Consider the following 121,896-nt stretch of genomic DNA (forward strand, 5'->3'; position numbering starts at 1 on the left):
ATTATCATGCATCGTCCATTATCATCAGAGCTTGTGCTACCGTAACAAGCAGAAATGAAACCAACCTTGTTCAGCCTTAGAGCAACGTGAGATCCAGTAACTGCTATTTGGACAATAAGATTGTGGCGGGTATAAATGTTTAAACAGAATCATCTGGTTCTCTTTTTGGCAGTCAGTGGGTTTGATTAAAGCTTGAATTAAGTGTGATATAAAGAAGTATGCTGATTTGTAACTAAAAGTAGATGCTGCATGTTTGTAATAAACATTGGCTTTCATTGAACTCCAGCAAATTAAGCCATTACGGTTAAATTGCCCTTTCCCTCTTTACTTATTAAATTGAGACCCAAAGCTCGGCTGATTTAATTAAAAAACACCCCAACAGTACATTTCTTTGATTATACTTAATTACATGTCCTCTAAAATCAAGCACATGCTCTGCTAGGCAACTGTTGATGTGGTATAAGCAGGAGATAATACCTAGATTGTTTTTTTCCTTTTAGCTGGACCTTTAAAAAGGTACAGACAGAACAGCGAAGCCCGTCTGGTGTTCAGCCAGCTCAGATTCTGATTCGTCACCCATGCCTCGAGACACTCTACTGATTCTCCATCTCGGCACAAATCAAATTGAAGACCCATCATGGCAGTCCATCAGACTGCTCCTTCCTATCTGCAATCTATGACCAGGTTCCAAACACTTTGCTCCAGCACCCTTGCAGGTCGCCTCATCTGTCCGTCACTTCATCGGCCTGGAGGTCACTAATCCAGGTCATAGCTCCTCTCATCCTTGACGGCACAATGGTGGGATCATCTTCCACCTTTTCACAGAGCATCCAAATTATTGCTCCTTTTACACTGGTGATTTAAGATGATTTGTCTGGACTTCAATGATCAAATCAAATCATTAAAACGTATTCATTTTAAGAAGAATACAACAGTGCTACAATACATCTCCTTTACATGACGATTACAATTTACACTTTTTGATGAATCTCTGCGAGGAGCTGATTGAATGATGCAGTAGATTCATGCACTTTTTTAAAAAAGGCACCTGAAAGTAATGTAAATGCATCTGGAACATCATAACTCACGCAGGCAGGCCCGTCTCATTCTTTTCAGCAAGCACAGAGAAAACTGATCCATAAATGTGAAAGCAGCCTTCCAGCTTCAACCTCCATTCATACATTTGATGATCAAACATTCAACTGCAGCAGCAAAATGAAAAACAGCTTTTCACAGTCATATGGTATATGAATGCCCCCTGCTGTGTTTCTCTCTCTCTCACACACACACACACACACACACTAAACAGGTCATTTAATAAATAAGGTGTTTTGAATTAAATAGTGCTTGAATCATTTGTAGAAAAAAATGCATGGATCATTTTTATGAGATGGATTAACAGTCATTGTGGGCTAACCCACCCAATCGCAAAGTAAATTGTTATACTTAAGTGTAAGGGAAAAAAAAGACTCACTAGATTGATAACATCAATTAATATTTCCTTAAGATCTCTTTGGCTTCGTTTAAGTCATCAATACAGTAGGGTTTTTTAATGCTGCAAGTTTTGCTATTATCTAGAATAAAAGATGCAAAGCATGCAGGGTATGTTTCACTCACATCGCTCCTGGACTCCAGTGCCATTATCTTGTCCAAATATGGTCATCTCCAGCTTTAAAAAAAAAATTCAAGAGGCAACTGAGGTTTCATAGAATCCATAAACTTATGTGCATCGCCTGTTGCTACATCAGTTCATTATATGCAGTTGAGATGGAGCTACCTGAAATGGGACTCCATGCTACAAGTAGTACAATGGAGTCTTATGAACACCGCCAACACCATGAGGTTTTCAGTAGCATTTGTCTGTCAGCAGGATTGTGCAAAAACTACAGCGCGAGTTTTCACAAAATATGGTGGACGGGTGAAGGATGAGCCAAGAATAAACACATTCGATATTAGGGCAGGTCTAGTCCCAGCACCACCTGGTGGCAACAGGAGAGGGTTTTAACTTTGATATTCTCAAATTGGACCAACCACATCCTCCATAAATCATTTTCAGAAGCATCTTAGAGAAGACAATTTTAATATTTTACTACAGAACAGGAAACTAACTGGACTCCACAGGGTTAGATTGCACCAGAGTTCAAAAGTTCAGGGAGAGTCATCCTAAGGACATCTGCAAGTTGAATTTAAGCCAAACATAGCAAATTTCTTTACTAAAAGAATTTCTTTACTTTTTTAATGCTTCTCTTTCCAAATAAATATGTAACCATTCATTAATTAATTAATACATATTTGTTACAACCGCAACTCGCTTAGGGTGAAAGATGTAACAAAAAGATGGAAAGGATGTAGCAAAAATAGCATTTAAAGACGAGATAGATAACAACTGAACTCAGAACACTCAGCTCAACTCAAGGAGCCAAATACAACAAAAACACAAGCTAATCTAACTATATTCAAGATTAAATCAATAAACAAAACCTTCTCTAAAACTGACTGTAAATCAACACACCCAAGGAGATACACAACGACACTCAAGGACCCCAATACAAAAGGGATAAACTATGTGTGATTCAAAAACTGGTATGGAGTATTAGTGCAGCATCTTGAAATACTTACATTGAGTGTTTGAGGTGTATAAACACTACAACAAAGCACAAAAATCACAGAGGTACTGTAAGTCAGTGGTACATGGCCTGGCTGCTCACGCTAAACAACCTGTTGGGTCTCCAGACATTGCTAAAACCGCCATGCTGCAACGGCGCAGCTGACAGTAATCAGCCTGATGAGCAGCAGCCCTGAGACACCCAGGGAGGCGGAGGCGAGTCTTGATTGGACGGTGGGTGGACCAATCAGCTCCCGGTGATGGCGCACTCTGATTTGCATAATAACACCCCACTTTTAATACAATTGCATGTTTTATCATCCCAGGGCTTGAAGCCTCTCCTCTGAAAAAACAAACAAACGAATACCATGGTATATTTATTATATATATATTCTGAAAACTCCCCATTTCAAATATAAAACCACAGAAAAAAAACTATACTCAACTAGCTGAGAAAAAGGGCGAGTATCAAACATGGTGGGTCAGAATGAATGTTAGCAGGAGAGAGCTGCGGATGTGTGGCTGCCCACCCTTGACTAACCAGCTCTGATTTACATAATGGCACTCATCATTTTACTGCTTTAACAAGTACAACACGTCTAGTTACTCAAAATGTTTTCGGTTCTCTTTCTGAAACTGTTTTCTTCCGTTATAAAAGACCTAGTATATGAAAATGATACATTAAGTCAAAGTTTTTACTTTACTGCTTCACATAAAATCACAGGGTTGCTTTTGAAGTAACTTAAAAAAAAACATCTTGGCTAAGAATTATGTTTGTTCATGAGTCTTTTCACAGCCAAGATATATGCGATGAGAGAAAACCTTGCAATCGGCATGCCTGCAAAAATGCAAACTAGAAGTTTAGGGTTTGCTCGGGACACGCTAATTGTACTCTGTAGTAATCAACCAGGGAAGGAGACGTTTTGGTCTTTCCTGACTGTGCCTCTGCAACCAAAAGAGCTTTACTGCACACATGAAATGTTTATAGTGTAGGACTTCTTGTCTTCTTGCTGTTTACAACTTAAATAAAACACCAGAGATAGTGCTGACAAAAGAGAGAGAGAAAGAGAGAGTGAGAGAGAGAGAGAGAGAGAGAGAGAGAAAGTTATGAGATTTGTTAAGTTTTGTTGTACGTGATAGTTTACTTTTTATTGTAGTCCAGATTCTGGTGAAATAAAGAAAAGAAAATACTTTGTTCATACAGTGCGTTTGTATGTAATTCTGAATGACATATTGTACATTCTGGCCTTGGAATTTAGCACAAAAATATACTAACAACCATGCTTTAACCAGCTATGAGGTTTGAAGCTAAAAACAAAAATAAAACAGTGGGAGCTTCCTCTTTTTTTGACTGTAGACTTCATGGCATTTAGTTTTAAAACACGGGTGTTTAAATTCCAGACTAGACATGGGAATTCCAGCTCTTTTTAGTGAGCTGTTTCACTTGTTTCAGCTCAAGATCCTGCTCTTTCATTTCTTCATAAAATAGTTTTTGGGAAAAAAAAGTTTTGCTATCCTACATTCTGTTTCATGCTTTGTATGTCCTGACATGTTGAGCCCCACCACTCACCTGCCACCTGATGACCTCTATATGACATCGTGTGATTCATTACACATGCGCCCACACACACACACACACACACACACACACTGCAACACAATACTGAGTCAGTGCATGAATCAGCTCATTTATGACCGACACATCACTACACCAAGCAGGCGTATTTTGTAAAGAAAAGTGGGCCTAAAGTAGCATGAACCTTTCAGATTTACATCAAGGTCTATGAGAAATGCATCCTGGGTCATCAGATATTTAGTAGAAGAAGAAGAAATGATACAAAAAAATACACAAGTAGAAGACAGTAGGGGAAGAAGAAATGGTACAAAAATACATGAAAGAATGCAGTGACATATTCATGCATCTGTTGACGTAAAGTTGAAAGCAAAGAATAAAATATTTCAGGAGCCCCAAGAGCACGCTAAAGCACCAAGTCAAATCATGCAACAAGAAACAACAGTTCCTTTAAATCAGTGGTTTTCAACTTGAGGGTCAGGTTCCCAAAGAGGTCACAAGATATTTCCTGAGGTTCACCAAATGGTTCTGTTTACCATGTCTAAAGACTGAATTATTTTAAACTGGAAATGGCTTGTTACATCCCTCCATCTATAGCAGTGACACATTTTTTATTCTATATGTGAGAGTCAGAGTGCCTGCAATGAAAAACAAATTAAACTCTTGAAAATATATATAAAAATTCATAAAACAAAGACTAAAAATCTATACAATTGTATATTATGAGTTAAATCTGTAATATTTTTCTTTCCATTAGTGTTCTTTGAAAAATGTTCATGAATGATGCAGTCAATTGAATATGTTTAAAGCTGGAAAGCCATTATGGAATTTATTATTCTATCTATTGGGACAAAAATAAGCATCAAAAGTGCAGGAGGCGAAGGTGTTTGGGTGTGTGTGTGTGTGTGTGTGTGTGTGTGTGTGTGTGTGTGTGTGTGTGTGTGTGTGTGTGTGTGTGTGTGTGTGTGTGTGTGTGTGTGTGTGTGTATGTGAGGGGGCGAGGCTGAACCAATGCTTTGAAATATGATAAGATCAAGTGCCAAGCAGGGATAAAGTGTCAGGTGCAGGGTAGAGTAAAATGCAAATTTCAGTACAGAAGCTGTTTGTGTTTGTAAAATGCAACAAAAGCTGATGAAAACATTTACTCTGTAAAAACAGAGGGGCAGAGAATAAAATCTGATGGAGTCTAATAAACTACGACAAAAAACAGTGTGTTAGTGATAGAACACACAACTGCTGCAGTGTGTGATCAGCTTTACATCCATGAGCATTTGAATAGGACTCTCTGCTTCCCTGTGACCTGGTTTTACAACGACGCCTTTATCAAGATCTCTCGACCTAGTTGCCCATCCAAATTATCTGGCGTCGCCATGGAGACCTCCTCTTGTGCTGGAACACCCAGCAGATGGCAGCATCAACACAGTTTCTCCCTGGAATGTTCCAGTCTCTTCAGGGATTTACTCCACTCTGACAGACACAATGACACAGCTATCTCTGCTTTTGGCTTGGAAACTGTCTGTATATTTAGCACCTCGTTTAAAATTAGAGCTCAGCACATGGGGAACAAATTTAGCTGGCAGTGTAAACAGATATCTGCCGAGTCACAATTAGCAAATGTTCATGAATACTGTGCAGATGTAATGGAGGAGTTCAACTTTTTGAGGGTGTGATGTGACAGATCAAGTTCTGAGCTTCACTTTTACTTCAGGGAAGCAGATCCTCTCATCCAGATGTGACTCTGAGTCCTCATAGAATGTGTTACTGTACAAAGGTCACATGACATGATGTCTCCACGCTTGCATTCTGATGAGCTTTATTTCTTGCACTTTTGAAAATATCAATATATTTTGAGACCAGGAGATTTAACTCGTTCACTCAATGTAGTTATTTTTTATATATATTTTTGAGCAAGTTATAGCTTATGATCGCAAATCACTTGAGTTCTTTAATCCACAGAATTTTATTTTTCATATTTAGGATATTATCAATTTGACAACAATATCAACTGACGTGAAAAAAGCACATGCAGCGTTGCATGTTGTTGGAGTCTGAGCTTGTGTCTGGATGCCCACTGTGGGCACCTTGTGGCCCATTAGCTAATTACATTTTATCCTTCTTAACCTTCCCGTTATCTTCTAATTCACTGCCATCATTTTCCTTGGGGGTCAATCTGAGCGCAGCAATTTCAACCTCCAGAAATTGGTTCTAATTATTAAGATTGAAATTATCTGTCAGTCAGGAAGGTCTACTTTATTTTTCTATGTTGACTACAAAAGGAGCAGTTTAAATGAAATATACCTCCATCCTGTTTCAAGTCAAGGCTCTTTGGCAGAGGGAATTATTTTTCACGACAATAAAATTGCATGGTAGAATACAACAAAACAAATGTGCGTAAAATTATCATATATTTATTGATGTATTTATTTTTTTATTTATATACAGCTAAGACAGCCCAAGGCCAAATCAGCTCGAAAGAACACGGATATGTACAAAGTGCGCAGGACACTGAAAACTGTTTTTCCAGATATTCAGATAACATTAGGAAAATCCATAAAACATAAAGAAATTTGACCTCATCCAGATTGGCACAAAAGACTGTTAAAAAGATAAACATTTTATTACTTATTAATTATATTGTGTTTGCTTTGGGTCCAAAAGTCAATAGATAATTGATGATGTGAGTTGCAGCATCACAGCAATGTGTGGTGTGTCAGTGCATGAACTGTGCAAATCAGAAAATTTGCAGTCAGTATTGGTCCAATAAATGACTCTATGAGGTCGAAATGAAAAACACATGTCTGGCTGGGTTTCCATCCTATGGCGAATGTGGTAGGAAATCACGTTAGACACAAGAGGAAAGAATTCATATGTGGGATAAGTGGTTTTCTGTATGTATTCATGTGTGATAACTTGCATTCATGTCAAATAACCATTGTCAGAATAAAAGTGTGTAGGTGTTTACTGTACTCTCAAAAAAAAAAACAAGTGTATTTTATTACAACTTCATTCAAAAGTAGATTAAATGTCGGCGTGAGTTTGAGCTGATCAACTTCCAAGGTTGTGAAACACTCCGCTCTTAGTGAATCACGTGTTATTTAAAATATCCTAAAATACTTTTGCATTACTTTTAAATTTAGACGCTAACTTGAAAAAGCACTGAACTGTATTTTTTTATTTTTCCCTCATTTTTCACTGTAATCAATTGTAGAAGCTCTGCACCACTAAAAGTAACAGAAACGTCTTCATGTTTCCTATTTAACGATGATGAAAAATGTATGGTTTAGTAAACTTTGCTCTAAGTGGATTCAAATGGAATAGAGTCCAAACCAAGAAATCAGTATTAATATTACAACGGAAACCACAAAGTATTTGGGATAGAGGTATGATTATGCAAAAAAAAAAAAAAAAAAAATTCAGGGAGATTGGCTCTCAAAATGACAAAGTATTTTAAAAATCCCAAACATTTCTCTCAGCACCTGCAACAGTTTAAAAACATCAACATGCTGAGAATTGTTTTCATCAGGCCTAACATCCCCACTCCACCATTTTCCTGTCATTTACACCGCGAGTGACGTAGAAGTATCTTGGACTCAGGCTGAAAGTATTTGTGGCTAGCCTGCAGCAAATTCCTCAACTGTCACATTACATACTGGGTGGGGCCTTTTTCTGCTAGCGAGGAGAAATTCAGCTTTGTGTATCCACCAGTTAATTTGTTCTACTTTCAATCTTTCTGGACAAAAGAAGACAGAAGGACAGCAGATTTACTGTTCATTTTGTTTAGCTTCTGTAAGAGTGTGAAAAATAATGCTAGGATGCAAATCTACCAACAGTCACATGGTAGGAACGTCATTGTGACATGTCATCCTTATATAAATATATGCATTATAAGGCATGTGTTTAAGTTACGCAAGCCATAGCCCAGATATGGTTAGGGCGTGTGCATGAGTCGAAAATGTTGCATGTGTATGCATGTCCTTTTCTCTGGATGATTTGAGGTTGTTGGGAGGTAACCACCTCTCCTTCAGGCTAAATTGGAGTTAGCTAACGCTGGAAGATCTAATGCAACATGACAGTTAGCCTGGTCGACTGTCTCTGCACAAACTCCAAATAGTCTTTGCAATGAAGTCAAAGCACGTCGACAGGAGAATAGGTCAAGAGTCACCGAGTGGGCTCTATTGTTTGTGTTTCATTTTGAAGAATATGGGACGTTAAACACAGAAGTGACACATATGATCATGTAAAACTCTGAGTTAAAAACCTGAGTACCTGAGATGGATTAGACTGTCCTGCTTTTTATGATGCAAAACAACTTTTCTGCATAATGAGGGAACAAAGTTCAAGCATAGCACAGCTCTGAAGTGGAAGGAACAATTTGTTACCACACCGTAACTAGAACAACTGCATTGTATGCTTTCACAATATGTATTCAGTTTCACCTGAATAGGCTGTTGATTGTTCCTTGTATTAGTCTATGTGTTAGCCCTTTCAACAGGTGATTTTCCTAAAAGCCTGACATGTTTAAGTATCTTAAATACAGTCACCAAAACCCCCACAAAAAAATTCTATTTTTAACACATGTAATAAAACATTCTGCAGGCGCCCTTAAGATATTGCATTCATGAGGATAGTTCGTGAAGCCGCAGTGACTTTGACCTTTAAACCAAGAAAATTATCGAAAGTTCATCCTTGAATCCAAGCGGACAGTTTGGGCCCGATTGGAAGAAGGTGTTCCTGAGATATCATGTTCATGTGAGGAGACAGCAACCTTGACCTTTGACCACTAAAATATCTTTTCAGCTCATCCTTGAATCTAAGTGGATGTTCATGCCAAAGAAATCCCCTGAGGATGTTCTTTGATACTGTGTTAAGAAACATGGGATGGACATATGGACGGCAACCGCATACGCAGAGGCATACAAATCATGTTTCCAGATTGGATTCCAATTTAAAAGCTACACTTGCAGATCTGTGTTAACCTCCCCGGTATTCTCCCTCATTTGTATTCTCACTCCCAGTTTCTCTGCCTGTAATGTTTTAATGCTATCTTGTTTCCTCTCCTCCCATCTCTTCCTTTCGCCTTGTACACCCCTTTGGAGTCTTGTGCGAGGCAGCATGCTGTATGACAGAGCAGCAGTAGATGAGGGCCAGAGAGCAGCAGGTGGGCTGCAAGAGCGCAGCAGGGCTCATCTTTCCCCTCATCTGCAGCACACCAGTCCTGTACAGTATGACCTTACAGTCCCTTAATCTCCGGAAGATTCTCTTTCTTCCTCCATCTCCCAGACGTCTTTTGTCTCTCATCAATGGAGGCTAACAGAGAAGCACATGTATGTCTGTCAGGCCAGCAGTGACGTTCTAATGTTTTACAGTGCAGTCGTAATTCATGAACAGGCCACAAGCGGCTGCCAGCTGCTTTTCAAAATGGATTCCAGCATTTTCTACCACATGCAATCACGCACATACAGTATATACAGTATGTGCTTGTCGTGTGTATGTGTCTTGTCTACGTATATGCATGATCCTCCATTTTCGCAGACTAACGCTGACATATCAATGTGGGAGATAACAAGGCGTCAATGAAGGATGTTCCCTTGACCTTGGTGCCTGTCTGGGTTCTGATGAGAGCCACAGCTGCGAACTGAACAGAGAGAGAGAGAGAGAGAGAGAGAGAGATGGCAAGTGAGGGCAGACGAAAGAAAAAACAAGGAGGGGGTGTGTGAAGATGACGAGGGGAATAAAAGTAGAAAGAAAGCAAAAGCAAGGCAGGGAGGGGAAAAAAAAATAAAGGGAGGACCAGGGAGGGAATAAGAGTGAAGCATGCGGACTGACAAGGGAGATGAGACGAGTGTGTGCGTGTGTTTGACGTGTCTGTGTGTGCATGCACATGCAGATTAAGCCTTCCTGGGAAAGTACTAGCCTCATTTCTCACTTCCCTCTCTAGTGGGTGTCATTACAGTCCATTTGGCTGTCCTGCTACACCCACCATGGTGGCACCCAGCCCTTCTGTACTGTCCACAGTCTCTTCTTATCAAGCTGTCAGCAGTGTTTAAAAAAAAAAGCGCAACCTCAAGATGTTGCTGTTCTTAGTTTCCATTCATATGCATCTCGTTAAGGATGTGAGCTATTTGTGTTCTTAGAAATTGAGCAATCAATGGGCAAAACCTACAATGACTTAAATTGTATTAATTTTCATGTCCGGTAGGAGAAAGCACATGATATGCTGAACAACACCGTTTCATCTTTTAAAACAAGGGGTGGATTTATTCAAACAAATTAGACAAACATAGTTTGGCTTAGAAATTCTTTAGATATGATAACCAACCCAGAGGAGGCCACTGAGCATTACCACACTTCCCATCTGAAATTAACTTTGATGTTGAAAAGATCTGATTAAACTCAAATCTCAGATCCAAGAGGCAAAACTATTTTTCAGCTACATCCAGAAAAGTCAACTTGTAAAAATAATTATGTACTGCAGTATTTCCATTTGATACGGAGGTAAAGAAGAGTCACGCAGGAGGATGCTGTCTTCACCTTCACGTCTCAAGTTGCTGTGGTGACAAGACAAGTGGAGTCTCAGCGACAATATGAGCAATAAGTCGAGTGACAAAATGACAAAAGCTTTTTTTGTCATACGGATGTTCATACTTTCATCAAAGTTGAATGATTATGAAACCAGGATAAACACAGCTTCAAATAAACATTTTTGCTGGATGCTCAGATGTTGTGGCTGATTTTTGAGCATCACATCATCATTCTCGAATCCGTATTGAACTATTTTTTTTGTGTCTCCTTCTACATGATTGCTGCCTGTTGATATGCTTCTGGCCTAACAACGAAGTTGTCAGGTTTGCATTCATATCCGATCACGTATTCATTATTCAAAAACAAATCTTTTCAGGAACAGTTAAAAGATTTGATGAATTAAAAAGTCAAGTTTTAATCTGAATACCCATCAAGGTCGAGTTGGGTCTGTTATCTACAAACCTGAAATTCATGACTCGAATCCCTCGCTGCTACTGTGCAACTCCTCTCTCGGCAGATCAGTAGGAAATATTGCATATTTAATTAATGCTCAATTTCTATTCCATTTCTATTGTTTTTCATAATGCATAGTTTTTCATCATTTTTGTTTTTTTGACATTTTATATCAGTTTTTTTTTTTTTTCTGATTGCTACGTTACACTCTAGCCAGTGAGTGATTGGTCATTTATAGAAGCAGGAAGGACTTTTGATGAGTCACTGCGACTTCCTAAAGAACCAAACTGCAGGCCAAGAGCAATTCACAATCCCCACGACCTCACGTACTGTCCCCAACTGGTTGCTGACAAACTGAATAAATATCAAGCACAGAATCTGAATTATGGTAGCTCTCCTGACATCAAGTCACAGAGAACCTGAGAAAATCCTTCCATCAGGGTGAGCTATGATTAGGCAATGACAAGACTTTACTGAGTTAAGTTACACTCAGGTCGAAGTAGGCCGCAGGCCATTTCTCAGAGACAAGTTAACACTCGGCTGATGAGGCTAAATTGAGTCAGAAATATTCTTGATTGGAGGATGTTGTGGTGAAACAAATACTTAAATAGGACACCTGTCGCAACTTAATCAGCTTATTCTAATGCAGAGTCAGACAGGTTAATTAATGTGGCAGGAAACCAGGGTGAGTTCACCTCACTCACGTTCCATCTATCGGACTCCTCACGTAGGAACGTAACAGAACATACCAAAACCACAGGTAACCTGCTGCATCTAGTGTTTGTGTGTGTGTGGGTGTGTGTCTGCGTGCATGTACATGTGTGAGCACACACATAGACACACACACACACACACACACACACAAAACAAGGTCATGTTGTATATGGAAACATTCCTTAGTCATCCAACACCTTGAACACAACCTCAGAAAATAACCAAGCCAAGGTGAATATCTTGGTAATTGAACCATTATACACTTCATCAAAAGTTGTTGCCAAGTCCTTAGAAAGATGTGCTCTTTGATTAGCACTAACATAATTAATTTAATAGCAAATGCAAGAAGCTTATCCTGTTCTACGCTTATATTGTCCATCCAAGTCCTGTCAAGTGTCTTCAAGTCCAGTGCCTCTACTTTTACACATTCATCCCTTTTAGACCAAGAAAACAGGATATTATAGCAAGCGGGTATGCTGAGGAGTTTACAAATCTGTCATTACCATTTAATCCTACACCAGTTCTTTTAGACACTGATCTGATGACTGTTGACACTTGTTGACTGGTTACAGTGGAGGTTTGCAGTTGAAATGATGAAATTGAAGTTGAAATGATTAACCAATTGCTGAGTTATCTTGTTCATATATCATACAGGTGAATTGTTAGAGATTCTCAACAAATGTAATACATAAACAAGTCTCTTGATTAGATTATGATTGGCTAAGTCTTAGAAATTCAGTACAATTGAGGGACTTGTGGCTTTACAAGAGTGTATATGGAGTTTCACCAGGAGGAATGAAGTACATCACACAGTTCTCTCAGTCACTTCACCTCCAGACACGTGCCCCAACCAACCAGAGGTGGCGCTAGTGTAATGACCAGGACACACTCTGGTATGTCTTCCCAATGGCAAACACTGTCAGTTGTAACTGTATGGACAACAAATCAAATTGGAGGATTCAAACCAGCGAAAGCCAAAATTTCTGTAACAGTTCTATATCCTTACAAAGCAAGGCTCATAACTCATTTATTCTTTTCTTTTTTTTTACAATGATTATACAAGATGAGTTTCTTATGTAATTAAGTTTATATTCCCTGTCTGCTACTCACAAAAACTGAAGTTATAAATTAATTCATGAATAATGATCAGCCGTAAAATTAGGTGAGTCAGGGGGATTTACTGCATCAGGAAAAAAATCTGTGCATCGGCTCCAGCCTTTAAGCATCTGTTCATCTGTTGCTCTTCACAAACAAGTCATCGGTATCACTGGTACTCCGTAGGTTGGTACCGATGATCTGGGCAGTTTTAATCACCCGCTGTAGAGCCTTCCTGTCCGATGTTTCCAGGCTGCTGATGACCTCATACATTCAGTACATTTTTTTCAATTTTCCCCAGAGGAATTTAAACAGCAATAACAAACACACTAGTGAGTTTGCCAAGCAGATAATGTGGTCAACATCCAAATAAAACACCAAGAGATCAACACCAAACACACATCTTCTATCTTCCCGTCTCCACCTTCCTTCATTGGCCCGAAACACAATCTGCCCATCAAATGCAGAAGCCTGGAATGCTGTGATTGAGCCAGGCCTCTGCAAAGATGCGGATACAACAGCATGTGGCCTCCCTTTGCCAACCCGAGTCCCACCTCATCCACCAGACATCAGCCAAGAGTAGGCTGGGCAATGGAACCGCCCCAAACCAAAAATTCCGAGCTCAGCCAGATTAGCTCTGATCCCAGTCCCTGTCTTCCTGGGACAATTGCACTGCCTTCGGCGACATCCGGTCCCACCGGTCTGGTAGATGCCAGCTGCAGAGTTTGCCGTAAAGTCCGTTGCACTCTATCCAAGCTTCTCTCTCTGATGTTGAGGAGTGTGCCACTTTATGAGCTGGTTTCATGGGTACATGCCACAGCAAAATCTGAGGCACAAAATTGCAAAACAATTATGAAAGGTAGACATAGTATGTACATAAACTGTCGCTGAGAAGCACATATACAGAGGCCTACACCAGTGACTCTCAACGTTTTTGAGGTACAACCCCCCAGAATAACAAGTTTGGTGTTTGCGATCTCAGTTTGCACCCTCCAAGCACATTTTGCCCTCAGACAGAGTAAAGAATTTCATTTAGGCTTTAGTATTCAAGATTTATAACTGCAATGTCAATATGTGTATTTGTGAATAAACAATAATGGAGAGAATTGAAGTCTGAAAGACTATATTAAACATTTCCTGGTCTAGAAATGCTTTTTGTTTATTTTTTTGTTTTGTTTTATACAAGCAACCTTCATAAATTATTTTTGCAAGCCCTGTTGGAGACTACCAGCAAGTCCCTAACACCTGCAACAAGCCTCACTACAGATGTTTATACATGCATTGTATGTGACATCAATGCAACAACAAAATCATCGTCAATTTTATGCGTCAGTGAGATTGTTACACACCCCTATTACCTACCAAATGCAGCTAGAGCTACTGTGGCAATATCATTTAATAAAACACAAGTTAAAAATCTTTTCTGTTGTATCTTTTTTACTCTTTATTAAGTGGAAGCTCACCAACCAGTGTTTTTTTTTTTAATGTCTCTCATTTACTTTCCATTAACCTGGTTCTTCAAAATGCTCAATGAAGATAGCTAATGGAAACATGGCTAATGATTAATAGCTAGCAGAGACACTCTCCGTTTCAAGCACCATGCAAAGACTGCCCCTGTACGCTTATGTCATATGTCATGAATAAAAGCACCTACTCAGCCACTCGCTATTCCTCATGTGTGTCCTTCACTCTGTCTGGGTACACGTCTGGGCATGTCACAAGTAGGCCTGACCCACCCATGTCTAGATTTTACTGCCTAGAGTACATGGCTGCTTCTCTGAAGGGTGTGACTGGGGTAGAGAGGGGTTTGGGGACGTGCTGGGGAGAGCAGACAAGTGGAGGGAGGGAGGCAGAGTGGGGATAGGAAGGGAAAATGTGGGTCAACACAGTCAAAGCTCTGTCACATGTTCCAGTCAGCTGGAATCTTGCCTCCAGTCCAAACCAGAGTGTTATGTCAGAGGTTATTGATCTCTGAGAGTTAATGTCAGAAAACGGAGTGTCAGTCAGGGTTGAGGCAGCTCGCTGATCTATCTGCTACATATGGTGTCATAGCATGGAAAGCAGTCATGACAGAGTATAGCTGGAGGTTCTAACTGGCTGGCATGGACGGTACCAATGAGTATAAGATTTGGGGTTAAAATGAAATCAGAGTGTTGGAAGATATTAATATTTAACCTACTGGTGTGAAGAAGCAAGCCCTGGCACTTTGACACACTGAGAGAAAGAAAGTGCCTGAGAGAGGCCTGTCAGCTCGATTAGCTACCACTTGTCACCAACACGTCTTCTCTCAAAGTCTCCCTATCAGAGTGATGTCATCACTTTCAGCGACCACGGTTTTGCCAGCCTGTCTCTATCAATTAGCTTCAACACCCCTCGCCTTGTAATATTTTTTTTAACTTTTTGCTAAGAGATAGAGGTCTATTTCCGTTACTATCATCATTAGTCCTTTCCAGCATCAGACAAACAAGGATTGTTTGGATGAAATGGAGGTTGGATCAGGCTGTGTGATGAGGATGTGCTCCTTTTCCACCAGCAGCGAGGCGAATCATATCAGTGAGTAGGCCTTGGCCCTGCATGTGGCAACTAAGATAAACCTTGTGGAAATGCTGTTCTCCTGGAATTCAGGCACGACTGCACATTGCTGTGGCCTCCTCGTCTCCACATGCAAAGGGATCAGAGTTCCCTGTCTGCTGAGGGGAAGGGTGGGTGATGAGTCGGAGAATGATATAACTGTTACATCTTTGATACACACTAAAGTAAACCTTTATGAAACGCTGCTGCTCCTGCAATTCAGACATTGGTGTCATCTGTGGACAAAAAAAAAAGATTCCATGTAGTTAATCCTGGCTGCATTTATATGAATGGGTGACTTCAAAGGCACCAGTTTATGAAACAGCTGGGTGTGAATCACATGAATTGATGAAGAAACAGCTGAATCACTTTTCAGCCACGAAGAAAGGGTTCAGGGTTCAAGTGGGAACATTTCCTGGAACAAGCAAATTCAACGTGGAGAGGTGGCCAAGGGTAGCGGTTACAGGTCACTGACTGCAGAGGAGTACAACCAGCACAGAGAAGAGAGCAACGGCACTTTGGGCCAATGTTTAATCTACTGGGAGCAGAACAATTCCTTTATCTGTGATTGTCGTGACTTATGCAAACAGGCTCCACATTCGCCAATCATAACCAGACCAAGAATAATGATTTGTAGGGCTGCTGTACATATTTATTTTAACAATCATAACCCTCCAGAAACCCTTTGGCCAACATTCACCTCTACCCCTAAAAGTTATTTACATGCTTGTAACTGCAGGTTTACATAACTGGTTTATCTGGTCTCTGAATTGTCAGCATCTATGAGAACCAGTAACATCTCAACAAGTGGGATTTGTTTTATATCATTTTGTTTAGCGATGGAACATCATCAGAATACTGTGTCACAAGCTTATTGACAAAAACTTTGATAAGCATATCTCATTACCAGCTAATGGCCGTTTACATACCAGTAGAATTTTAGTAAAATTAGACTAAAGTTTGCTGATTCCTAAGAACTGCATGAAAAATTTGGTAGGGTGGTAGTGAAGGAACGAGTGTCGTAAAGCAAGGCACCCTTAATGCTCTATTTGCTCTACACAGTGGCCACGTACTGCTCCAGTGTGTGCGTCTGTGTGTGAGGGTGAGAGTGAGTGTGTGTGTGTGTGGGGGGGGGGGGGGGGGTGGATGCGTAGGTGTATGGTAAGAATGCAGAGTTGAATTCCCCCTCCAGGATTAACAGATGTTTAATACATACAATCATTTTTGGAATTCCAAGCATTCACTATCTTGGTGAATGCTGCTCAAATAATAGCTAATACAGCTTGCAAATTGTTCTCAATAAGAGTTACAGTTAGCTTAGCATCATGACTGTAACTACAAAGGGGAAAAAGGGATCTTGGTTCTGTCCAAAAGTTACCAAAGCTGCAGACCAGCACCTTGACATTTCTTTAATCAATGCACAGTAAACAAGAGGAAACCATAATGAATTAAAGCGAATTGTTTGTTTTTCTTTCTGTTTTTAAGTCAGTCTAACTCAACCTATTGGGCTCATGTGACTCATTTCCTTTAATGACATGAAACTACAAAGTATCACTTTAAGAGGCCTTTTCGTGTCTAGGATGCCGGTCAATACTCTGGAGTACACTATTCTTGAGGCCAAATGGAAGTTTCTCCAGCTGCTGACAAACCTGATCTCTTCACAATAAAACTCAGTGTTTCAGAATGCTATGAAAGGAAGGCTATTTATACTGGCTAAACTCACTTTTAGTGCAAATTTGCACACCAAGGTGATGTTAAGGGAGAACTGTGGCAAGAGGAGTGTGATACAGATTCTTATTGAGGAAAAAAAAAAAAGAAAAAAAGGAAACTAATCCCGAGGGCCAGATTCTCTAGAGGGCCTGAAAATACAAACCAGGTCAAAACTAAATTAACAAATTTCATGACATACACTCATTCACAGTAGCAATTGGTGGGAATGGCTCAAACTCAATTTAATATGGAATGTCATTTATGCATAAAACACCCCCAAAGTTTCGGTTTTTGTACAAAAGCACATATACCAGATACAACCTTCTGTCTGTGCGAAGGATATCATCAACAGCTACCTACATGCTAATCATTACCACTCATACACACAACATATCAAATGATAAAAATAGTGTGAACACACTCAACAACTGCCTGCTCATTTTAAAAAAAAGTGCAATTTATATATTTTATCTCCACCTGTTCTGCAGGATGTAAACTGAACTCATAGCTGTGCTCTCAGATGCCTTCCCCCCCAAAAGAATCATTCGCAAATAAATCAAATTTGACAACGTGTAAATGTCTGATAGCTTCCCATAAGGTGTAATCTTAAATTGTGATCTGTAATTTGACAACAAATATATGTGTCAGATAGTCAGTCAGCATCTCCAGAGTGAGAGGCAATGGGTGTACTGTAGCAGCTTGCCTGCAGTACCCTCAAAAACAACCCTATAAATAATATATTTATACATTTATATATTATAGTGATCGGCACAAGATGGAGAGAACACTTGACCTGATTTTTGAAACAGAGTTTTTCAACTTCCTTCAGAGGGCTGCAAGCTGGCACGCAGGCCCTTTAAATTGCTGCAAAGTGTCATCTCACACGCACCAAGTTTGCTGAGTCATTGGGTTCAGGCTGCTTTTGTAACCTCCACCCAGCAAGGCTTCTCATTGGCTTCAGTCTCCACGCAGCACTCCACGTGGTTGGCTGCTAGCACTACTAATCAGTTTCTTTTGGCCAGAGGAATTCTTTAAAGTGACAGAGGTGCTCCCCTTACTTCACCGAGACTGATGTCCAACCTGACAGTCTGAAAGGACCCAAAGTTTCATTCTGGAATTCATTGACGACAGCAGAGAGAGGAAAAAAAAAACTGAAGACAACTGTGAAGATTATGAGACAAGACGAGGTGGGGATGTAGATTGTGGTGGTGCAGAGCAGATAGGCGCTACTTGGGGTGTCAAAATCAGAAACCCAGGAACCGTCAGCACTCCATAGTTAAAACAATGTTAAAGGACAATATGCACATGAGATGTCTGATGTCTTACTGGAGAAGATATACATGTCTCAGATGGCAGTTGATTTAAATAGGTTCAGTTGCTGCATTACTGGCATTGCCAGGAACTTTTTTGGTCCAGACAGAAATATGTCATCGTCAAGGTTGAGTCGTTCTTGGTTCCTAGGTGATGACTTCCCCAATGACTCCAGTGGTTTAATTCATTGGGAAATACGTTATCAACAGCTTTAGTCCAAAAAAAGACTTAAAACTGAATGGAACAAAAACCCCTGAAAAGCACAAAGTCTTTAAGATGTATTCCCCTCAGAATGAATTGCACTTTGGTGAAGACTTTGTTAGCACCTGCATACTGATTTATTGTGTGTGACCAAATACTTGCTATAAAGACATTCCCATCAGCTACATTCATGCTTTGTCAATCCATCCATCCATCCATTTTCTATACCGCCCATTAAGGGTCACAGGGGGTGGAGCCTTTCCCAGCTGACATCGGTGAGAGGCGGGGTTCACCCTGGATGGGTCGCCAGTCCATCGCAGGGCCATCAGGTGCAATTAGGGGTTCAGTATCTTGCTCAAGGATACTTCGATACGGTCATTGGGGGAAGTGAGGATCAAACCAGCGACCCTTCAGTTGCTGGACGGCCACTTTACCTCTGAGCCACGCCGCCCCCTCATCTGTGCTTCGTGTTCAACCTTTTTACAAATGAGCAACACTCTCCTAAACCACGATACCTTGATGTTCAGGATGCTTTGACTGATATCTTCAGTAACATACAAGCACTCAATCATGAGAGTTGGTTCTACTCACTTATACAGACAATTCACTGTCTGTTGCATGACATGACCATGCAATGTTTTCTTCTATTCATCACCTGGTTTGAATAGTTTCTAGATTACTGATTACATGGCACGCATGCTGATTGTTTCTTGCTATCTATTTTAAAGAGGTATTTATATATTCTGGGTGCAAAATCACAAATTAGGGAACTGAAACAGAAGAGTGGAAGACAGACTGGGCACACAGACATGAAAAGAGTAGGGCATTGAAGTGACAAATGGATGGATCACAGCATTGTCTCAGGGTCCGGGCTATGCGGTTATAAACAGGAAGTAGCAGCATTACGTTACCAATGATGCACTGAAACACGTCACGCCGGAGGCAGAGCATAAAAGGCTTTCATACTCTGATTTAAAAAGGGATGGAAACATGCTGTTGTCTTTAGTGACCCTAGCTATGTCAGTTAACTTAGACTATATTTGTGAAATAATCATGGAGCTATCCCTCCTCGGCCACTTTAAATATAATGTAGTAATTAATTTGAATATAACAGAAGATGTTCATGGCTGAAGGACAAGTTTTAATGCACCCTCTTATTATTTTCATGTAGCGGATGTGATTTACTCTTGGCGTTTTATTTTGTAAAGCTACTGATGCAGACATATCAAAATGTTCTGAAATTAACGTACATGTTCTCTCATTATCGAAGGTCTTGTATAATGTCTCAGGAATAGTAACAATTTAGCTTTGAGTGGCATGGTCTGTTCAGGAATTTCCTGCAAAATTTACCATTTCACCCTGATAAAGTGGGAGGCACATAGTACTGTAGGTAGTGAGTTTATGTTCGGCTGTGTTAGGTAATTACTGAGCCTTTTTAAAAAATGAAACTGTCATTCAAACACCAGTCTCAAAGCCTTTAATCAACATTTCCCTGAGTCATTCTAAATGTTGGAGGTAAAACCCTTCAGGGAAAAAAAAAAAAAGAGTCCAACAACATTCTTCAACTACAGAGGTAGCTACAAACGAAAACTAAAAGTGATATTTCATCTAAAAAGTATATTTTATCTTTCATAGCTCACAAAGTTGTGCTTTCCCTCCTGCATTACTTCTCTGTGAGTCCAGATTGTAGAAGGGCCATCCACGTTGCTTTAGCTTAAAGCTAACTGATGGCTAGCAACAAGTACAGTAAACTCTCAACAGCATTGTCCAATGTAATCCACAGTTTCTTTATCCAGCCAATGTACACAGATAAATCAACAAGTATCTGAGATAAAAACCGCTACTATTACACTTCCACTTGGGTGCTGGTTCACCGTAGTGCCAGGTGCACCCAGCTGGTGCATTCAGTTGAACCAAATGGCTAGCGCTGAACTGGAGGGGTTGAAGTTTGACATGAGCTCACTGTTTAGGTTTTTCACCGTTGGCAGCTTCATGTTTACGTAAGAACACCAATTCCTGTCAACAGGGCAGTTCTGGCAGTTCTTCCTCCTCACTTGACCCCTGAGCCTCCTGTGACAAAGTGGTGCCTGTGTTGACGTTCTGGCAATGATAAAAATTAATTTGTTTTAGAAGTGACGCAAATAAACATACAATATAGGGAATTAATACAGGTCCTTTGTGATTCATGTTATGCATTAAAGTGTTTGAGTATTTGAAAAATTAAATTAATTAAAACTGATGAATTAAAAAAGTAGTTTTTAATGCTATGATCCTGAGATCTCGAGATAATTATTCAATTTCTCAACATAGCTAAAAGAATTTTGTCAGGATATCAAACAGCTTTTGTTTTCTCAAGATGACAAATTAACCACTTTGAGCAACCTTAGTTAACTTGGGAAAATACAATATTTTACTTTTGATCTCGAGACAATGAAATAAAAAAGTAGCTGAAAATTCGCCCGTTCTTGGCTCCCATACAAACATGTCACCAACTGCAATACATTTCCATCATGACATTACTTTGGGAAAAGCAGTTGAGTATTTTTGATTCAAAAACTACCTGTACAGTTTTTAACCAAGGACTAATGTGCTTATCTAACCTCATTATCAGCAAACACAACAACAATAATAAACACAACTGTTCCTCTCATTTTACATTGGTGGCAGTCAAAGTGAAAACCAGGTTATCTATCTAAAGGGCTTAGCCTTGATATAAAGTGCTCATAAAGTCATATTACTGTTGATATTTGATATCAACATGAGGGTCATCCATGTAAAACATGATAGCAGGTGCAGTCCATTAGTTCTGCAGCAAAGATACACCCTTTATGGGATATGAACTGAATGGTACACTCTGTCCCGATGGGTTTAAGTCAACAGACACAAAGGGGGGAAGAAAACAATGGCAGTCTGCTCCTGGAGGAAACAGCCACCTCACGGTGCGGGTTAGAACCATGCAATAATGCTGAGGGGAGGAAGGATTGGTTTCCTGAACGATGTGAGCCTGTGGCGCATTCCTACCCTGCTTTGTGAATGCATCAACATAAATCGAGGCGAGGAATAAAAGCTGTGTCACTATGCTGAGGCCGCACTGTGGAACTGCTTGTTTGAAATATGTTACAACAAAAAGGTTGACAGGCTGTTGCCTTTGATCTGCATAACTTTACTGCTCCGTGTTACCGTCAAAAGACTGGCTTCTATCGCACAGTGTTAGGTTTATTTTTTTGTGTGTTTGTTTTAGTTTCCCTGACACAGTCACGGATTTGCGGTTTTACGGGGATCACACTTTATGAGCCCAGGTAGATCTCATGATCCTTTATCTTGAAAATCGCAATAATATGTGAAAACATACATTTGCGACATGCACGCTCAAAAACTGACGGGATTAAAAAGTCATGAGAGAATTTCACTTAAGATTTCCTTCACCTCATGCATGCACTGCAGTGACTTCAGATGATTTCAAGAATCTTCAATTATGCAACACAGGGCATTGCTTGACAGTATCAAAGTCTCTATATTCTCTACTGTATTTCAGATATGAAAATGCAGTTCATGTCTTCATGCCATTTTCACACCATAAATGCCTTTGCTATCAGTATCTGGACACTAGCATGTTCTCAACAAAGATCATATCATGTTAATTTCTCTGTGTGCATTTTCATTTCATCTTAAAATCCTGAAGACGAGAGACAGATACCTTCACATTTGGCACACAAATGTTTAATTGGCGGCGGGGTAGGAAGGGAAAATGTAGCATTCTCTTTTTCAACAAGCAAGCCTCCAATTGAGGTTTCTGTCCATGAGAAGTGCAATCACTTGTTTGGTAGTAGAACATGATTCCCACTACACTCCAAACCACTGGAATGCTTTGTTTGCTTAAAAAAGATGTAAAGTGCAATGCAATGCGCTGTGAGCAAATGAAAATGCTGAGGAGTTTTCTATTTTGAGCTTCAGTGCGGAATATTTTGTATTCAGGATGGATACATCTTAGGGAGACCAAGGCAAACATATAATGAAAGAAGAGGTGGGTGGTGTGGCGAAGTGTGCAAAATTTAGGATAAGATAAGACATCTTATCTTGGCTTTATATTGAAAATAATTAGCACCTTTTCCAGACTGAATCCTAAAATCCAGTTGCATTTTTTTTTAACTATGTAGCATAAGAAATGGTAAGCTTGCATATTTACAAACTTGCTAATCTGTAAATTTAAAAGTTTATTTCTGAAGCATTCCCCAACGAGCAGTAGTGTTTTCCAGAGAGAATGAAATGAACGACAAAACACAGACATTAAAAACACAGACATTAAAAAGACAGTAAAACAGCTGCTTTAAAGGTGATGTCAGGATATATCGCAAACAATTCTGTGGTTATTAAGTTGGATAAAAGCAGAGACTGTGCATGCCAAATGGCTGGTAAATTGAAGTAATCTTCAGTTTCTAGCATGTAATTAAAAGCCTGACATGTGCGGATTTGCAGGGTGTTTAAGGACATAAAAGACAATCACTGCAGTTGTATACTGCAGCACCAGACCATACAAGCAACTCTCTGTTAGGACCAAGCTTTTGCCAGGGTAGAATACAATAAAATAGATAACATTTGCCCGAGACATTTGCTTTGACAAAGATGAAGCGCTGCTGTCATCACCTACTGTCACATTACATCACAAAATTAAATCTACCTCAAACTGTTCATCATTTTAAAATGTATCTGCAGCCTGCTGGTGTAGAAAAGTTCCCAACACTTCACACGTAATACTCCCTAACACCTGATAGGCCCGCAGATAAAACGCCTCCTAAGGGCGGATGTGATGCCATTGGTCAGATTTTGTAGACCCTCCTTAGTTCTCATAGCTTTCTGCGCCGCTATTGGTCAAAAGACCTGATAGTCATCATGCGTTTGAGGTGGGCGTTAGCGGGGATTTTTTTCCGGTTTGCGCTTGATTGGTCGTTTGTGTGTGCTGACGTCACGAGCCAGCCAGCTGATCGGACGGAGAAGCCGGTTTGAAGAGAGGAGTTGGACCGGAGAGAGAGACCCAGGAGCAGCGAGCTGCTCAGGGTGGGACCGGCCAACCGGATACTCCGCTTGGACTCTTTTTACATACCTCTTTCAAAGGTTTAAACGTTAACGCCAAGACACATCGGCGACAGTGCGTCGCATTGAAACGGCTCCGGGTCTCGTCGAAACCTCTGGAACTGTCAGAAAAAATTGACTGAGAGTTAAGGTGTGGCTGAGGGCTTCTGCCAGGCGTCTGCGCTGAAAATGTGACTAAACCAAACGTTTTTCCCGGAAAGAGTCCATCCAGTCAGAGACTCTTCTCGCTGGCAGCGGTGTAGACCCTGCTGTCATTTTCATGAAGGAAGGTATTACATAACAAACGTGCTGCCATCGCGACGTGCGCACCTTTTGGGGGTTCAAACTCCGCGAAGTAGCCAACACGAATTAGACTATTACGCAGTAATTCAGTCAATCCAATACTGCTCCTTTTTTCTTTTTTCCCCCTTTTTTGTGCTACCACAAGTGTGCGAGATGTAACGGACGTGGCAACTTTACAGTAGCCAGCCCCGCGGAGCGCCACAGGCCAACTGGGCGTGGGGGGAAACGGTCCGAACAGAGCTAATATAGCCCTCAAATCTCACCAAAGCTCGGCTCAGCTGCGCACATTTGACGCGCCGTGTCCTGCTGGCGAAAGGAGCCGATGGATTCACCTGAAGCAAAGTAAGTGTCACTGTCACATTTTGCAAACTTTTATAAGCCCGTAGAGAGAACGTTCTGCAGTCCGATCACAAACGCATGTTTGATTATTCTGTTTAGATTCCTTGTCAGAGTACATGATTTTTTCTCCCCGTTGTATCAGGGCTTTTACGCACCGTTTTCTGTTTCTATTTTTGTGTGTGACAGTCTAATAACGTCCTTACTTACGAATGTCTGAATGAACCTGAAGAGTTAAAGAAGTACAAATATGCAGGAGTCATTTATGCATTTATGATCATAATTGGGTGCGCAGGCGAAGTGACCCTACGTAGTCTAATTAAGATAAGCTTTTAGTCAAGAGGAAAGCAGATTGAGTGAATTCTTCAAGGCCCCACCCTTTGCAGCTCAACATGGATGTGGAGAGTTGCCCCACCTCCTCCTCCTCCTCCTCCTCCTCCTCCTCTCTCTCTCTCTCCCTCCGCGTCATTCATTTCCCCTTTCAAGCCTGTCTTGTGCTGTTTTTCCCCTCAGTATCTCCAGGTGGCTACAGTAGATTCATCTAAAGACCATCTTGTGTGTCAATCATCTCTGGTATCTTCCAAGAGCTGATGGAGGTAAGGCGTATGAGTCAACCTGTGGAATGTGTCATGCTTTAACTCCTGGCATTTAAGAAGCTCAACATTACTCCCTCAAATATGGTTGCATTTATGGTTCACATCTCTCTTTTCTGCTGCACCCTGGCCTCCATCAACCTGTTGCAAGTTTAAAACGTTTATGTACTCTGTCTCCCATTTGTGGCAAGAATTGCATAATCTCAGTGGCGGCGTTAAGGGCTGTCGAACCTTTGCTTATGCAACCTCCGTTTTTAGGAAGGCAGTGGGTTAAAATAAGACAACTTATCAAAGTTCCAAAGCTCAAATTCTTTGGAAACAGTGTGTCACCTGGTTATGAGTCAGTCAGGGCTGGCTGTTGAGGTGTCGCTTCCTCGTTTTCACGTTCTCTGTTGCGACCTGCAGCTTTTTTCCACCTGCATCACATCAGCCAGCCAGGAACCCTCCTGATGGATAACTTGGCCTTGTGCAAATCATGTCCACTCCTGTTGGCGCCCCTCCTCCCGACTGTACATCAGAGGCAGCTCATTAATTTCCTTTGCTGCTTATTTTCCAAGTCTATACTTTACTAGTAACAATGTCCTTTTAACCACCCCCTCCTCCTCCTCATCCTCATCTTCTTCTACATCTTACATGCTTCTCCAGCAGAAGATGCACTGCAAATGCTCTCTTTAGCTTCCCTTTCCCCCAGAGTGCCAAGCCTGCTGTAATGATCCACTCTTTGACTATGAATAGTGAATTATACATGATGCTGCAGGCCAGCCAGAGTCCGACCCAGCGGACACATCTGGATCATCAGGAGGCCACTATTTGAACACCCATGCACTGGGCTGTTTTTAAGAGAATTAGTCTTGGTGGTAATTATTTTGGCGTCTCAGCACCCACCCACGTTCAGTGTAGGTGGTGCTGAATTGAGTGTGATAATCCATTGACTAGTAACGTAGGTTACAGTGCACTGGGGCTGCAAAAAGGATGTGAAATTCCTGTCATTGTTTGAGGAGTTGTCTTGATTTTGGCGCAAGCTGCGTGAAATATGATCCTGGGTTGAGTTGTGCATCAGTGAAAAAGGAAGTGCAACCTCAATGGCTGCATTCTTTCAATTCAGGGGTAATTACTGTTGATGTGCAAGGACTTAAATAACTCTTCAGTTGAGTTGCTGCTCAGATGGCGTCCTCATTTTCTGCTTCATTTTGCTGTTACTGTTCTGCTCACTCCTGTGAAGAAGTTTCTACCCCCCTTTTATTCCGTTAAATGTCTTTTTGCTCTGCTCTGTGATGATTTAGCCAGGTGTGTGTGTGTGTGTGTGTGTGTGTGTGTGTGTGTGTGTGTGTGTGTGTGTGTGTGTGTGTGTGTGTGTGGTGGTTATCTGTGAAAGGCTAGATGTGATTAATACTGCTGGTCAGCATTGACGTCCATTGCGCCACTCCCCAGATACGCACATGCACACACGCACACACTAAAAGGGCATACATAAGAGGGGAACAAGAATCAGAATCTCTTCTTTGTGCATGTAATCGTGCGTGACGCTTCTCTTTAACCTGGAGTCAGATGTTAAGGCAGCCCGAAAGTCAGTTTGTGTGTGAATATATATTATTAATACAATATTGTATGCAAATATGAGTGTTTATGGGTGTGTTCATCGGGAGAATTTATCTCCATCAAGCGGCCTTCTGTTTAATTTTCCACTAATAGCTCTGGAACAGTTTCCAAACGACATTGTTGCTGACATTGATCAGAACCAAAGAATCTGAAAAATGCGTCATTTGCTGAGTCACTCGTCCATTTCTGAGTAAATCTTCTGAATGACACGACTCATAGAGTGGGTTGGTGGAACAGAGCGTAGGGACTGTACATTGACGGTTATTGATGGCCAATCCACCAGTGGAGGATCTGCGGGGGAAATGCGGTAGCTGCAGTGAGGTTGCACATTTTGAAAGGCCACACCCAGACAGTTCGTCATACTCCCTGCTGCTAGCTTGAATTAGCTTATGCTGTTATTGCATTATGACCTCAAAATTATATTTGTAACAGCTTAACATGTATAGTAACTGTAGATTAAATTGCCAACTGATTATACTTGGTAGGTGTTTCTTGTGTGTGTGTGTGTGTGTGTGTGTGTGTGTGTGTGTGTGTGTGTGTGTGTGTGTGTGTGTGTTGTCTGATGGAGGGACATATGTAATCTCTTTATGTGCTTGCGTGTGCACACACCCTCAGAAAGATATGTGGGCGTGTGTAGCATGTTAAATCTGAGATATAATCGTTGGTGACTATATTTTAACCTCCTCATATGGAGTGAGACTGTCGCCGTTGCTCAGCATGACTGTGTGTGGTTTACGAGACCTGTAGTCTTATGGACAGTACACGTTGCAATGTGTGTCTGTGTGTGTGTCTGTGTTCATACTGTACAAACTTGCTCACTGTCTAGCAACAAAAGCTAACATGAAATTGTTATACATTTATATAAGTGTTGTGGCCTGCCACTATATCTACATGGACTGAAGGGCCAGGGAGTTTATCAAATTCCAGTGAATATGAATGTGAGATAGAGATACTACAAATATTGTTTCACATTCCATTTTGCAATAATTCTTTTACTTTTTAATGTAATGACAGAAGGAGCCTTTAGTCATCAGGAAAGATGAAGCTTTTTGGAAAGATTTGTTTTCAAGGAGTCCAACATAGAACAAGCAAGTGCGATTTACAGCGTCAGTGAGTAATCGTGCATGTTGGATAATCAAGATTAGGGTTTTGCAGCAGTGTAGCAGCTCTAGATGAGTGGTGATCAACCTTATGGCGTTGCGACTCCCAGGAAAATCAGGGTGGTGGTGACCCCTGCCCCCGACCGCTCCCAGCACAATTTTGCTCACAGATAGAATGATAAATGTCATTTAGACTTTAGAGGTTTGAATTTATTTCAAGAGCGGGCGCACTTCTTGTACTCAATAAAATCAAACAAATTATTTGACTGTTATAGAAGTTTCCAATCGAAAAATGTGTTTATCTTTTTTTCACACAACATTTTGGCAACCTGAAGAAACGCTCTGTAATTAGCTGTGCCCCAGGTGGACTGCCGTCGATGACTGTCTATTTTGTCTATTAAAAATGGCAAAAAAAGGAATTTAATTGTAGAGCAGAGCTAAGCACAGTGGACTCGCTCACCCTGCCTCTCTCGCGCTCCCTCTCCCTCTCTCTCTCTCTCTCTCTCTCTCTCTCTCCCTCCCTCTCCCTAGCCCCTCCTCCTAGTGCACACTCTCGATTAAAAGTTCAGTTTTGCTCGCATTAATCAATTCAGATCATGAACGCATCTGCGCAAATCTGTCCAAAACGCCACTCATGTCAAGTCTGATAATTTAGATTATCTGTGTTCATCACTCGCCTATGCCAATCTCCAGCTATTAGCAAACCTGAAAGGATCCTAGCGGGTAAGGGGAGCTTAGCGTTACAAAGTAACCATGTATGTCAAGGAATCTAGAACATGGTTCTTGACGCAAAGTGAAACAATAGAGCTGAGTTATTTCTCATAACCACTTGGTAATTAAAACATTTGTAGGAGAACACCTTATAAATTGTGTACTGGCCGGTCTTTTGCCAGGCTCTGCCTTGGAGACATGCGGTCTGCCAGGAAGTTTCTATCCTAACTTGCCAACAGGACAGAAGGGTTTCAAGCCGTGAGGTGATTATCAAAGATGTTCGCATCTGATGTGTGTGTGTGTGTGTGTGTGTGTGTGTGTGTGTGTGTGTGTGTGTGAGTGTGTCCATACACCTAGTGATCTCCTGAATAAATGGCGTTTCCAGGTTTGCACTCCTTTCTGTAGGTGACCTAGTTAACAATCAGGGCCTATAGAGCCTCATAGAATATGTGTGCGCACACACGTACACAAATGGAACAAGTATCCTGAAGGGACAGATATTTCTTTAAAGAACAGTGGTATGTAAGGAAAGAGGCCCAAACGAAACATCATGCTGGGCTCGGGTTTGGCCTGATTGTATGGTTGGATGTAGTCTTGGGCTTGCATCAGCAGAGCTAAACTGGAGCTATATGAGGATTATTTTCAGCTGAAGCAACGCTGTAGCACACACGCAGCCCTGGGCTGGTCTCTGCAGCGCCAGCGGTGAGGAGCGGTGGGCCTCTCGGCAGACCGGCTGGAATGTGGACCATATGTAGCAGGCATCCCAGGAATGTAACTCGGCCTCGCTGAACTGACCAACCTAAAGACACAGAGAGCAGAGCTGGATAAGGAGGAGAGAAAGGTATAAAAGCAAGGTAGATGAAGGAAGGTGATATGAAAAGTGAGAAGGAGGGATCGAGAGAAGATAGAAGAGTAGCGTGAGCTGTCATATCGGAGGAGGAAAGAAAGTACAAATAACAAGTACATGCATACTCCAAGATATCATGTCTGATTTTTCTCATTTGCCAGCCCATCAGTATACTGCAGACAGAAAGATACGTGGTGTAAGACGGCTTCTCCTCAGTAGACACCAATAATCATAAACTGATGTCAAAGGGATCATCAGTGTATTATTGCTGGTTAATTGATACCACTTGTGGTGCATCTTCTGCTGTTGTTGTCGTGGTTGTTTGAATCAGTTCATCAAGAGACAGAAAAAGAGTCTGGAACTGTGAAATGAGTCATTTTATTGAACAAAAGATGTGAGGATGTGCAACTTTTTCCTGTTATAAATCATTGGAATTAAGTAACTGATTAAAAATTCATTCATTCATGAAGAAAACGTCTAAAAATAAAGCTGTAGCATGTTGTGTTTAAAGCCTGAAGTAAACACCTGTATGATGTAGAGGAGGATATTTGTATATGTGTGTTCGTGGTCTGGTTCTGGCAGTATGTGGAGTAAAGGTGGACTTGTGGGGGTATCGGACCACAGTGTTCTTTCAGCTCTCTCACTCAGGGTGAATGTCTCTTTCTCGTCTCTGTTAGCTTAGCACGCTGTGCTCTCAGGCCATCTGGGTACAGCTGGGGCCAGCACGACAGGAAACACACTCACACACACTTATTTAAACAGTGCCCTTTTTTTTTGGTCTAGCATACCCTGAAATCCCTCCCCACATACACACTCACACACACACACACACACAAACACATGTACACTATTTGCTGGAGGGTGATGAGTCGGAGAGGTGTAATGGCGGTTGTCCTCCACTCGCGATAGCTTTCTTACTCAAGCAAACTGTCATCAGCTCATTTCATTCTGACTGCATGTGTCAGTGTGATTATGTGCAATTCTTTTCAGTCTAATGAGAAATCTAGATCGTAAACTTGGGAACCAATAAACTAAATTACGATGTGGACATCATGTGGGGACCAGCCTATTTAAACTCAGAAACCTGCAGCTGGAGACAGCAAACCAAACACAACTGGGTTTGGATGAAGTCAGTGTTTGGCTGTCCAGGATTGGTCCTTTCACGTAGGTGTCAACAGGTCCAAATTACCTCAAAAGTACACACATCTTGATAAGATGAAGCTTAAAGACTTTAATTCAGCACGTATTTTGTTCGATACAAATGTGAGTTCACCTTTTCTTGTAAATAAAGAAAATATTTGTTTTAACACAGCATTCCAGCATTATTCTCGTGGTCTGACATTTAGAAGACATTGCCTCCGGTGCATGAAACAAATTTAATATTGTAAATATTTGCTAGTGGTTTCTTTTTGTTTTTTTCTTGCCTTTAAATTGGTGCATTGCTGCATTTCTTTGAGCTACACTGCTAACACCTGAGTGTGAACGGAATAGGCTAAAAACTTTCCCCGACGGCTCTACCTCAGGGCTGAACTTTGCAGGGTGATTATCCCCTGGTTGTTAACTTCAGACTTTTCCTTTTTTGAGTTTCACTAAGTTTGGCGTGAAGCACCGTGGCCTAGAATTTGAGAGCAGCTAACCAGGGAACCTCAGAAATACTGCAAATACCTGCTACTCAAAAAGCATTTTGTACAAAATCAGTCAGGATTTGAGCCAGCCTTTCTAGAAATTAAACCTCAACACATATATCTGTTTGGCTGATACTGGCCTGCCTTAGATATCTATGGAAATGTTTTCTGATATTAGCCAATATGATTTTTTTTAATTCAGAAAAAAAGCTAATATGTGCAATTTACAATAATTAAATTCTCAGTGATGTTAATTACTTCTGTGCACTGATGGCATCCATCAATAAAGTTTATTTTTAAACTTTAAGATAGCCAGACCTCGCGGTGATAGTAAGGAGATTCTGAGGATTCTCAACACACACACGGGCAGCTGCTTTACCGTCCAGGCATTTCCTGTCTTTCAGACATCTGACTAAACTGCTGGTCCAAGTGGGTGGGCGACAGTGGACATATATACAGAGCAAGAAGGAAGATGGATTCATGGGGACTACCAGGGCATTTTGCCAGAGCAGGGGATGGACACAAACAGATACATAGAGAGAAACAATGTCCTCTTTGACATACTTCTTCCCAGTGGTAAGAAGGGAAAAGACAGCCAGAGGAAGCACACAAATCTTTTCTTTATGGTGGGGGCTCTTTCTCCTCTTTTTCTTTGTGCAGTTATATTTTCCAGATGTGTGTGTATATGTGTGTTTGTAAAGAAAATTTTGACACTTGGTTTCCTTCGCAAGCTTATATCTTATGCAGACATGTGCATGCGCAGTCATGCTGTGTCACTGTCTCATCTGTGTGTGGTGGGTACCCCAGGGCCAGCTTGTCGGCTTCTCACTTCATGACATCACAGACAGAAACCGCCCTGTCTCTGTATTCCCACACACACTCATATATGCACACACTCCATACAGTTCCCATGCATTCCTGTCTCCAGATGCTCAGTATGAAATCCTGTTAGATACTCTGAAAGGGTCATTTCCTCTTCCTCTTTCCCACCTGCTGACTTCCTGCCCGGTGACATCACCTCTTACATAAGAAAATACCATTAAGCACTTGACGGAAGTCAGCATTAACAAGCTGTGGGCAGCTGATTAAAAGGGGCTGCAAAATGTCACACGTGTGTGGATGGTGAGTGTAGCATAATTGCTGTCAGGTTTGTGTATTTTTGAAGGAAAAGAGCCTTGATGAGGTATACTGGAGTGGCTGAATCATTATGCAATGTCCTCCGGGTCTCACCCTCACTGCTGCCTTCTCGCCAGTTTTATCCCACAAATTCGAAGAAAAGCTATTACTGCTTTTTGGGATATAAATCACTGTTCCTATCAGCAGATGTACCTGTCACAACTTTTAAGTAAACCTGACACACATTCGTTTTTACTACTCCTGGAATTTGTTTCACTTCCAGCTGTATCTGCTTTCATTCTAAATCATTAATTTTCTGGATAAACAGCAGCTCCAGGCACAAATGGAGAGCATACAGTATAGATGTGTTGAGCACATGCGTATGCTCTGCACCCTCCTCCTCCATCAGCTGTGTCGAGTGGCATTTCATACTTCACATGGTGTGTTCTGAGAGAACAAGCTGGTCTCATAAAACAGGGCGTGGACTCCCTCCTCCACCCTTTCCCATGCATGGACACATTTGTTCACTCACAAGCCTCATGCAAACACTCACACACACACACACACACACAATCACCCTCCCTCACTTCTATTTCCTCTTCATATCTCTGTCTTCGAAAAGTCAGTGTGTGAAAAGCATGTCCATATTCTGATGGCTTGCTAGTGTTGGAATGTCTCTTCTCTGCTAGATTACTCTTCAGCAATGCAGAATAGTGTGTGTGTGTGTGTGTGTGTGTGTGTGTGTGTGTGTGTGTGTGTATACGTCTCTTGAAATTCGTTCCCTTTCTTCCCCCTAATCCTATTCAAGGTTGTAGGAGGAAAGCACTGGCAAATATATTGATCCATTGTTGACTTGAAAGCAATTTGTTGTGGCCATGGGATTATGGGACTTGGGTGTGCACATGATCGAGTGCAGTGCAGTCGAAAATTGGGACTATGGCAGACCGCACCACAATGCAGGCACTTAAACTACCTAACCCTGTGCAAATACAACACACACCAGGGATTGTCAAAATATATGATTTTAATAATCTGCAGACTGTTTTAACCATCTGTCAGTAATTTAAAGTTTCAGTGTGGCAATAAATAAATGTTTTTTAAGTCATAGGGCACTCCAATTACTAAAATGGGTCCTTGAACGCATCTGGAGAAGTGCACGCAAACGACACAGCTGACTGGATGAGTTTTAAAGCTGAGAAATTACAGTCATGTCTATGCAATTTATGCACCATGGTTTTCCTCAGGAAAACAAATTTCTCAAGAACTCGAGACCAAAGGAAGCATTTTATAGGTCGAGCTATGAAATGGCATTCTTCGAATGATTCATGGGGCTTCCCATTCTCTTGTGTTGGCCAAGTCAGTCCCTGGACGGCCCTCTCAGATATGCTGTTACTGGCAACTATTCTTAGATTTAATCGTCAGTCAACATCAGAGTACTTTTTTAGTCATACTTCAGCAACTAGATAGCAGTCAAATTTAGTGTGAAAGTCTATTACTGAACATGCCTGCCCTGCCAAGTTAGGTCACCCCAGAAACAAATGATGGTGTTCCCCATCTCCTTGTTTATACATCTCACAGTAGCGTAGCATGGTGGGACAGTTTTTCTTCTCCTAATTTAGGGAGATATTTAGATATTTAACCTGTTTGTGTCCCAAATAATCACTGCATTGTTTAAGGAAAAGCTGAAACACCCAATACACAAACATTTCTGTACATGTTAACACAGGCGAAATGACTTTATTGAGGACAGTGGCTTAAGTTATCAGTTGCACACAACCAACTGTGCATGAATCACACACGGGGACACTGTGTGTAAGTGTAAGTGTGTGTGCGAGGAGCCATTTTCAGCCTGTTGCTTACGCCGGCTGTAATTGTCCTGGGAATCGTCAGCTCTGTGTAATAAATCACTCCTCTGGTACACTGTGTTCTCCACTCTGGGATGGCCTCTGTGTGCATGCTTAACATATCGTGAGCAGAGAAACAACATAGCTAAGGAATATTACAGGCTGAAATTACATTTACAAGGGTGAAAAAAGGAACTCCTCATCCTAACAGGCTTTTAAATTGGCCTGAGGCATTACTTCATTTTTGTGTCCCATGTGAAAACCAATACCTGTTCTTTGTGTATAATGAGGACGTAAATGAATTTCATATTGTTTTTGTTATGCAATTGTCGGCGCTCATTCTGGTGTTCCTTTTGATTTTCCCTTTATCCCTGTATGAATTTACAACTATTTTAATGTTGGATGTTTAATCTCAATGTTTGATGTTTAACACAAGCTTTAACATGAATTAATTCTTTGTCGATTTTTCAAAACAATCGCACAATAGAGTGGCACAAAATTAATCCTAAAACTAATAAGTTAACGATGTTGTACATCCAGTTCCCTCCCCTGTCTCAGTATTCCCAGGTTCCCTGGTTTTTAGTGAAACATCCGAAATAAGATCTTTAGTTCACACTATCCATCCATCCATCCATCCGCCCATCCGCTTATCCTGTTAAGGGTCACGGGGGGGCTGGAGCCTATCCCAGCGGCTTTCAGGCGAGAGGCGGGGTTCACCCTGGACAGGTCACCAGTCCATCACAGGACCAACATATATAGACAGACAACCATTCACCCTCACAGTCACACCTACGGTCAATTTAGAGTATCAGTCAGCCTCTTGATGTCTTTGGACTGCGGGAGGAAGCTGGAGCACCAGAGAGAACCCACACAGGAACAGGGAGAACATGCAGACTCCACACAGAAAGATCCTGTGCCCGAGCCGTGACTCGAACTCAGAACCTTCTTGCTGTGAGGCGACAGCGCTGACCACTGCACCACTGTGCCGCCTTAGTTCACACTAGTTTAGGATATTTAAATATTTGGGTGGGTATTGCAGTTTGCAACAGGTAATAATTGTAATAAACCAACTGCAGGTGAAAGGTGTGTACGTGTGTGTGTGTGTGTGTGTGTGTGTGTGTGTGTGTGTTTAAACGCTAGTACATGACCTTTACTCATGGGGACCAAGGACCTGTCCTCATGAAGCAAAATGTAATTTCTGAGTTCCTGTTCAAGGTGTGTATTTATGATAACTGCAAACTACTTAATTTTAAATATTAAGAGCTTTTTTGTTGCATTTGGCCAGTGAAGCTTGTTGTTTCCCACTATGACACACTGAGATATTTAGGAGTCACCAGCCTGGTAATTTGAGGCTGAGCTTTGACTTTTCTGTGTTGTTGTTGTTGTTTTTTTTACCTCAATCCTTTTTCAGACCTTTTTACTGTTAAACTACTCTGTCCAAACTGACATCTCTTCTCCAGTTAAAATACAATCTGTAAAACACCACAAGGAGCCTATGGCTGCCTACTGGTATCAAAGACCAGTGGGGCTATCGGGTGCCTCTTAACAAATTTACTCAACAAGTACAAAGGAGATGCCTTTGTCCTGGTTTTCATCTCCAATATCACACACCTACAATAGATCCCTCTGGATTCAGTACAGATTTTTTTTTCCTAAGCTACACTCCATGCAAGAGGACCACTCGGTCACAGTGAGAGGGCGTGTGCGTGTATGTGTGTGTGTTGCTGCAATCCAGAGCTTTCCGCTGTTGCTCAGAGCAGCGTGGGGTTCGTTGAGTTTCCAGGGGTTGCTGGGTTCGCAGTGCTGCTGAGAGAGAGATAGTTTGCCCAAAGCCCTGTCCTTGAACTGTGAAAGAATATGCTGCTAGGGAAAGTCTTTTCAGACCGACTGACTGCAATTGTTGAAGCCTGGCCAGCTGACTGTCAGCCAGGCAAGAAAAATCCGGGGCTACTCAGAAGTATTACACAGTGGCCAGCTGAAAGGGGATGTTAAAATTGTACATCACATAAAGGGTTTTCTTGTCGTGTTTAATCTCTAACACTCAATATAGCCGCAGTTAAACTTTCAGAACTATTTTGTATCAGAGACGATGAAGGAGCAAATAGGCTTGTTAACATTCCTTGAACTGACATTTACTGGAATAGAAATTTGTCAGGTTTTCTCAAGGTGAAAAAAACAAAATACTTGACATGTTGGTGAGGCTGTCACACACCCAAGAGAGCGGACACAAGCATCTACACTGCAGGGAAATTCCCCCGCGCTTTCCTTTATGGATCCTGTAAAGTAAACTGCCCCACAGCTCAATAGCTGTTTTCTATCAGAAGTTCCAGGCTCTAACCAGAGGCGAAGTTATCTAGCTAGCAAAACCTTCTGTATTCAATTACAGCCAAAGCAGAGGGAATGCTAAAACAGTAGGCAGGCATGTCTGATGCATGCACGCACACATATACCTTGTTTGTTTACACGTGCCCACACGCTGTAAACCGCAGTATTCACAAATATGGACAAAAGAATTCTATGAAGTTTTTTCTCGCTGGTATCTTTCTCTCTTCCCTTCCTCCGATCCTCCGCACCTCCCACAACAAGTTCCCCTTAAAACCCAACACAGAAAAGAGTGTGTGTTATAGTGCCAAGCGGCAACCGGCATAGCCAAAAGCTGAAGCCAATGTGGAAGCGCCTTAAGATGAAGTACCAGTAACGGGTGTTTCATGTTGGCTTCACAAATATTTGACTGAAATCTACTCAAATATCTCATATTTAGCCCTGGAACACTTTTTTTTTTATTTTGTAAAATGATAGTTGTGCAGAGATATTAGACAGCAGCATCTTTTAGCTTTGCTTGATTGACAGGTGTCTCATCCTATCAGTGTAAATTTGGAGTTTCTGTCTGAAACAGATGGCAGCAAGCAGCAATTTGGAATCAGATATAGCAAATATTCCTCCTTAGAAGCTATGGATATCTTCTCCAGTCTCAGTCCTTCAGGTTATGGTGTGAAGACGTTGCTCATTGGCTGACCTACAGCAGTTCTTCACTGGCAAGCTTTATGTCCTCATGTACCAACTAAAGCTGCCAGCTGAAGAACTGTTGTGGTTGGCTCTTTCCTGCTCTGAAGCCCGACCCTCCCGCCAGGAGTGAAGCGAGGATAATGACAGATTTGAAGAAATAAATATCTATATTTCACTGTATGAATCTCAGTTACTTATGCAGCACGTTCATGTGTTGAAACACACACCATGACACCTGCTGTATCATGTAACAACAGCAATGCATCATGGGACTCGTGTTAGTTTCCACCGAGGAGTCAGATCATCAGCATTGGTTTGTCTGTCCGTCTGTCTTAACGGGATAACTCATAAAGTTGTGAATGGATTTTGATATTTGATATGATATATGAACGACCTTAAATTGTATAGGTGGGGGTATGCATTCTCAGAGTGTTCTCCAGTCCTATGAAGCTATTTTAATGTTTTATAATGTGCCGTCTCCTCCAAAAATACATTATAGTCTGGCTGCAGCAGTCACTCTCAGTTCTCATTTCAGGTGGAGGTACTGTAGGGCTTCTCATTAAATTTTAAAAGAAAAACAAACAGTCAGAGTTGGATTCTTATTTACTTCAATTATTTTGTGAATATTAATGTTCAGGGCCTCCACAACGCTGCAAGCTAACTTGATCACATAACACGGTTACAGCTGAATTGACGAGTTCACTTTTCAAAGGATTGCTTGTCAGTTTATTGCACAAAAATGGTTAAGTAGATCCACATGATGATGAATGTACATGAAAGTCACATTCAGCCAGAAAATGTGTAATTGCCAGTAACTGTTAGTGAGACAAATATAGCAACTTGGATTATGTCCATGATGTCTGCTGTCATCATCAGGCTTTTATTCCACCATGTCACGAGAGACTAACAACCCGGCGCGTCTCACCTATGAACACACACAGACGGACATCTTGCCTTTGACCCTCAGCTGCCATAAATCCAACATCAAGAGTGAGGGCGATGCCCAGACCAGGATATGAGAGTGAGCATGTCCCTTTAAAAGCTGCCAGCCGGAGTCGAACAGAGGAAAGGAATGTTCCGGGGCCTTAACAAAACCAGATGCCCCAGCTTACGCTCCCTCGCACACATGCTCTCTGTTGTCTTCTCCCATCCCAGCTCTTACTTAACATCGCAGATGGAGTGAAGAATTGGCCAGACTCCTTCCGCAGTCTGTCTGCAGCATCTTGGTGAACTACCTTTCGTGTTTTCTGGCTCTGAGTAGCAATCTCCTTATCGTCTTGTCTGCTCCTCTTTACCTCTCTGCCCTTCTCCCTCACCTTAACCCCTCTCCACCCCCACCCTTCTCCCTCACCCTAGAGAGAGACACACAAATGGGGAACATCAGCACAGGATTATTCCACTCTCTCTTCTGTATATCCTCTTCACGTAGCACTGCCAGTATCCCGCATTAATGCGCCACAACAGTGCATATCAAGGGTATGCCTTGACCTTGTGTGTTGTGTAGATTTGTTTCAGGTCAGCGCCTGATCCGCTCGCCGGGAATCGGCCTGTGAGTGAATTAAGAGATTGTAGGAGGAAGGATGGAGAAGCGACGACAGGGATAGGTCCACTTAACTCAAGATTTGAACTCCTTTTTTTGTGCTTTCTGTTGTATTGAACTGTGCGTGTGCATTCTTTCCCTGCTCCAAATCCACATGCGCCACCCTCATGCCACTGGACCCAGGTGGCCCGTACCTGAGCCTGAGCCTGTGCCAGCTGCTCTGCCAGCTGTGGAGTGTGAGCAAGCAGAACAGCGTTGCAGAATGACAGCTGCCCGCTAACAGACGAAGGAGGATCATCACAAGAGGACGATGGAGTAAAACGTCACTCCCCCAAACATGAATATTCGTTGTGATCTCCTGTTCTGGAGCCTACAGGGAAACATTTGAAACTAGATTTCAGGTATGCTGGAGGAAATTACAGGGTAATGAATAAAATATTGACTGGAGAAGAAACAAGGAAGACTTTGGTGCAGAGTCTGTCGATATAAATTTCGAATAACTGTGTCTTTTTTGAACACGTATCAGTCTTTTTACATCCAACTCATTGGAAGCTAGACTACAACACTTTAGTGCTCCAGGCTTATAGACTAAGCTACTTCCTGTTCCTGAGACATAGTGTCCATTATACAGCCAGGGGGGACATAAACAATAATCTTCTTAAGGTGTGAGCTGCTCTGTGAGCAGTAATAGCAAGTCCTTACTCAAGCAATTTACAGTATCTGAAGATGCTCTGTAATACGGCGATGTGGTGATGTCCTCAGTCACATGACAGTTGACCAGAGGGTAGATCAAATGTTGCTTTTATTAAGATGTGTGTTTATGAAAAGTACGTGTTTATTTCCTTCTATACCTTCTTCACTCTATGAGGGTTTTAAAAAGTACATTAATAGCAGAAGTTGCTTTTTTTTTTAAAAAAACAAAAAAAAACATATATTTGTACTCCATTAAGATATTAAAAAAATACCATTAACACTTGTTTATTTTGATGTCCCAGTACACCATGTCTGTGAACACATGTTGATCATACCAGTGACCTGAAACACATCTGTAAGGTTTTAATCACTAATTACAATAACCTTTCTTGTTGTAATACAGATGTGGCAGAATACGCTCACAAATTCTTCCCAAATTTTCGAAGAACTAAGTTGAAACTGATTTTTTTTTTAATTGGGTACCCACGTTCCACATTTGACAGAAATGTTTCTTCAAGTTTTATGATTTAACATTATTCCAAATGATAAAACACTTAATAGCTACAGCTTGTAAAATTGTCATAGTAAATCTCATAGCCTAATCTGTGATTACAGTTTCAGCAGTAAATAGGTGATTAAATTGTTTTGGGCATCGTACAACCTGACAAAATGACTGATTTCACTGTCAGCACTAACACATTCAGTCTAATATCTTTTGTAAAGTGCTGCACTTTTAATTATATATCCATATTTAAGTTAACCGTGTAAACTGGAAGTAGCCATCTTGGCCAGCACCAGTCTGATCAAGGATGCTCAGTGTGCGTCCTCCTCATACACGAGCACCCATATGTCAACTGCAGAGAGATTTCAAGGCAGCCATGGTGACAGGAGGGAGAGTAACAATGTGATTATAATTGGTTTATAAAAAAACAAATCAAAGAGGAAAGAAAACTCACAAAAAATCTCTTACACAATAAAAAAGTCAACACCATAAGAATTTTAATCACTTTCAGACGGCTGGTGTAGACCTATTCTCTGACTACTCAAAAGAAATACTGCACCCATGTAAACACATTGGTTCCTAGCTGTGTTTACTCTGTGCGCATCTCCTGTCTTGATGTAGTGCGCGGTGACTGGTGACCTCCATGCTGAACTGGAATTCTACAAGGAGCTTTTGTTTGCTTCCAACTTTCAGTGACCTAAACACAAGTAGGTGACTGGACACAGCATGGAAGACTGATGTTAGCTGAAGCTGAACTAATGTCAGCTCCAGCTGGTCACGTGCCCTGGACCGAGCAGCATATCTCACCATGTTTACGTGGCTTTGGATATGTAAATTGAAGCGTGTCATCCAACCACAACTTGCCTTCACCCATGACTCCGCCCCTACCTCAGCTGCTCAACAGGCCGGTTACTGTGCAGTTGCAGGGATATCTTCAAAAATGACATCTGAGCAGCTAGCTTAGCCGTGTCTAGCTACATTTGAGTACTTTTGTGTATTCTGTCTTGTTGTGGTACATGAACTTTCATATTGTGTAGTAGGGGTCAGATAATCAGCCACTGATGCAATTCTATTCTCCTTTTTTGGGGGGTTTTATTTCCCTGCAAACCAAGGATTTATGTACAGTGTAAAATTATAGTAAAATTTCCAGACTGGCAAAGGTTCTCAGTATGTTTGGTCACATCTGTGTTTCAAGAAGCAAACTGTTAAACCTTGTAATCGTTTCATCAACATCAGCCAGATATTTGCTGAGAGTTAGTAAATTCAAATAAGAAATCCAGGAAGAAGATACAGGACTTTTCTTGAGAACTGTATTTGTGACAAAAATAAATAAATAAAAATACATATTCAAGTGAAGGTCAGCAAGTTTTTTTTCAAACACATGCAAAAGTTTTTTTTAGGTTTAATATTTCCTTCATCATGTGTTCCTTTCACTGGGTTTTCAGTTTTAGTTTTATAATACAAGTAAAAGTCAGAGGTTGGATCTGTGCATTGACACACAGGACTCACTGAGGCAGTTTTTCCGCCAAGGATTGGGTTGCCAGTGCCCTTTGGAAAATGTAATACCAGTCACATCTCTGCACAGCATGTAAAGACACCCGGCTGTTGACTTTGACCTGTAGCTGTTAGCGGATGAACTTCACTCGCTCATATTCATTGAATCCTCACAGCAAAAGAAACTTCCCCGCAGTATTTTCAAGCAAATAAATCAGATTTAGCCTCTGTTGGAGGAGACATTCTTGCTCAAGTGCATCAATATGAGATGTGATTTATTTCCCTTATTGAGTCTCAGTGGCGCTTTGAGTGTAACGGTTAATAGCATGCTGTAAAAGAACAAATGAGCAACAAGCACTGTATATTACTGATTTTTCCATGAGTCAACAAGGTGTGTGAATGTGTGCGCATCCATAAACTGAAGGATCTTTTTTCAGCTGAAGTATTCTCTGGTGTAGCGTCTACTCGACAGCCCTCGTCCACTTCTTAAGTCAAAGCAGGAAGACGCTCCAAGGCCAGGTCTGAGGAGGTTTACAAACCTCTCCTAAATTCTTCCCTGTGGGTGAAATCATGTGAAAGCTGCTTAGGCAGATTATCCCTGCCTCGACGGCAGCTGGCAGTGAGATCCTTGGGAGTGCACCTGACTCAATACTGGCGATGACGCAACAGCAGCCTGTGGCGCAGCGTGCTGCCACAATCCCCCGTGACTTTTAGCCCTGGAGTAAAAAGTACATATTGGGGATCAAACTGAGCATGGAAGCGTATCTCACAACTGAATTATATTAATATGAGGTGATTGTACACAATCTAAAAGAACTTGAATAAACTTCTATACTTTACCAATCTATTGAACACAATATCATTCATTAAAAAAGGTAATTTATTTTTGGATATGATTGAATTGGAAACTAAATAAAATGAAAAGCAAATAGTGACTTCATAGCACGACATTTTCCTCTTTTTTTTATGCATTTTTTCTAATTCTGAGAGGAAATGATTTTTCCGGTAGGCTAGACTAGCTGCACCATGTCTAATCAGGAGCAGTTCTGGTGACAACAGGTTTGGCCAAAGTTCTTCTCAGATTCGCTGTGGTGCATTTTGACACTATAAACTGACTGTATTTACGAATGTATCTGAAGTTGCTGTCTGCAGCTGTCTGTCAGCTTCTGTTGCTAATGGCAACAAGGATAGGCGACAATGAGCAAAGTGTATTTTCAGCATAAAGTATTTACTCTAAGAAGTTGAAAGATTATTTACACGGGGAAGAGGAGTTCCATGTGCGCTCAATTATTTCAGGGGCTGGTGATGTCATGGAAAGTGTCATCTTTCTAAATGAGGTGTAGGTATGACCAGGAAAATAATCATCCTCTCAGTGTATTTTAATGAAGTCCCAGGTGCACTGCCATTTAATGAAAACACATCGCTGCGATAAAAATCACTGTCCTATCACAATGAAGTGAGTTTTATTAAAAATGAAGGGAATTCTATTACAGTGGTACACACAGAAGCAGTACACAACACGAGGGGGAAATATCAGCGACAGTATTATAGGTCCTGAAATGAAAAATATGTATTTAGCTACTGCAGATGTAAACAATGATAGTGCTGGTGGGTTTCCTTCTTGAAAAATTTCAGTTGCCATTACGCAAAGCTAAATAAACACACAGTCTCAGTGAAACCCCGACTCTTGGATTAAAAAAAATGGGTATGCAAAAACTAATTACCGTGTTATTGCTGGCATGCAAGTCAACAGTAAAAGAGTTGTAGCTGGGTCTTGCTGGCTGAAACGAATTGAAACGGTCTGTGAAAATGTTTATATTATCCTTGATCAAAATCACATTTGAATCAGAAACCTATTAATAAAAATATTCGGTTGTTTGAGTGAAATGTGTGGAACACATACAAGTGTCCACTGAGAGTTAGAGCCTTTTTCACAAAAGTGTCAACTGCCAAAATGTGGTGTCCATTTCCTTCTTTCTTTGACGTTGTACAGTTTTTTTAAAAAAAGGAATATTATCACCACAGCCACCTGGTTTGTTCCATTCATAAATAAATGTCAGTCAATAACTGTTTTCCTCTCTTTAATGACATTTCAGGCCCTTCAGAATAAGGGACGTATCACTGGCAACGTTGCTCAGGCTTGGCATCAAGCAAAAGCAAAGTTTCTTAAATGTTTTGAATGTGGAAACACACACAGGTGCAAATTCAATCACAGACAAGTTGAGTGGAGTTTGGATTTGCACCAGAAATCTGACTTTTCATTTCTAATGCTGAATCGAACAAGGAAATGTCATCAAATGTGTCTCCAACAGCTTTCATATCTAAACTGACATCTCGTACAGCCGGTGATTGGTAGCTTATACAAATCCACTCACTAAAGCACCCGTTTTGAAAGGGGGGCTCCTCTTCATGATGTGTTTAACACATTGCAGACGATCCTTGGCCGGCACCAAGCTCCCAAAATAGACGGTGGTTCCAGATAGGTGGGCTGTGAGGTGGGAGAGAGTGAGAGAGAAAGTGAGAGTGGGATACGCCGGAGTGTAACAAAGGAGGAGAAAACAGGTATTGTATGGCTGCAATCTGTTGCTTGCACTGTAAACTCTTAAATCACTACGTGTGTGTGTGCGTGCGTGCGTGTGTGTGTGCGTGCGTGCGTGTGTGTGCGCGCGCGCGTGTGTGTGTGTGTGTGTAGTGACGTCAAAAGAGGTCCTTTTGTCAGTCTGGTGCTCTTCAGTGAAAGCCCATTATGTAATTCTCTGGAAACTCTGACCAGTAGTGGCTAGACAGTCTTGTGTGTCTGGCTGTCGTGGGCAGACACACACACACACAAACACACACACGTTGAGGAATGTAGAAACACGACAATTTTAGGATACATTCATTCACAAACTACCGCAGTGGTGAATTCATCTTGTGTCCACACAACAGAGAGGCCCATACATGTCAGTGGGCTGGCGAGAGCAGAAGCTCGCCCGGCAGACTTATAAATAACCGGACCTGCACCTTAAGACGGTTTTGTCTGGGTGTAGGGCTCTCAGAGTTCAATGTAACCTGACAACTTAATCCCTTGTAAGAGAGAGAGAAGCTGAGGGAGACTGATGAACGCTGGAGTTGTCTAGGATTTCCAAGCTACTGTTGCTGATTAGCACTTAGAGAGGAACCACAAACATTGGCTCTTTTTATGGATACAGTTCAGCTTGTAATACATGGATACATAGCTTGAGCACAGACTATTTACAGTATAAAGTCATACACACACATCCACACGCGCACACACACACATACACACACACACACACACACACACACACACACACACACACATTGATCCGCTTAACTTTTCGGCTCACTCACTCATTGAAAGGTTGCCTGGGTGCATAAAACCAGGTTTGTAACATCTTTTTACATGTTTCTTGTCTCAGACCACTTGAAATGTATTAGTCCTCTTTCAATGTAAGAAACATATACTTTATATGTACAAGAAGTCTGTGTCACACCCCCCCACACACACACACATAAATATGTCCTCTTAACACAACTATAAAAGTTACAATATGATAATGTAAAGGATAGAATGAATTGAAAAAGACAATTTACATTTTGACTGGCAGAAACAATGACAATAGTTTGCCACATTGCTGAATTTTAAAATTTGATTTAAAGAAACAATGACAACGTGATGTAACGTACCGTTCAGATAAAATCTATGATTAAGTAATCCTAATCCTAATCCTAAATTGAAATTTCAAATTTTTTTATTGCATAACTGTTCATACCAAATGGACTCACTCTTGCAGCCACAGTAAAATCTTTAGCTAGCAACATTAACTCAGGTTTTCCATGCTAACTACAGTTGAAGTAAAGCCAAATTTACCATCATCTAAAGTTCAAGCAGCAGAAGAAAATTTGATTCATCAAAAAAGTAACTTTTTTTACCTCAAAATCAATTTTTTGGGATGATTATTCTCCTTTTTTCACATACTTGAGTGTAATTACTCTGGATTGTTTGTGACTGGAAGAATTGAATGCCCCCATGCGCCCCCCCCCCCCCCCCCAATCATAAATAAAAGGAAGAAACCAACATTTTTTTCCAGTTTTTATATTGACCTGACATGATTGATAAAGTAGTCTCCCCTGTTCACCCCCATTCTTCGCTCCCTATAAAACACACACTTAGCGGTTTATGATGAGCTGTAAATCAAGATTTCACACACTCATGAATCATCATCGCACTGCATTTACAATGCCTGATTTTCACAGTTTAAGGGTGGTGGTTTGCATTGTGGGAGTTGTTCAGGGACAGGGTTAGTGCATGGAGACCATTAACTGGCACTTTCCTGAATTCTGTAATTTTCTAAGTGTATGATGAGGGTTTGAGTTTATCAGCATGGTAAGAGTTTTTATCCAAGAATGTCTAATTCCTTCTCTGTAAAGATGTGTGTGTGTGTGTGTGTGTGTGTGTGTGTGTGTGTGTGTGTGTGTGTGTTTGTGCGCGCGTGTGCATTGGAAGTGTATTTGTGAGGTGGTGGTTGTGGTGGTGGTGGGGTCTTTATCTGTGTGCATCTCACGCATACTTGAGGAAATTGTCAATAGTCGCTCATGAAAACAGCGTCCTGCCCTCTGACAGCACATGGTCCACATTAAGGCCCGTCAGACACAGCCGTCTCCCACAAGGGCATGCTGGCCATCAGGTCTTCCAGTCATCCGTCTGGCTAGTCCAGTGGTTTTCCTCGGTCAGGAAATGACATTGCATTTGAAAAAGAGTCTCCTTAGTAGATAATCTCTCCCGTGAGTGTTAGCAGAGACTTCTAAATTCGCTGGGTTTCTGTTCAATCATGCGGAGTATACCAGCGGACTGTGATACTGCAAGGCTGAGATCGATGCATTATTCAAATAGCTCTGTATGCTTCAGAGGCGTGAGCTGTACAGCTTTATTTCCTTTTAAACAAAAAGCGTACCCAGAGGTGGCCAAGTGAAATCAGCTCACCATTCAAGCAGGAATCGATCTGCAGTTTTCACAGTTGACAAAGTAAAAGCTTGCAACTTCCTGAAAGTAGTTCAGAGATCAGAACGAGCCCAACAAAATAAATTACGATTGAGGTTTACTTACTTTTGGAAAGATTCATTTAATATTTGATGTTGTTGTACTGCAGGTGGTGAAATCAAGTTAAATTGACAAAAAGCAATCCAATGTCTAGAAACTTTTCTCAAGTCTCACTAAATCTCCAATGAGCATCACTCCCACCCCTACTGCAGCCCAAATTGAATCTTGTTTTTTTCTTTTTTTTTCTTTTGGATCACGAGGGTTTCATCCAAGTTTGTTAAACAAGTAGATGATTTATCTTAAAGACTCGAGCAGGTTAAGTGTATTGAGGTCAGACAGGATGGCCAGTGAACAACACCCATTTAATCCCTTGACCTGGTCCAACCAGCAGATTAGATCAGCTTGTTGAGGGAAATACTCAGGTTGATCCTGTCGCTCTCTGTTGGCTGCACTTCAATCACACTCAATATTCCACTTCCCCCTCCTCTCATATCCCCTTTGGCCCGCCAGAGAAGGTCAATACTGCGCTGACGCATAGCTCGGTGGCAGAGCGGGACTATTTTAAACAATGAGCTGTGATGGAAGCACAGGGAGGATTGGGTAATGTGATCACAATATATCATGTAGTGGTGGACAAAAAGTGAAATGAAGGAGGAGTATGATGTGATAAAACTATACACCCAGCAGTAATAATCTAAATGGCATACAACAGAATTCTTTGTAGGTATAGAAATTCTTTAACACACAGAAAGTAAAAGAAATGAAAAAGTATGTTGATATCGTTCATTTTTGCAAAACAAAATGAGAACTAAAATGTTAAAAAAAAGGTATTTTTCTTTCATTGTTTACTCATTTATTTCCAGCAGGGGTACTTGTTATGTTGGTGTGCTATGTGCCTTGTGGGAGTTCATGAGGTCAGAGATATTTGATGTGACATGTCTTATAAATAACTGGGGCTCGGACACTGCACAATTGCAAAACATTTAGTTGGTCAGTTAATTCACATTTATTGATATTTCTGTCTTTGCATGCAAATACATGAAAGATATTTTAAGATATACAGGACTTAAAATACTTCAGTGAATATTCACAGCGAATCATACACTGCTGCTGTACATGCATGATATTCAGTGTTTGGACATGTAAATTTTCTCTTCACTTCTTTAACATTATGATTTATGACTGTGTGAATAATGATATTACGCCTCTATAGTGTCATGAGCTCTTGTTGAAAGTAAGCACTGGGATTAGGGGTATATGGGGCTGTACACGGCTTTTAGCTCTATTAGGTCAATTAGCTCGCAGCAGGACCACGGGAGGCTTTGCCTTGTCTTTATAGTGTCTCATCAAAACAATACCCTCAATTACTACTGACACATCCCAGCCACCTGGATACCAAAAATTAAACTCAACACTTCTGCTCTTTAAATTTGAAGGTTACGAATGTTAAAAGATAAGAGAGCAAAGGGGATGATTTCAGAATTCAGAAGGGGACACCAGGGTTTCTGGTGAATAATGCTACAGACATTCTCCATTTTGTAAAACAGAATGCTACCCATTTGACTCGTCAAATATGATTTACGGGTAGAGCGATGTTAATGTGAGAGAACAATACCAGTTCATCTTTTAATTTTAAGCCAAAATAAAAATTGCCTTTTCAACCATTTAAGTTCAGTACTTTGGTCACATTGTTCATCTTTTTCGACAACATGATAGAGAGAAATTTAAAAAAAAAAAACATGCACCAAACAATAATATCATGACATCAGTCGATCGTAAGCTTTTAGATGCATTTGTATGTCTATGAGCAAAGGTACATCATACAGTTAGCATTACTACTACGTCGATGTGTGTTTGGCTGCTTACCACCTCAGACAATATTTTCTTTACAGAGGAGACTGCTGGCTCGGATGTATTCATGTTGAGGAAAAGTGAGATCTGTGACAGCTCCAGACATTTTACAGAGGACCACCTCAGCAACCACATGCAGCACAGGATGGGCTTCATCCCCCTTTTCCTGACAGAGACCCCTGTCCCTTCAGTGTATACCATTGGGGCCTCCTGTCACACTTTGTGATGTGCTTTGTAAAAGCCCGCATTTCAGCGTTCTGATCAGATTCCTCCCAGAGTGACTTCTCTACGTCACAACACAGTAAAATATTCTCCAAGTGCAGTTACAGCTGGACCTTCTGGAGTTTCAGGCAGAAACTTTTTTGTGTCAAGCAAACCAAAGCATTTCAGAGAGGAAATTAGAACATGTTGTGGGAATAGTACTCTAATATTTGAATAAATATCACATTCTATTTTGTTAAAATTTTTGGGAAATTGTTACTTCATCCACTCCTCCCTCTCGAGATTTAAATACTTTGTAATATATGTTTACTACTATAGATTTACATGCATGTATGAGTGTGTGCATGCGTGTATGAGTGTGTGCATGGTGTGTGTGTGAGTGTGTGTGCGCGCGTTGGAAGTGTATTTGTGAAGTGGTGGTGGTGGGGTCTTTATCTGTGTGTGTGAAACCATGTGTGCAGTGTTTCATAACACACCTACATCCAGTATTTCCAGGGTCATTAAGGACATTTTTCTTAATTAGTGTGCATAAGAAACAAGATTCACTGGATGAGTGTGTTTGTGTTGTGTGCACTTGCCCTTTGTCCCGGCTGCTATGTGTTCTGGTATGTAGCTAAAGGTCGAGGCCAGGTGGCGAGCAGTGCGGCAGGGGCCCGGTCAGGGGGAGTTTGTGGCTGGGAAGAGCTGCGGAGCAAAGGCCAGCAGCTCTGACTAGAGCGAGGATTAGGATGATCCATGAATATCCAAGCAAAACAATACACAAAGATTACTGGCTTTAGACGGCATGAGGAAATAATCATTTAGTGAGAGATGTATTTAATTTTCTCTGCAGTTGGTAAAAGGTGTTTAAGAGCAGCAAGTGATGTGCACACCTCAGGAATCTGAGCTTGTGCGTCATTCCAGAAACTTGCCTGTTGTTACCCACTGCGTGACTTCACAAGACACAAGTGCAGGCAGTTCCTGAGAGTTTAGCAAGTAAGGACAGCTACAGATAAAACACACACACACACACACACACACACACACATGCGCATACATTCACGCATAACTATGCTACAGTCCTCCTACTGGCTCAAACTGGTACTGCAAGGTTACAAGTCCTCTTCCTTAGTGGTTGTGAGGGCAGTGACTGTGACCTCTGACCTTTTCTACTTGGCCAAGCGGCTGCCAGTAGTCTGCTTTGCACATGTCTGAGCCATCTTTTATTGCATGATTAGACTGGATTTACACCAGGAAGAGGGCATTACGAAGTTGTCAGCACATGGCACAGGCTGGATCTCCTGCTGGTCAAGGTGAGAGACAGCAGGCAAAAACTATGTTCAAATTTGGGCTATTATTGATTTTTTTTTTTTTCTTGGAATTTTTTGTGCAACCACGTTGTTGCAGGGGGATGATGTGCGATGGTGTCACAGAATTCAATGAATATTTCCTTATCTCAAAAACTCAAATGGTACATCATTCAAGTAAATTCTGGACTCAAGTGACTCTATTTTCAACATTGTTACTTTGGGTGCTTATTTAATCCAGATTTTCTCATATGTTCCTCCTCAGCAGCACATTCAGACATGGCGTTCCCCAGTTTTTTTTCCATATTCTGATATGTATGAAGGAATTTGTTCATTGAATCCTTATTATCCTTATTTATGTAATATTGTGTTCCTAAAAACACTTTTATGACTTTTTACAGTATTTTCTGATTTCAGGAAAAATAATTAGAGATATTGTAATGAAGGCCTCCCTTCAAAAAAGGTTCACTAATATATAAATAAATTAACAGGATTTTTAATCCTATTCCTGATATTCGGGAAATGTAATTAAATATGAGCGTATTTCAGTAGGTGATACTTTTGTATGTTTAAACAAAACATTTCAGCTGTGGAGGTTTCATAATAGTTACAAATTGTTCCCTACAGTTTGTCTGCTTCTACATATGGAAACACTCATAGATGTGTGTTAACACAGTGTTAAATATTTGTGTCGTTATGTGTTTTCTTGCGTTAATCCCGGCAAAGGAAAAACACCATCATTATGTTGACTCATAGCAGAATTTTGTAAGACACGGTTGGGAGGCTGCCATTTGTTATGCAATCCCCTCAGATCTGTGACCTCGTTCTACAAGGAAATGTGAGTCTAGAAATATGTGCTAGTGGAACACTTAGAGGATCGCAAACAATGCTGTGAACACCTGTCCAATCCGGTCGTGAAAACAACAGGTAGAACAACAATGACGTAACAAAAGATTCAACCAGGATTTGATTAAGGAAACAGATTGTTAGGAGCTGAGGCGAGCCGGTGATTCTTCAAATTCCACAGACATGTGTAATTATTTAATTAAAGCTGTGTCCTCAGCTTTCCTCCATTTTGATCACTTGATAAATTACAAACACAAAAATAGGCTCAACAGAACATTCAAACTGCGCCCGAAGGATTTGACTGGCTTGATTAAAGTGCTGTTAACCTGCTAATCTTACTATGAAGGCATGTCACCTCTGTAGGTCTGTTTGAATGTGTGTGTATGTACGGATTTCTGCAGTTGGATCGTCTGAGGAAGTGGAGAGCCGAGTCTGAGATGACAGCCCAAATAACTGAGATCAAAGTAAAGGACTGTCAAGGTGGTTTTGTGATGTCACACAACACATGGCTCTTCCCTGTCCCCGGAGTATGTAAGGCAGACATTGAAGTAAGGATACGGAGATAAAAGTCAGAGATTAATGCCTGAGCCCCAAGATCACTAATAGCACTAATCCTTTTCACTTTTTTTTTGGGGGGGGGGGGGTATTAATCATGAACTTTGTAACTGTGGGAAAAGAGGAGTGTCATTAGCACCTTGACTGAACAGATCCTGATGGAAGCTCATACTAATTGAGCGGGTTTCTTCAAGTTATTTCAATGAATCACTCACTGACTCCTGCACTGGTTCACATGTGGATCAAGGCAACATCACACAAACGGACTGGAATATGGAATTCGATCCGTATTATATAACATAAGTCTTTTACATTTTTGGATAAAGAGATCTATGCACCACGTCCTTGCATTGAGTCACCTCAGAGGTTTGTAAAACTATGAAGTCATAGGATTTAAAATTTGGTTTGTTCTTCACTAGAATTTCTGTTGAACAAAACTAAAGAAAATGATTGACAGTTTGTGAGGCCTGGTTGTAATTCTGAGGATTTGGGGTACTTCAAGAGAGAAACTCTGCATTTGCTCGCAGGCACTATAGACCCCTCAGGATCTTACAGAGAAGAGGAAGCAGGAAAAGAGAAAAGAGGGGTGGGACACAGAACACAAGAGGGAGAAGAGGTTTGGATGTTTTTTTTATTTAAAAGTTGGAAGAGTTGTTGTCGAGGTGTGGCCCTGCTGAAATTCCACGACAACAGTAATTTATGTGATATTATGCTTGAATCATTATTCATGTCAACATAAAAATGTGGTGGGGTTGAGGGTCGTTACTCCCCTACGACAAGATTTTCCTGTCTGTCGCCAACTTAAAGAGCGAGCACAGGACAGTACCAACAACTAAGAATGTCATTAATCAGACAACAGCAGCTGGTGAGACATAATCATTTTGCCTTATTTGTTTCAGACAGCAGCCTGGTGGTTTCAGCTGAAAATCACAACAGAGGAAGACCCGTGTTTAACTGGACTAAGTGTTCATGTTGACATCTGACTGAAGCTGTCACTCACCCACATCTGCCTCTGATTCAACCCTCCCAGACAACAGCAACGACCCAATCTCCAATCGAATCCCAAAACAGGGAATTCTTGGAGAACAAAAAAATGACTTGATGAAAGAGGAATACAAGATTTTTCAAGTGAGATGTGTGGATAGAAAACATCTGTAAGTTCTCTGATGTTTTCCCTGCAGACAGAGCAGATGAAACTTGTGGCAAAAAGTCTCCAATGAAGATGCTCAGAATTGAGCTCCATCATTATTCATCTTCACTATGTATATAGGTGGTTTTTGTGGGAATGTGAAGGCCATGCATGAATGGTGTGTGTGTGTGTGTGTGTGTGTGTGTGTGTGTGTGTGTGTGTGTGTGTGTGTGTGTGTGTGTGTGTGTGTGTGAGTGGTATACTGAACCCAGCGCTGCCATGTTGCATCTCTCTCCTCCCTTTGCATCTGCTTGGTCAGCCCTGCATGTCAATCAAGCTGGACCAGAAAGAAGGGTTGTCTCTGTGAGTCCTGTCCTCCCTCTCTGCCGCTCTGCTTCATTCCCCCAGCAGAAGCACAAAAGGTTCACACATTCATAAACATTATGCTATGTGCGTGTGTGTCGTGCGTCATGGAAGGGCCCTTCCCTGCATGTTATGTATATGAATGAATGGCCTTTACACATTGAATGGCTCCTCCTCAGGAAAGCCATGACTGTACTTTCCAGAAATAGAATATGACTTGCTTTAAGTGTAACTAATGCATCAGCAGCAGGTTTCCGAGAGGGTGAAACATGATGGAGACGGGGGGCTGGCCATTCCTTATTGCACCACTGCTTGCAGTTGAACCTGGACTCAGAGGCATGTGTGCACGCAGCTCAGTAAACTGGCACATTTGATTTGTCACGCTACAATGTACAGGTAGCAAATTCAGATATACATGCATGCATGTATACACACACACGCACACACACACATGCAAATTCACCTTGACACGCAAAGGCAGAGCATTAGATAAAGGTGTAGGCGGTGTGACGCAAGCAACATGAGTCACTCTGACACAAAGCCTTAGTTAGAGCACACGCTATTGTGGTAGTATTACGTCTCCAACAGGTTGGATAGATGGCTGCTCACTGACAGCAAGTCATTGATCAAAGGTGAGAACTTCAAATCACCAGGCTGAGACAGTAAAAATCCCTCTTCAAATATTCTCCCAGGTTCATAAGGATTATTCACACAATTTGCTTCTAGAAACCAGGAAGCAAAACAATATCTTTTCGCTTCAAAACCAAGAGCTGTGATGATGTAAAAGGCTGTAACTATAGCAACACAAACCAGTCGTCCAAGAGAGGCACCGCACCATATGCCCATGTTGCATTTTCAGTGTTTCCAGTGTTAACAGAGAAACTGCTGTCATCCCAGCACTCCCAGAATGGAGGACAGATGAGCAAAATCCACAAGGAGGAGAAACAATTGATTCAGATTATTTAAAGTATGCTGTCAATCTATTTAACCATTTATAAATAATTAACTTCACACAGCTGCCACAATGTGGAGGAAAGTTCAGTATCATAAATGTTTTAAGGGGCTTTCCATGACTGAAAAATTTCCAAACGCAGGCCTCAGACCAGACTAATCCTCTGCATTACCAATTTAGACCACAAGATGGAGTAAAATGAGTTTGGAGAGTTGCCAAGTACATACCAAACTGTTGGCCAATACTGTTTGTTTCATCAGTGGAAAAAGAGCTAAAATTGCATCACTATCGGCAGGTTTAGAGGTCTTATTTGAACAGAGATAAGATTGCAACCTTGCTAGATAATCTGTAGTGAAATGCATATTCTGCTAAATGAAACACAAAGTTGTAAAATTATACAACTGTGAGCTCTGCCAAGATGAAGTTATGGGGGTTCCTATTTGTGCAATTAGTATGGAATAAAGCATTAACGCTGGGCGATGTCTGAGAATAATTGCCCCCTTAAACTGCTAGCAGACTTTGTAAGCAAACACTATAGGAGCTTTTGGATTACTCTCTCTCTCTCTCTCTCTCTCTCTCTCTCTCTCTCTCTCTCTCTCTCGCTCTCTCTCTCTCTCACACACACACACACACACGCACACACACACACACACACACACACATGCTCATGGACTGCCCAGATGGGTGACAGATGTTTAATAGACAAGGTCAAAGAGTCCAAGCAGTAATTGTCTGCTCCGCCATTTCTCAGTATTCGCTGCATTGTTCAGATCACCACATCCACATAAATCCAGGAAATTTCCTCTGGAATGAAAACCATGCCCCTCTCTCACATACCTATTTGTGTTTCTTTATTTCTCTAATACTCACACACACACACACACACACACACACACACACACACACACACACACACTGGTCATGTGATGTATTCAACAGATATTGATTCATCACCCACACATAACAGATGTGTACACCTATGAAAACACCAAAAAACCTTCTCCTGGCTTGTTGCTTTCCAGGTTTCTCATCCCTTCTGGATGTTTCTGTGGACCGACATCTAAAGAAAGTGCTGATGAGGACGGATACACAAAGCACCACATAGACAATGAATCATGAAGAGAAAAGATTCTAATCTCATTATCCCTATCCAAACTAATCCTCGAGGAACAACAGCTCTGAGACGTCTGTGCACTTTACACATGTTGAGCTCCACACATCACACACGTGGACTTACATGTAGAATATTTATGCGTGGAAATAGAAGGTGATCAACAGACATATACAAAAATAAAAGATGGCAGATATGCAGGATACAATGCTGCTGGGCTCAGAGGGCATCAAAAAGACCATTCTGCATGGAGGGACAGGGGGAATCCCAAGATTCATCACTGGGGCAAAGGTACTGTGGTCTTTATTTACACTCTACACACACTAAAGTACTGATATATGACTGTAAAAATGATATATTGATAAGAGTAATTTAGATTTTTTTATCAAACATATATTTCTTCCAAATATACATGAGAGAAACATTTTATCTCAAAACACAACACAGCTGAAAAGTCTAAGTCTCATCTATCTGATTATTCATGTATAGTACATGCTAAAAGCTATCAAATTAAGCATTATACAGACATATTTACATTTATCTTATGTACTACAACTACTACTAAAGCTACTATTATGGTCCATTGTTGGGCTCATTAAAGAGCATGGATGAAAATATATCCCACAAAAGTAGATTCATTACTTCAAATCAAATTTACAATATTGATATATACTCTTGGAAGTCATGCACAGCAACACCAGACCAAGCAGAGGCAAGGCAGAAGATGGTGGAAAAGAGCAGAGCAATCAATTCTGGTTTACAAGCCTGTCTGTGGCTGGTACTTAAATGTGGCAGATGTGCTCTTATTTTCTAATTAAGAATCAATTCTGTGTTTGCACATTAAACTGGGCCTGTATCACTTTGAGGATGCGCTCTGGAGAGAAAGGAGCAATAAGTAAGACAGCTTGACCACAGTCTGTGAAAGGCTTGTTGTCCAATATGGATGACTTCATTACCTGAGATTTATAGTTTTCATTTGCCGGGTTTGTGCCAATTTTACGCCACCTAAACTCACCAGGATGAGTGAGGTGAAGAACGTTCATGTTGTCCCAATTCCCACTGGTCGCCACGAGAGGATAATAGAGCGAATATATCACTCAATTGCCATTTAATGCACGCAATATTTCAGAGGTGAATCAATACACTTTGACCCAACTGCATCACTTCCGACAAAATGTGTCAAACACAAAGAACAGTGTTACACAACATGTGTCGGATCATTTTTCACGAGGGAATAGATAGACTTATAGGACCTATGACAGAATTTGAATAGCTTCATATTTCTCTGGTGTTATATGAGAGTGGCCCTGCCATTTCTATATTTGTACAAGCTGTTGAGGCTTATCATCTATGCGGTTACACTTTCCTTCCTATATCAAATGTGGGATTCTTCTCCTCTCCTGAGTTTCTATAGACATTTCTAAACCAATCCAAGGCTCAAAAGCTCAATCTGGACCCGTATTACTTGAGAGCGGAGCTACTTTGAAATATGGGTGATTTTTTTTTTTTTTTTTGAAAAGAGCAGTTTTGTGCACCACACTTAGTTCAATGGTTTCACTTTCCTTGGATGTTACACAACCGTGCAACCTTGGCAGGTCTGCGTTGCCCTGTTGAATAACTGAGAGAAGCTTGTGATGTAACATTTTTTCTGAGACTGATGTTCAGTTGTGTTTCGCTGGTCCCTGTTGCAACAAAACCTCATTGTCAGTTGTCCTGTTGCATTTTGATTTCATGGCATGTTAGATCACCATCAACAGACACCAATTGTTTGACCTTCTTAACAGTAATATCACCTCGGCTGGCCTGTGTTACTTGGGCATCTCCCAAAAAAAGGAAGAAAAAAAAAAACAGCTTCTCCACACTTTTCAGTTGACATACACCTCTGGATTTCCAATCACGAACATTTTCACACACATTTTTGGTTTTTGTTTTGTTTTAACAAACATACTTTAAGTGTCTTCTCTACATGGCCGTCATCCCCTGTGTTTATTTTTTCCACTAGGTGACATTTCACTTCCGCACTCAGTTGTGTGATGATGAACGCACAGTGATAGATGACAGCAAAGCCATCGGGACCCCCATGGAGATAGTGGTTGGCAACATGTTTAAACTGGACATCTGGGAGACGCTGCTGTCCTCCATGAGGATCGGTGAGGTGGCCGAGTTCTGGTGCGACACCATTGTGAGTGTCAGCTGGTTTGTGCTTTCAAGTGTTTGTGTATTTGTTTTTCAAGCACGGTGAATTACAGACTTTAGACAGTATGATGTCACACTGTAGATTCGGAGGGTATCGCCCCCGCTTTCAACACGATGAGGCAAGTTTTACATTCCTGTGATATTAATTCATAGGCCACATATAAAGCAGAAGCAGTTCTTGCACAATCATGGTTATGAAATTGACATTTAACCCAATAATAGGCTTGTCTTGTAAAATCCTACACAAACACCCTTCAAAAGAGTTTAAGTAGGCTTTATGATGTGCAAACATTTGCTCACGAAGACACACTCTTGATGTAAATTGCACTGATGTATTATCAACTTCTGATTTGCCTCCACAGTTTAATTGCACTCTAAATTCCCTTCATATTTTATTTGGGAGATAATGTGTCTTTAAACTGTGACGTCGTGTGGTTATGAAAGCTTTTGTCAGCAGATGTCAACATGTACAATGTGTGAATTCTTCATGTTGGGAAGACCTAAATCTGTTAACACAACCACATTCTGTGGCTTCAGCTTCTTTTCAGAGGCAAAAGGCAAATATAAACCCCAGGAGGAAGACCCAGTTTAAGTTTAATCTAGGTTGAGTGTTATGGTGAAACTACTATAACAACTACTTGGGGCACTGGCCCCTCCCTCTTTTACTAGGGGCCCATTCTTTTGAGTCTTTAAAAAAAAAAAAAAAAAAACCTGCAAATTCAAACAGTTAGATAATACAGCATATATGAATGTATCTGTCATTAGACTTTGGCCACTTCTTTTACAAAAATACAAAATAAGCAAAAAATTAAGGAACAATAAATTTTAAAAATAAAGTCTCGTGTACTTTCATTTTTTTGTTTTCATTTCAGCTTCACATAAATCTAAAATTGATCCCACGTCTCTTGATTTTAGTGAGGGATCTTCTATCCCTATTGCTTCATTCATCTTGGCCTTGCTAGTATGGGTCCCCGTACACTACCACAGTCTGTTTTCCTAGTAATCATTTTATTACAACTTCAACTTTGCGGTGCTTCTCTTTCTTTTCTCTTCTTTTTTTTTCCGCTGTGAGTGTTTACACAGTTACAGTCAGGGTCAGTCTCAAGAATGTCCTCAGAAGTGATGGAAGTCATGTGTCATGTGTGTGTGTGTTGTGTTGTGGGGGGGGGGGGCAGAGACAGATGGGTCGAGGCAATACTGTCATTAATCTGCTGCAGCCTCACTTTTGCCTAATCGGCTCGGATTCCTGCTGAATCAGCACCAGTGACTCCCCTCTACTCTGATTAGATGTGATGGGGCTTAGAGCATTTATTCACTCCTCTGAGCAACATGGCAGCAGCACACACTCCACTGGACGTTTTGTGCAGCGCCAGTATGCACAACCATCCAGTGGAGCGTAAACTTGTCAATAATGCCATCTAAAAAAAAAAAACAGAGAATACTTTATGAAATACCAAATAGAGAGGGAAAAGACGCAGCTGACATCCTTCGATGAGCCCAAAAGTCTTCTCACAGAGACAGCAGTTTGCTGTACGTCACGTCTGAGGCGTGTTTTGAGTGTCACAGTGACACCTTCTGTAGTAAAGGTGCAAATCACAATTAAAAGAAAGACACAGTAAATCTGCTACTGAAAAACACAACAGCTCATTAGGTTAAAAAAGGAAGAAATCTGATTACAGAACACAGAAACATGCACATCTTTGACAGCTCTCTTTTGTCCGTTTACTGTCATGATCAAGTGATTTTGTAATAATTTAACTCCCTGATGACTGGTTGTCCCTCTTCTTCAGCACACTGGCGTTTATCCACTTGTTTCCAAGAGCATGAGACGCATTGCGGAGGGGAAAGACCCTGTTGACTGGCACATCCGTACATGCGGCATGGCCAACATGTTTGCCTACCACAGCCTCGGCTACGATGACCTGGATGAGCTGATGAAGGAACCAAAGCCACTCTACTTTGTCTTGGAACTACTCAAGGTGATAAAAAGAAACTTCAGCGATGAAAAGAACAAAAAAATGAGGAATAAATCTGTGGGCAATTTACATTTAATATAATGGTTACAAGTAATTGTACACCACAACTGAGGGAAACTGAATCATACTGTGTGTGTGTGTGTGTGTGTGTGTGTGTGTGTGTGTGTGTGTGTGTGTGTGTGTGTGTGTGTGTGTGTGTGACAGGTACTCCAGCCCAGTGAGTACAACAGGGAGTCTTGGGCTTTGAATGATGAGGAGAGGCTGAAGGTGGTGCCGGTGCTGCATGGTCAGGGGAACAAGCTCTACAAGCAGGGCCACTACGAAGAGGCCACAAACAAATACAAGGAGGCCATCATCTGCATTAAGAATGTTCAGAGTAAGGTGAGTGAGGGCAGCTTCACATCTGGATCAACTACACATGACCACAAGCTCCAGTTTATTCGATTAGCATCAATACAAGCGTACCATACAGTACAAACGGTGTTCATGTGTACTCAGGTACGGTATGTATAGTTATGAAAGAAACTGTGCAAAAACATGTGACATGGTCTGTTTCTCACCTTACGGATGAGCAGTCAGAGTGGCAGTCAGGGAGTAGAGTCCCAAAGGCATTCCTCTGTGACTGTTGCACTTCTGGAACCTCTGTATCTGTGCAGCAAAAGTTCATTTGATCCTCCAAGTTTTGCCATGGATTTTAAAGCAGGAAGGCAGGCGAGATGGTCGTTGGTGGAATCTTTAAAATAATTATTAAAAAAACAGCCAAAATAAAATGTTCTCTGATGTCTACTTGCTTTAAGACTAGTTGCCACTCTTTCTCACACTGGATCACAATGTAAACAAATGTTGGCTAATTAATGACGCAACGGCTACTTCTTCTTCACCAAATGTGTCAGGCTATGTACAGACACAAATGCTATTGGAAACAGAACGATTTTACTGATATGACAGCAATTATGCTCGGGCACCAGATGAAACAATGCTACCAAATGTGAAACAAAAGTAAGACAAACAATTGGCTTGAAATTATGTATTTGTTTTTTTCTTTTTTTGTCTATAAAGCAAAATGTGCTGATGAGTATTTCCCTATCAGGAGAAAGCATGGGAGGCTCCATGGCTAAAGCTGGAGAAGATGGCCAACACCTTGACTCTCAACTACTGCCAGTGTCTTTTGCGCATGGAGGAATACTATGAGGTCATCGAGCACACCAGTGACATCATCAATCAGCATCCAGGTGGGTTTAGACCAGTGGCTCAAACACACACTGACATGTGAGGAAGAGTAGGGTTTCTTTGACCTGCTGATGCATCTTCACATTCCAGCCAGTGGGTTAAGTGCTATGGATGTCTCTCACAGAAATTACACCCATGATGTATGTGTGTATTCTTCCTCCAGGTGTAGTAAAGGCCTTCTTCCTGCGTGGGAAGGCCCACGTAGAGGTGTGGAATGAGGCTGAGGCTCGGCAGGACTTCAGCAGGGTGCTGGATCTGGACCCTGGCATGAAAAAGGCTGTCAAAAAGGAGGTGGCTGTGCTCAACATGCGTATGGAAGAGAAGAACCAGGAGGACAGGAGCAAGTATAAGGGCATGTTTTGAAAAGGCTGCTGCAAGAAAGGCTGTGGTTAGTTGTTGGTTGTTGCTTTGTTTTACCTTTAGAGTGACTGTCTGTGAGCATCTCAACAAGCATCAGTCTGTGTTCTCTCAAAGTATCACTTTGTTCATAGGGAGGCAGTAGTCACTGTAGCCAAAGAGTGCTGCCAGCCTATATTCACAGAACACGGAGTTACTATTTGTAGCAAACTGTCTAGATCTCAAATTGCACCCTTAACCAACACAACCGGCTCCCTGCTTAGACTCTTGGGGTGTGAAACACCATAAAATGTTTCTGGTTAAGTCAGGAAGATACAAACGCTTCCTTTTCCACCTTGTGTCCACATATGGATGTCTGGAGCCTGTAAGTCTGAGTAATACACTGGTCCAGTCCATTGAATTCCTATGGAAACCTCCATGTTTTGCGTGTGTGGGTCAAGAGTTTTCCCTGGGTCTGTTGAACTTCATCCATGGATGTCAGATAGACTGTAGACAGCATGCTGGCAAAACATGCTAATTAGCTACAAGAGAGCTAAATAACAAGCTGATGCAACCTCAGTAACCATCTATGAAGTGCTCTAAGTACTTATTCTAGATGTCAAGGGGTTGAAATAAGACAAAGTTTCCTTCTCATCCTGGCTTAACCAGCAGATGTTTCAATTGCCTTGATGACTCTGTAGATTACATGACTCAACACAACAACACCAGACTTCCCTTTGTGGGATGAGGCTTCAGGCCTCCAATTTCTTTCCCTCCATAATTAAGTTTGTTCCACCCTTCTAATTTCATTGTGAACTATTGGTCTGAGTGACAGTTTGTCTAGATTGAATGTAAAACAGATTATTAAAATTGCATCTGCACCTGATTATACTTGCATTAAATGATTTGAACAAGAATCATTGTTTTTATTTGCTTTATATATTTTAGCTTTTTTTTTCATTTGCGCTTTGTAAAATAATTAAGTAGATTGTCAATCACTCACTGGTTGTAAATTATGGGAGTGGTTTTGCCGGTCCAGAATTTATATTGAATTACAGTGTTTGCTTAATCTTGTCATCTAACCATGCCCTCTCTTCTCCCACAAGGGGGAGCTCTAGCCACAATTATTCCTCTCTTTGTTCCACCCCGGGCTCAGCATGAATCCAGGAGTCCTGCAGGAGAAATTATCCTGGAGCAGCATCCACAACTTCATGAGGCATATGGGAGCTCATAAAAAGAAAACAACACAGCTTGTCTCCTCTCTTTCTTTCCTTTGTGACTCTTTAAGGTGCTTACTGACAACTGCTCCGCAGTGGTGAGGGGCCAAGCCTTATAGGAAGGAGGCAGATGGAAGAAAGGTTTAATGAGAAAGCCGATGTATGACTAATACCTTTGGTTTTCAGGAAATGTCGGTGGACCAAGAAATGCTCTTCAGACCACATTTGAATGCACTTTTGTTAACACCATGGGGATGAATATGAGATCAATAGTATTACATCACAGTGAAAGCTCAGTTTCATTCAGGGAATCCCCACTCATCACTGTCTGCAGGTCACAGTGCAGAAGGGAGCAGTCACTCAGGGAAATGAGGCTGACGCTAATGCACCAGTATAATGATGAGGAAAATCAATAAGAGCGGATCAAAGAAAAACCCCAGCGAGGATTAAACATTCAAGCTACTTCCCAGCCCATTACAAGCACCTTTACTAATGCAGCTCCTGTTGTTCAGTCCTGCCTGATCTAAGACAAGTAAACAAGACTTAATATACTGCATCACTCGTTACACTCGCTGTGCAATTTATCTAAACGGCCTTCTCTTGTCAACAACAAAACATCCGAAGAGCACAGAGTTTGACTAAGTGTTGATTTGTAATATCAGGCGCTGCTGTTTGACAGACATGAAAAGAAACACTGGACCACTGCACATTCTGCATAGCAGCACAATCCTCCATAAACCACTGGTGCTGATGCTGAGAGGAGGAGAGGAAAGGGGAGGGGGTGATGTGGAGGGGCTCTGTGCCAGACTGCCCTGTTCCAACAAGAGCAGCATCAAGTAAGCTAGAGAATCCAAACTCAATGCAAAAATTAAGGGTGTCTAGCCTTCAAAATAAAAGCATGATAGCATATGATTTAATGAGGAGGGATGGTTGGCACCTCCCTCAGAGATGAGAGGTTAAGTCGCTCATGAGAGAATCAGAGTAGAGCTGCTTCTTTGGATAGAAAGAAGCCAGTTCAGGTGGTTTGGACGTGGAGTAAGGATGCATCCTGATCCCTCCCCAGGGAGGAGTTTCAGGTGGGTCCAGCTGGGAGGAGGCCAGAGAGTGGAACTGCTATCTCCAAAACCTGACATTGGATAAGCAGTTGACGATGGATGAATGGATGAGAAAAAAATAAATCAATTACTCATATTGAGTGGTGCAGGAATGAGTCCTAAAACCCGGAAGTAAGTCATACTGATGAATCTGGTTTCGTCCTCGAAAAGTCAATAGGATTTTTTTTTATCCGGTTTTCAGTTAAAGGCCTGAAATAAGGCTTGTGGTTCACAGGAGCTGAAGACATTTTAGCATTTTGATCAACAGCATAAAATAGATCAGTACTGTAAATACCAGACTTGGGATTTTTTTTTAAGCCTTTTATAACCCCTAAGCAGTTTCTTTTAGGAATTGTGTCATCTGGGAGTTGTCTTCTTAATCTTTCATTTTCTACTTTCAAATACAATCAAATACAAATTTCAAATACAAATTAAAACAATGTGGTGTGCCACTGGGTACTATGACGCTCCCTCATACGTTGATGGACTGGATACAGAACCTCAAAGTTAGTTGTGGTGTCCACTCTGAAAACTGTCTTTTGGATGCAGCCGCATGTGGCAATGCTAACTTTGTGTTTGGCTTACAAAAGTGTGCTCTCCCTGTGGCACTCTTTCACAAATAATTCTCTAGTTTCCACTTAGGACTATTAATCAGAGAAAATAATCAGTGATTTAAGTTTCACCAGTAGTGACCGGCCTTTACACTTGAATACAAATTATTAAGGCTGTTTTAAACACGTGAGGCAGTTGTGCATTGTGCTGTTGAACAATTAGGGTTTTATTTTGTGTTTCCACCGGAAGTGGCGCACGATACGGCGTGTAACTTAACACTGGTCCCAAGTTGAGTATCGTCGCTGTGGTGCAGCATCCTGGAGGCGGAGGAGGAGAAAGTGGCTCAGCTTAGGTCTTGTTTCAGAGAAACGCTCCATCATTATCCCTCTTCGCTTGCAAACGAATGGAAAAGCTTTTGTGTTACTTTTCCGTGAGCAGACAGAGTTGGAGGTACTGAAGCTGGATCGAGGCGGGACTGGAGCTCTCAGACTGATCTGCGCCTCCTGGGATGGACCAGAGAGATTTCTGACCTGAGCCTGTTAATGAAGCAAACAGCGGACGTAAAGGAAGAAAAGTGATTCAAGAGGAAGAATGTCGACAGGATCCACATTGCTCTCTTTAATATAGTATTTTTTCTATTTTATTTTGTTGGTACTTTAGGAGTTATATTGAGATTTGAAAGCGCACCTCTCCTTAAATCATTTCCATCCATCAACAGCTGATTTCTCCCACATTGATCTTGATCCCCTCCAAACTTATACAACTTCTGATGATGGAGTGCCGGGGTCCTCTGACCTGTCATCAATAATAACACGTTAAAACAAACAATTTCTGATATATATTTGATATAAGTGAGAGGTGAACATGGCCATCAACACGGACACCGACTTCCTTAAGTCCAACCTGGGTGAGGGTGGAGTAGGACCACCACCAGCGGACTTCCTGGAGACGGAGAAGCTGCTGGCCGTGACCACCGAGCCCGGAGGTAATGGCATGAAGATGTCCACCTCCTTCACTGTCAACATGGACAGTGACAAGGGTCTGGAGGCCGACCAGAACGGCCACGGTGTCGCTGTTAGGTCGGGTTCCGCAGGGCAGCTGGCCACTGCCGCCCCTCTCTCTCCATCCAAGGCAAGTCTGAGCCGCTCTTCTATCGGGACCGCCACCGTGCGGGAGAGCCCCAAGCCCAAGGATTACCTCATCCTCGTCATCATGTCCTGCTTCTGCCCCGTCTGGCCCGTCAGCATCGTGGCCCTGGTCTACTCCATCATGGTGAGCTGCAGTTAGACTCCATAACATGAGACTTTTGGTTCTAAAGTAGAGCAGTAGTTGTGAAATTGAGAAGAGACACTGAGAAATAGGAATATTTACTGAAGAAATATTTGTATTAAGTTTGTCATTTAACATCCAGACTTGGATGAGAAAGACTTGAGTGTGAGAGTGTGGAAATATGAACCTGCCAGCTCGACCTTATTTTTTATATATATATATATACACACATATATATATATATATATATATATATATATATATATATATATATATATATATATATAGATAGATAGATAGATAGATAGATAGATAGATAGATAGATAGATAGATAGATAGATAGATATAGATATATATAAAAACATGCATGCAGTGTAAAGCCACACCTCAGGACCACTACTGACTGTTCACTTTCTGCTCTGTTCATGAAAACTTTTCAGGTCTTTGTCCCAGAACATACAGCATGGCTTATAACTTCATTTTGTCTGTATCCCCATTATGCAAATACTCTGCTCCAAGCCTCAGTTGAGGTTCTGACAAGCTGAATGAAACATAATAAGTAGCTTAATTTCACTGTCATTGCAGGAATTTGGAAATTTGAGTTTGAAAACTTCACAAAATCACAATCTATAATAATAATACTTAAAAAATAACAAGAATTTTAATATATGTTTATATAGACAATTATCTATTGGTGCAGTGGTTAGCACTGTCGCCTCACAGCAAGAAGGTTCCAGGTTCGAGTCTCGGCTCGAGCACAGGATCTTCCTGTGTGGAGTCTCCATGTTCTCCCTGTTCCTGTGTGGGTTCTCTCTGGTACTCCAGCTTCCTCCCACAGTCCAAAGACATCAAGAGGGGACGAGGCTGATTGATACTCTAAATTGACCGTAGGTGTGGCTGTGAGTCTGAATGGTTGTCTGTCTATATGTGTTGGCCCTGCCATGGCCTGGCGACCTGTCCAGGGTGAACCCCGCCTCACGCCTGAACTGCTGGGACAGGCTCCAGCCCCCCCGTGACCCTTAACAGGATAAGTGGAAGAAAATGGATGGATGGATGGAAATGATTGTGTTTAATTCAATCGAGCATCCCTAGTGAAAGGAAGTAGGAAAAGTTGAAAATTGTTGATGTGGCAGAGCCATAATGTTGGAATCAAGGAAGAACTGTGACTGTGAGTGAGGTGAGTTTTCACCATAACTTTAGACCTTTCACAACAATTATGACAATATATCTACCAATACCTAATAGCAAGAAATGAGGAATTTATGACTCTCAATATCCAAAAGGTCAAGGGTCACCTGCAGTGTGGATTTCATAATGGGCACTTTTGTGATCGATACTCAATTTTTGAGGTAAAGCCTGCATGACGTCATGGATGTAAACTGACTCTGCTGTTGGAGGTTTGGGATTCCAAACCATTCTCACCTCTGGAGCCACACGCTCAGCTGAACTATCGTATGATACGTTTGGCAAACACAGTGGGTGATGCAGAGAAGGGGCCAACACCTTATTAGTTCTGATGTTGTCAAAGCAAAGGCTTCAATCAAATATTGAAAAGATATTTTTGGGGATGTTAAGTCACTTGAAATAATGATCTATCCTACCAAGACAAAACGTTTTAACTGCAACATGGAAAATATTACTAGAACATTGCACGTAATATTCTTACAATATTTTTAGAACGAAACACTGATAGCAAGAATGTCCTATCCAAAATCAGGGCTGCACAAGTAATTAAAATAATATTGAAATTGTACTATGGACAAGAACAGTATCCAAGTGGCAAAAGCTGCAATTTCGTCATCAAGCTAAAATGTGTCCGAAATGTGTAAATGAAGCAGAGGTCGACTGATGGGTTTGCTTTAGGGCAGATACTGACTGTCAATCAAGGAAGATGATAACTGAAATTTGGAACTGATATACATTTGCAGTACACATTTTATAATTAAAAGAATATAAATTAATAATTAATGATAAATTTGAATGTTGCACATTTCACTGACCGGAGAGAATCCTCTGTAACTACAGTAGTTTCTAGAAGTTTAGCATCACGTGTAAATATCTGACCAGAAGTCTTGAACACCATCAGTAGCAATTCTCGTGTGTCAGGATTTTGACTCTAGTCGGCTGACGGCAGCTCAGTTCTTCTTGGCACAATCATTTGCGTGGGTTATTGTTTTTGTTGTTGTTTTTCTGTGCGCTTTACTTCTGACAGTGTGCAGGAGCCAGCGCTGGAATCTACAAAGAAACAAGGCAAAGGCAATGCAGTGAAGCCATTAGATGTGTAATGTCACTCCTGTGGGCACGACACACCAAAGGAGATATCAGGCAGTATTCACTAGACAGCCTGTACTTCCTTGAGCCTTCATCACGAACCCACTGACATTCAGAAGTCAGCCACTTGCTAATGGCCTGCTCTGTGTGTGTGTGTGTGTGTGAGAGAGAGAGAGAGAGAGACAGAGAGAGAGAGAAAGAGAGCAGAAGGAATGAAAGTGAAGGAGGGAGAAACGAGAGCTGGCCACTAACTCGATAGAAGGCGAGAGAAGTCAATTTAGTTTCTCTGCAGAGGGCAGATTGCAGCAGTTAGACAGCTGTGTGGAAGCAATCAACATCCTCCCTCCTTTCCTGCGGGTATGGAAAGGAGATAGGGGCCTCGCAAAGGAGATCAAAACATCATTCGCTACAAGGGCAGATGAGTGTGAGAGAAACAGCAAATGGCTATAAAGTAGTTCCTATCACTGAGTTAGAGAGGGAGTGAATCAGATACCGCAGCGATGTCAGTTCAAGTGAGGGGGTAAGAGCAGGAAAACAGAGGTTTACAACACTGATGTGGACAAATCAATCCAAAGTAATGCGGTTCATACCACATAATGGAGTGCAAAATGGCTCACTCCTGTGAAATTGACACTTCAGGAAAGTTGAAATAGAAAAAAAAATACAGCTCCCACAGAGTATGAATGTGTGCCACAGTTACCAGGGTTCATCTCCATGGATCAACATGCAGCTCAGCAAAGAATCTGTACTGTTGTTAAATGATCAGTAGTTTTTCTAAATGTTCATCTGAATCCAACCTTGAACCATCCTTTCGTCTCACAACTGATCAAGATAAAACTTAAATAATCGGAATTATTGTATTTTTCATGGAATTGCCTCAAGGCCTTGTGTTTTACTCCATACGAGGCAGCTGAACATACAAAATTGTTGATCGCCAATTCCACTGAATTTAGAGTGGAACTCAACTGTGTTACAACGTAGATTTATTGAGTCAAAGTGAGACACAAGAATACAAAGATTTCCTCCAGTTTTTGTTAGATGTTAATTTAGGAATATGTTTTCAGTGTCTGTTGTTCAAGTCATTGTTTTGAATCTTTAAAAGGTGTTTAACGTATTATGGAGACACACCAGTTCCACCATGAACACTAGAATAAGCTGGGAGGAAAGAAACACAGGAGAAAGTTTAAGCTGTTGAGCCACTCATCGCTGCGTAACGTGAAAGATGACACTCACAGTTACAACCTCTCATTGTAGTCCATTTTGGGTTAATGTTTTATTTACTCTGGTCCCAAAATCCACTTTCACAGCCCTGCAAAAAGACAGTTGGTGTCTGAGGGGAGTTACAGAGATTTAATATGTCACTCTGACCTTTGTCCAGATCAAAACTAACAAGTGCATACTGAAACTGTCCAAGTGAATGCTTCCTCTCTCCTGATGTGCTCTGACAATCTGGACCTTTGCCACATCAGGTAGTACTGTTGGTCCAAGGTTCCCAAAAATCAATCAATTCAGATTCGTGAGTTAGGTTTTAGTTTCCTCCATCTACCCTCAAAATGACTTGAACACTTCACACATCATATGATACCTCTATAGCGGTGACATCATCGTCACTTAATCATTTAATAATTTCAATTATTAGCTATCACAATGTGGGAATTATGGTTCCCTCCTGTCATTGGAGGTTCCTACTGTCACTTGGATGCTCATTAGCTACATTGTGTGGGGAAAAAAAGACAGAAAAAGACAAATCTTACAAGCCATCCATCCATCCATTTTCTACCATTTGTCCTGTTAAGGGTCGCAGGGGGGCTGGAGCCTATCCCAGCAGTTCAGGTGAGAGGCGGGGTTCACCCTGGACAGGTCACCAGTCCATCACAGGCCAACACATAGAGACAGACAACATTCACACTCACAGCCACACCTACGGTCAATTTAGAGTATCAATCAGCCTCATCCCCTCTTGATGTCTTTGGACTGTGGGAGGAAGCTGGAGTACCAGAGAGAACCCACACAGGAACAGGGAGAACATGGAGACTCCACACAGAAAGATCCAGTGCTCGAGCCAGAACTCGAATCCGGAACTTCATTGTTGTGAGGCGACAGTGCTGACCACTGCAGCACCATGCTTATAAGCAGTTTGACAAGACTAGAGAAATCTTTTTGCGTACTTAAAGGTTCTCCAGTAGAAAAGAATTTTGAGAACACAGGTAGTTGCTCTTGATTTATGAGTGTGACATTTCCCCCAGTCGATGTTTCCTCCATTCATCAACTTGTTCTGTAATTGTCATTGATAGATCAAATAAGGTCCATCTAGTCAGGCACTTCAGTCATTTGCTCAAGCATCTTAATATTGACAGATACATCTGACCAAAATATTTTGGAGGAGCAGCAATAAACTGCGCACGGTATTGATTCTATTACATTAAGTGTCACATGATGTATGAGCGCCATCTTTCGTACAGAAGCTTCTCGTTTGGAAGCGAGAGCTAACTGCAACGATCACCCTCGAACAGGCACAAAAATTATCCTTATTTGAATCCTGTTAACAACTAAAATCAACTCTAATTAAGTGCAATCTGTCGAGGCTGCATTTAGAGTCAGCAGCTTTCCTCACTGGCAGATGGTGCATTGAGAACAACAGCACCGCCAATAAGTTACATCCATCCTCATCTGCCGTCACTTCAAGCAGCACGACCACCAAGAAACACACGTCCAGTTGGCTGCTGCCACGCATCTTTGACAGATGCTCCGCTGGTGAAAGCTTGTGGCTGGAAAACACGGAAGACGTGCAGCCAATTACGGGGATTAGAGAGGCAGGGGTAATAGGTTTTTACTGCCAAGACTAGCCTATCTCAATAATGGGAAGGCCCAAACTGCAGGAGCGTTATTGCACGCTTGGCAGATTTGCCTGTGAAATATGGAGTCACAAATGCTGCACTGAATAGATGACTGTGTGTATGTGTGTGTGAGTGTGTGTGAGCATGTGTGTATGTGTGTGTGAAAGTAAATGCCTTCTTATTAGCAATCTAATACTGCAGCAATAGTAGGAGAGCACCTGAGTGTTGTTGCCATTTCTATGAAGCTGTTCAGTGTCCCACAATGAAAAAATCACCCATTTGAGAGTAAGAAATAGTCCTCCTTGTGATGTGGAACGTTTACACTCTCATGTTGCGGATGATACAAGCGTGTAGGGGGAGGGGCATAAATCAGCCATAGAGGAGGTTAGCATGAAGAGCTTCAGAAACACTGAACAAAAATGTGATATGCACCTGCATTTTTTTTTTTTAGTGATGACTCTAATTAAACATAAATTGTAATTTGTATTTTGTTAGAAATTATTAATCCCACTGATTTTACTGGATCTCCAGCCCCTTTGTACAGTCTTTCCTTTTAAAGGCGAGAATATGACATCAATGTTACGCCTTTAAAGCTACGCAGAGACATAATTGGAGAAGGGGATGGTTCTGTGTAAATAAGCAGAGTGTGTTTTTTTTTTAATGATTTTCTGAGGTTTCCTGTGGGGCCTCCACACGCTTCCCGTTTGGAGTGTGAAGTCTCTTTGCTGGAAAGATTGTCACGAAATTTGATACAGACCTTCCTGCCCCATGCGTTGAAATAATTCATCTGGTGCAGAATGAAAACCTGTCAGCATTCACATCACTTGTACTTAGATGCTAAACACGCAGCGTTTGAAATGATCATTATGATTTCCTCCATTTGTTTTAGCAGTAAATACGTGTTTTGGTTGAATGTTTTTTCACATCTAAATAAGGGGCTGTGTAAAGTTATAAAGAGCCTGATCGTCTGTTCATCCGATCATCAGATTATTAAAGGTATGTAGGGTTTTTATCACTTTGTTGTATGTTTGATGATTTGTAATGTTTGTTCAACAGCCGCACACTCCAAGCCTCTTAATGACACTTGCAGCTTTAATTGGGGCTTGAGCATGAAGATGCTAGGGGTCAAAAGTTCTGCAGAGGTATGGGCTGTCTGAGTGCTTTTCAGCTGACAGTTTCAGCGTTAATCCCATGTGACAGACGTCTACTCAACGATGATTCCTGAGTCCTCTAGCAGATTTAGGTGTTGTCATGACGAGCAATAGAGGCAGTGAGGATAAGTACAGTTTATAAAATGGGGAGCAATAGAAGCTGGACGGAGGAGAGGGGAGAGGGGTGTGGATGAACCTACTGTAAATTCCCCGGGTTAGTTTCAAAGAGAGAGAGAGAGAGAGAGAGAGAGAGAGAGAGAGAGAGAGAGAGAGAGTGGTGCCTTCATGTGTCTAACAGACTTGATCATCTGACTGCATTGAGTGGTCTGCAATTTTAATGAAGATTGTCGTTTAACAGGACTGAATCTAAAAGCCCTGCCAGCGGACCCTCAAGGCCGTGATGCACCACCTCACACCCTGCCAAAGTGGTTTGAACTAACCAGCTGGGGGAACGACTAAAAGCTTCTTTCTTCTTACACTCAACACACACTGCATTTATTATTGCAACAAGCATTGTCCAAGAATTATGAAAGACTATGTTAAAGAGAGCGATATCAATCAAGAGCTGGGGAATGTATGTTTTGTGACAGAGGAATTAAATAAGTGTAAGAAAAATATGTAGTATGAGGAACCGTCTTCGTCAAAGCAAATAAACTGTTTTAATTTGATCAAAATGTCCATTCTCAACCACACCGTCTCTCCATCAGGCTGCTGGCGCTCCATTATTCATGACTGGAGAGAGAGAGGGAGCACTTACTGACTTACTAGCCTCCACCTTCCTCTGCTGAACTAGAGAGCTGTGTGTGTGTGTGTGTGTGTGAGGTGGGTTGGTGAGTATGTACTGTACTCTAGCAGCACAATGAATACTGGACAAAACCCTTTCAGGGTAGAATTTCTCATTCAGAAAACAAATATGAACAGGCTTACTCTTGCTATGAATCAATATGGACATTCATCAGCTGAATCACACACACACAAACACACACACACACACACACACACACACACACACACAGAACTTCTAAAAGGGATCATTTTATTTACTTTTTGTTTAAGATGAATGGTTCTTTATTAACACCCCTCTAAACAATCACCGGGCAGTGTTTTAAAAGGGGTCCTGCATTGATTTAAGATGCTGAGTTTGCTCTTCTCTGTGTGGTGAGTCAGGATCAATAAAGGCTCCGCAGGGATTATGTTGGTACTGTTCACCTTGCAGTGCTGAAAGTGAGAACCTGAGGCGTGTCAGTGTGATGGAGATGGAGATGAAAAAATAAAATCTCCAGTTTTCCTGTCAAGAACCCTTAAGTGGCTCTGTATAAGCAGATTTACTTGCATAATGAATATGCAAATAATTGATATACACGCAAGTGATTAAAATAATGCACTTACTGCTTATTTAAAAGTGGTTTTCAGGCCAACAGCACCTATGATGTTTAGTCACAGGGTTGGTCCTGACTACACCAGAGACAGCCTGGAGACAGAGAGGCTCTTGGGAGTGAGGGAATGAAGTAACTCATTGCTAAACAGAAAGAATGGAGGAAAATCTCTCTCTCTCTCTCTCTCTCTCTCTCTCTCTCTGAGGTGTAATCATATCTCTTAGCTCCATGCTGAATCTCCAACCAGAGTATACCCTCCGTAACACAGTGTGTTACCTCACACATCGCCTGATTGAGGACATCAGCCAGGCGCTGAGAGCTCCAGATTACTGTAACACTGTGTAGAAACCACAGGAAGGATGGATGAGCTATGAAACAGCTGTTGCTCATTCCCACCCTTCTGAAAGGAGGAGCTCCAGCAGTCCAGTCTGCAGCCACATCGCGCAGGTGTGCTTCTAGTGATGATGCTAATAAGTTTAGCTGTCCTCTCTTTGTTTAATGGTGCTCTACTTCCAGTGATGTAGAATCCTGGACTGGAGTGGTTGGGTGTGTGGTATTTTTGAAGGGACGAGTTAATTTTTTATTGTATTGCTAAGTTAGAAAACACAAATTAAAGCTCAGCCTTCCCAGTTGGTTAAGAGGGAATGCAGAATTCGTTGTGAGCTTTGGTAAAATGCTGTTCACCCAAGATTTGATCCTCACCTGCTCCTTAAGAGATTCTGGAGGTCAAAAATGGATTAATTCAATTTGATGTGCAGTGACAATCGTGAATGCGCCTCAATGCAATTGCAGTTCACACTCACGCACACCCTTATATCTCACTCCAAATGGAAATATTGTACGTGCTTCGTAGAAGTGGAACCACTGGTGGAAAAAAAGTGGTTTGAATCGTATTTTGAGGCAGACACCAGAATTTTTGAGGCTTTACATTTTTTAACAGCAGGTTTTTCTAGTGATTCTTTAAATGTGTTTTATACGTCCTGGTGGGGGTTGACATCGCAGTTACGGCTCTTTTCCAGTCCATTTAGACAGGAGCTTGGTCTTGCTTGCCTGAAATAACTGCGCGTAGGTGTTACCAAGATGGATGTTGAGCCGTGAGACTCGCCTGGAAGGAAGTTGACTTTATTGTCAATTCCTGAAACCATCCTTGAGTCAGCTGCTTCATCAGCTTTTGTCTTGTAAGACAAGAACAAGCTTTGAGTACATAATTGCATGTTATAGGGATTATCTGTGACTGTACACATCAGAGCTACATTAGCGTGTAGTGTGATGCAGGAATAAGGAAGAAGAATGTGCAGTATAAACAAGCATATATTCATGTGAGGGGTCGTTATTTCATCTCCTAATGGCCACCTCAGTCTTCAAACCGCTAACTGGCTTTATTCGACTCATCACCCTTAAAATGTATAAAAAGACTCTATAAAGTCAGGAAATGTGATATAATTTCACTCTTCCTTTAAGGAGAAAAGTGCCCCACACAAACATATGTGAATAATTTAATATAGACGATGGGAGAGGTCCATTTCCTGCTGTTCTGCATGCACTGCAGCCTCTAATTTGAAAAGGCATGTTCAGCACCATAGACAGCTCCTGTACTTTTCATGCGTTTTATAAAGTGAAGACGCGTGCCAGGGGCAGCATGGCTCAGAGGTAGTGTGGGCGTCTAGCAGCCAAATGGTCGCTGGTTTGGTCCTCCCTTCCCCCGTGACCATGTTGAAGTATGCTTGAGTAAGATACTGAACCCCTAATTGCTCCTGATGGCCCTGCGACGGACCGGTGAGGCATCTAGGGTGAACCCTGCCTCTCGCCCAAAGTCAGATAGGATAGGCTCCACCCCCTGCGACCCTCAGTGGATAAGCAGAATAGAAAATGGATGGAAGATGAGTGCCATCACAGTTCTGGATTCAATAGCCATGCTACATATCATCCCATTACCTTCTGTTTTTTTGTCTTTTTTTGTTTTGTTTTTTACACCAGTGCGTTTTTGTTCTGATTTTGAACAGTTTCTGACTTCAATTGTCTGGACTAGTCTGCAGATCAACCGGGTGACAGGACAAGCCTCGGCAGCAAGCTGATTTCACTGTTGGGCTGATGTTTTCTGGTGTGTTATCTAACTCCAAATACACCACTGGGGTGAAAGAATTATCCGTGAGAGCTGTGTAACATCATCACACAACCACCAGTGAGCATTTTTTTTCACACTGGATGAAGTCACACAACCAGAGTGAGATTGTTCACGACACTGTTTCTTGTTTGGTGGGGAACTTAGTCATTATCTATGATAACAGCTTTGCGTTAAAGTGATATTTAACACAAGGTGTATTTTGATTTCAAGTACTCACAAATGGCTCTCTTCAATTCTCAGACATGTTTCCCTCTTGCATTGCCTCTTTTTAACTCCAGAATGCAGGAAGAGCCAGCTACGCATATTTAGCTTAACACAAATAGAAACTGGCAGCAAACAACAGCAAAACTGTCAAAGATTGCACTTTGCAAACGTTCGAGTGCGTCGTCCAGCATCATCCAAATCTTCTGTATCCAGCATTGGTGACTTCTGAAGAGATTTTTCATCATTTTCTACAATTAAATTATGAGTGAATTTGTTGTGATAAATAATTGATCGATAGTCAAAATAGATTTGTATTATTGTTTTGGTACGATGGTTAAAAAACACTGACTCATATAATATTTAATACAACAGAAATAAAGATTTATAAATGAGTAGAAGACATAAATTATTCAGCAAAGTCAAGTCTTTCTTGAAATATATGTTTCTGTGTGTGTGTGTACTTTCAAAATAATTTGTAAATCAGTCCCTGCCATGCATATACACTTTCATGTAAAATGAGTTTAACAGGACTGCAAATTGAAACCAACCAAAATAAATGCGCCTGGATGCATGTGGATTCCATGCTTCCACACACATACATAAATCTGTCGGACATGTGAAGCCACATACATACATGCACACAGCGTTAAGGTGATATACTATCCCTTCACACAGCTGATGCTGCGTATCACATCCTCTCATCAATCTGCTGAATTTAAACGAGACAATCTCACCATTCACGGATGGGAAAGCTGAATGATTCTTCATGCATTATCTTATTGGACTTTCCAGCACCAAGTCAACACTGATCTACTGTGCCTGGGTCGCATCCTCTTTTACAGTCACTCAACCATAATGGAAAACTACCTGATAAATATTTTAAAGTTCTCAAAGTACTGCTGAAGTCAAGCTGCAAGACGGCAGCGGGACTTTTCTCAGGGTTACGTACAAAGAGCCCAGTGTTTGGCATTTCACTGTAGTTCCTTGGTTGTATTGGCACAGCGGGCTTCTTTTACTAGAACTGTAAATCTGTAAGTGGAGGTTCAAGTGTTTGGTTACATCAACAGACGAATCAGAGCAGGCAGAGCAGTGATCTAGTGCGACTGACAGTGTAGCCAGATAATATGCAGGTCACGTCATTCTCTCAATATCCTGTTGTAAGCCACATGTACACACAGGTTCTACCCTACTGCAGTAAAAGCGACTCATCCATTATGATGCTTTGCTGGTTTACACAGGAGCGAACAACTTGCCCGTAATGCAGATCCTGTGTGTTGTTTCTATACAACATTCTGGGGTTTTCAGATAAACAGGATATAGCATGATGCACCAAATGGATTGTAGTCCAATTTAAGCAACAATTAAGTATCGTTCCAGAGATTTTTGTAATATTCTTTTTACACATACTTTGGAAGGCGGCACGGCTCACAGCAAGAAGGTTCCGGGTTCGAGTCCTGGCTCAGGCCCAGGATCTTTCTGTGTGGAGTCTACATGTTCTCCCTGTTCCTGTGTGGGTTCTCTCTGGTACTCCAGCTTCCTCCCACAGTCCAAAGACATCAAGAGGGGACGAGGCTGATTGACACTCTAAATTGACTGTAGGTGTGACTGTGAGTGTGAATGGTTGTCTGTCTCTATGTGTTGGCCCTGTGATGGACTGGTGACCTGTCCAGGGTGAACCCCGCCTCTCTCCTGAAGGCTGCTAGGATAGGCTCCAGCCCCCCCACGACCCTTAACAGGATAAGCGGACGAAAATTGATGGATGGATGGAAGGACATACTTTGGATTTAAGATTTAAAGTACCTTTACTAACAAAACTGAGCAAGAGTGATATAAAAATAGAAGGCAAACACCACTTCGCTATATCGGCAGTCATATGTCCTCCTCTCCTACAAACTTCCATCACCTGCTGATATGGAGTTATTTTCTCAGTTGCAGAAAACATATGCAACTACAGCATCAGCTGAAGTCTTTACGATGCATTCAAATACATCTTTTTGGTTGATCGGTGAGCTTTAAAGAGAAACCAGGACATTTCCATCCATCGTCTACTGCTTATCTTGTTAAGGGTCACAGGGGGGCTGGAGCCTATCCCAGCTGCCTTCGGGCAAGAGGCGGGGTTCACCCTGGACAGGTCGCCAGTCCATCACAGGGCCAACACATATAGACAAACAACCATTCACACTCACAGTCACACCTACGGTCAATTTAGAGTATCAATCAGCCTCGTCCCCTCTTGATGTCTTTGGACTGTGGGAGGAAGCTGGAGTACCAGAGAGAACCCACACAGGAACAGGGAGAACATGCAGACTCCACACAGAAAGATCCCGTGCTCCAGCTGGGGCTCGAACCCGGAACCTTCTTGCTGTGAGGCGACAGTGCTGACCACTGCACCACCGTGCCACTAGCTGATTGTGCTGTGTTGATACTGTATCTATTATAGAAATTAACCAACAGCAGCAAAACGATTGTATGAGATGTTTGAAAATCCATCCACGAGTGGTGGAGCCTGTGTGGGTTTCTGTGTTCCCTACAGAAATGCTAATTATATCGTTCAGGTCATAAACGGAAGGCAGGATGTGAGGGGATCTGGTTAGAGGAATGGAACACGGCCAACATTTGAGTTTGTGATATTTGATTCTTTCAGATCTTGAGATGCGTCCTCGACATTCTGCTGTCACTCACAGTAAATTCAGACTATAGGGGAGAATAAGCTCATTGCCATGAGAGAAGGGGATTTCCATCTCTTGCCTCTTAATCCAAATGTGTCTCTGGGTAACACCTTGTGTTTCTCTGTATCTCTAGTCCAGAAACAGTCTCCAGGCAGGTGATATAGATGGGGCCAGGAGGCTGGGTCGCCTGGCTCGTCTACTCAGTATCGTCTCCATCGTCCTGGGCTTGCTCATCATCATCGTCTACGTCTCAGTTTCAGGTACTCTTCACCTGTCTGTCCCTATAATAAGAAAAGAGACAACTACTGACATACACACACACACACACACACACACACGCACATACACGTACACATACACATACACACTGGGCTTTAATAACAAATATTCAACAACCAGCAGCTACCTACTGCATTACCATTACAGGGTGATATGTGACACCACCACACAAGCATCAGACAGTCATAGTCCCCCTACATCCACACTCAGCACATTTCCAAGCTGTGTGTTTGTGTGTACACAGATTGATTTAGCACTGCAGTGACTGGAGTGGGTTGACTGTGCAGCAAAGGCAGCTGCTGGAATAAAAATAATTTAATGGTTAGTTGAACCCGTCTGTTGTGTCTGACCTGTCTTCTTACAGTAAGCCACTGATACGGAGGACTTGGGAGGAAATAAAGACCAACCACAGATGCAAGAAGAAGAAAAGTCAGTTTCAAAATAAAAGAGATGAAATACAACTCCTAACTTTATGCCATATTGTAATTACATCATGACAACCTTCTGAAAGCAAAAAATAAGCAACTTGTGAGAGCGGTTAACATTCAGAAAAAAAAAATAGTTCAGAGATGCATGCGTTAGAATCCAATAACATTTGCTTGACAAAAATAAAGACAATATTCCGGTTTAAAGAGAGGAAATATGAAGATTTGAATGTGGATAAAGGGACTTTCCTTTTGGAGCAAATAAAGACTTTTCCGAGTGAAGATGAGGATCTACGCGTGAGGATGGAGCGAACGGAAAACTTTTTCTATGTCTGATGTCAAAACAGATTCTGAGTTTGGACAGCTGCATATTTATAATCCTCATGTATTCCTTACCAAACTTCTTGCATTCAGAAACATATACAGCTACAAATATATTTGAAATGTGAATATATTAATATATATAAATAGATAGATGTACATTTTCTAAAATGTTTGTATGTCCAGTGGTGCTGGGTTTAAGACACAATGGCTGGCAGCAATTGGATTATCAAATGAAATTCAAGGGTTTGTGGAGGGGGCAGGGATCACATTTTTTTTGTTATTATAATTTTTGAACTAAAAAAAAAAAAAAGAGAGAGACCAATTGCATGCCTGAATGTACATAACCAAACCTCTGCCTTCATTTGGACTGTTAGTAGTTGTCTCTTTTCTTGTTATAGAGTCAGACAGGCGAAGAGTTTTGCACATGAAGAGTGATTTATTAACGTGGGAGTCCAGCTTCTGTCGAGTGTGTGACGACTGACTTCTAACGCCCCTCTGCTCCACCCCATACGTCTCCTAAATCACGCGTGTTTATTTAGCGGGCGTTGACATATACGCATGCAAAAACCTGCCACCTTACCTCCCTTTTCCACCAAACCCTCCTTCATCTCGTGCCCTTAAACTCACATTTTACAATTTACTGCCTTTCTACACCTACTTCAAACACCCTTTGCTATATTGTGATACATTGACTGTTAGATGCAACTGCTCCTCATATTGGTATGAAATGTATTTATATGGGAAAATATATATGCAATATGTACGCATGCTATGGATTACTGTCAGGCTAACACATTGTTTGTTTTATTGTAAATAGGCAAGCCAATGAGTTTGACTAACAAATAGCATTTCAAGAAAATCAAACAAGACAGATTGTGTTTGACGCTATCAGAAAGATGTGGATTCACAGGACTGTTGATTATTGTCACATCTTATTCTTAAAAAAAAGTAAAGAATAAAAAAGCACAGGCAGAATTGTCAAATCACACATCTGCCTTTTAAATCCACAGCATTTTTTTTTTAGGTTAATAAAGCTTACATTTATAATGTGTTTTTTTTTTCTTATCAGTTTAAATCAGGAATCATTTGGTGAAAAGTGGCAGCATGTTATGTTCTACTGGCTGTTTAAGGGCTCATACGTGCAAGAGGAAACCCCAGCTAGAGAATACCCACGTATAGATTCAATTCATAAAACTATGCAGCTAATTCCTGAGAGATTAGATGGCTTGGCAGTCAAATCTAAAAATAATCTGGGTATTTAATCTCTTTTCCAAATCAAAAAGGTGTAAAAAAAAAAAAACATACAAGCAGCAAAATCCAAAGAGTACACTTGTTTACCACCATGTAACATAAAGTTTCAACTTCATTTGTGTAAATTCCACTGAAGCCTGAGTAATATGGCCTCTTCTCTCCGGTTCTGTTCCAACCCTGTGGTGGTCAGGAGCTAAATGTCTAGCCTGAGCACTGTTTAGTCAGTCAAACTGTTCTAACTTCAATTTCATTTTTGTCCGATACAGTTTCTCTTTCAGTGTACTGTATGTGCCAGTTTTCATCTCTGTGGAGTACATTTTGCATGTCTGGAATAAATGTTACCATGCATGGTCAAAGTTGTTGTCTTTTGGGTGTGATTTAAGACAGTCACAAAACACTAGAGTACAGCGGAGGCTCATGGGAATATACTTCACTTTGCAGGTACTACTAATAGTTATATATTTCAAGGTATAACTACATATGACTACAAAATAGCCACTGGGAAAGCTGCACTGCTTGCATGGCTGGAAAAGCATGAAATGTCTGTTTTCATTGCTAATTTTTTTTTTTTTTACCAATATAATGACAGTATAAGGACATATGAAACACCATCACACACACACACACACACACACACACACACACACACACACACAAACAACCAGAGATGGCTTCAACTTTTCTTACAGAAGTGTTACTCATTTTCACCAAAATCTACTTTCTGAATGAGATCTTAATTTAACAACAGTGTTACAATACTGACAGAATGTTTTTATTATTGCTTAACTCGGGCTTCATCAACCGCAAGAGTCTAGAACAAGCAGACTTCCAGCCATTTAGGTTTGCTTTGCTTTACTTTTTCTTTCTGTCTCTGTCTCTCTCTCTCTCTCTCTCACACACACACACACAATCCTGACCCATACAGTTCAGGCAAAAGACAAACTAAAATATATTCCCTTGAAGGTAAATGTTTATTCTGGATTTTGGAAATAATCCACTCTTTGAAATCCGTTTTGTTTCTCTAAACACAAAAGGTCTTAACTCATCAGCAAATATCTGCAGAGTGAAGTGATGGAGTCCATTCTGTCAACAAAAGGGTGGAGCTTCCCTGCCGATTTGTTTTCATAAAACACTGCTGAAAATAGCCGCCTCATCTTTCCACAGAGGAACGAACTTGTGTTAGACATTTCAGCTGCTTTGAATTAACAGACTTTGTGCTTGTCAGAAGTTATTGTAGCACAACCCCCCTAAGTGAGAGGATCTGGTGCTTAGTTCTGCTTGGGTGGCGTTCGCTTTGAGTGGCTAAAAAATGTAGGAGTTCAATGCTTCAGCAAGTCTACAGTCTGACTGACTGAGTGTATGAGGCTGCACCAGATTTAGACTTCAGCTGAGGGTTTCCCTCCACAGGGAAGGAGGACGTGATTCTCTGTCTGCTGGAAAACAAATGGCCATGAAACACTGTCGCTTCGCTTCCTGCTACTTTCACACACATCAGAAGATATAATTTATTTCAACTGAAGGTGACCTTGTACTTAAGTTTTAAATCAAGAATGAGACTATTACAAGGTGAGAAATGTGAAGGAACAAGCTCGCAGAGAGAAAAATAGGTGAACACATACGAAGCAAATTGGTGAATCCTTGAGAGAGCAAAGATAAAAAATATTTCTCTTCAGTCTGCCAAGTTTTCTATAGGCATCAAACAGAGGGAATGAGGACAAAACACTAAATTCATCCCTCTCGGTCCATCCGAAGTGAGCCTATTTTACTTTGATTCTGGTCATGTAACAGCTTCAAACGGTGAGACACAAATGCATTGACGTTTCTCACACAGCTGCCCGGCTTTCACAGTCCAACACTCCCAACGACAAACCAAGACTTTAATGTGTAATGACTGAAATCCTTCCCTTCACACTCAACTGTCAAGTAGAGCCAAATCAAAGAGGCGCACAATGTGTGCTGAGGAGTAAATGTGGTTGCCGGGTCATTGGGTAGACCATCATCAAAGTGATTTTATGTTTACACACCACTTCCAAGGGTAGAACTATAGAGCAGCCAGCTACATGTTGTAAAATGTCCAACCGGCCTGCTGTTTGGAGATGAAGACCTTTCATTACGCCTCATTATTTTTACATGGTCCTGATGGCCACCTACTGACCTCCTCGGTGGCACCGACAACATCCTCGCTTCTCCCCTGTTGTCGCCAACTCTTTGTCTTGAAAAATTGAGGGTAACAAGTGAATTCATTATTTTCTCAAGAAACCATTTTCTAGTTAACTTAGTTGTTTTCCTGAGATTATTAGTTCACTGACAGCCAGTAGATTTTTTTGAAGCCTCTTGACCAATGTTACCTATAACCTTTGACCCAGATGATCTTCATGGAGCCCTTGTGAGATCCAAAACACCTCTCATAATTGATTCCTTTCTGCCATTCAACACGAGAAGTTTGTTTGACTGTTAGATGAGTTCTTTAAGCAGAACAAGGAAATATATTTCAGTTTCCTGCTGGGGAATATTGTTAAATATTCTTTTATGCATATTTTGAATTGAGAGCTCAAACGCCAGCTTATGTACACTTTTAAAACATGAACAGGAAGTGGTGTTTTATTGTGAAATGCTTCCTTGGCAATACCAAAGAACCAGCTGAAGGTGTAAAACAACCTCATGTCATCCCTTGATGTGGTTAATTATTGAACTACGTGTACATAGAAAAAGAGAACATTGCAGACTTAAGATAACCACTACACTTCATCTTCCAAAATATTAGAGAGAAAATTATATGAGAGATTTGCATGAAGATGATTTGGCACTTTTGTAGAAAGGGAATAAGATGAAGTCTAAGACAAGCTCTTCTCTGGCCTCCTGCTGTCTAGAAAGGCTTATATGTTTTATTAATAGTGAACAGTAGTAGTGTCCATAATTATGACTGCCCTGGGAGCTCTGATCAAGAACAAGACAAAACTCATGGTGTCTGAAATAACAGGGTCTGATACATTTGAGTTGAAATCATGTATTTTGAAAAATAAAAGGTTTTAAGTGTGGTGTCTAGTGTCACACGCTTATTTTGTACGTACTAATATGAATAATTTATTAATTCACATTTTACAGCCCACATCGAACTATTCATCCCACACCATCAATTAAAAAGGACCGTTTAACAAGAAATCCTTCCACCTGCACAACAAAAAGGATCCGTTCTCACAGTTCTCTTCATCTTCTCTTCATCAGTTTCTGAGTGAAATACAAGGTTTTAAAATCTAGTTCTTATTTGTACTTTTGGTCTCCATTCACTTGTTGGCAGAAGAGCAGCAACCCACCAGCCCTCCATCTGGTCCACTGCTAAACACAAGTTCAGTAGCTCATGTTGGCTGAGTCGGTTCCTGCTGTAGAACTGGACCAACCAAAAGTCCTTCTGCTAAGGAGCCCCCAGGGTCCTTCAATCACTGAGCTCGGTATCCTGGGTTCCTTCATTACCTCACCGAGCGCATCCATCTGGCTCCTTTCAACATTTCACTGTGTCAGACTTTCAGTGAAAAGCGTAGAGCAAGAGGAGGATGGTGCAGATGCCGATTACTGTGCCCAGGATGAGGGAGTCCCGCCGCTTCCGCAGGTTGATCCGCTGGATGAGATTGTTGATAGTTGGGAACCGGTCTTAAGGAGCAAAAAGTTAAAGATCAAAAATGTTTCCGACAGATTAGAAACAAAATAAAGAAGGCATTTTGCGTCTCATTTGCCCTGTCATGTTCTTAATTAACTATTTTATAAATCACATGTTAACGGCATGAAGGATACTAGCCAGCGTGTTGACTCTGCTCTGTATGGATTTCAGCACCCCCCTCTGGGAGGTCATGTTCTCCTTGGTCGCCATGGCAATACTAATGAGACAGAGAGAGAAATGAGTTGGAAGGGATAACGCTGCATGTGGTCACACTCGTTGACTGTTAGAAGATTAGGAAACAATTACAGCGGCGGCGTGTCTTTAGTAGAACGAGCTGTGAAGAGCAGGAGGCGGAGCATTTTAAAGATGACAGGACAGACGAGCCTCATACCACACACTCACTGCTCACTTTGACAGCAACATCTATACCATGGAATGCAAAACAATATGACAGGTCTAATTTTGAAAAGCTTTACTAACATTCTACCCCTCTTCTATGTAAATGAGATGGCAAAAATGTTCTCCACACCGCTGCAAAATTAAATTAGTTTCTCTCTGACACTGATTATTATCATCTCTGTAAAAGCGGAATTCATGGCAGAGCTTCAGTACTGGATCTCATCAGATTTTACTAGTGGACCCAGTAAAGTGGCCAGTGAGTGTCTACCTCTCAAGAGATATACTTGGGACTTTTCCCAGGTTCTCAATTCCCAGAATATTTAAAAAAAAAAAAAAGGTTTTTATTTCTATTATCGTCTCAATTTTCCATCCCATTGACTGCACGACAACATAAAGCAAGAGCTAGACTCAATTGATGTTTTTAAAATGGTTTATGAAAGGCAGAATTTTGTTTTGTGTCTGCATGAGAATGAAACAAGTCCAAGTCCACTCTGGAAATCGTGCGCTGGGCACAGCTTTCAGCTTTCTGTAGGCGCCTTCAAAATGTGTCCGTGTCATCTGGGCGTGGAGAGGGAAGGTATAGAATTGCTGTGATATTGTACCTCTCTTGCTTTCAATCTCAGGCCTCAGCAGGAAAGTGAAGCTGGGCAGTTGGCAGGAAAAGTTTGAGCCTTCTGTAGCATCTGTTACACAAAATGATCAATAGAAACTAGCGAGCCTACTTTGGAGCCTCTCACTTCGACAGCGGGATAAGAGCGTTCGAGTGGAAGGAAATCAGCTCCGACTGCCTCTGGTGATGGAACCCATTATGAAAGAGGGATACTTTCTGTTATCACAGATTGTAGATAGAACTGATGTGCTAAAATTAAGCTAAAAAATATAACCACTTCCAAATCGGTGGCGCTCATTCCTCGGAATCTAGTGACACTGTTGAGATGTTCCCATTACCCCCCTTTTTCAAAGATCGTGGATAAAGCAATTTCAAACAATAATGCAGACTCGAGTATTTCATCTAAATATTTTCAGCAGGTTGCACGCAATGTTTTCTTATTAACCATGAACATAAAAAGCAGAGGGACACAGAGTTAGCTATGTCCACAGGGGACAAACCATCCCAGTGTGGCAGGGCCCCCATGGAGCCAGATCAAAACAAAGTCAATGACATCACCAAGGGTGTGTTTTGGCAGACAAAGTTGAAGAGCAGCAAGTCAAGCACTGCTGCAACAGCCAGTTAATTATCAAAAGTGTTTGAATGCGCGAAGAGAGAGAGTATGTGTGTATGTGTGTGTGTGTGTGTGTGTGTGTGTGTGGTCATGATATCTCCCTGTGGGTGGAGGTTGCTGAGGGGACAGTCCACAGTCTTGGCCCAGAGCAGTGTGTTGAGGATCATGTTCTCCTCAGTCAGGGAGAAATACTTTGCTGACTGCTGCAACTTCAAACCGTCTTTCTTTCTTTCTTTCTCTCAATGTTTAACAGCTCATGAAACACAAAGCTGGTGGACATCGATTCGACTCACATCTCCACGTGATCAAACACTGAATTCCTTTGAATATCACCAGGAAAAAAACAGGTGGCAAATAGAGAAACTTTTCAATGTTAATATAATTACATTAGAAATGCTGCATTTTGGCTAATCGAGTGATCTCATCAGAGTTGGTGAGGAACAAGAATTAGGAATAATGGTAAAAGCGGCTTAAAAATGTCCTAAAAAGACACTTAAACAGTTTGCCAATTTTCTAATTATTCAATTCAATAATGGGCATAAAGTGATAACTGTTGTATTAATTTGGTCATTTAGTCACGTATGGTTAGTGTTTATGCCTTAAAGTGGCAATTAGAGGATAACAAAGGAAACATGGATTACTCCTCTGTAGGTCCTCAGTCAGATTACTATAGTTGACACATACCAGGTCCAGGTTTGCTCCTCCCAACACATGTACAGAGGGTTTGGACCCAATTTATTAGGCTGATAATCCAATGGAGAAAAACGAGGGCTGTCAAATGCAAATGCATGTCTCCATATATGTGGAAGACAATAATCTGGGGTCTTACCTTATTGTGTCATCCATCAGTCGGTCGGAGCTGTAGACAAGGGGAGAGCGAAAGAGACTGGTTAGTTATTAACACGAGGAGTGAAAGGACACACAATGTCACTTTCACAGATTCAATTTGACTCAAACTGAACAAAGAACATGTGGAAGTGATGTCAGACAAACCAAAAACACGGTCAGGGATTTGCACTCTGTGTCATCTAAAAAGCAATCTGGAAACACTTCCGATTTTGGTCCAAACCAAACAATATTGGCAAATGGATAACATACAAATTAAATCTCACATTTGATTCTACTCCAGGAGAAAGAGAATTCTCTGTTCTCATTCTAGAGCCAACCACAACGCAGAGAGACGAAATAAGCTGGCAGGCTCTATGGTGTCGGATATTATTTTACTTATCTATAAAAGGCATTTAAATACATCTCTTCATGAACTTAATTCACAAATATTTGTACATACTGTAGAGCGGTGTGAAAAAGTGTTTGCCTCCTTCCTGATTTCTTTTTTTTTTTTGCATGTTTGTCACACTTAAATGTTTCAGATCGTCAAACAAATTTAAATACTAGTCAAAGACAACACCAGTAAACACAAAAAGCAGTTTTTAAATACTGCCACACCTGTTCTCAATCAAGAAACCACTTAAATAGGACCTGCCGGACAAAGTGAAGTAAAATAAAATATCCCCAAAAGCTAGACATGATGTCAAGATCCAAAGAAATTAAGGAACAAATGAGAAAGACAGTAACTGAGATCGATCAGTCTGGAAAAGGTGATGAGGCCATTTCTAAAGCTTTGGGACTCCAGCGAACCACAGTGAGAGCCATTATCCACAAAATGGCGACATCATCGAACAGTGGTGAACCTTCCCAGAGTGGCCGGTTGACCAAATTTACCCCAAGAGCGCAGTGACAACTCATCCAAGAGGTCACAAAAGAACCCACAACATCATCCAAGGAACTACAGGCCTCACTTGCCTCAGTTAAGGTCAGTGTTCATGACTCCATCATAAGAAGGAGACTGGGCAAAAATAGCCCATAGAGTTCAAAGATGAAAACCACTGCTGGCTCGTCTCATTTTTGCAAGAAAAAATCTTGATGGTCCCCAAGACTTTTGGGAAAATACTGTGTGGACTGACGAGACAAAAGTTTAACTTTTTGGAAGGTGTGTATCCCATTACATCTGGTGTAAAAGTAACACCACATTTCAGAAAAAGAACATCATACCAACTGTAAAATATGGGGGTGGAAATGAGATGGTCTGGGGCTGTTTTGATGCTTCAGGACCTGGGAGACTTGCTGTGATAAATGGAAACATGAATTCTGCTGTCTACCAAAAAATCCTGAAGGAGAATGTCTGGTCATCTGTTGGTGACCTCAAGCTGAAGCGAACTAGGGCTCTGCAGCAGGACAATGATCCAACACCCACCAGTAAGTCCACTTCTGAATGGCAGAAGAAAAACAAAATGGAGACTTTGCAGTGGCCTTGTCAAAGTCCTGACCTGAATCCTATTGAGATGCTGTGGCATGACCTTAGAAAGACGTTTCATGCTCAAAAACCCTCATATCTATCTATCTATCTATCTATCTATCTATCTATCTATATGTGTGTATTACACATACAAATTCCAAATATGACAGCCTAATCGTCCAATGAGTACTAGTATATTAAGTGTTTGAACAATTTGGAGCACTCCTGATTAAAATGTCTAAAACATAATTGTAAAATGTTGTCAGTTTCTGTTAACTCAGCATAAATGTGCATGTGTCTTCCCATGGATGTCATGGGGGATGTACCCCACAGATCCTTAAGCCTGCACAGAATCCTCCAAGAGGCAGAGAATATGGTAAATTGTATACACACACACACACACACACACACACACACACACACACACACACACACACACACACCTCATGAACAATGCTTTCAGTGGTCTGTTTCTCGATTGAAATCAATTTAGATAATGTTCCCGAGAACTAAAGTAAGCCAGACAAACAAAACCACTGGGATTCTGTTTCACGCTTCATCATCCAACATCAATTCAACTTTGATCTAAAAACTCCACATCCTCAGTGTCATGCTTAATGTGAATTTCCAGCCATTTTTGTCCTTCTGTCCTCATTCAAACTTTACCTACTCACATCTTCAGGTTGTAGCAATTGCATTTATGTGATCACCTTCTATATGCTTGTGAATTCTCTGATTTCTTCCTACAGGCCAATTTCATTTTGGGCTACATTTAATATTGGGTGAATATTGAGGATGACTATGGTAAAGAAACAATAAGGAGTCTTTTTCATCTGAGAGCTGCATTAGGAGGGATAACCCAAACATCCCTGAAGACCTAGTGTGGATTCTTATTTGTGGCCTTGGCCAGCGACTTGATAATGCACAGTCCAAGTGTTCTGCCAGCTTTCTGTTCTTGGATCATAGCGAACAGCACAAGAAACAAACTGCAATTTGGCAGGAGATTCTAAGTCTGATCTGTTTCTTTGCCATACTGAAGTGGAATCATTTACAAGAATTACGTCATTTGATGAAATTGGTTGGAGAACTAGCATAAAATACAAAATGAAGGCTGGTCAGGCCAGCTTTGCACAAACAGATTGTAGGAGTAGTTGTTGGGAGCTGAGACAGTCCCAGTCATACCAGTGGCTGCAAAGCAAAAGCAATGAGATGACGACAGGATCATGCAGTCTTAAAAACAGGCCAGCAACAGCTCCTATTCCATTATTGGGTATCTATTACAATCTACAGTAGTAAAGCCCTATCAAAATCTTTATGTCTGAGGGCCTTTTGGCTCTGATCAAGACTTTAACATGTCAGCTTGATTGGAACCAAAACCGCAGGTATGAAAACTGCCTTGATCTACTGGACCATGGCCCTCCGATAAAAAACAGGAGTCCAGTTTTCAGGTAAACCTCCTGAGAAAACAGGTATGGGAGTCAGACCTAATATAGGAAGAGAGCCAAAACGCAGCGCATTCTTGAAAAAGGATACTGCAGCTAGAGGAGGGTTGGGGTGTATGTGAGCTCTACTTGGGCACCCTGAGAAGAGGCAACGTTGCAGTATAATATACACTTACGACTATAAAGGTCTGTGCAAGATCAGAAGCAATAAACATGATCTATTAATATTCAAATCCCTTTAGTCTTCCTGTAGTTCATGAAGTGTGATGTTATAATTAAAGCTCTTAAGTAATCACAACGTGCTGTTTTTGTCCTTGCCAATATGACTGACCCCCTAAAACAGGGAAATTCAAACAGAAATTAATTCTTCAACCGTGTCTCTTGATTCCATCCCTATACCTCATGACGTGCAGAGTACAGGACAAACTGGTTTAAAGCTACATGGGGCTTTTAACATGAACAGACGTGATGAGGAAAAAGATTTGTGCATCGTTACGTCCCTCATCCAGACAACCAAGCAGCGCCAGGGTTGATTTTACCATCCTGTCATGTAGATGTGGCCCTAAGTGGTTTGAGCTTTGAGTGGGTGCCGTAGGAACTTCCTGGCCAGTGTTGTTGCGCCAAGATCATTCTCTTTCCTGGTGTGATGAAACTGCCCTCCTCACCCACATTATTTCGTCCCACCACACGGCTAGAAAATAACAAATGTTCACGGGTTGATTTTCTGTTCTGAAACTTAACCATCTACGAAGATTTAATTGATCAAAATTAAAATGAATACAAATTATTTACTGGTTGTTGTTTGCTTATTGATTTATTGTCAAATGCTTCACAGCAACCTTGAGAAGGTTGAGTTGGAGAGCAATGTGAAGCAACAAACAGTAAGCTACACTACATGAATTACTTTGCCAAGGAAAGCAGTCTGAAACTCTTGGCAGCAGCCGCAGAAAACTGCATCAGCAAAATGCTCCCAAATCTAAACTCAGATTCAAAGGTAGTTGCAACATACTCAATACAACCTACTCACTATCATATTCACAGACTTTCATAGTGGTTATACTTAATTTCATGGAAAACGTATCTAGATTACACCGGGTAGAAATTAAGAAAAAAAAAAGGCACATTGAATTGTGAGGTTGACGAGAAGCAGATTGAGGTGAAATAAATGTTGGAATCCCTAAAACTGGTAAAACGATGTTCAAAATGTATCTTTGTTTCCCCTTAATTCAGAAATAACATTTTGACACTGAAATGGTATTTCTGATAGAAAGCGAACAGAAATGGTCTTATTGTCTGCACTTTAATCACGCTGGTCAAAATGCGCCAGCGATGACCAGGCAATCAATTATAAAGACGTGGCCAGAAACCAAACCCAAATTTGTACACAGTGCTACTGGATGGTAGCGAAAAAAAGTGTGGTGAGGTAAAGCAATTTGCTGCTCAGAGATGAACACCGTTCAGCTGAGAGGAGGCACTCGGGCAAATAAAAGTCAAGAACCCAGAGCACATTCAGTAAATTACAGTAAACAGAAGACAACACTTTGCAAAAATCATCTTCTCCTCTAACGAAGTACCAATAAACAGACAACTGCTTAATCCTGGTGTCTTTAGAGGAAAATGTGCTTTGCTAGATGGATTGTTAAGCTTCAGCAAGTCAGTGAATAAAGTTACTGTACTCAACATATTTAGGCATTGAAAGGGAACCTTTTCCTACCAGACATTTTTCAGATATTAAAATATGGGTAACTTTCTAAGCTGTGTAAACTGGCTGTGTAAAAAAGATGTCTTTCATTTAATGAGAGGAAAAAAAGTGGAAGAGAAGTGTGGTTAAAATGATGAAGAATTAAGCAGATCAAAGACGAAGCGCCCACAGTGATGACTTCATTTAATGAATGTGAAGATGTACGAAAAAAAAACCTAGAAGAATGAACTCCATGGACTTTGCGCTTACCTGATAGTTTTGATATCCAATCAATAACACTGGAAAAAAAAGCACTTGAATGATCAGGCTATTCTAGCATTTACTCATTTGCAGTGCACACAATAAAGCTGCTATTGATGGGAGTATTAAGTGTCGATTTGATGATGGCTCTTAGATCACATTAGTTGATGGTATTTAGCTTATTTGGAAACAACTGCACCACATTTGCTAGCACTGCTTCTAAAACTTGACATTCGACGTTCCTGCCTGTTAAAAGGAAGGCTTTTCATTGCTGCTGTTGCAGGATGTGCTTGCTCATTGAGAATTGTTGGGTGTAAATGAACTGAGGGAGGGACGTGCTAGACCTGCTCTACTTGTAGATAACTTTTGTTGTGATTTAGCGCTGTACAAAGATAACTGACTTGACCAAAAAAACACACAAAAAACCCCTCCAAAACCTTGTAAGAATGAATTTAAACTTATTTCAGTGACTGCTATCCCAAAAGCCATCCTGTTTGCATGGCTTAAAACTGTGTTGTTTTTTTTTGGACAGGAAGTCTTACAAGTGTGACCACCACCATTAGAGCTGTTCCAACATGAACTTTTAATGGGCCTGCCCCTCCCTCCCTATGGTTTATTCATGAGCACTGACATTTATGGCATAGAGAGATGGAAAAACAGATGCACAAGAAGAACAGTATGATATCAAGCATGAATGGACAGAGATCAACATCAACACTATTCAGGGTTTAGGTCCGGTAGCAAGTATCATTTGAGGGGGGGTCCGGTGGCCCAGTGTTTTTTTTTTTTCCTGATGGGGGGCCTAGGACAGGCCAGCAATGGGCTCAAAAACACTTTTTCCTCCTGGACATATCTTGCTATGAGTGACAAGGCTGTTAGGAAGCGCTAGCATGTGATAGCTGAGTGTTGTATGAACCTCAGCTTCCGGTGTGGTTTGAGTGTTAAAAAGAAAACTGATTTCAGACCCTCTGTGCTGGTGTGTTCACCGAACGATGTCGCTTTGGCGCTTTCCAAACATATATCCTCCTTGAATCCAACAGCCCCGCTGTGACTGGGGTCTAAAAAAACCTCTTTAAAAGAATTAAATAAACAATGCTTGGCTCAGCAGGGGGTCAAGTCGACCTTGGCAGCCAGCCTGCTAATAATAAACTTGGTATTACAAACTTGTGTTATGTGGTCACCTTGCTGACATTCATGTCCTGCAATGACAGCTTTCTCACTTAATGTGTCGGCAGGTCTGACAGGGTGAAAACCATGCAAGGTTCATCACTGCAAGCAAAAACTAGACAGGGGGCATTTTAAAAAAGAATCTGGGTACGTCTGTCACAGTAGGTTTTCTTAGGAATGACTCAAGCATGGCAGTCATTCCGCCTACTGCAGTAATTTGTTGATTAACAGACTTGCTTGCTTTTTATGGGGGGGGGGGGTGATTAGTCTCAGAAAAGAAGATCACTCTGCTGGCATCATTATAGACCACCCCCCCCACCCACACACACACACACACACACACACACACACACTGTATAATAGATTTGGAGTCATCATACACAACAATGGCTCCCCTAAAGTCCTTGTGATTTCACCTCAAAAGCAGAGGAGATCGTGAAGGTTTGTTACAAGTTCCACTGCGAAAGGCCGACTCCACAACTAGCTCTATCACATGGTCTGAAGATGATGTTAAAAACTAACCATTTCAAAATATTCATTTAACCAAAACACATTTCCTCAAAGCTGACTTTAAAAAACAGTGAGCCATATAGACTGCGCCCACCGTCATCAACACACTTCAGCATTTCAACTCAGACTTCTCTTCTTGATCAAGTACACAGGCTCTACTTTAAGTGAGACTTCAGACCATTGCTGGAGCTACTAACACAGTTTAGCCTATTTCTCTTCAGGCCCTCTTTCCTGTTTTATGGCTCTAATAGGATCAATCAAGCGTAACTCAATCCTCATCTCAGATCTCCTCTTTCCCCTCTCATCTTTGTCAATGGTCTGGGGAAGCCCTATAATATGGGTTGTGGTTCAATCAGATAATTTCATTATCACTACCCTGATCAATTGTGCTGGATTGGAACAAATGCCTGGCTGCTGGGAATGCAAGAGGCTGCAGCAAGCCAGACAATGTTCAGCACATCATGTCCCCGGGCCACTTCTTCTCTCATTGCACATTTTTTGATGATTTTCTTAATAGAAGTCTGTTTGGCTCTTTTGGTACCAGCTTGAATAAACGAGGGAGGTGATCTCACACTCTCAGTGAGATTCCCCTGATTAAATTGAGTTGTTGTTTTGTTTTGTTTTTTAAAGGATTGTTGAATCATAATTTCATCTTTACATAAAGATTTCACAGAGGGAAAATCAATGCATTCTGCAGTGTAACTAATCATTGGGAGAGGAACTTGCTTTAGAATAAAAATTTCAGTATTAATCTTACAAGCACGTCTTGTCATCATGTGTGTATCCATCCATGCAGATACTGCTAACGTACACACAGTATTATGTAAGTTCCATTCTCTGTAGTCCACTCTTATTGTCACTAATTGCATGTCTTGATGCAACTTTTGTTGATTTTCTTGCTGAGCTTGTTAAGTGAAACATCAACAGAAGAGGTGCACACTGATGCATGAGCACCATTCTAAAACCTCTCTTCAAGTTATAAACAGGGGTAAACATTAGCTGTGTAATTTCCTGAAGTGATCAGAGAGGTCTTTTATGAGGAATCATTGAGGCACTGGTCCTGTAAAAGACTCAGAGAGAAACAAACATTTAGCCACACAGGCAATCCATCAGGCTGCCTCGTGCTTGTCCAAATTATCAGATGAGATCCCCGAGTTGGAGCTAAGCAATGTCAAAAGCTGTTCAGTGGTTTATTTGTCTCTGGTTGGAGTGTGTGTGTGATCCTGCTGACACCCAATTTTACTTCTTACACAGGGTGCCTCTCACACCTCTTACACAGAGGTACACACACACACACATATATTTCACAAAGTTTGCAGCCTCTTGCTGTTAAGCAGGGCTTCAGAGTCAGCCAAATGATGGTACGACACTAATGAGGTTGCTGGCAGGACGTAGTTTGACCTATTGTGACAAAGCTGATTAATGTTCCTTTGACAAGCTATGTAATGTAGCCCGAACTATACCACAAACTTTAGATTAATGAATGCAACATCTGTTAGAGAGCAATAGCGTCAAGAGTGATTGCCAAGATGTGTCACAGCTTAACAACCAAGTACCAGCAACAACACTGACTTGCACTATTATTCCAAAAGGCTTCTTCATGGCATCCCTATTGTAATGTCACGAAGAGGATTAATTATCCCAGCTTGGACTTCAGGGAAGGTGTAGATGCTGCTGCACTCGGACAAAGCAGTGCAGCGCTTGAGAAAGTTCATGCGCGATTGGGAATGGTGATGCAACACCACACACTGATTGCACCCTTACACTGAGGGGAGGAAAACGTCGTTCATGATTACCTCAAATATGGCAAAGAAGCAAACTTACTTTCTCAGGTGCTCATGTTCCTTCAGAAACAGCTCTGTTCTTCTGTTGTTGACCCCAGAGCCACTCTTGTATGTTCTAAGAAAAAAGTTAAATAAAAAAACAAGATATATTTATAAAGCCAAGACTTCTGTTTTGAACATAGAGACAAACTGGAAAGCACTCGGAGAGACAAACCTCCGCTAAGGCAAACTTTTGGCCCTGGGTACATTCATGTTCAGGCACAAATTAAAGCTCCAAGCGGAGATGGAGCACATCAGGATCTGTGGTTGTTCTAATGAGAGGATGGTGATATCCATTGGAAGGAAACCGACACAGTCATGGGTGTAGGCATGTTTCTTTTTTGTTATTCTGTAACATTTTTCTTGTGTTCAGAGTCATCATCTTTCTCACCAGGAGCCACTGAGCCGTGGTGGCCTGCTGATCACTACAACAGACTGCCCCCCACCCCCACCCCCACCCCAACAGCACCTCTAGGTCCACTGAATGGACAATTTCTGTATCTTTGTAAGAATACATATGAAATAATTAGAATATCCTGTAAAAAATGCATTTCAAGGTATTCCAGTGTAATGTCCTGATATCCAACCCTGACCAATCAACCCTAACCTACAGCTCTTTCTAACTTATTCACTGTGTCAGTTTTTCACATCATTTATCACAATATCCACTGCTGTGTAGACTGATTTCTATCAAATGGCAGTCGGCGCCGATATCATTGCTTTCTCTGCGTCTCCTTTACAGTAAAAGCCTTCCTGTGGTTCACCACGGGAAGGCTTTAATGTGACGCAGCAGAAAGAGGAAATATTCCATTGGCATAAGAAGTAGCCTAACAGCAAATACAGTAGATCAGATAAAACAAATTATGTGTAGGCTCATTGAAATCTTCCACACAAAGCAAAGAGCTTCTACATATGGCACACACTTCCTCTACACCTGCAAGATCATACATGAGAGCCAATCAGTTTTCTGCTCCAACATGACGCCGAAACAAGGCCAGAATACTAAGGTTTAGGACAATTGTCCCCTGTTGAAGAGCTATAGTCAAATCATCCTTGACTGTAATTCATAACTCAGATCCGTCAACAAGCCATGCCGGGTTTTACATTCCCTATACTGCCTCCCACCAAAGAATTTAAACACCTATAAATAATAAATATGAAGCACAGAGGAGCAAAGCCACTACATCATATGGAGGCCTATTGATTCATCCATATTTAAGTGTATAAACATGACAAATTCTGGTTCAAGAGACTGTATCTCTATTATAAAAGAGCAACTTTGTGAAGAGACTCAAAAAAATGGTTTCATAATGTGGTTAAAGATAAATTTTTACCAGCTATGTCTTTCTATTCTAAAACCCTTTTATGTATTGAAGTAAAACTTTAATTTAATCTATGTACGAACAATCAGTCATATCAAAATGCAATTATCAAAAACAGACTATGACGAAGACCAACATCTTAACAGCAGGAGCTGCTTTTTTTTTCTTCTTTGTTTGTAAAATGTATCTAAATAAACTGAACCCCTGAACATTGGAGGACCACAGCAATGCTACCAAGTACAAATCAAACTGTCCACAGAGAGATTCTTGTTTGGTACAAACCCCAGTAAAATCACATCACAAATCACCACAAGCAGACTTAAACTACAACTGCAAAATTTGTCAAGATAATTATTTTTTTCTTTTTTTGCGATGATTTCCTAATTCCATTCATTTTACAAGAAGCCATAAAGCCTCAGACATGAGGCAGCGCCAGCGTTCTCCGTTTCTGTACAATCAGGTCCCAGTCAAAGTTAATGGATGGCTTGTTATCCCACTCACAGAGCGAACACATCACACCCATTTTCTTTTCCTGATGCATCTCAACAGTATCAGCAGCCTCCCTGAACAGCTGACTCCTCCTATGCTTTTTCCTCTCTGGTCATTTCGCTCAGCCCCACCCTCCAGCTAGGCAAGAACATGATGAGGAGCACAGGAGAAGGGGCGTTAAAGGGGTGGGACAAAAGGATCTGCAGGACAAAATGTACACATATGCTGTATATCATGAACATCCTACCCCACCCAACTGAATGCAATCCAAAAAAAAAACAAAAAATACCAACTACTTCCTCTCCACTCCATCTAAAAATGCTGAATGGCAATACTATATTCAGGGCACACAGTATTCTCCACTGAGGCACCCCGACAGACGGGATGATGTCTGAGCCGACAGCCAGCTTCATCGCTCCAGCAAGGATTTTTAAAAGGGCACATATGTAAATCACAGGCTGGCTGTTGTTTTTGTTGCTGGCATTTCGAGTGAAAGCAGAAGCAGAGGGAGCGTTAGGTCTGAGCTCAGCTCTGCTTCACGGTGTTGTAGTGAATGGGACAGCTGCTCTTGAAGAGAGACAGGGTGTGAGTGCGTGAGTGTGTGTCTGTGTGTGTACATAGAGAATATGATTTGCTGACAGAATGTGCCGAACACATCTCAAGAGATATTGATACAGTGTTTGATAAACTGTCTTGTTGCTCATTAGGTGCATGCATAAATGAGAAAGTGCACACTATGACTTTAATAAATATTGATTGTGTGTGTGCGTGTGTGTGTGCGTGTGTGTGTGGGGGGGGGGGGTGCAGCACAAACAGTCCTAAGATACATAAAACTCTACAATGATCTGCAGCCTGGCAGGTTTCCTCCATGGTCACGATCTCTACTGCCCCCTACCTATAAAAAGACTCAGTTGCAGGATAAACATCCCATAACTGTATTAATGACATCTTTTTAGACCTGCAGGTCTCTACAGTTGTGCTTCTCAAACATAATCAAGCTACAGTGCAAAACATTAGAAGTGTGAGCACTTTATTATAGTATTATGATCTGAATAAGGCTCCTCCAAGTAAGAGACAAACCAAACTTAGACTACTGTCGTTAAAAAACAGCCCCACAGTGAGACCCAGCTTTTGGATCTTGGGAGAATCCTGTTCCTTATACTAACCCTTTTCTTCAAAGATCAATGAGGGAGCTTGGAGCGAAGTGCCTTTTTAAGGGACAATGTCGAAAGTTCAGCATAACTCAGCATCTTCTCGCACTGTGCAATCTGCACTTCTAATTCCTTTCCTGTTCAGCACAGATTGTTTCCTTATCAGCAGCTCTCCACTACATTAGTCATCGTTAGGCTTACCACTCGGTCAACAACACCGGCTCTTTTGTCTGCATTAGATTCATCAGAACTGACTGAGCTTTGTAGTAGGTCAGGGGCACTTCCCAGAAGTGTAAATTCTCAGCAGGACTGAGTCAATCGATGCATGTGGTGCTGACCTTATCAGATGTTCCTAACTACATAGGTTCGCACACTGTTTAAAATCTAATTTTTTAAGTGCATTGACTATCAATGATTAAATAAAGCTCAGTGGTGCCTTGATATATTCGTTATTATTGTTAAAATAAGCCACTCCCTATCACTACTAACAAAGTTATACACAACCGAGGCCATTGGAGCAGATATGAGGCAGCTGCAGGATATCTGCATAATAGACGGATATAAATGATCAATAGGATTCCTGCAGTGCCCACCGTGTGCTCACTGCTGCGTCTTACAGATCAATAAGCCATTACAAAGAAAATGACAAGAGTCATGGTCTGAGGAAGCCCCCATCTCATTTCAATATAACTGAGCCAATCAGAGACGAGGACACTTTCTCAAGACAAGGCCAAAGAGGCCGTGAATCTTCTTTGGGTTTAATGGCAAGCATTTTTCAAGATCATGCCAAGTCGAAGTCAAGGTTCAACTGAATACTTTTAAGAGAGAGGTTTTCAAAGTGGGAGGTGGTGGGCGGGCCTTCCCAGGGGGGTATAAACTGTTTCAGAGGAGGCACTGAATCAGCGAGAGATATGCCACATCACACAGACATACACTAGTGGGGGGCGGGGGGGGTTATATTGTTGATCCCACTTTCCTATAATCATCGAACTTATAAGTGTCATATACCTTTTTCCTTGCGAATGTGACACATGCTGCAACAGTCCTGGGCCTTTACCAGCATACAGGTAGTAAATGTGTGAGAGGTTTCATTTCAGGCAACACTGATTCTTTACAAAGACCTGTTCCCAATAAAGTCCAGTGTCCTGCTAAAATGCTACAGTCCCCTTTTGAGTTCACTCCTGCTGCCTCACAAGGTCTTTGTGTCACATGTCCGTGATGTGAGCAAACCACAGAGCTGTTTGTGTGCCCCTCGTAGCACGCAACATTATCAAGAGATCTAATTTTTATGACTGGGGAGGAGGCACGTTGGGGTTCAGTTCAAGCACCAAAACTTCTTTCTCATTTAAATCACAATATCAAACATCTTATCGATCACTTTTCTTATTGCAATTGATAAGGTGTCTATATATATTGCTCATGTTTTATTGCCCAGGACTTTGCTGATATATATTAGCCGCAGGACCAGATCAATCTTCAGGTGGTGTGAACAGCTACTTACTCAATGTCTTTTCTCACAGATCCTAATAGGTCTTCCCTTTCCCGGATGGCTAAGAAGTTGCCTTTGGTTTTGTGGAATTCGTGTGTGTAATCCTGGCAGGACACAGATTTGAGAAAATAAAGATACAGCACATGGGGAAGAAAGAATAACAGGAAGAAATCTGAACCGAAATATTGATGCATGTATGCTTCTTCTTTTTCTTTCTGAATGAGGTGTATGGCTCAATGAAAACAAAAACATCCCATCAACTCAACAGTACATTAAACAGCAAACCTGAAGGATGTCTCTGTGCCTCTGAAGAGTGTGCATGAGTGCAGCATTGAGAGATGCTGTTCCCGGGGTGTTCGTGTACTCCGCCATCTTGTCATTGACTGCAGTCAGCTGACAAAGACACAGAAAATGAATAGAAGGGCATCAGTGTGGAAATAAACAGAGAAAGTGAAGAGGTGCACAGAGCCTGTGAATGATTAGAGGTGTGCAGATCAAAGATGTTCCCAATGCCAGTCAACGTGCAGATGTGAACCTAATATACTGGTTTATCAGTCAAACACCAGATGTACTACAGCACAATGACATAGAATGAAACTGTGTCCCTTTCAGTTCAATTCCGTTTTTTGTCATTTACATTTCAGCATGTTAGAAGCTTGTTCATTATGGCTTAATGGATTTGTTGTAAAGATCCATGGCATCCAAACAAAGTGAAGTATGCAGTCTTGTCTTTCCTTCCCGTAGACATGAGCCTCAACATAAATCCAGTGCTGTTCTTACTAGTCTGTTTTATAGGCCTTTCACGGGCCACTGGTGCAGGAGAATTTACTTACTTTAGCCAGCAGCTGCTCAATCTCCACTGACATGGTGTCAAACATCCTGTCCTGGGTAGAGTTGTTTAGCAGCGGGGTGGTGTCTGACCTTGGGGAGGAAAGGAAGCAACACACAAAGAATGAATAGTGGATGGCGGCATGGCATGAAGCGAAGATGACAACTTTGAACTATTAATGTTCTTGCTGAAAATTATGGAACAATTTTCTACATCAACAAAAATAGTGGAGCTGAATATAAAAGCAAGAGGGTCATTGTATTATTAAAATTAAATAGTTTTTGTTTTGTGTTAAATTTTCATGTGATAGTCAATCGTTATGCTCACAATTAAATATATCAGACAGTGATAACTCTGTTTATTTGCCTTAAAGGGATATGTCACCCAAAAAGTGGATCAATGTGACCAAATAGATGGATTTAACTGTCAGTTTGATACCTAAGTTAAGAAGCAAAACTTCTAGCTGTAAAAGTTGAATCAAGACAGTGTTCAAGTACCTTTATCATGATATCCAAAGATTTAATATTATAAATAATAAGATCATCACAAAAGAACAATTTGATTAGATATCAAAATGCTACATGGAAGCAACAGGTAAAAAAATGTTAACCTGGCAGTATTTTTTCATTAAAATGTATTACTTTTTACATTAAACGCACTTTTCGAAAGTAAAAATTTGGAGAACGAATGGTATTTTGTGACATGGAAGTTAGATACAATTGTAGTCATTTTAAATATACTGGGATAATGGTAAATAATCAAATAAACCTTAAACATCGGTAACAAAATATTCCAACTAGATTTCTGCCCCTACAGCTAAACTTGTGTTTTCTCAAGTCCTGGTAGATCTTCCCCACAGCCATTTAAACACATGCATAACAAACAGAGATATCTATGATGTCATTACACCACTCCAGTGAGCCAGCATCAATTCCTGGCACGCCTAAATGGGATGTGGTCATAATTCATGTTTTAACAAAAGAGCAAAATTTGTAATGTGAATGAGCCGCTCTTTTTTGACAAGTCAATGCAGCATAAACACAGGTGTAAATGAAAAAATCCATTAAGCTTCTGGTTCAGATTCCTGTGTGATAACCATTCCATCGAGCCTACATGCACAACAGCAGGTGCAGACGAGCATTAATAATTACACCTGTCCCACCATGCATTTACATGTGGGAATGGCTGCTGTGGAGGAAGAGAACCTACGTGTCTCCTCGACGTCCATCCCTGGTGGAATTGTAGCTGGTACACAATTTACTAAAGGAGACCAACTTCAGGTCAAGTTCATTCTCCAACTGCCTGGCCTGCTTTCGCAGATCTGAAACACACACACACACACACACACACACACACACACACACACACACACACACACACACGGAACCGACAATGCAATTAATCAATGTGCAATCCAAGCCGAAACAACGCTACAGAATTAAGGCCGTTGCATTACAACCAATAAGCTAACTTACACCGTTATTAAAACGACAGAGGGATGTATTTAATCATTTCACCTGCTTTAACCGTGTGATGATGGCAGCTGGCCTAGCAATATGTGGATGTGGAGATGTTAGAGAGGCGTCAGGGATTTAAAAGCTGAGTGAATAATGTAAAGTTACATGGCTCAGTTAACGTTAGCTAGCTTGTGAGGAGCTAGTAGAAACACGTAAGCTTGGACCCTAGACGTACGAGCCAAACACGTACGGCGACTTTCACCAAAGAACTGCGCGTAACATCACAGGCTACACCTCTGATGCTGTTGTTAACGTTGTCATTCTTGTTTAATTATTTCCCATACCTTCCCAATAGTTGCTGCTTCCTATTCCTGCCATCTTTGTTGTTCTGAGACGTCACCAAGTTCCGGGGTGTGTCGGGAGAACACCACCAACTTCTCATAAAATGTTGGTGAGTAATAACGCCCCCTGTCGTGCCTCACAGGTAACGCACTCCCCCGGTCCACGCAGCCATACATACTGGTAAGGTATACCGCCATCTTCAGGTCATTTTAAGCTACTACGGGTATCAATTTTTCTGCTTGGGCGCACTGAAAGAGTTGATGAAACGAGTCCTGTTGATCCTTCCTTTTCCTCGCTTTTTTACCTATAAATGTTCATGACTACCCCATGCCTTTAAGAAAATGACAGAATTAGTTGTGGAAAATCCATGGCAAAGAGCGCACCTATGTCATAATTAGGGCCTGAGCCCGGAGGCACTTTGGGCGAAGACCCTATTATGTTTTTTACCACTGAGTTAACTAAAATTAAAGCTACATGGTAAAGCTATAAAGTTTGATGCAGCATAAACACAGATTAAAGGAGCTCAGTATTAACAAAGACACCATCTTCACTATTCGCAAGTGACAGTAAAGCTAACTGAGATTTTTCTAAAATTTTCTGGCTTTTTTCATTTTTCAAAAACTTCTCCAGTTCCAGATAGTGCTATATGGAAATTTGATAAGTTTTTCTGGTTCGTCCTGACAATGAGAACCTGATATATTGTGTGTTCTTTGCTGAGCTTTCCCTTAAGGAGAATTTATGACTGTGGCTCAGTCTCTTGAGAGCCTGCCAGCACTCATTTCTTCAGTTATAATTTCTGAGTGACTAATATATGCGTGTTTGCAATATGCAAATAAATTAGCTGTTGCACCCTTGAGTCTTGATGGGTCAAGAAGAGCATCAATGTGACAAAATATGTAGCATTCATCCCATGACAAACTACATCAGCTCAGCCGGTAACTGAGGTTGTGAAATAAACTGTGCATGTGGAAGAAGTTTGGAGAAAGAAATCCGATGAGCAGTGTTCACATTACAACTACATTACAAAAACTACAATTCTCTTCATCCGGTTGATTCATAGTGACTTTGACAAGATTATTTCCAATGCATGTGACATACTTTTTATTAGTTCCCTGAAGGGAATTTTGAGTACATGGTGTTCTAGTCAGTACAATCTGTTCTGCTGGGTGGATCCTGTCCTGCTTACCTACAAAAGCACAACGACCATTGTGACATGTTTTATTTCATCGTGTGTCACCAGGTTTTGTTCAGGTTTGCATGTCATCATTACACAGAGGCATTGTGTAGATTCACAATTACCATGAACTGCACTTATTCTTCAGTTCACAGTTGACCAACATTATTTACAGCCGACTCCAGTTCGTAGAAAATCTTCAAACCAAGGCAGCGTGAGCCTGACACACGCCAAACTTTCAAAAATCACACAAGCATTCAAACACAGTTTAAGAAAGGGAAAAAAATATACAAATCTGCCTCTCTACACAAACATCTGATTTCACCTTACTGGTGACAGCTGCATTCATGAAAAATGAGAAAATTTCTCTCAAAGATTCTGGAAAATCAAGGCAAGTTCAGGAGTAACCAGAGGGTGAGGAGGTGATGAAAAATGCAGCGTTGCCAATTTAAGAATTATGATTATTATTACTCAATTAGGAGATGTTTAAAACAACTTTTGTGACAAGAAATATTTTTTGAGGGGGGGGGGCAGTTTAACATCTAATTCATAGTAAAATCCTATACTAAAATGGTCAGTTTAATGTTTCCACCTTGTCCTTTGATTTGTCCTGCAATCTGTCAGAATTTATTTTCTGAGTCCCTGAAAACTCCCTGAAGGACTACAGTACATTAACAGTGCATAATAAACCTCCAATGATCACAATGATATTCATGAACTTAACATATTTATAAATCCTGTATGACAAAATACAGTCTTTATGGGCTGAAACTAATTGCAGTTATTCATCTAATGGAGCAAGGTTTGATAATTTTCTTTGCACTTGAACTTTAAACTTTGGGGAAGGGGATACAAATGGCTCTGACTAACAGACGGACAGATCTAGTGTGACTTTTTTCAGGAAATGTAGGTGAGTCAACACTGACATACTCTCCTCTTGATAGTGAGATATTCAACATGGTGACACCCTTGATTAAACCAGAGCAGAATCAGTGACATGCAGGAAAGCCAGCAGTAACGTTCCATTTACAGACAGTTGGAATTATCATACAACAAAACCATATTTAAAACAAAAAAGAAAAACATACATTCTCTTTGTGATTATTAAATATTTAGAGATTCATAGGTTGTCCTTGGCCGATGATATGGGAAGATCCTTGCACGTGACCTCTACACCTACAGCAGCACACACTGCACAAAAGGCTTCCTTCCAGCTTGGTAACAGATTCTCATGGATGCTTCAAAGCTTTTGAGAAGCTTGCTCCCATTTTGGAAAAGTACAAAACTACTGAATCATCTGTGCAGAAAAAGAGTGCAACATACTAAGTCAGGAGTCTTCAATTGTAATCTCTCTTTTCCCACCACCTGAGTATAAGATGGATCAAATATTCCTACAAGAACCAACTATTTCACTATGTTGCTGTTTTCTGTCTGCCGCTACAGCCCAAACGGACTGTAACTTTACAGAAGCCAAGGCACCGTGTTGGATTCAGTCTCCCAAAGGCTCGGAAACGTGGATGTGGGGATGCTGTTTTGACAGAAATAAAAAGACTATTTCTCATTACCTAGCTCAAAGCAGGGAGGGAAGGGTAGAGGATTGTGTGCTATTAAGCACTTTGATCCACTGCACCAGAGTTTATTCACTCTGGCTTTGCCCCTTCATCAGGCAGGACTGGCAGTGGTCTAACAGGGAACTCATGGCACAGGAATAGAGAGGGAAGAATCCAAACCTGCAACAAAAAGGACGGATGGGACCATAATGGACAGAACCTCTCTTTGTCCCCCTCTCCTGGACCAGTCAGGTAGAGACAGCAGCAGGGTTTGTTAGCTGATAAATAATCAATTTAGTAGCATCAATAACTAAATGCCCAAAAGTGAGAGCTCAGAACTCATTGGTTTAACTGAACAAAGTGTCTGTCTCAGTCTTGGACATCAGTCATAAAGAGGACGATGAGCTGCCAAGAGTCCAACCCATTTCTTGTTGGCCAGCACTTCAATATAAAGGGGAACTCAAAATCAAATTCTGAGCCAACAGTGCTCAGATTTTGTTGGCATACAGTGTCTCCTCATCACTTTCACTCTCATCCTGAAACTCGTGGGCGAGCAGAGACTTCTTAGAGCCCATAGAAGTGAGCCGGATCTCGTCGTCATAATCGTCTCGGTGCTGTCTTAAACGGTGGAAGCCATCTTTTTGACGATTAGACTTGGCGGCACACACGCACCAGATGATACACGCTGTCACCACCAATGCTGTCATTGAAGCTGCTGAAGAGGGGAAGAGCAATACACAAGTGAGCATGTCTGTAATAAAACACGTAAAAGAAATTAAGGTTTTCTGGCACAACTACCAAGGTGCACAGAAAAAAAACAGTTGAAGAAAATCCTTATTTTTACGAGTAGCACATAAGGGTGATGGATCACGCCACCGTCACAGGTTTGTTTTTTTTACAGAAATGACAGAATATTAACATTGCAATCCAAATAATGCACATCTACCAGAACACTTTAAACCAAAAAGGTAATTTCATAAGACCTCTTACCTGCACTTGCCACCACAAATTCCCTGGGCAGCCCAAAGATGCTGTTGTCCATGTCAAACTCGATGATGATAAAGCTAGCAGCTTCATTGGAAGACACCACCACCTGAGACACAGCAACAACACTTCTCAGTCTTCCTGTCCAATATGATTAATTTCATTAACAGTCTCCAAAAGTAAGAGGAATTTTGTGTTGCTTTAAAAATAAAAAAGCCTTTATTTATTCAACAGTGTCTCATTCTCAAGATGGACCTGTCCAGAACAAATATAACATCACATCAAGAAGTTGCAAACATCACACAAGCAGCACAAAGTTAAAGCAGGTTAAAGCACAAAATGCAAGTTTCCACAGAAGTGCCCTCTAAGAGAAGTTTAAAATCCCATTAGGGAATCCAGCTGGAACGCTTCATTTCCTGCTGTGGCCTGTTCCAGACCGAGGGGGCAGAGAGAGAAACGCCTTTTTTCCATACTCTGGAGCAAACTGGAGGGATACAGAAGGTGATGAAGTCCAGAAGCGAAGACTGCGGTGGCACCTATCATGTGAGATTCTTACACTTATTTAAAAAGGTGTGGTGACCTATGAATTCTAAACTGTCACAATGAATGTAACATCACAAAAGCTGTGCTGGTATGAGAAATAATGAAGATGCTACCAACTTTACTTTTTTTTGTTTTGTTTTTACCAACTTGGACAAACATCAATCTACCATCTGGTCTCATCCATCCTGAACGTGTCTGCCAGCAGAAGCTGTCTGCAGCAGAAGTAGGCTTGTTAATTACCTCATCAGCAGCCCTCATTTGCAGGTGTGATTGCCCAGTATAATCTGCTGCAGGTTGTCTCCTGTGTCTAAAATAGGATTTGAACAGCTGCTCATAAATATTGAAAATTGTTAAGCTTTCTTTTGAGAGGTGAATTACAAGGATTTAAACTTGTCAATCTTTATTCGATATTGGTAACTTTTTCTTTTTTTGTACAGTGTTAAGTGTTTCTCCTTCAATTACTCTCAGTATGCAAGTGTACTTCGAAGAGAGATCAGGATTTCTAACACCATGGTTTCGGCTGTGATACGGTGATGTCTGAACACACATCAGTGTTTGTTTCAAGAGTAAGTGCACCTCTTGACCTTCAGTAATTATCAGGGTTGTTTGTGGGTTGTTTTCTGAAGGTGAGGCACACAAATGTACAGGAATCTCAAACCAGGGAAAAAAATTTGAAGGTCATATTTTTTTCACTGCTTTGAGATTCCAGTGCATTTGTGTGTGTGTTCATTTCCAGATACGGTACGAGATGCGTTCCTACGGCCTGAGGCGGTGTGTTAAGTGTCCAAAGAAATATGGGGAGATGACAAAGGAGAGGACTTATATGTTGGTGCAGGGTAATAATCTGGACATGGGGTGTGAACAGAGTGAAGCAGACTCCCAGCAGATGCCGCTGGACAGCAGGTATATAAGGAACGCGGCGATTCTTCCGGACCTCCACCTGCCCCGCAGTGATGCCTCACTTACATCTAAGGACAATAACACGAGCAATGTACCAACCAGTCAGCCAGGACCTCTGATGATCCATGGCTTCACTGTACCGGAGTACCAACGAACATATCACTCAGAGGTGGACCCTCTGCTCTTCAGTCCTGATGGAAAGCTCATAAACTACAGTCTGCAGCTGGGACGTACGATTAAAGAACATCTATTCAAGGAGCTGGCCTACCCAACGCTGCAGATTTCAGAGCAGTCAACGGGAAAGGTGGAGGTGGTGGAGAGATTTTGTGTGCTCCGTCCTACACCCTTCATAGACATAGACTGTAAAGGGGAGCTATGGTAACAGACTTCCCATGATTCTACTTCATAATCATGTATCTTAACTCTGTGAAGACATTTTTGTTTCCCTTTGCCATAAAATGTGATCAGATTTTGATTTTTACTGAAAAACTTTTTTTTTTTTTGAAAAGTTGAAACTCTAATCGACTATTCAACAAACTTTAAAGTATGGAAGATGTATGACGTCAAAATTGATGCACGCTGCAGTTTGAACTTGAGTGTATCTTGCTTGTCCGCTACTGAAATAACGTGTATTCGTGAATGTTCCTGGCCAGGGCTGATTTCTGCTCTTTAACAAGTTAACGATAAAATTAACATGTTCCTCAAAATGAACACAGACATTATAAGACCCTTGTTTGAACCCCGTCATCCCCATCTAATGAACGTCACTACTTACTGAATTTTACATGTCAAATGAACTTTGAATAAAGTTCCAAATCGAATGCAAAAGCCCTTGTGTTTTAAGTTATATCTAAACTACATATAGGCCAATTAAATTTTTGGTTAAAAGAAGTCTTTATTATAACTTGAGAAAGATAAAAACTAATAACTTTGGGAAGCATAAGCAAGCTCTATCAATCTAATCCATGAACAGCTGCAGATACAAGTTACATATTATAGACCAGCATCCCATTCCAAAGAGAAAAAAAGCCTTTCCCTGGCTACTTGAAATAATCCTATTTTCATCCACTAAGAGAAATCTCCTGCAAGCTGATTAAGTTCTAGCCCTCAGAAATCGTATGCATGTAGCCAGGTACCTCTTGCCGTTGCTGCTGGTATCCATCTGCCACAGCTTCAATGTTGTGGTTGCCAGGAGCCAGTAGTGCATGGAAGAAACCACCCTCTGCCGTGAAGACCCTCACTCCCCCATTCAATACAATGATGGCACCAACAATAGGTTTCCCACTCTTATCTCTCACCACACCTCGCACCCCTTTATGGACCTGGAGGGAAGGAAAATGACATACAGATGTACAAATACAGCTGTTTTGAAGTTGAAACAGAAGCCCTCCTTGGTAAACGTGTACAACGGCGTACCTCCACCAACATGCTTAGAAGAGGCTTCTTGTTCTCTGCCCAGAGAGTGGCGAGCTGCTCAGCCGGGGGAAACAGACAACAGCCAGTATACACTGTGATTTCTGGACAGTGGCCAAAGTCCATACTGAAGTCCTGCAAGACACAAGACTATTTTTAGCTCTGTTTTATCTTTTTTTTTTTTTTACATTTGACTAGACAGTTCTGTTTCATACACTTTCAAAACTGACACTTCAAACTAACATGATGTCCTCATTTCTTTTCAGATAGAATCTCGATTAAAGAAAATTATTTGAATCACAAAACCCTAATTCTATCAGGATGGAGAGCAGCCCAGAAACTGGGGTGGAGACACTTACTTTCATGCTCCCCATGTGACTTTGCCTCTCAGCTGCCCTCATAACTCCATCTGGGATGTTGCCTACTGAATGACAAAAAAACAAACCATGAAGGTCAGAAAAACATACAATATCTTGTTAATGATGACAATCCTAATTAGCAAGTTCTGATTTGAATTACATACTCTGCCCATTATTTGAACATCCAGTATCCCCGAGGTGCATCTTGGGATGGTTTTTGGCATAAACAGTTGCCAAGTACTTGAGAGTGCCCTCATTCTCCACTGGAAAAAGAAATGAATAATTAAATAAAAAACAGGCAGCCAAGATTAGCATGACTTAAGTGGCATTAAGCAGCTAACAGGGTTCAGCGGGTATATTTTTCCAAACTCTTTCTGACTTGTACTTCCATAACTTAGGGTTTGGTGAAGAGAGAGTGCTCACTATTATAGATTAACATATTTGTCAACAAATATTTCAAGAAGGAAATTTTTCTCTGCATAGAAGTCTTAAATCCTTTTCTTGAACTCATTAAAGATGGTGTATAAACAAAAGTGCTGCATTTATACTTTTGAGTGACAGTACATATAACAAAAGAACAAATATTCCTATTATTAGAAACTAATCTCATCAATAGAAAAGGTGGATATATTGCATGTAATTCATTGGATGAGCTCAAAGCATTTTCATTACAACCAGTTCAAGTATATTTCATTTCAGTAAAACAGCCAATTAACTTTGAAATGTGCAAGTTTGTCAGTGGTGTTTAGGTGTCAATCAATCACAGGTAATCTATTCTCCAGGTGCCTTGATTATTGTCACAAAGTGTCAAAATGCTTTCCCAGGACGGGCATGTTACATTCTGATTGCTCTTAGATGACACTGTACTTTCAGTTATATAATCTAATCAGCAGATTCCTTATGGTCTTGGAAAAAATGAGAAGAAGTATAACAATGAATAACTTGTGGAGTTGTTACCAGACTGGACGGGCTTGTCATAAGGGTAGGTGGCTACTAAAGAGCCTCCATCGAGGGTCACAGAGAGCGTGTAGCTCTTATCCAGAATCAAGTCCATCATGGCCCTGGTTTCTGGTTGGGGCTCCACCACACGCTGTGATGCATTGCCTGAGGGAAAAATTAAAAAAGATTAAATCAAAGGCGACCCCTCCCAAATCTCTGTGCTTCTCAAATTTATTGCACATTATCATCAAACCTGTAATACCAACCAAAGAAATCTGTGTCCAAGTCTTTGCCATGAACATTGGTCAGTCCCTGAGTGGAGGTGCACTGCTTCTCTGTTGCTTGCTCTCGTCCATCTGGGTTGATGGAAGGAACGATGACAATCTGTGTCTCATTGATAAGCTAGGGAAGGAAAAAGAGGATGAAAATTTGTTTTGCATCATGACAAAATCATCTTCAATAGATAGACTATGATCTTAAAATTTAAAGAAAGGTCTAACTGTATCAGTATCTGATTTGACATGACAATTACATTTTAGGCTTTACAAGAAAGGTATGAGTAGATATGTACAATATGACACAACAGTCAAGGATGACAAGCTCAACGTTCCCTGAAGCACACAGCAACTCACCCTAGTAATGGCTGGGTTCTTTCCATAGTTGATGCACAGGAAGGCAGCAAACTCCAGCAGCAGCTCTGTACCCACCGGGGCATTTCCATGGATCCCTGCTACAAAGCGGATCTTGGGCTCAGAGGGTTCAGCCTCTCCTGGATTGTTGGAGATTTCCAAAGCCCAAATGGTTCTTATCTCCACACTTTGGCCCAGACTACACAAAAAAACAACATATAATGGTGATGTTATAAGAATATTTCAATAAAAAAGCAGCAAGAAACAAGACAGAACAAGCGTTCCTACCTGTGTAAGGCTGTTATCTTGGGAAAGTTGAGATTAAGGCCTCTCAGGAACGCAGACAGGTCTTTGTAGCGTCTAAAGCGAAAGCTATTCTCTGTGGATGTGCTCTTGACCAACTGGTCCAGACCCTGGCCCAGAGAGAGGTTCTTGATTAAGCTGTGAAACTCCTCCTCAGATGGGTCTAGCTTAGGTTGGGGTCCAGAGAGAGACTGACTATTAGGGTCTGAGTGTACACGGGTCAGCCTGAAGTCCACCAACTCTACTCCATGCCTCGACACTGTGGCATAGGTCATCACAGGTTTATATCTGGAAAGTAGAGGATGATACATCAAGTTTATGTCAATAAACTTTGTCAGAAACTATTGGGGAATTATTTCTCATGTTAAATTCTCTGTTAGACTCTACTGATTTCTCCTGACAATCACATTTTACCCGTGGGCGAAGGCAGTGATGTAATAAGTTCCAGGCACCAGCAGTCTCCAGTAGTCTCCAGTGAGGGCTGTGGTGATGTTGTGATCTATGCCATCCACTTTGATGGTGGCATTGGGAATCCCCGTACCATCCCTGATGTCAGAGACTGTGCCCTTTACTCCACTGTGGACCTATAGACACAAACACATAAAAGCTGAGCACTAAAAACAAAGTGAAAGAAAGGAGTGAAATTTCAGGACAGTGTTAAGATTCATGTTTATTACCTGATGGACAAATTGGAGCAACGGTCGTCGATTCTGTTCCCAGTACTTTGGCAGGTCTTTGGCCGGGGGGTACTTTACACAACCCAACTCTATAGTCACCTCAAAACAGTTGGTGTTTAAGTAGTTCCAGTCTTGCATGCCACCTGGAAAAAGCGCAGGAATCAACATGCACTGCTGTCTCTGATACATGGACTTAAACACTTGCAAACATTCCATTATTACTTCTGACAATGTGGTAATGCAATCAAAGCTGTTTGTTTTTGTTTGTCTGTCAGTAGGATTATGTAAAAGTTATGCAAACAGTTTTCACCAAACTTGGTCTAAGGAGTGCAGCATAGGCCAAAGAAGAACCCATTAAATATTGGTGCAGATCCCCTTAACATGGCGGGCTGAGGTCTTTAGCCTCCAAACACCTATCAGCAAGGTAATTAACATCTTATCACTGTGTCAGCTGTACACTTTATCCTAGTGATAAGTGTTAAGTGTTGTGAAGTAATTACTTAAAGATGTACAAAAACAAATATGATTCTTCAAAGAAAGTGTTTAAGTATATTAAAAGGAGTCTCAATTGGCCAAACACAAGTAAAAAGAACTTCTTTTCTACACAGAAGTGCTCCAGATTGTTGGGATAATCTAATACCTCTGCATTAGTGCATTAGATGCCTATTTGGAAAAACAAACGTGGCCAGCCACAGAGGAGAGCAAAAGTTTTTGGCATACCTGCAACATTGTACCAGTTGGCGCCATTGGTGATACCATCCTGAAAATATGCTGTTGGATACAGGTCCACACAAGGGTGTCCGCTGTGCATAAGAGGATTCGCCTGCACCCAAAATCACGAGAACACACACAAGAAATCAAAAATGAGACTCACAGATTCCACGAAAGGCTAATCTATCAGCAGTCCCGAAAACTCTATCCCAGGATCAAACAGCTCCAATAGAAGCAGTCCAGTCACCTCTGAGTAGCTTTTGGACAACTGCTGAAAAACCTTATCATCAGGAGACTGGCTGTAGTGTGTTATCCTGTCTCTGTCATCATCAAAGGGGTAGTTCACCACCAAGGAACCTAAAGAAAAGACAAAACAAACCATAACACATCTGCCTTACCCAAGTGTAGAACTTCAAATCTCAATTTGCACTGTTTTTCTTGACACAAAACATTCACAAAATGTAACATTTCAAATCGCTCGCAGAAAGCTAAAAGGTGGCAGTGCAACTCAAATCTTTGGAAGAAAAAGTCAAACCTCCATGGAGGTTGGCAGAAAGGACGAAAGGGATGCTCTTCAACCAGTTCATCACAGCTATGGTCTCTGGCTGTCTGGGCTCTTTGATGGTGGTAAACTGGTCAGGGAAGTTGCGATTCAGGTCAAAATTGTGGCTGTTGTTTCGCCCTTTGTAGCCCTTGACATCACCTAAGAGGAAACACGCGTTAGTAATGAGTCAAATACATGTATCTGTGTTTCACTGGAACAGACATTCAGTGTTCTCTGCTTCAGCTCTTCTGTACTCCGTGTTCACCAGCGGTGACTGTAGCTAAGACACAGTGTTCGAGACAGGAAGTGCTCTGTTCAACCACAAATTGGTTTGGCAGAGGATAGCACTATGAACATCTGTGCACAACATTCACTTAGGTGTTGCCTCTTTCACCTTTACACTGTATGTAAAAATAGAGCATTGCTTTTTTCTTTGTAATCAGAGAAGATTTCATCTACATACAGAAATTGTAGATGGGACACATTCATTTCAGCTGATATTGATAATTATTGATTAATCGAAATGGCTAACTTTTATAAAAAAATTTTTTAAAAAATCTTGCAAATAGAGCCAGTTACTAGCTGATCGACGTTCCTGTAATGCATTTTAACATGGAACACACAAACTCCCATGACTGTGAATTGTTGGTTGAGATGGAGCAGATATAGTTTGGGACCGAGACAGATGGGAGTGACTCAGGTGATAGAGTAGTTGGCTGTGTTCCCTTTCTAGGTCAGGATGATTATCCCACACAGTGTCTTCCTGATATCTGAAACCAACCATTCTAGCGAGTCATCCTGCTCTTTTTTCAATCAACAATTTGCTCAGAGTCTGCCAAGACATTTCTCTCCTTGTGTCACATGTCGATGGCTTAAATGAACCTGTTATTTTGACATGGCATTTGTAGCACACTGTTAAAGATTTACTTGGCAGGTGTGTCAAATTATATTTTAATTTTCAGCTTTTGACCTTTACATACTTTGCATGATGACGTATGTGTGTGTCCTTTTCTCTTACCTTCACTTGCCACTTCATAGCCATCAGGGTTCATCGAAGGCATGATGTGAATACGAGTGTTGTTGACCAAATGCGTGACCTCGTTGTCAGTGCCATAGTTACGGCACAGGTACTCAATGAGATTGAGCAGCAACTCCCGGCCCACCACTTCATTACCGTGCATGTTGCCCACGTACTTGAACTCTGGCTCACCTGGTATGGACACAGAGAGTAGGAGGAAACCATTGGCACATTAACAAAAAAATGCAGATAAAATTAAAGATCTGGTCAACAGCATTTTGGAACATACCATGCTCATGAACTCTGGGATTGTCTGAGATGACCATCACATAAAGCTCCCGGTCTTCTACTGAGCGGCCGATTGAGTAAAGATAAGTAATAGATGGGTACTCGCTGCTGAATTTGCGTAAGAAGAGCTCCATGTCGGCATAGTTGTGGTGGCGGAATTCCTCAGGCTGAATGGGCTTCTGCTCAGGTGTAGATGAAGGGGGGATGTCCACATGTCCTTCTGGAGGTTCCACCAGAGACTTGGTGGAGTCGGAGGTGTTGCCGATGGAGGTGGAAATGTTTGGAGGTATGGAGGATGAGGGAGTAATGATGCTGCCAGCATGCTCATTTACCACAGGCACCAAAGTAAAATTAACTTCCGAGGCTTTGCCATCTGTCACCTGGACATTGTTGACTGTCACTGATGTGTACCTGCGTAAAAATAAAACATTTGTGGGTGTTAGATTCACTTTAAAAACACCAAATGTACAACACTAAGTCTACAAATAAGAATGAGCTGCAATGACAGATGCAGCAGTGTGGTTTCTATCGAAACTCTTTACCAGGAAACCCCTCCTCAACGTTTCCGCACTTCACGAACAGAGAGTTGCTCTGTCACTTAGAGGAGGACCATGATGATGTCACAGAATATTATATTGAAGCAACTTCCTGACACATGAAGATAAAGCAGTTTGATTTGATAACCTTAAAAGTGCAGAAATTCAATTGTTGTTTTGTTCATTGTGCTCTGGTACAAATCAGGAAGCTAAAAGACATTAGCACATTTCAACCATTTTAACAGTTTTTCATCGGCTATCGGAAAAATATGTTAGCTTGCTTACTACTATCAGCCTCCAGTTATTCACTATGTCCTTGAATGGATGGTGTGATGCTATGCAAACCCTGTACTTGAAACTGCCGGGAGGGAGGTTCATGGGTTTCACTCACCCTGAGGACACAGCTGTGATGTTGTATGTTCCAGGGAGAAGGAGACGGTGGTAGTCTCCATACTGTCCAGTAGACAGGTTGTGATGGATGCCCGCCACCAAAATACTGACATTAGCGAGGGCAGCACCACTGACGGTCTCTTTCACAAAGCCATGGACACCTATATGGACCTAGACAACAACAATATTGTAAAAATCCAGAACATCTCACTGACCTTGGGGTAGAGCTATAACAATCATAGGACTTTGAGATGGTGTTTATGAGTACAATGTGCTTTTTGATGGTTGTATTATGTCTTTTAGAAGTGTTTTAGAAAGCTCAATATTGTGACAATTATAATGCTGTTGTGCCATTGCTAATTCTGGGTGATCTGGGTTCTACCTTCTCCATGTAGGCCAGTAAAGACTCCCTGTTCAGATCCCATTCCTTCTGGAGCTCAGTAGCAAACGGATATTTGCAGCAGCTCAACTCCATGGTGATTTCCAGACAGTTTCCATAGAGGTAGTTATAGTCCTGCATCCCTCCTGGAAGACAAGCCAGACATAATTACTGAAGGTGTCTCTGTCAAAAAGTAATTCATATTAAAGAGAATGATGTTTATTAAACATACGTGCACAACTCATGTAAAACAGTAAATCATACACCAATCATACACTTCTCTCAAAGGTTTTAGCCTGTCCTCATTTCTTTAATTAACACAAATCAATGATAACAAGCGATGATATCTGTTGCCAAGCAAGTCTTCCAGTGAGGCAAACAGAAGAGAGACACACAGGAGGGCACACAGGCACAAGATTGGCTATCCCACTGGAACAACCGCAGACATGCTCCCTGAGTGTGGAGTTGCTATGACACCATGCTGGGAGGCCACAGCAAACCCTCAAAAATGGCACCATTTTTCACTTAGCAGCAGTGAGGCGGTGGGGTGGGGGGCTCAAAAACAAAAACACTGACAAATAAATTAAGCAAAGCAGCCAGCCTATAACCTGCCAGCTGGACAGGTTGGACACAATGTGATTTTTGCTCCTTATGCCTGGAGAATACGGTTACAACAGCAGCGTGCTTGTGTTTTGCAAATTGCACTTGGCAATATCACAATTTCCATTACAGTTGAATCAAATATGCAGCTCTATCTTCCCCACATTACTGACATTAGGAACTGAAGGAAATTCAGTGCCGAATATCTCAGTGAGTCTCTTATAAGTGAGCAGAAACACTGAGGACTGTGATGTGGGACATACCCTTGGCCCTCTGGGAGCATGCATACCAAAATATGCACAACAAACACAAGTTATCCAGGGTCAGGCTGCAGCTGTACACTGGAAAGTCCAATGACAACACACAATAAACCCTAGAAAGCTCATTTGACAGGTTTAAAGATGTGTTTTTAGTTGTCAATTGTGCATTAATCAAGAAGGATAAGTATTCCAGGACAAGGCCAATGTATACCTCAAACTAATCCATCATCAGGACTCACAAACATGCCCTCTAGAGTTTATTTTGATTATAGGTGGTGTAGATGTGTGGTAGTGAATCACTTGAGGTATTTCCTTCTCTGCTGTCAACGAAGACAGCAGAGACTCTACAAAGTCATGTGTGCTAATGATGCAAATAATGTGAGAACTTCATTCAGCTGCAGCACCATGTGCAGAAACTCAAACCTGGTTGCCACAAAAGACATTAACCAAAATGTCTCTGATGTTTCAAGACGTTGGGCTTGCTCATGAGCTAAGTGGTTTAAACTGAATAAAGGGCCATTGTCTTCGAAGCAGAGTAAATATTTCCCTTATGTTGAATGACTTTCGCAAACACGCAGACAAGAGTACGGCGGCCCAAACTTTAAATATCCTGTCTATCTACCGGATCCAGGGACACACCCTGAACTTAGCAGGAAACCACTGGCCAGACAATAGAGGAAAGTCAGAGCAGCTGCTACATGGTCTGTGTGCAAAGACACAAAAAGGCTAATGATATGGAGTGAGGTTTAAGAGTACACTGCAATTGAAAAAGGCTCATTAGATGTTAAGGGGCATGAAAGAGCACTCAACATCATTACAAAAGAACAGCATTTAGTACAGTAAAATTATAATCTGGACTTTGTTCTGTTGCTTATCTTAACTTCAAATATGGTACCTTTCAATACACTGTGTACTAAAATTGACTAAACCTAAAGCTTGAAACAAATAACCAAAGAACATGATGTTATTGAATGTTTTAGAATCAACCTTGGATGGAAAATAGGCAGCAGTTTTAATATGATAGACATCATGCAAGCAAAAACCAAGGATCTCTGTCCACCAGCAAATGAATGCTCTAGTGTCATAAACTGTTACTGAGAGCCACATGAACTAAAGTACAGTTAGGCTAGAGTAGAGTACACCTTCTGATGTTAGACTGTGGAAAGATTACGAGTAGTGATAACACCAGCACAGCCATCATTTCAAACTCTGCCTGACAAATAAAATCCCCTGCTGCCCTGGACTCCTGGCACCTCGCCTGGGCTGCTGCTTATGTCACTTTGTCCTGACCATTTCAATCATTTGTCATTAGACCAGTTTTAGCTGGTCATTTAACCTGACATTTTACCCTCTGAGGCATGACAGACAATGACTATCTTGCAGTTCATCTTCATGCATAGATGCCAACACACAATCTATTTTGAGTTTTACTGAGTGGCTTCTATTGAAGCTCAAACCCTGCCACCCGTTTTCACGAAGAAACAGCACAAGATAAACACCAGGTTTTGTTCAAGAGTGTGTGCTCAAGGTATTTGACATAATTTACTCCACTTTACTCTGAGATGTAAACACATTCAAGGTTAAAGCGACAGTAAAACACATGATTATCATCCGCTCTTCATTATACTGTTCTTTAACACTGCCTCAGAATATAGCAAAAGGGTTGACTTATTAAACCTGTTGTCTCAGGTTTCTTGCAACTTTCCTGTTGCATTCCGACTTTGTCACTGTGCCACCTGTCAGGCTGTCATTGTGGAGGCTCTGGGAAGATAAATTAAAAAAACTGAGCTGGGCTGCTGAGCAACTTGTATTAAAATCTTCACATCTTTTTATCGCGCACTGGTAAGATCGTGAAGTCCGCGAGCTGCTCGCCAGCTGCGGTGAAGAGGAGATCCAGCGGCAGATTTTTGGGACATGGTGATTTATAGGAACATCACGGCATTTTGAGACACGGTGTACTTTTATGTGTAAAGATGACGTTGTCGGCACGATGACGTACGAGAGAGAAAAACACAGGCATGCAGCAGTCACAGCGGGAGCTCAGACCCGTGTCTGCTGGGAGCTTGAATGCGCCCTAATGCCGCGCAAACACAGGCACAAAAACCCGCTTTGACAAACGTGTTTCAGTGTGAATGGGGTATAAGTGAGTAGTAGTGTGGTAACTTCAGCCATGCTCGCGTCACTACCTACAACACAAACGGAGGACCATGCAGATCAAGTTTCTCTGCTCTCCCCTCTGCAGAGACAGGCCTCTTCTGAGCCTGAACAGGTAAATGTGCCTGGAAGGAGCCCTCAGAAGACCACGGTATAAGCTTCTCCTGTAGAACCTTTACTAATTACATCTACACACTAAAACCAAGAGATGCACATCTACAGACTATTTGGACACGTAGTCAGCCTCTGCTCCGGGCAGGAGTGTTAAAACGGGTTTGTGTCGTTTCCTTCAGTTACACTGAAGACACTCCAATCACGTTTTCAATGGTGACTTGTGGCAAAAAGGAAACCTAATCATGTCAGTAGCTTGTACAACACATACTTGATGATATCAAAATATTTGGCCACTGAGTCTCTTCAAACAGGTTTTAGTTTGGATACAGGAGATGTGCCAGTCTAGAGTTTACACAGTGGTGACACATCTTGATGGTAAAAACACCAACACCCATTTAATCCATTGAATCAGTCTTATTCTCGAAAACAAAAAAAATTCGCCTTTGAGACAAACAGGAGGACTTGCTGCTAATTCATGGTCATGTCAGTACAAGTTAGCAGCAGTGTGCAGGATTTTTTTTACAACAATTCACACCCTGAAACGAATCAGAACATGCAGAAAATCAAACAGAAAGAGAGTCAGAATTTTAAGACACTTACGAACACCTGGCTCAAACTTTAAACCACCTTCCTGCTTATGTTTGGTTGTTCTTGCAAGACAGCAACATAAAGTTCTGTTTGGATTTAATCCAATACAATATTTGTAAAGATATATCATTATTTAGTGATGTGTCTGACCCTTTACCATGATACTGGTGGCCCCAATAATTGCTGGCATGAAAATTTTACATCACAGTCCAACTATTATTTAAACAGGAATTTCACTTAACTACTGTCCACAAATAATGCAAACTTGAGGTCAATAAGAGAACAATGACTGGACTGGCGATATTACCATGGGCCTTAATTTAAAGACATCCACTATAGCAGCTTTCCACTTCCATGAGAACAGCTTGCGTTTTTCCCACACCAGAAAAAAAGTGGATCGAAAAGTATAAAAGTATATAAAAGTAAATATAAGAAAAAAATAGTGACCACAGCTACACATCTATATCCGCCATGCTGCTTTCACTGCAGCTAGCAAAGACTACAAAAAGATAGATTAATCTACTGTGCTATTTCGACAACACATATCGACTCCACATATCATGTTTGATGACCTTGTTCTTGTCCGTGAATATGACACACCAGAAAAAAAAAACAAAAAGCAGGGAACGCCTTGATTCCTCACAATGGAAACAGGATCAATCGACCTTTTAAATGAGTGAAAAATGCATGAGTAGTTTGTGTACAACAGTGGCAATTGCCTCTGGGTTTGTACCATCCAGGAGAAAATGAGTGTGTGATCCTCTACCGCAGCATGTGAAATAATAATATTCATCACCGTAGGTTTGGGGTTTTCTTACCTGGCACATCATACCACTGTGCCCCATTGGTAATTCCATCTTTAAATGTTTCATCCATGGCTTCGGGACAGTTTGGTTGGCCAGTCTTCATCAAAGGGTGGTTGTGGGAATATACCAGGGCCAAGTAGCGAAACAGGCCATCATCTTCTGACTGGCTGTACAGGCCCTGCCGCTCATGGGAGGCTGAATCATCAAATGGGTAACTGGCAACCACAGTGCCACCATGCAGGTTCCCCGACAGAACAAACCTGCAGACAAAGGCACATTTTAACAACAGCCTTAAAGTAAAGCCAGTGAACGGGTTACAGACGGCAGTAATTGCTCATCCGCTCTGAACCGGCTGTGAAGCAAAGAGCCCATTGTATTCTAAAACCATTTTGGATGATAGACATATTTCATGGGCTTTAGCGTATCAGTCAGTCCCAGAGCAAGACTGTGAATTTCTCATTTCTTAGATCAAAATGGCTTTAGGAAGTGATCAAGAGGAACAGCCACCAGACCTCTGTGACTAAGCATTACAGTAAAGCCACACTTGCATTTCAAAATGGTTTCTTTCACCCAGAAAGATGCCCCCACCCCTGCATTATTCTCCATCATTTCAGACAGCAGAAAAAGCCAGCCATGCATATTTAGCTAACTAATTAAAGCTAACAGCACCCCATGGCTACCAGCAACAAACAAAACTGTCCAAAAACGTCTGTGTATAAACTCTCAAGTACATTATCAGTTTAATCCATGGCCTCTGTACCCGGCTGTATGACAAGCAATTCACAAACACTAACTTGCTACAATTGTTCCAATTTGGTTCCACCGTTAACAAGCACAAGAAACTCTGATCAGCTGAATGTTCCAGCAGGTCGAGCTCGTCCACACTCATTCTGGACAGCAATAAACAAAGATGTGAAATTGTGGACGATGCACTCTAGACTTTGTAAACTTGTGTTTTTCGGCATTTTACTGTTGTTTGTAGTTGGTTGAGATAATCTCTATTAGATTCAACCTAAATATGTGTGGTTGGCTCTTTCTGCATTCTGAAGTGACAAATAAATGCTAAAGAAGAAAAAAAACATCTTTGTGAGCTAAGTACATTAGCAGGGAGTGCTTGAAAGAAAGGCAAAATACATTTTTGTATAAGTATAACTTGAAAAACAAGCTGATGAGGCATGCAAATATCCTGTCAAAAGCTGACTAACAAGGAATTTTGTTTCTATGTTATAGTGTAACATGAGGAAAAAAGACATGAGTGTTTCTTGGGATATATTACACGATTAATATCAGTTGTGATGACTTAATACAATGAAAAAAACAAGGGTCCAATGCAACTCGATAGAGGCAAATCCCCTTTCTGTTGAGAAGCCCTGCAGCTGGTATGTCACTTTAGCTGCATGAACGTTTGCCAGCACGCAGGCTTGAGGTCTACTTTTACTTTAAATACAAAAGCATTGGAAAAAAGCAGCATACAATTTGCAAATTTCCAATTTTCTAAGTATACTGCCATCGATCCCTAATAAATAAATTTTAACAAATGAATACAATGAAGCTTTCTTCGGACTAACACACCATATCATGTTAACGTCACAGGTCTGCTGTGTTGGCTGAACTTTGTGACTCACATCTGCTACCATAATTGAGTCACTCAAAACAGGGCTGTATACAATGACTACTCTCATTATCAGCAGTCTGCAGAATAATTTTTCCCATTTATATTTTGGTCCGTGTTAGGAAATATCAATAAAAAATGTCTGTCACTATATCCAAGAGGCAAGGTGATGTCTTAAAATTGTTTTATGTCAGCAAAATCTCAGTAGTTTGTCATGTTTGTATAAAATCGTATTGACTTATGTTTCAGCAGCTCCAAAGTAAATTTACTCTATCAGTGGAACCAGAACAATAATTGCTGCTGAGATTAAGAGTCAAGCCTGCTCCTGCCTGGGGTCTTTAAAGGAGGAAGTAGAGGGGAGCTGCTCATTGACAGGAATGTTTGTTGCAATATAACCTCCCCTGTGAGCTACCCACCGACCACATGTTTGCAGGAGCCATTGTGCCTCTGTGCTCCGGGCAACAAGACCCCAGACAGCTGGAGTATGTGGCAGAGAGTCAGAGGAAGCTTCAGCCACTCACTTTTTCTCCTGGATCCATCTCATTACTGCCATGACTTCTGGGATGTCACGTGAATCCACAGTTGTCCCATCATACTGGTCAGGAAAGCTTCTATTCAGGTCCATGTTCTTAGCATTGTTTCGACCCCCGTTGTCGCCACTGCAGTCCCCCTCTTTGGACTTCTCAAAGCCGTCGGGGTTCATGCTGGGCATGATATAAATATCCGTGGTGTTCACCAGCTCACTTATACGCGGATCCTCCCCGTATTTAGTCAGCAGGTATTCCACAAGATACACCAACACCTGCCGGGACACGGTTTCATCACCATGCATGTTCCCCACGTACTTGAATTTGGGTGTCCCTGGTGTATCCACGCTGGGGTCCTTGGTGATCCGCATCACCCAGAGCTCCCTGCCCTCCACAGACTGACCTATGCTCGACAGGTTCGCTATGTGAGGGTAACTATGAGCTAAAGACAGTAAACGCCCGGTTAATTCCACATAATTGTAGTACTTGGTATAAGTTTCTACCGCTTCCTCCTTCAAAACGCTTCGTGTCCGGTGCTGCCTGCCGTCGCCAAGGGAGAAAACAAGACCGAGAAGACAAAGTGACGCTCGCAGTGTCGGCGTCATGGACCGGGGCTGCCCTAGGTGCGCCATGTTGGTGTTTCTTCTACTTCCACACCATCCGGACACTCTCACTTCAGTATAAACTGGACTAATTGTTGTGTTTTGCCCGCAGACAGCTGTCAGCGTCGGTCTCGGCTCTGTGGCCTGCTGCCTGCTACCAGCGTCAACTTCCCTTTCACATCGGAGGGGCGGAGCTCTGCGGTGATGACGTAGACTTTTAAAGTGAACCATTAAGTTTCTACAAACGACACAAACAAATGAGCACTAATATTGTCCCTGAAAATATATACATACGTTTCCAAATGCGCTCATATGAGTATTTTTTTTTTGGGGGGGGGGGGATTCAGAACACTTCTGGGTTTTTGAAAAACTGTAAAATATTTTACACATAAACCAAACAGCACATGAAACTGGAAATGGGGAATCAACTCCTTTGCAAACTAAAATCAGAAAATTCACAAGACTGTAACTTACCGGAGCTTTT

General features: G+C 41.3%; 5 protein-coding genes across 9 annotated transcripts; 3 read left to right on the forward strand and 2 right to left on the reverse strand.

Moving 5' to 3' along the window:
- Nucleotides 1–54,559: 54,559 nt before the first annotated feature.
- aipl1 (aryl hydrocarbon receptor interacting protein-like 1) lies at nucleotides 54,560–61,480 on the forward strand. Its single transcript, XM_086215795.1, has 6 exons — nucleotides 54,560–54,784; nucleotides 56,496–56,675; nucleotides 58,480–58,668; nucleotides 58,870–59,046; nucleotides 59,756–59,897; nucleotides 60,059–61,480. Exons 1-6 carry the CDS (start codon nucleotides 54,680–54,682, stop codon nucleotides 60,256–60,258), a joined length of 993 nt encoding a protein of 330 aa, XP_086071921.1. The 5' UTR covers nucleotides 54,560–54,679; the 3' UTR covers nucleotides 60,259–61,480.
- A 1,929-nt stretch (nucleotides 61,481–63,409) lies between these two features.
- Nucleotides 63,410–79,565, forward strand: trarg1a (trafficking regulator of GLUT4 (SLC2A4) 1a). The gene is made up of 3 exons (XM_086215800.1): nucleotides 63,410–64,366; nucleotides 77,131–77,257; nucleotides 77,641–79,565. Exons 1-3 carry the CDS (start codon nucleotides 63,959–63,961, stop codon nucleotides 77,649–77,651), a joined length of 546 nt encoding a protein of 181 aa, XP_086071926.1. The 5' UTR covers nucleotides 63,410–63,958; the 3' UTR covers nucleotides 77,652–79,565.
- Nucleotides 79,061–100,874, reverse strand: gosr1 (golgi SNAP receptor complex member 1). The gene is made up of 9 exons (XM_086215801.1): nucleotides 100,815–100,874; nucleotides 100,223–100,334; nucleotides 99,018–99,105; nucleotides 98,470–98,577; nucleotides 98,197–98,288; nucleotides 93,735–93,809; nucleotides 85,383–85,412; nucleotides 83,066–83,148; nucleotides 79,061–82,924 (listed from the first exon to the last, which is right to left on the reverse strand). The coding sequence occupies exons 1-9, from the start codon at nucleotides 100,846–100,848 to the stop codon at nucleotides 82,800–82,802; spliced, it is 747 nt and encodes a 248-aa protein (XP_086071927.1). The 5' UTR covers nucleotides 100,849–100,874; the 3' UTR covers nucleotides 79,061–82,799.
- Nucleotides 100,875–101,880: 1,006 nt separating this feature from the next.
- cpda (carboxypeptidase D, a) lies at nucleotides 101,881–121,590 on the reverse strand. 2 transcript variants are annotated; one of them, XM_086215794.1, is made up of 21 exons: nucleotides 120,805–121,590; nucleotides 118,684–118,931; nucleotides 114,153–114,295; nucleotides 113,772–113,941; nucleotides 112,846–113,255; nucleotides 112,557–112,748; nucleotides 111,530–111,697; nucleotides 111,242–111,351; nucleotides 111,004–111,106; nucleotides 110,284–110,426; nucleotides 110,021–110,190; nucleotides 109,592–109,894; nucleotides 109,307–109,502; nucleotides 108,941–109,076; nucleotides 108,693–108,839; nucleotides 107,900–107,998; nucleotides 107,736–107,800; nucleotides 107,380–107,511; nucleotides 107,100–107,285; nucleotides 104,527–104,629; nucleotides 101,881–104,248 (listed from the first exon to the last, which is right to left on the reverse strand). In XM_086215794.1, exons 1-21 carry the CDS (start codon nucleotides 121,440–121,442, stop codon nucleotides 104,025–104,027), a joined length of 4,086 nt encoding a protein of 1,361 aa, XP_086071920.1. In that variant the 5' UTR covers nucleotides 121,443–121,590; the 3' UTR covers nucleotides 101,881–104,024. The 2 variants fall into 2 exon arrangements, with proteins under 2 accessions (XP_086071920.1, XP_086071919.1); XM_086215793.1 differs by having other exon boundaries at nucleotides 101,881–104,251.
- Nucleotides 104,911–106,790, forward strand: LOC147254209 (uncharacterized). Of its 4 annotated transcripts, none has more exons than XM_086215799.1 (3): nucleotides 104,911–105,063; nucleotides 105,532–105,629; nucleotides 105,711–106,790. In XM_086215799.1, exon 3 carries the CDS (start codon nucleotides 105,812–105,814, stop codon nucleotides 106,343–106,345), a length of 534 nt encoding a protein of 177 aa, XP_086071925.1. In that variant the 5' UTR covers nucleotides 104,911–105,063; nucleotides 105,532–105,629; nucleotides 105,711–105,811; the 3' UTR covers nucleotides 106,346–106,790. The 4 variants fall into 4 exon arrangements, with proteins under 4 accessions (XP_086071925.1, XP_086071923.1, XP_086071922.1 ...); XM_086215797.1 differs by having other exon boundaries at nucleotides 105,800–106,790; XM_086215796.1 differs by lacking the exon at nucleotides 104,911–105,063 and adding an exon at nucleotides 105,302–105,432 and having other exon boundaries at nucleotides 105,800–106,790.
- Nucleotides 121,591–121,896: the final 306 nt, after the last annotated feature.

The sequence above is a fragment of the Aulostomus chinensis genome, chromosome 10, assembly GCF_037954235.1.
Source record: "Aulostomus chinensis isolate RoL2024-O1b breed Wild chromosome 10, RoL_Achi_v1.0, whole genome shotgun sequence".
In the NCBI taxonomy this organism is placed as follows: Eukaryota; Metazoa; Chordata; class Actinopteri; order Syngnathiformes; family Aulostomidae; genus Aulostomus; species Aulostomus chinensis.

Coding starts and splice junctions, on each gene's coding strand:
- trarg1a (XM_086215800.1), top strand. CDS start 63,959: ATGGCCATCAACACGGACACCGACTTCCTTAAGTCCAACCTGGGTGAG. Junction 64,367..77,130: donor CCCTGGTCTACTCCATCATG/GTGAGCTGCAGT, acceptor CTGTATCTCTAG/TCCAGAAACAGTCTCCAGGC.
- cpda (XM_086215793.1), bottom strand. CDS start 121,442: ATGGCGCACCTAGGGCAGCCCCGGTCCATGACGCCGACACTGCGAGCG. Junction 111,107..111,241: donor TGTCCAAAAGCTACTCAGAG/GTGACTGGACTG, acceptor TTTTGGGTGCAG/GCGAATCCTCTTATGCACAG. Junction 109,077..109,306: donor AGAACCCAGCCATTACTAGG/GTGAGTTGCTGT, acceptor TTCCTTCCCTAG/CTTATCAATGAGACACAGAT.
- gosr1 (XM_086215801.1), bottom strand. CDS start 100,848: ATGGCAGGAATAGGAAGCAGCAACTATTGGGAAG. Junction 93,810..98,196: donor TCTGTGAGAAAAGACATTGA/GTAAGTAGCTGT, acceptor CTTTTTTCTTAG/AACATACAAGAGTGGCTCTG. Junction 82,925..83,065: donor CAGAGTCAACACGCTGGCTA/GTATCCTTCATG, acceptor TTGCTCCTTAAG/ACCGGTTCCCAACTATCAAC.
- aipl1 (XM_086215795.1), top strand. CDS start 54,680: ATGGCAGATATGCAGGATACAATGCTGCTGGGCTCAGAGGGCATCAAA. Junction 54,785..56,495: donor GATTCATCACTGGGGCAAAG/GTACTGTGGTCT, acceptor TTTTTCCACTAG/GTGACATTTCACTTCCGCAC. Junction 59,047..59,755: donor TTAAGAATGTTCAGAGTAAG/GTGAGTGAGGGC, acceptor TTTCCCTATCAG/GAGAAAGCATGGGAGGCTCC.
- LOC147254209 (XM_086215797.1), top strand. CDS start 105,597: ATGTCTGAACACACATCAGTGTTTGTTTCAAGA. Junction 105,630..105,799: donor CATCAGTGTTTGTTTCAAGA/GTAAGTGCACCT, acceptor GTTCATTTCCAG/ATACGGTACGAGATGCGTTC.